This window comes from Phaseolus vulgaris, chromosome 9 (assembly GCF_051622355.1).
Source record: "Phaseolus vulgaris cultivar YP4 chromosome 9, ASM5162235v1, whole genome shotgun sequence".
Lineage (NCBI taxonomy): Eukaryota > Viridiplantae > Streptophyta > Magnoliopsida > Fabales > Fabaceae > Phaseolus > Phaseolus vulgaris.
In genome coordinates this window covers 33,688,754-33,832,932 of record NC_143506.1, presented here as the reverse complement: position 1 = coordinate 33,832,932, position 144,179 = coordinate 33,688,754, and the positions used below count along the sequence as shown (strand labels likewise).

Genomic DNA, 144,179 nt, shown 5'->3' with positions numbered 1-144,179 from the left:
GAGAGTGAGAGTGAAAGCCCACATGAGGGTGACCTATTAGTAATAAGACGCATGCTTGGACAAGTTTTAAAACCTTTTGATGAAACTCAAAGAGAAAATATTTTTCATTCAAGGTGTCTTATTAATGATAGAGTATGCTCTTTGATTGTGGATGGGGGGAGTTGTGCTAATGTGGCAAGCACAAGAGTGGTAGACAAACTTGGATTACCTACATCTCTCATGCCAAGCCCTACAAATTACAATGGTTAAGTGAGGTAGGTGAGATTGTTGTTAACAAGCAAGTCCTCATTACATTTTCTATTGGTAAATATAAAGATGAGGTCTTGTGTGATGTTGTACCAATGGAAGCCACTCATATTCTTTTAGGTAGGCCATGGAAATTTGATAGAAAAGTTTTTCATGATGGCTTTACCAACAAAATGTCTTTTAACTTCCATGGGCACAAAGTCATTCTTAAGTCTCTCTCTCCAAAGGAAGTTCATGAGGACCAAGTTAAAATGAGAGAAAAGAGAGAGAAAGAAAATGATATAAAAAATTCCAAGAGAAGCCTTCTCATGTCCACACAACAAGTTCAAAAGGTAATAGTTACTCACAAGCCTATTTTTTTAGCTATTCCTAGGACTATTGAATGTGAGTCGGCTAAGGATAGTCCCACATGTTTGGACAATTTGGTAAAAGAATATGACGATATGTTTCAAGATCCTCCTAAAGGCTTACCACCTCTAAGAGGGATTGAACACCAAATAGACTTCATGCCCGGGGTTTCTTTACCAAATAGCCCTGCATGTAGGACCAATTCCAAAGAAACTAAAAGAGGAAATGAAAAAACAAATGAAGTACATGATAAATCGAGTCATAATACCTTCTCAGCTAATTCAATTTTTTTGACTCGTGCTACGCCTACAAGGTATCCTTCTTCTTAGTCTTGTTCATTACCCAAGGTTCCTACTTATACACCATATTGGATAAAGAATGTTAAGGATGATTTTTTCATACCTTCTAGTTTTCCAAATAATATCATTTCTAAACAATCTTTTCCAACATGGGCTATGTATAAGACATCTTTTTCTGAACTCCCAACGTTTCAAAGTGATAAGTCAAGTTTGCCTATTTCTTCTTGTATTCTCTTATCTAATTGCAAATTGACTTTGTTTTATGCAGGAGTCCTAAATTCGTGGACGAATTCTCTCCAACTTGGGGAGTATGATGAGAACCAAAATGGACAAGGGCCAAAACATTTAAAGTTCTTCTTATTAGTCTTTGCAAAAGATGAGGCCCAAGCCCAAGCCCAAGAAGACCCAAGTCCAAACCATGAGGGGCAAGGCCAAGCATTAAATAAAAGAGCATCATTTGAATGACTCTTGTAGGAGGTGTGGATATTAAATAAATAGGTGTGAATGTATTAGAAAGAGTCACATTGTCCATGTGACTTAGTACGGGGGTGTAGGTGTAGTTTTTAGGAGGAGTCATAGTAGAAAAAGGTCACACCTCCCATGTGACTTGTTTTTGGTGGGAATTTCAAATGAGTTTCATTTGAATTTTCCCACCCATTTTTCAGCACCTCTTAGGCTATAAATAAGGTGCTTGCCTTTGTAAAATTGAGATTGGAATTTTATAGTAGAGAGACTATACTCAAATTTGGAGAGAAATTGTGAGTCTTGAGTCTTCTTCTTCCTTTGCCTTATCTTGTGAGCTATGGCGAGCTTCAAGTGGCAGCATTCCATCACTTATCTTGGGTCAAGGAACCAAGTGGCGTGAAGTGTATTCCAATTCTCAAAATCCAGCAAGCTTCTTCTATAAGTGTTCTTCTTCCTTCATGTTCTTTCAATTTCATTCGACAGTTTTAATTTCCTAGTCTTTCCTTTTCATTTGTACCGATTAGTTTTCTATTTCCAGCATTGTTTCTTGTTTATGTTCGGTGCAGTTTCATTCTTTTCCTTATTTTGTTCGGTTTATCATTTGTATTCTTCCTTTCATTGTGTTTTGATTCCATTTGACAATATATGGACTTCCATATGAGTCTTGGTTGGTGCTAAGTCTTGGTGAGTTCTTGAATTAGAACATTGGTCCAATTCTAAAGTAAGGTGCCATTTATGACCAGCTCAAGTTGCTCCTAAGAATGTCAAAGAATCATGTATTCTTGTAGTTACATTCACATCACCATGTATCCCTTCGCGATCCAAGAATCGATCTGTTTTTGGGGAAACTTTAGCTTATTCGTTACCTCGAGCATCTTTACGAACTCTTTGTAGGATATTTAAAATTTGGACTTGATCGTCATCTCTTCCCTGGCCTTCTTCTTGGGCTTGTCCTTCTTGGCAACATATGGTACATACCTCAGGTCCGATCTCTTCTCCAAGGATGCTTTAATGCTTATGACTGAACGGTCTCGGTTGCCTTCCTTATGTATGGGTTGCTTTGATCGCAAGTTACCATTTTTCCTCAGCACGACTTCTTCTGCCTTAATGTGGGCGGTAGCTCGTTCGCACACCTCGAATAGCATCTCTACAGGATTCCTGATTAATGAATCACTAAAGGGGCTTGCTATCATTCCTTGCTCGAAAGCGGCAATCACCATCTCGTCATCCTGAGTTTGTAGTCTCGCTACGAATGCACTGAATTTATTCAAATATGCTTTGAGAGACTCCCTTTCGCTCTGTTTGACAGTGAACATGTCATACAAGCATGGGGGGTTGACTTTATTAGTCGAGAATTGCTCTTTGAACATTTTAGAGAACTGAGGAAAAGTGGTTATGTACCTATCCGGAATTCCACTAAACCACTGCAGGGTTGTTCTTATGAACGTACCTATGAGCATCTTACATCGGATTGCATCTGATCCCCCGGAGATGATCATTTGCGCCCTAAACGCCTTTAGATGATTTTCAAGGTCTTTTATGCCAGAGAAAAATGTGATCTTTGGTGTAATGTAATGAAGCGGCACAGGCTCGTCCATGATTTGCTGAGAGAATGGCTTAGGGTCATCCCTTGATGACAAATCTGGGAGACGCTGCTAAGTGGGATGTCGGCCATGTCGTTGCAAGTTCATCCTCAATTCCTCGTCAGTCTTGTGTAACTCCTCATTGGTCTACGCATGCTCCACCATGACTAGTTGGGAGACCTCTATCTCTACTTTGAAATGGGCCTAAAGGCACTCTTGGTCAGCTCGGGCTTCTATTCATAGTCGTTCTTGCTCTGCCTTGGCCTCCTCCCAGATTCGCTCCTGCTCACGTTGATATTCCTCATTCGCCTCTTGGAGAACCCTCATGATCTCCATGATTTGTTGCAAGGTGGGGGCCTCGCCTCCTTCAGATCTCAATGGTACTTGCCTCGTTTTTCTCATTTCGTAGAATGCTCAGCTACGAATATGAGTGGGGTCGAGTTTTATCAGGCCTCACGATGGGCACCAAATGTTATCGTCGATTACCTCTTTTGGATGGAATGGGCGAGCTCCTCTTCTGACCTGTGTCTAGTTGGTGCTCTGAGATGCTGCTCCACTGGGACAAAGGGGGCTCTACCTGTTGATCACACTCCGAAAATCAAGTCAATGAGAGCATTCAAACTATAAAATTTGTTTCAATCTAAAGTATTCAGTAAAGCGTACCTTTACCCGGGGTATCAAACCCCTTTTATAGACATTCCTTCCACAATTTTCATCAATGAGAATATAATCTCATCAGAATATTCAACAACAATAATATCATTCAAAAAAATATGTTCATTGTGCACCTATTACTTTTGGGCCCATACACGACCTAGGTTGAGCTAGGCATAACTTGCACAACCGAGCTGACTATACCTAAACGTTTGGACCGAGGTCCCGAGCACTCCTGACCAGTACAGTGTATAACAATAATTTAGAAAACATCCAGAAGATATTGAAGGTCATTATTATCCTAAAGATATCACAACCTTACTCAGAAAATCAACAAGATTCGGTTGTGTTTTGTGAAAAGATTTAATGTAGATAATTCTGAATTTTATGTCCAAGAATTAGCCACCCTGGTCGAAGACCTCAATCATATATAGTTAGATTAAATTATTGGTGGTGTGATTATGTCCATTTCCAAGCTCTTCAACTTCTCTGTCGTTATGTTATTGTTGTTTGTTCTTCTTGTCATTTACAAATGACGACATTCGTTGATCCAATTTATAGCCTCCACACGATTAGAAAGGCATATCAAGTTGAATTTCATCCCGTTCGAAACGAGGATTATTGGTCTACTTATACCAGGTCAAATTTCATACATGACCCCTACATGCAACGTAAAGAGTTGGGACAACCAATTACAACTCATTTGCATAATGAAATTGATCAATCAATTCAGAACAAGCCAAAAAAAATGTTCTTACTGTCGCAATGATGGTCACAACAGAGGAAATTGTCCATTTAAATAGTAGAATGTAATGTTGTTGTCATAAAATATTTTAACATCATCTTCTTTTAATGACTTATATTCAATAATTTAATTTTATTATATACATATTTTTATTTTAAAAAATATTAATTATTTAAAATTGTCTACACCATTGACAACTTTGACTCATAAATATCTATTTTTTTTAGTTTTTTCTGCATTTTCCCATGTGTAATTTTAAAAATGGTGTAATGGATTACACCATTTTAGTTCAATTTCCCCTTCTTTTTTTCAATACTGAGAGATAGCCATGCACCTCACTGGCATAACCTCACACAGATTGAAGCATCTAGTGGGGCCCATAATCTTTAAAATCTTAACACAAACAGCAATACGAGAAGCGGCATGCAAGCTCCGAGCGGCAAGGAGATACAACTTGAAGGTCCAGCCCAGAAGCTTTCAACAAGGTGACCTCGTCTGGAGAATGCGCAGCAACGCTAGGAAGTCGGACGGCAAGTTCTCCTCAAATTGGGAGGGACCATTCCGAATCCGAGAAGTGGGAGAAGGGGGAGCTTACCACTTAGAGCACCTATCGGGAAAAATTGTACCTAGGACGTGGAATGCCACGCACCTAAAATTTTATTTCAACTAAACATGAATAAAATATACGCACTCTTTCCTCGCCCGGCCTGTCCATCAGTCAGAGAGGTTTTAACGAGGCGCTTCATATATAAGTGTATACAATGAACGACAATAACGGTTCGGCCAGGATGTAGCCTTAACCGGCATACCCTTCTGAACCCGTACTCACTCGGCCAGGATGTAGCCTTAACCGGCATACCCTCCCGAACCCGTACTCACTCGGCCAGGATGTAGCCTTAACCGGCATACCCTCCCGAACTCACTCGGCCAGGATGTAGCCTTAACCGGCATACCCTCCCGAACTCACTCGGCCAGGATGTAGCCTTAAACGGCATACCCTCCCGAACTCACTCGGCCAGGATGTAGCCTTAATCGGCATACCCCCCGAGACATACACAACGATCGGCACAAGTTCGCCTAAAATAAACACCTAAGTCAGAATCGCTAAAAGGACAACCGACTTACCAAACTCCGTTACAATCACTTGGTTGATTTTAGTTATCGCAAGTTACTCAATTGGTTACACATACCGACCGGTTGCTCCGTTCTTTTTACTTCGTTAATTTTACGAGTTAAGTTTAAGGGTTCAAGTCCATTCGGCTAGTAAAGGCTCGATCGTCCAGAAATGCAGAAACAATTGAAGAAAACTGATAACATTAAATTGAAGAAAGGTGGGGGCCACACCCCGGCCCCAAGGGTCTAAAAGTAAAGCTGACCGCCTAATCTACGATATTCAACACCTCATTAGAGGGGTCAGCTTCAACTTCTTCGACAGGAGGAGGACCGGCCGCTGCAGGGACTAAACGGCCATCCACAACTTCCATATCTTGGTCAAATTGACCAGATGGAGGTGGACCGCCATAGAGCACCTCAGTTTGTCGGACGGCAAGATCGAAGCTCTGGCCGATGAGCACCATGGTGTCCTCCATGGTCTTCAGAACTTCGGCCTCCGCCATCCTCTTGGCCTCGCGTTCGGCCGCAGCTTCCTCCTCCTTCAGGGTGGCCCGACGGTCGGCCGCTTCCAATGCCTTGCGAAGGAGAATAACCTCCGCAGCTTTCTCGGCATCGGCCTTCTCCAACTCGGCCACCCTTTGCTGACGCAGCTCCAGCTCGGCCGCTTGTGCACACAGCTTCTTTTCATAAGTTGTGTTGGCCTCGACGGCCTGCTTCAAGTTGTGGCCGGCCTCCTGGAGATCGTGCTCGAGGCGCGATATGTCCTCGACCCGGCTTCTCCGAGCGTCTGCGCCCCGGCGGGCCAAAAACAAACCTCGGCATATCATCTCGATGCCGCCGTCCAGGAGGTCGTCGTCAGGGACCGACCGGACCTCACCCTCGATGTTGGAGGGTAGTTTGAAGCTCACGGCCCTGGAGAAGGACCGGTCGTCCCCGAGCGCGAGCATCGAGCCGCCTGCAGTGGCCAAGGGGACTGCCACCCCCGTCGGAATGGGGCGGTTAAAATCGTCAGTCGGAGGGGGAGTCGGCCTAGCGGACCTTGCGGGAGGGGGAGTCGGCCTAGCGGACCTTGCGGGAGGGGGAGTCGGCCTAGCGGACCTTGCGGGAGGGGGAGTCGGCCTAGCGGACCTTGCGGGAGGGGGGGTGGGCATCTGACCCGCCGCCCGAACCGTTCGGGCAATGTTGCCGCCCTCGCGGCCACGCTTCTTGGAGGGGCCAGCCTCCTCCACCCGGGGCCTAGCACTGGTGGCCCCCTCTTCTCGTTTAGCTTGTTTTTAAACGAGTGCAGCATCCCGACGGCTTGGGAGATTTCTCTCTTGGCGATTTCTGCAAACCAAACGAAGAACGGTCAGTCGGAACACAGCATAAAAAAAAATAAAAAAAATAATAATAATAATAATAATAACAAGACCAAGTGCATGAAAAAGAACATACCCTCGAAAGCCTCCGCGCGATCGGTCGCATTGTACAACGACATGAGCGGTCGTGCGGGGAGCTTCCTTGGGAGATTATCAAATAAAGAAAAAACGAGCCGCTCATGCTTGCTCGGATGCGCCGGCCTTGGCCAATCCGCTATCTTCGTCGGACTCCTCAACCAAAAAAGAGGGAAGCGAGACCGGCCAACCTCATCAAAGAAATAACGTGTGCCGGCCGGCTCCACGTACACTTTAAAGAACTTCTCCTTGATGTTCTTATAAGAGGCCGTGAAGGGCTTGAACAGCACACTACCCGCCCGGCTGACCAGCGACTGCCAACTAGCAAGCTTGGCCGGGTATGACGAGTAGAAATGAAGAAAGCAGGAGGGAAGAGGGCGCAACCCAAACGTCCGGCAAACAATGCGGAACGCTTGCATCGACGCCCATGAGTTGGGGTGAAGCTGAGTCGGAGCCACGTTCAGCTCCTTCAGAACCCCGGCCGTAAAGGCGTCAAAGGGCAGAGACACATGCAAGTCTGAAAAAAGACAAGCATACATGAAGGAAAAAGGAGGCTCGGTAGATGACCGCTCCCGATACACACGGTCCTCCAAAGAGCAAGGACCGAACGCCAGTAAGGATTCCTCGGCCGAAGCCTTCAAGACAGGAACCTCATCCAAAAATTCGGCAACAGAGGCGTCGGTAAGAAAAGAGGACGACACCTCACATACCCGGGGATCCACCTAGGCCGGCCCCACATGGGATCGCGGCCCCTCAAAAGGGGCCGAGCGGTCGGACGCATTACCAGCGTCCTCCCTCACCAAGCCTGGAGAGGAAACCCTCTCCACTTCCCCGACCGGGGAAGCCTGGCCAGAAGAAGAAGAAGAAGAAGAAGAAGAGGAGGAAGAAGACGAAGAAGAAGACGAGCAAGCCGGGGGAGACTCGGCAAGGACAGACATGACTAACCTTGAAGACGGACGAGAAAGGCAACAGAAGGCGGTCGGATTGGTAATAGGTGTCGGAGCTCAAGCAAAGATAACGCGTGGAACGCTACTATTCCCAGCCCCTATTTATAGCCCGGGAGGGCCTCGGAATTCCAAACGTCACAAAAACCCCAACCGTTGGATTCGTTTGATCCAACGGTTCGCATCGCTTCGCGCTCAGAAAAACCCCTCATTAATGCGCGTCATGTCAATCGCTCAGACGCCCCCAAACATCACTTGACTCATCATTACACAATCCGCCCGAGGCCCATTCTTCAGACTCTTCGGCTGTACCACCTCTCGAGCCTGGGAGGCAACTGTACTGGGATGACCGACCGGTCATGTGAGCCGGTCAACCTGTGTGTCGACCGTACTTTAAGGTACGAGGTCGACCATGCGTCACACGTGGCCGACCGACACAGAGTGCTCAAGTCAAAGGTTGACCCAATTAACGAAGGTTAACCCATGGTTAGGAAACGGCCTAATCCAACCCTAATCACTAAACAACCCCCTAATCTGGCCCAACAGTGAGGGCCCATCAAGGTAATATAAATATCACGCATTCCAAGAAACAAGGTACGTCATTATCCACAGTATTCCAGCCAGCCGAATACGATACCCCACTGACTTGAGCGTTGGAGTGCCATCTGCAGGTACCCCACCCGCCTGAGGAGTCATCCAGCAAGAAGAGCCGAAGGAGGAAGTGAGATACGACCGACCGAGCGACATTCGAAGGCAATAGTTCTCCCAGTCCCCAACCTCGTTCGAGAACAAAAACCAACTACCCAACTGAACTCGATTGGCTTATAAATTGACGTGCCACAAAGAGTTGGAGTTAGGAGTCGATATGGATACATGGTCAATCCAAGGTGGAGGTATTGGAGGTATTGGCTGGGTAGTTTGTAAACAATAAGAAAGGAGGCACTTGAGGACGTACTGAAGAAGAAACTTGGGGTGGTACTTGGGTTATTTGATAAAGAGAATTGAGAATAATGATCTCCGAGCAATAAAATGAGATTTTATGAGGAATATTGCTTATAATCAAAGAACTTCTTCGTTACCTTAGCACAAAGTAAACAAAAGAGTTAGCATACCATGAAAAGAAAAAGGCAAAACAATACGTTAAGAAATTGTGTTCTTACCCTTAAACCAAACCATTTGATCCTCAACATAGGGCTTACTAAGCAAACCCTTATAGTTGATCGAAGAGGAAGGTTTTTTTTTTTATTTGACTATCTATTTTATCATCGATACTAAATATATCAAGGGTTAAGATTCAGGTAAAAAGAAAATATTTTTGACATCCTTAGGTGGGCATTTTAGTTTTAAGATTTTGTAATTTCAAAAACTTAAGTTTGACAATAAGGTTATGTTCTTATGGAGTATCGTTGAACAAGATGTGAAAAGAGGAAGATCTTATTTCTAAGCTTGTGGATACTGCAAGTTGCATCAAATGTCTTGTGGCAAAAGTTAGGTTGGTTAAGTTAGAATGAAGGTGTATAATTTCTAAGAGAACAATTATTATTGAGGGTAAGATTGTTACATGGTGCATCAATTGTCCCATAATAAAGGTTAAGTTGGGAAATCACAATTGAATTGTGATATTTGGGTTATGCTCTTAAGTAGAAAGGGTTAGACACTAACTATGAATTATAGTTTGTCCTAGTGATAAGTGTTTAATCCACCAATTGATAACAAAGTCAAAGTCACAAGAGAAAAATTGTAACAAGTTGCATCAATTGTCTTATAATGAAAATTATGTCAATTAAGTCACTATTAAAGAGTTTAATTTGTAGTAATGGTCGTAGCAAAGGTCAAGTGTAGCATTGTAGCATGGTACATTAGTTATCTAGTAGCAAAGGTCAAGTAGTACATTAGTTGTCTAGTAGGAAAAGTCAAATAGGAAAAGTCAAATGGTACATTAGTTGTCTAGTAGCAAAGGTCAGGTATTGTTGAATTCATTGTTACATGCTACATTAGTTGTCTATTTAATCACAATTGAATTCTGACATTTGAGTTATCACACTCTAAATAAAAAAAGTTGTACCATAACTAGAAATTATAATTTTTGACTTATGATCAACTCGTATTTTGATCTAAATGTTACTAAATTAGGGTTGCTGATTTCCTAATTCTGAAAAAAAAAATAAGATCAAATGTTATTAAATAATAAATTATAAAATATGATCATGTTTAGGGTTGCTTATTTCCTAATTCTGAAAAAATGCAAGCGTATAACTGTTTATAGTGAAATTTTATTATGATTACTTTTCTTTCTATTTGAACTTTTAATTTGCAATTTAATTCGACTGGGACTGTCAGTCACTTGATTTATAGAAGATAAGAATGTTTGTTAATTTTAATTTATCAGAATGAAACCAAGTCTGAGTTTGAAACTAAAAAAATTGAGAGCAAACACACCATTACTTTACTACCGTAATAAAAGGGTTTGCTTGAATTCTGACACATTTCTACTGAAGTATAGGTAAATTGCAAGTTGAATAACAACTCTCTACATACATCACATGAAACAAGAGACTCAACTGAGAATGCAATCATCTATAACTCAAATGTACACTCTAATGTCGAGTCCAACACATTTAGCCGTCAATGAACTGTTTTGTATAAACACGGTGCCGCCGCTCCCTTGCATAGATGACCCAGAAGATCAAAGACAGCATAACAGCAGCAGATACCAAAACCAATCCTATATAAATCAATTCACTATTTGTCTGCAGGCCAGGACAGTGGTCGTTGCCAATGTCTGTGAATGTTTTCCTCACGAAAGTGCAGTCTTGTAGATCAACCAAAAATGGACCATAGTGATACAAACCATAGCTTATGTTCACTGCAGCTTCTATTTGGCCGTAAATGATCGGTGTCATCCGACCAGGTGTCTTACAAATGCCTGACGAAGAAACCTCACAGGTATAGTTCTTCCACCCCTGCTTCAGACAAAATTTCATCACTATCCATTTTCTATATCAGGAATATTCTCAAAAACATCATCTTATGAATGCATGCGTAGTATAATCATCAAGCTTTGACAGGATGAGAGTCATGAGATATGCCTATTTACAACGGGAGAGGGAACCAAACCCACCCAAATACCTTCCTGGTATACAGGTAGCTCAATCAAAGGTAGTAAATATGGTTTGGATATTTTGAAAGAAATAGGTGTTAAATATCGGTCTGAATCAAAAGTTGATGCTTGTTCAAGGTGTGTCATTCACCAATCCTAAGAGATATAAAAGGGTAGTGGGGAAACTCATTTACCTCAGTCACAGGACCTGATCTTACCTTTGTTGTTGGAGTTGTTAGTAAATTTATGCAGATCCTAGCATTGACTACTGGAATGTTGTTACACTCATTTTTAAATATATCAACTAGACTCCCAGGCAAGGATTGTTGAATAAAGATAAAGACTGACCAATCTCTGGATACTGTGACGTTGTTGGGGCAGGGTGTCCTATAGAGAAACACTACTTGTGGATATTTTGTGTCTATTGGTGGAAATCTGATTTCTAAGAGTAAGAAACAAAATGTTATTGCTCAGTTCAGTGCAAAAGTTGAACATGTGTGAATAAAGCAACTCGTTCAAGAGTTAAAATTTCATAAAACTCAACAAATGAAGCTATATTATGATAATCACTTCATATTGTGTTGAATCCAGTGTTTCATAAAAGAACTAATCACATACAGAATGACTATCACTTTGTTCAACAGAAGTTGATCTCTAAGGAGTTTTGTACTGAATTCATTAACTCCAGTTATCAACTTGCAGATATTTTAACTAAATCCTTAAGGCCTCAAATCCAATTTATATGCTTCATGTTTGGTGCATACGTTATATTATATATATGCTTCAGGTTTGATCCAGTTTTTACCTGGCCTGATGACATCATATTGGGGTGACATGGATAACCGGTCTAATATCAAAAACCCAAGCCGGTCATGCATCAGATTTCTGGATCAACTGGCCGGGCTGAACCAGTTCTAACAACTACTGTTGTGATCGATGAGCTTTAAGTAATGAAGCATTAATTAAAGGCTATTTTTCTTATCTTACAACATATATGTGTTTGTGGCTAGGCTTTTCTTTACTGGATATAGATTTAGTTTTCAAAATCTTAAAATAGTCTCATACCTCAGCAGCATTGTCCAACGGAACTTCCCCGGGTGCACACGACCGATTAGTGAGGTCAGGATTAAATGGATTACAAAGAAGAGGCATCAAGGGGCCTGATTGATTGTAATATAAGGGGCCAGCAGCAGGTGGGAAATTCCTGTTTGTGACATTGGAAACGATGTTGTTAACTAATTTAACAAGCTCATGAGTCACATCCCTGGTTCGTGTCAAGGTTTCCTGGGCAGTTGCATTATCTACGCACGGAAGAATTTCATCCAAGGCTGTCTGTGCAGTAGGGTTCTGCACCCACTGATCCATGGCAACACATGTATCTCCAACCACACTGGTGCAAATATGCAAAAAAAATATGTTTTTGTTATATATGTGCAAGTGCAACACAAGTGATTATAGCAGAAAATGGACTTCATCAAATGATATAAAGGTAGTTGATTAAAATGGGTGTCCTCATGAGAATTTTAAGAATATAGGATCTTCAAAGCACTAAACTAATTAACAAAGCATTTGGCAAGATTGTCTACATTTTTCCAGTAGGAAGATTTTGTTCTGCTATGATGGAAATATACAGATTCAATTGCCAAGACTCAAATCTTCTATCTCATTTAGAACTATGTAGAGCAAATGAAGCAATGAACATGTGATTTTACAAGTAACAAAAGCCCATTCCTTAGATTCTAGGTACTCACCCTCTCATTTAGGAAAGGTAGCACACCTAAATTATAACAATAATAAAGAGCAGACAGTCCAAAAACATGTGACAATGCACTCCTTAATGTCCCCTATTTTCGTCTCATATTTTGAAATTTTGAAAACTTACCATTTTAGCTATCACAACCAAAGCATGTAATCATCATAAATGATTTACATCATTTTAAGCTCTATATTGATTGAAAAAACATGATTAAGTAACTTCAACATCTGAAGTCTTGATTAATTCTTTCTTACAGCATAAAAATTCCCATTGCATTCAAGAATTTTATCTGCTTTTCAAAACAGAAAGCAAACCAACTAAACAGTTTGCTAGAGCATAAATTAGTTTAAGACAAAATCTAAAACAAAAAGTTCATATATAGCATCTTTAAAATCTATTGATGATTCACACACACACACACACAAGCTTTTCCATTTTTATGTCTCACAATGAATCCATTTACTATTGGACAAGCAAAGCAAAATAAAAGGAAAGGCATGATGATTTGATATATACAAAAGGCTTTAATGTTAAATCAAGACTTCCAATCAGCAACCAGGATCAAATCCTAAGGCCGCTGCTAAGCATTGAAATAAGAGATCCCAGATTTGTTCCTAGGTGAAAACTAAGTAACTCATAAACAAGTTAACAGAGCAGCCGCAAAGGTGAAAAATAAAAATTTCAACATAAATTCTACAAAATAGAAGGAACTTACTTGTGAAGAAAGAGAAATATACCACAAAGTACAAATGTGCCAGCAACAAGAATCCAACCAATGAGGATCAAGCTGCAGTCATTAAAAGAACATGATTTACTGACTGGTGATTTGATGGTACAAACCATTAAGAATTAAAAAAGTCCAGAAGTAAAAAAGATGTAGAAAAGTGCTCAATTAATTTAACTTACAAGTATACAAGACCTTGCAGCCCAAATATTGATAATACTGCAGAAAGTTTTGACCACAAAAACAATCAAATGAGACGACAAAAAACCTTTGTCATAGAGCCAGAAAATAAAAACAGAAACAGGTATTAAAACAGAATAAAAGAAACGTACAGAATCCAACAAATGCAAGAACGAGCATAACAGCAGCAAGAATAACCAGAGCCAGTCTCCTACAGCACACAATATATAGTTGTCAGCAAAAAAGACATTTTAAAACCCCAAATCAAGATTTCCAAGTGTACTAACATTGCATCTATGACATCTTTAATTGTCTCTGAATTATCTTTAGTCTTGCTTGAAAGTTCTGAAGCAGAAGAGTTAATCTTAGTCTTAATTTCGTCAATCTCCTTCTGAACATCAGCAGGCAAAAAAACGGCATCGACTCCGATCTTCTTAGCTGCATCAAGATAATCTGACACATTCCTGAGGTTTTCAGCGGTGAATTCTGCCTGACCCACCACATATTCCAGTGTGCTTGTGGTGCTCCCATGAAACTTCCCCTGAGCAGTGTAAAGAAGGACACATCCAACTCTAAAACAACCAAACACACGCATTTAGAAATCCTTAAAAGTCATATGAACCAAAGATAACATATTATATGTCACAGAGAAAGAGAGATACATTGCTGCAACGGTGAAGAGGATGAGGAAGATCAAGGATAAAGCATAGGCCAAACGTGAATAACCATAAGGCTCTCTTGGACAACAGCAGTAACACAAACAGATTAAGGATAAACTGAGCCCAAAAATCACAAACCAGACCGCAGCAACAACAAAGAAGGGAACCGCAGTGAAAACAACCGACTGCACCAAAAGCCAACAAGTCAACCAAACATTAGTAGTAGTTCCAAAACAGTCAAAACATTACAGCTAGAAATCTTGAGCTACCCTCTCTACTATGTAAGAATGATAGAAGTAAAATACTTTGAGTCGCTCCTAAGTTAAATTTCATTAAATTTGATAGAAGTTCTCTTGTCTGGTTCCTCAAAAAATCTGAAATACATAAATTTATTTTAATAACTTAAAAGAGAAACTCAGTTTATTTAAGCTTGTCTCCTTATTTTCTTCTAGCTGGGAAATTTACCCAGAACTTGGAACCAAAGCTAATAAAAAGTGGAAACAAATGACAAGCACCAAGTTAAAAGCATAATTTAAAATTAAGAAAATGGTCAAGCGTGATTATGGAAGGTTAGGTGGGAACTGAAACTCTCAACATAAACACTGATTTTTTATAAAAAAAATTCTCATCCCACTTCTCAAAAAACTCAAATGCATAAATCGAGTTTAGCCTATACAAGTAAAAACTAGGTTATCTTATTTTCTCGCTAAATATATCCAAATATTCAAACCGAACTTGGAAATAAAAGACACCGACGATAAAAAGCATGATTTTGAGAAGAAGAAAAAGAAAAGACATGAGTGGTGATTATTGAAGGTTAGGTAGGAACAGACAGCAATGTAGTGGCGATTGCTGATATTCCAACCACCAGTGTAACGGTTAAAGTCATCCAAAGGGTCCTTCCTTGTCGTTCTTCTCTGAGCCAATATCAGAGACGTGTTGCTCGGAGCATCTTCAGCCATCGATCTCCTCGTTTTCCACGGTAGCACCTTCTGGTACTCTCCCTCACCACCACCCTCAACTCCATCTGAAAAACACCCAGAAAACAAAAACACGAAAAAAGCACACCCATTTCAGAAAAATCAAAACTTCGAAAACGGGCAAGTAAAAGCAAAAAAAAAAAAAAAAAACCTGGAACACGCAGAGAATGGAAAGATGAGGTTTTTGCGGCGGTGGAGAGAGAGAAAAATGAGAGAGATAGGAGAAGGGTTAGAAGGAGGAGAAGAGAAGGGTGTGGTGTGAAGCATGGCATAATGGGGTAGTGGGTTTTGGTTAGAGTAGTGTTTTCTTTTTCTTTTTCTTCTTGCGGTTTCCCCAGAGCTTCTTCTTCTGGTTCTGAAGAAAGACGCGGAGAAAGAGTGTGTGGGGGAGAAGAATAGAGAGAGACAGTGTTGTTGGTGTGTGAAATGTGAAGAAGGCTTTTGAGGATAGTTTATTTTGAGGTGAGATCTTCGGCATTTCGCGTCTTCGGAAACAGACACTTCATACTTGTACTTGTAGGCCCTTCTGTTTTCTGTAGCCTTTGTGTTTACTTAAAAACCGCGTGACCAAAATGCCCTAGTCTTTTATTTTTTTTTCGTTCTCCCTCCTCCAATGACGCTTTTGCCCTCCTGTAGTTCCAAAACAATTAATTATTTTTTGTGTTATTTTTTTTAATTTCGTTCATTTACTTCTGAAACGCTCAATTAAATCCTTTACTTTTAAAACCACAATCTCTTGTTGTTGTGACTAGTTTAATCTTCATTTTTAAAAGTTTGATCGTGTCATTTGTTGAAATTTATCCGTTTTATGAATAGTCATTGTTGGTTATGAATATGATTTTATAAATTACAATAACTAATGTGTTGGTTAATAATTTTATTAATGGATGAAAAGGGGTTACATTTTTATACTTTAAAAAATTAAAAAAAACTACTGTTTTTATTAGTGATGAAATTAAATTTAATAAAATAAATAAATAATAAAAATGTTACATGTGGTGAATTTGTATTGAAATAATATGGTTAAAGAGAATTAAAAGTGATATTTTATGGGTAGCATGATGAATTTATTGTTTTGGTCAAATTCTTAATAAATATATTGAATTGAAATCTAGTTGAAGGTTTGAAGATAACTTACAAAAGTTCAATGCACATGGTAGGGTTGTTGAGTTTCAACCCCATAGAATTTTCAAGTGACAAATAGGTTATGATAGTAAAAGACACAACAAACATATATTATGATAACAACAACATACAAACATAAAAAAAAAAAAAAATTAAATAGTAACTAAATTTAAAGATAAAAAAAATATTTAATTACTATTGACTAAATTAGAGATTAAAAAATATTTATATTTAAAATGGTTTCTGTTTTTAATTAAAAAATATTAAACAAATATTAAATTGATATTTAAATTAGCTACCTAAATTTTAGCTACTAATATTTTATATTTTAAATTAGTCTCTAAAAGACTAATTTAGAATATAAAGTAATAAGTAGCTAAAACTTTTGTAGTTAATGATTAGATACTAATTTATAAACTATTTTATAATTTTTTATTAATAGTAAAATTATTTTCGATACCAATAATTTTGTTAGTTTATAAAATTGTCTTTAATTTAGTCAAATAGTAACTAATTATTTTGGTCTCTAAAATTAGTTTCTATGTAATGATTTTCTTGTTGTGAAAGGTTAACATTAAGATCCAAACACTCAATTAGGGCGAAGGTTCCTTGTCATAAAAGGGAGTCATATGAATATGTCAACAACAATCTTTTAAAGTTGTTCCAAGACCCTGTTGGATGATTTTATTGAAAGAAACCTTTATTATTTTCATCTTTTCACCTCAAACTCATAAGCATCACATTCCCCCACAAATGAAAGTGTCCTATATAGAGAAGTATGATGATTCCTCTTTGGATGCACATTCAAAGACATATATGACTTAGGCAAACTTATATTCCAATGACTCGACAGTGCATTGCAAATTTTCCCAACTACCCTCAAAGGACCATCTTTGTCATGGTATTACTCCTTGTCAAGAGATTCAACACACTCTTTTCAAACCTTTTATGCAAGGTTCTTTGCTCAATTTGTGAACAACAAACCCATGGTGGCAAACTCAGTCCCCTCAATAGTGTCATATAAGGAAAGGTTAAACTACTTCATCAGTATATGACTCACTTTGTAAAAGCGTCTCTCAACATTTTTTTCCCTTCAATCAGTAGTGTCAATGCACGTGATCTCCCTTGGACTCCTACCAGTTCATTCCTCGACAATATCTTTGTCGACCCACCAATAAACATGGACAGGTTGCACAACCAAGCAGCATGATACATAAGCATAGAAGAGAACACAAAGATGAGGAAAAGATTGATGAAGGGTATTGCATAAACCTCTTCTTCTATAACCCCAAACTCCTCAAAAGCCTTGAAGTGCAGGCGAGTAAGCAAATATCAAAATTATATCCCTTCGATGATAATTCAGATGCCATCATACAAGAGTCATTTTGTTCATCTTTAATGAAACATACTTAATAAGAGGTTTTCGAAATGTGTTAAGTGTGATACAATATAATAGAAAATACAATTAAATTTTTTTTTTAGTATTGAATTGAGAATAAGTGTAAGTTGTTGCTGATATTATTGTTATGTTCTATTATCTTAAGTATGTATAATGATTAAATTATATATATGTGTGAATTGTTATATAAATTAAAAGTTATGATTGGTTTGGAAAAATAAATAGTTTACAATTGTTTTATGTTGATGGTAATCGTTAATTGTGTTAAATTGAAAAACATGTAAATTATAAATATTATAAAATGTTTATTTTACACTTTTCTTTTCTTTTATATGTATTTTGGAATTAGGTAATTTCAACATTACTTATAAAAAGATATATATATATATATATATATTATAGTATATATATATATATATATATATATATATTTATAATTATATATATTAGGAGATTACATATTTAAATATTTATTTTTTTCATTGTTTTTTTTTATCAATTATTATATATCTTTTTTTAAGTATATTATTATAAGGATACATACAATTTTTTTATAAAAATGATTAAGCTAATAATTATATCTTAACGTATTTAATTAATTATATTTTTGTGTGAATTATTATTATTATTCTAATCAAGAGATGCAATGATCTCTTTTTCTAAAACATTCAATATGTTGTCATTTTTCTAGATCTTCCTAGTCCTATTTATAGTAAAGTACCATCTTGAGTTTATAATTCTTTTACTATAATTAAGGTTTACATCACTATTCTTTAATTAATTATTATTTGACTCTAGTTACATGTATTAGGGTTCATTATATTATTCAACATATTTGTTTTAGATTATTTATTTTGACTTTATTATGATAAAAAATTTCTATATTAATGCAAGATAGATATTTCTCAACTTATTTTTTGGTGTTCATATCTTAATTTTCCTAATTAGACTTTAATGATAAGATTTGTTTACAAGTAAGTTGGAATCCTACCTACTATTATACAACTTCCAAGTCTTAACAAGAAGACTTGTTTCGACTAGGGTCATAATTCTACCTATCATTATACAAAAGAAATTATTGATGAACAATTTAGAATCTTTATGTATAAAGAAAAAACAAAATATATGTTTCCGGTTTTGTTCATGTTTCAATTTCCAAAATAGATAATATCTCATATGTAATTATTTACCTTCATAATGTTACCTAGATGGACTTTGTAGCATCCAACTATTTCTAAGAATTAACTATTATATTTTTTATTAAACATAATAAGCCTACGTTTCTTTAAAAAAAAAATCCAAAATTAAATGTCTCAAAATAAATGTAAATGAATAAAATATTATCAAATATTATGTTCTTTAAAATTATTTAAATCTAAACATATCTCCCATTACGTAAACTATCAAATCCTCACACATTTATTTTTTTAAATTCTCACACTTTCACTCTCCAATCTAAACACAATTGTTGTTAATATGTAAAAAAAAATAAAAAAATATAGTACTTTACATAATTTTTATTATATACAATGTTACAAAATTATATGTAAAAAATATAAAAAATATAAAAAAAATGATAGTTGAATTATATTTTAAATTTGTTCCAGTTTTTTTTTAATGTTCACTACAAGAAAATCATAAAATAGAAACCAATTTTAGAGACAAAAAATAATTAGTTGTTATAGTGACTAAATTAGAGACAATTTTAGGGACTAAATAATTTTTTTGGTAGCAAAAACCTTGGTTGCTAATTAGATACCAATTTAGAAACCATTTAACAATAATTGAAACTAATTTAGAAACTATTTCTTTTTAAGTTTCTAAAATGGTCTCTAATTTAGTTATTATTACAACTAATTATTTTGGTTTCTAAAAATTAGTTTCTATTTCATGATTTTTTTTAGTGGTTATCAAACAATAAATTCAATTAGACTATATGATAAAAAACTTTTTACAAAACTTAGTTTAAAAAATGTCTAATAAACCCTAAACAACTGTATTACACGAGTTAAATATTTTGTCATTTCTAAACAATATTTAAATTTTGTCAATATTATACATTATTTGAAAATTATATAAAACAATTTCTTCTTTAGATAATTTTGAAATTTGTAAAATGTTATATCAATATTTTATTTATTTCTACGATAGCAAATAATTTAATGCAAAATAAATTAATTTTCTAACATTTTATTTTTATAAATATACCTTTTTATTGGAGAGGATACTACTTGAACAAAATCAAATTTCCTTAAAAAAACTATAAAACAACTAGTTAAGTTTAATAACTCGTAAAAGAAGGACATTTTGGTACACAAAATAGAAAAACAAGAAACCCCTAACTTCTCTAGTCGCCACGTGATTCTGTATAATGAAATACAAATATAAAATTGCTTACAAAAACGTGGTGACCTAGCATGTCCTAACCCATCACAATTTTCAACTATAGAAGCTTCATGTTCCACAGTATTAAATTATTCACAATTACAACACCCCAAATCCTACTTGAGAAGTGTTTAATATGGTGCTACGTGTTTGATTTTTTAGGTCATAAAAGAAGGTTATAAGATAATCATGCTTTGTTGTGCTTCTTAATCACACTTTTGCATTTGTGATTCGTTCCTTTGGGTGTTTTCGACCTTAATTAATCATCTTTATGATTACTTTGTATGATAGTAACACGATATGCTAGCTGTTGCTTATTAGATAGTGACACACATTCTTGGCCACGTTATTTTGGGACCATGTTCTTATATTCTATATTCGGCAGAAAAGTCAAAATAAAGAGAGAAAAAAATAACCATGCTTCTTAATAAGATGCTTCCACCTTGCTTTCATTCATTGATGAAGTCTTAAATTGTTTGAACTTTGCTTAAGATTGTCATCTTTTTCTCTTTGGTGAATTCTTTGAGACTATATCATCAATGTTACGTGTGACTTCTGAAATTTCTTTTATAAGCCTCCTTTGGCATTGTATGCTTAATTAATCCTAATATTATACCATAGTTGTTTATTTGTTGAAGAGGGAATAAACTAATCTTATGATACGATGTTAGCTAAAACCAACTTTTAAAGACGTGTGACACAAATTATATTTTTTTATTTTAAAATTTTGGAGGCTAAAAATCAAATATAAATGACATATATTTAAACTAAAATTCGCACTTTTCATAAATACTACAAAAATAATTTCAAATTTTATAGAAATGATAAATAGAGAAAAAATGTATAGAACCAAAAATTAAAGCCTCTAATTTTACGACAAATAAAAAAGTATTTAATATATATATTACTTTTATAATCACTTGTTTTGATCCTTAATTATTTTTACCCTTGTTATTTTATTTTTTGGTGCATAAGAGAATTGAACTATATTCTTAAATTACACATGAAACATTTAACTACTCCATTAAATAAATTTTGTTGTATTAATAATATTACTAGTATTAGTATTATTGGTACTAATAATAATATTAATAAAAATAAAAATAATATTAATAATATTAATATTGTTAATATAATATTAATAATAATAATAATAATAACATTAATATATTATTACAATAATAATAATACTATTAATAATCATAATATTAATATGAATAATAATAATAATATTATGAATTTTTAACAAATCATTTTTATAATGTGAAATAAGTAAGGAAGGTATGATTTTACTTATTACGAACCAACTAATCCATATAAGAGTGCATGATATCATATTCAACCTAAAATCTTAAGACAATGAGTTTGTTCTTATATATTACTCATCTCGCTCATCTTCATCCAATGTGAAACTTTTCACTCAGACTTGAATTCCTAACATTTTGAAATACAATACATCACTTAGGCATTATTTGGATCCGGGTGATTACTGTTCACCCGGATTGAAAAGCATGTGTCATATTACCCTTCACCTATTATCCCCATGTGCCATAACAGTGTCATGCAGTTGCATATATTTGTTCTGCATGAGATTCGCACGCATGAGATTCCATCTGCAAGAACACAAATTCGTACAAGGTTCTTCAACTGTGATGTGTGATGAGTTAATAGAGTGATAAATATGAGAGGGGATGATAAATATGGAAGGGGAGAGTAGGTGAGTTATGTCTTTTGAGTTGAGGGAGGACCTTAAAGGTGGTTGGAGGTGCCCGATCGTCGGAGGAGCGTGGTCGTTGGAGGTTTACAAGCGTTGGGGTGCGCGGTTGTTGGAGGTGCAAGGTGTGGGTGGGGTTCCGTTCATGGTGGTGTTCCGTTGGTGGCATTGGTGGCGGCCGCTGGACGGTTCCGCTGGTGGTGGTTGATGGACGGTTCCGCTGGTAGTCGGTGGTGGTTCCGTTGGTAGTCGGTGGTGGTTCCGCTGGTGGTGCTTGGTGGACGGTTGTGGTTCGTGATGGTCGTTGGTGGTTCCATCGTCGACACCGTGATTTTCTACATTTTCTACCGGTATAAATTTCATAGATAATGAATTTGGAATGTGAAGAATCGAATCTGGAGAATGAATTTATAATATTTATTTATTTATTTTCTTTATTTATTTATTTTAATAGAAGTATGTTGTTGACCTTTGATTTTCTAAGTTGTTTACTCAAGCGCATTAATGAACATTAATGAAATTTTGAATGAGTTTTATTTTTATTTGGTAGTTAAAAAAAACTTATTAATATTTTTTTTCTATTATTGAAAATACCTAGAGTTTATGTATAATATTTTTTTTAAAATAAAGTAAAAAAAAACTTTATAAATATTATTTTCAATTTATAAAATAGTTATAAGTATAGAAAATATTTAAATATTTTAAAATACTTCTTTATAGATAGTCTACATATAATATTTAATTTTTTCTAAAATCAAATAAAAAACTTTATCATATTATTTTGAATTTATAAAATAATTATAAGTATACAAAATATTTAATTATTTTAAAATACTACTTTATAGATAGTATAAATATAATTATTTTTTTTCTAAAATCAAGTAAAAGAACTTTATAAATATTATTTTTAATTTATAAAATAATTATAAATATACAGAATATTTAAATATTTTAAAATACTACTTTATAGATGGTCTACATATAATATTTTGTTTTTTCTAAAATCAAGTAAAAGAACTTTATAAATATTATTTTGAATTTATAAAATAATTATAAGTATACAGAATATTTAAATATTTTAAAATACTACTTCATAGATAGTCTACATATAATATTTAATTTTTCTAAAATCAAGTAAAAGAACTTTATTGATATTATTTTGAATTTGTAAAATAATTATAATGATTCCATTTTACAGAGTTTACATATAATATTTTTTTTTTAAAAGTAAAAGAATTTGAGTATAAAGATAATTTTTTTATGAATTATATAATTTTATTTTTAATTTTATGTACTATTATTTCTATAAAATGTGGTTCTTTAGACTTAATAGTTAAATTTATATGATTGTCAAGGATTTGTGACAATGGATAACGATAACCATTGGTCTATGTATTTCGACAATGTCGAGATGTCTAACACGAATGACATGAATCACAGTGTAATTGGTGATGATTTCACACTAATTTCACAAATACAAGAGCAAATCAATTTGTGGACACAAGTAGCAACAATGACAATCCTTTGCATGATTGGATATGGATTGAATGTGTTGTGTGTGTTAACCAAGACAAATAATGCTATATCGGAGTTTGTTCCACAAAAAGAGCGTCGTCAACAAGAATTGATGTTGTACTTGGTCCTTACTAAAAGATGTCGTGACATTATTCGCATGGGTCCGAAAGCATTTATTAATTTATGTCAACGAATAAGAGGAACGAAGATGGTAGATGGTTAAAGATGCATTCTGATCTACAGTTGAAGAACAAGTGGCTAAATTTTTACACATCATTGGTCATAACGTCAAGAATCGAAGTGTTTTGTTCTTCTTTCATCGGTCCGGGGAAATAGTGTCTTGTCACTTTCATAATGTTTTTAAGGCAATATTGATGTTGCATGGAGAGTTCTTAATTCAACTAGTTGGGACCGAAGTTGAACCTCATATCTTAAACAACAATCGATTTTTTCCATACTTTAAGGTATGAATATGAGAAACAATAGTTAAATGTTTAATTCATGTTGTATGCAGTGCAACTTATTTATAAATGTGAATTTGTTGTGTATTAGAATTGTTTAAGTGTCATAGACGACACTCACGTTCATGTTAAAGTCCTCCGAGCTGATGCTCCTCGTTTTCGTGGAAGAAAAGACTGGCCAACGAAAAACGTATTTGTTGTTTGTGATTTTGACATGAAATTCACATATGTTCTTATCGAGTGGGAAGAAAAACCTCTGATTCCAGGATATTGAAGGATGCATTTGTACGAGAGGATCCATTGGTCATTCCGAAAGGTTAGTTGAGTGTGTTTTCAAGTGCAATAAATATTCATTTGGTCACATGAGTTATGAGTAATAGGTGTTAATGGATGGTTGTAGGCAAATACTACCTTGGAGACGCGAGTTTTATGCTCAAAGCCCAAGTTATAACTCCATATCACAGAGTTCGATACCATCTAAAAGAGTATTCCCGAAGAGGTCCACAAAATGTCATGAGTTGTTTAATCACCATCATTCCTCACTAAGAAATGTTATCAAAAGAACATTTGGTGCTCAAAAAACAATTTCCAATTATCGTTAGCGGAACAAAGCCTCATTACTCAATGGACACTATAATTGATATTGTGTTTAGCATGTTGTATTCTCCATAACTTTCTTCGCAGGGTGGATAATGATGACTCTTTGTTTGAAGAAGTTGACCATGACTTAATGCAAGGATATATAGATGTGTCACACTCACAAACTCGTGAGGATGACTACAAGTTCGGGTCACAAATTAGGGATACTATAGCAAATAAAATGTGGACAGGTTATTGTAATAATTAATTTTATGTCATATTCCTAAACTTATATTTATATTGTTGTAAGAACAATTTGTTCGTTTAATGTTGACATTCAACCTTTATTAATCTCTATGTATGAAACTATTTATGTTATTGCAAAAGTTTAACCTTTTTTATTAGGTTTTATCATGGATCGCAGGAAGGGTATTGCTTCAAAGTCATCTGTAGGTGTCTGTGAACACAAAAAATTGACTACCGACATGGATTTCTGACTGTTGAATGCCATGATCGATGAGGCATCTATGGGTAACCGCATTGATGGTAGTTGGACGACGCAGGGTTACACAAACATCGTTAAATCCCTATATTAGAGTGCATTGGCAGAGATTACAAAAAATAATGTGAATAACAGGCATAGAAGACTTAAGGAGAGATGGCGTGAGATCCATGATCTATTTAGTGGATTGAGTGGTTTCGCTTAGAATACAAGCTCGAAAAATTTCAAGGTAGAGGATGAAGTGTAGGATATGTTGATTAGGAGAACAACACAACAGTCATCAAGTCGAACTTAGTCTCATCATTTTAATGTAGATCTTAATGATCACAATATGGAGGACATCCCAGAGGAGCCAGAATTGGATGCGAATCAATGTGAAACTCCTCGCTCAACTGACCCTAATGTCGATTCATACAACCCTGACCCTAATCTGACACCCTCATCGGTGTCACCTCAGCCATCTCAGCCATCAGGTGGTAAAAGCCCCCATGGTGAATGTCATTGATCTGCAATTGGAAAAAAAGGCTTAACACAAGGTTTGAAGAATTAACTGATATCCTTGGGAGGGGTAATGATCAGTCAGATATGTTATGTGATATTGCTGAGCCACAAACCATTTCATTTGAGGTTGTTGCTTTATCATCACATCAAGTGACTAATGCTACAAAAGAAAATCTGCAATATAACAGACACCATGTTGTTGCAGAAGAAGACCGAAACTCCATATTTCGTGAACACATGCACACACTCCGTTGTACATCGACTTTCCAGTACTCTAAACCTGATATCTAGGAAATGTTAGTGGAGATGAACATACAAGATGAAGATTTGTTGGATAACTATTACGACTTCTTGTGTGGTCATTCTAATACGGTAAAACAACTCTTTGACCTGCCTCTCGAGCGACGAATGAGAAAGCTGGTGAAGATAATAACTACAAATCCCTAAACTGTGTAAAAATTTGGTTGTATTTTATTATGCATATGTGTTTTCTTTTTGGATCTGTAATCTTATTTATGACACGAATCCATAAACAAATTAAAGACTTCCATGACTCTTTTGAATGATACATATTTCAATGTATCATTCATATGATTTTCCGAAATATTATTATTATTATTATTATTATTATTATTATTATTATTATTATTATGCATAAACTTTATCAATGAATTTTGCTTTAATAAACTAAAATACTGCATTAATATTTATTTCATAAAAAAAAATTCCTTTATCAAATTAAAGCTCCAACACATTATCAGAAACAATTTGTTCCACTACCGAAAATAATTTTTTAATTGCATATAACTATAATTAAAAAATAAATAATTCATAATTAAAACTTTGTTCTGAATAAAGTTTATGACAACCGAAAATATGGTATGAAAATTTTATATAATTTATATTTTCGAAGTTAGCTCAAACTCGGTATTAGAAATAATGTTTTAATTGTTGAAAAAATACTTTAATTAAAAAACAATTATAATTTACAAATAATCAATCATATTAATTTTTTTTATCAATTTTTAAATACAAGGACAAATGTGAAAAGTTACTATTTTAGCAATTAAAAATAATACAATTTCAATAACATCTATCACATCATTCACAAACTTATATAACTGTTTTTTACATTTTCTACTCTACTTACCTTATTTAAACATCCTAACTTTTTTTTTATCAATTTGTGAGATCTCATAGAAAATGTCTATTGGAAACATTAAACATATTTGAAGAAATTGATAAAAGAAAGGTGTACAGACAATAAAACTAACAGATGATGGTTGGCTATTTGTAAGAAGAAAGGTTGGTTGATTTTGAAGGATTCGATGAAAAACATTTTATAAAGATATTAAATGAAATTGGGTAAATTAAAAAATATTCTCTTGAAGAGCTTGATGAGAAAAGAAGAAATCATAAGTAAAGTGTTTCCATGATAAAGAGAAATTGAGGGATTAGTTAGAAAATACAAAGAAGACCCCAGCAATTATTAGAGATGATAACTTTCCTTCAAATACAGGTTTCCTCACTGCGTATAATTATTGTCTTCATACCGTAGATAGTGGACACATGTTATGTACATCGGAAATATACAGTAGGATAGTGACACATGTACATTACAAATAATAATAAGCATTGACCAGTCTACAAATATGAATCATCATATTCAATTTTAAGGCATGAAAAGACATATTTATTACATTCTGAACATTGCAGATCCTCTAAATGTAACCAATGAGAAAATGCAATTGTTACATATTTCTTCTCCCCATTCTAACTTTATCTTTTTTAGTTATTCATTTATCATTGGTTGTCTCTTACTTTTAATTTTGTTTCTTGTTGTTTTAATCTATCTAAGTTTATGCTTTTGTACATTTATATTGAAGATTATAAATTTATGTTCAAGTCATTTTATTGTTTTCAATTTACTATTTCTTTTAAATGTTTATTTTAAGTGTTCATCTTAGTCAATTATTTTTCTTCTCTAAATTAATTTAATGTTTTTTTTTCTCTAAATGGTCACTATTTTTATATAATTGAAAGTTTATAGAATGACAAAGTTTAATATTCGGTATAATTATTATTTAAAGAGATATATTAATAATTACAAAGGTTAAGTTTAATCTTTTGACTAACAAATTATAGAGTAAAGTTAATTATGTTTTATAAATTTATTTATTCTTTCTTATTCACTATTAAATTAGAAACTTTGGAAGTTGCTTGTCCTTTCAATAATATTTATTTTTGATTAAGTTGTACACATGTAAACCAAATTTATCCAAAACAAATTGGCGTAATTTGTTAGACTATGATTGTATAATTATATTAATGTTTGTTCATATATATTCACATGATTATCTTTATATATGTTGTTCATTAGGCTAGTTTTATATATACGAGAGTATGTAATTGTAAAATTATAATGTGTATTATTAGAGTAAAACTTCAACATGATTTTGATTAAGTGGTGAAAATAAGAAAGCATAAAATAAGATTTTGCATTGTTGGTAAGATATGTTTTCAACAACAAATCATGTAAAACATAAGTGTTTCATATGTTAGATGGTATAACATTGTGTAGTCTTCCTTTACATATATGATAAAGTATTTATATCTTAGTCGATATGCACATGGTCTAAGTTAACCTCGTACTACAACCAACATATATATGTTTATTTTATGTTGTAGGAAACGTCTCTTGCTTTCGTTTGATCAAAGAGATTCATTCAAAGACAAGTTATGTGAAGTGGTCTCTTGAATGAAGAGTTAAACCTAATTTTTTTCAACAACTTCCTGACACAAAATATTTCAACTTTGGCTTAGTTATTTGTCATGTACAATGTGCACTTTTACCATATATTAGTGCAAAAGGCTATCCTACCTATAAATGAGTATTGCCAACAATTTGCATACAAAAGAAAAGTAATTAAAGTTATGTGGAGTTCATTTAATGTAACATTCATATTCAAGCATGTCATACATAGAAAGGACATTTAAAAGAGTTAAAGTTGTTCAATGGCCAGAAATAGTCTCTTAGCAAATATATTCTTCAGTGTCTACATAAAGCCAACTTTCAAGAAGAAGAATAAATATCCCCTAATTCATAAAGCAGAAACTCTGTCAAATATCTAGATCCAAAAAAGTTTCAAAGAGAATATTATGAATGTTCATGTAGCTAACCAGGAGAGAGTGCTTAACCTTGTATTCATTGAAATACACAATCCCTTCCTAGAGAGCTAATCTGATGATCATATTCACACAAACTTCATATCTTAGCTAGGAGTGGCTTGGGAAAATAATATTTAGTCGTCAAGAGTGAATTGGGAAATAATATTTGGTTTAACTAGAAGTGGTTGTTGAGAAAGAATACTCAGTCAAGTCAGAAGTGATTTAGGAAAGAATACTCAACAAGGTCAACCAAGAATGATTGGTAATCGAAAGAATACTCAATAAGTTAGGAATGACTTGTGAAAATAATACTCAAGGAATTAACCAAGAGTGACTACGAGCCTAGAAAATAATTAAAGTTACTTCTCAACATTAACCTATCTCATGGAAGTCAATTTATTGTTCACTTACTTTTTTTTATCATATAAGCATCATATAAGCAAAGAGAGTTATATAGTAATTAACTATACTTTAAAATTAATTATAAAAATAGTTATATTAGATGTGTTAATGTGAATTAACTCGGTTCATACAAAATGATTCAACATAGATCAAATTAAAAATTAATTTAACCAATTTACTTTTTGGTAAAGAATTTCTTTTTACAATTTATTGTAGTATGATTAATGTAAATTATTTTCTTCCACTGTATATAGAATTATAATTAAAATATTAATCTATTTTACTAAATATTAATTATAGTTAGAAACTAATATCACATAAATAATAAGTTAAAATCAAATTAAACATTCAATTCATTCAAATATCATTAAACAATATTTAAATTTTAACTAAAATATCAACCTACATCAATAAAAATAACAACTAATTATTAAAAAATATCATTAAAAATAATAACTAATTATTATAATTTTTATAAATAATTATCATTTCCCTCCAACTTGATCCAAAATCACAAACTAAGTAAATCTAGTTTAATTTATCCTATTTAAAAATTATTTTTTCAATCAAATCTAATTCGACCACGAGATAACCGAGTTGAGTAATAATTTTTAACCCATTTTACACCCTATTACACAATGAATATGTAACTATATGTAGTAGTTGTTTTGTGGTTCAATTATTGTCCCATACAAAGTTTGTGAAGCAATGCAATACTACTTATGAAAAGGAAGAGAAAAAGAAACGCACTGACTATTTTCGGCAATGCATTTTTATTAATATTTTATTTTCATGCATGAACCTCGAAGAAAATCCCATTATGAGCAATAAATAAATAAAAAGGTATTTTATCATGAAACTTTTCTGATGTGGCTCCTATCGAGCTCTGCCCCCAAGAAGCTGCCATTTGCAACTTTGTGTTCTTTCCTTTTAATTTATTCATATACAAATGTTAATGACGTTATCACTAGATACGATATTTTTAAAAACAATTCTACAAAATTATCAAAAATCAAATGATCTTAACCATACTCTGTTTGCAACATTATTCTTGTAATACTATCTATATGTTAATAAAAAGATTGTAATTATCACATTGAAGTAATTGAATTTCTTAAATAGTAATCTAAAATCTCAATTCTTTTGTCATAGTCATAATAAATATATATTAAGGAGAAAGTTTGAAACACATAACTTTATTCAGCACCTAAAATTGAAAAATATATTTATATAATATGATAAAAATAAACGGATTAAGATGAAGAAGATGTATTGTTAATCGATAAATTGACAACAAAATTCCCTTGAATTTATATTCTTTTATTTACTTTTGCTGTTAGAGATCCCAAAAATATTTCATTTTATATAGGTGGATGCAAATCTCATCTGATGAGTCGGTTTTATAGAGTTGAATTAAACTTAAAATTCACTTTCATAATATGGTATCAGAACTATTTAAAACTTATCCTATCAAGTACTTGTTGTGCCTATCGTGCCACCCGCTATCGGATCGTTACTTAAAGTTTGTAAACTTTTTTTGAGAGTAATATTTCTTAGTATGGTTAACGCATTCATGAAAAAAAGAAAAGAAAAAATGAAAGATTGTTATTGATCAACCAAGAATCAACCATGAAAACATCAAAGTAGATGAAGAACACTGCTTATGAACTTATAACATAATTTCGAAACCCTTGGAATCCATTAATAAAGTAGATTATATGTAAAGAAATTTATATGAGTATTTAATATAAATTTGTTGCAATGATATTTAAAAGTTATTTTTGTGAAAGTGGGAGATTATAGCCTACTTCGTAGGCAGTTTCAGCTTGGGAAAACTTCCTGGGTGCTGGGCATGGCTGAAAGGTGCATAATAAAGACAACAACATATTTGTTTTATTATCGTACTTAAAAAGTGTTCGTTAGTGGGATCCTTTTAAGAACACAGTTTTAGAGGCCCAAAAGCACATCAGATTATGTTAGGTTGGATAAACCATTATATATATAATAATAATATGAGGATGGAAAGGAACATGAACATGAAACTAGAGAAGAGTAAAATAAATAAAAATAAACCCTAACTCAACCAATGAGAAGGATAGATGGTGAAGCACCTTCTGTGGAAAAAAAGAGTTAGTAAAGACGTGAAATTTGGAGCATTATGTGCATGACGTCACTCTACCAAGGGCACATAATAAGCTGTAGAGAACTTTTTCAAGGGCATGGAGCTTTTAGGGTTTTCTCTACTCTCACCATGCATATGCTTTGATGGACAAATGCTTTAACTTTTTCGTATATTGTTTCATAGTTGAGATTAATTTGTGTGAAAGATAGAGGTGGTGTCAGATAACATACACTACAAAAATAAAATAAAAAAACTAATTTTAAAAATTAAAACAATTAGTTATTAGTTGATTAAATTAGAAATCATTTTAATAAATTAAAAAAATCATTAGTATTTAAAGTAATTTTTATTATTAATAAAATAATTTTTAAATTGGTATCTAGTCATTAGTTACTTACTACTTTACATTCTAAATTAGTCTCTCAATTATAAGTTGGAGTGATGAATCCTGACCCTTTCGAGTCCTGTAACAATTTTTTTATTGAATTAAGAAAATTATAAACTTGTCCATTCAATTCGTTTTGGTTAGTGATTTCAACTCAACTAGCCCTTTCTTTCTTTCGTGATCAAACATATTTGAGGGTTCAATGTGACTATTGTCACTTCAACCAACACACAAGATGAGACTTTACCACCGTGTTAATCTACCTCTCACTCATGAATATGTTTCTCTTGGTTTGGAATTGTCAAGGTGCAACTTTATTCATTCTTAGTTATTTAGAGACTAATAGAATCTAAAATATTAATAGCTAAAATTTTGATAGCTATTTTAAATACCAATTTAAAAATTATTTTTTATATATTTTTTATTAATAATAGAAGCACTTTATGTATAAATATTTTTTAATTTCTAAAATAGTATCTAATTTAATTAATATAATAATTAATTATTTTTAGTTTCTAATTTAATTGTTATTTAATGACTTTCTTATAATAGTTAATTTTTTTTATCCATAATAAAAATGAATTAGTGAGTGAGAATACTAGTTAGTCCAATTCATATTAAAAAATATACAAGGTGATGAAGCATAACCCAAGATATGAAAACATGATTGAAATGATAAAATGAGACAAAAAAAATAGCATAAAATTTATTTGCTTATGTTCTTAAGTTCTATTGGGTAATATTTGTTTTTTCTATAAATATTTATAGAAGGAGTTGATGAGGTAATAAATAGAGTTAGTGGGAAATAATTGAAGTGGGTTAATCATGTTTTACAGTAATAGCAAAGAGTGTTGGTGAGAGTATTGTAATGGGTGATTATGACTTGAAAGAGACAAATTCAGATTTGCAAATCTGAAGTCTTGAGTATCTTCGAGACTGGAATCGAAGTTTCATTACCATAAATATTCGTCATTCTTTGCAAAGTCCTTTTGTGTGGGTTGCCCTTAACTTGTGGCCAAAGGTTATTCCTATCATTGCAAAATAGAAGGCAAAACTTCTTTGAATCTCAACTTCTTTTTTTATTTTTCATTTTTTTATTGAATTTGTGGGGCTCTTTATACCTTTGTAAAAAGGATGAAAATGTTGGATGCCTTTTTATTTTTATTTTACATTAATCATAGTTGGAAAAAACAATTAATATTGCTAAAGATTTGCCCATAAAAAAACATTGTCGAATATTTGAACTCCATATACTTAAAATAATATTAATAGGAACTGTTCTCTAAATTATTTGATTAAGAATCACAATTTGCTATCACTTTTCTCAATTGCTATTGGTTCACTGTTTTTTTTTAGGTGGGGTTGATTTAAGAAGTACTTTAATTTTAACAATTATAATCATACAAATTTATTTTAAATATGAAAGAGAATTATAATTATTTAGGTGGAATTGATTTTAGTAATATTTTAATTTTAACAATTAATCGTACAAATATATTTTTGAACGTAAAAGAAATTATAAATAATAATATTAACCAATGAAACAAAATAAAATGATATTGGGTGTGAAATTTATATCTTTTGCTATAAGTATATTTCATTAATGTAATAGTTCAAATCACTCAATATTTTCGAGAGAAACACATATACAAAATTTTATATAATTTAAAAATTCATGAAGGTGTTATTAAATTGAACTTATTTACATTAAAAAAATTATTAAAGAAAAACTAATTTAGAAAAAAAATATTAATTACTATATATTGCAAGATTAGATATTATTTATAAATTAAAAAAAGTTATTGGTATATCTAAAATACTTTATATTGTTAAAAAAAAATTATAAACAAAATTTTAAAGGTTTTAGTTACTAATTATTTTAAATTTAAAAATTAGTAATTAAAGTATTGATAGCTAATTAAATACCAATTTAAAAATTAATTTATAATTTTTTACTAATAATAAAAATTAATTTAAATTCCAATAATTTTGTAATTTATAAAATAATATCTATTTAATCAGTACATAAGTAAATTTTTTTCCTAATTTTTTTTCTATTTAATAATTGTTTTGTTGTGTTATTTATGTTTCAAATAAAATATTAGTCATTAAAATAAATCAAGAGTATAAAGTATGCATTTTTTTCAATCACGTGAAAATTATAATTTAGAGCTATAGAAACTTCAAATTATTATTTATTTTACTTTGTGAGATAAAAACAATTTTGTACTTGTTACAATTATAATTAATATGTTTTTTATCTTTGTTTTTTACTATTTTTTTCTTTTTATACTGGGCATTTTTTTTTTTATCTAAGACATATATTTTTTTTTATTTCTATCTTATTATTTATGTATGACATATAACAGAGTGGCGATAGATCTTGGTAGTGGTTGATTGATTCTGCGAAAGCTAAAGTAGAGAAGAAGAACAGAACACCCTATGAATGAAAAGGAAGAACCAAGAATCCAGAAAGCCAAGACAGTAAAGAGAAAGAGGAACAACGAAAAAGAAGTATATTGAATTGAACTTCTGTATGTATTACAAGAGGTATATGCGGGTATAAAAAGCAGTAAAGAACAGGGAACCCAAAAGGTGCTAAAGAGAAAAACCTAAACATAAAAAAAAGCCCATATGTAGGCCCAAATAAAAATACAAAGTACGATAGTTTATCAACATAAGAGAATTATTTTTTCAATAAATATATTTTCTCTTGTCCTCTGCTCTTTTTAAAGTTTTCACTTGTTCTAAATAAATATTCAATACAAACCAGTTGTTTATTTTTACAGTTAACTTAAAATATTAAAACATATCCATGGTTACATAAACAAAATGAGAACAAAATAACGATGAAGATATTTGTTATTGCAACTTTTTTTTTTTGTTTGATTTTGGTCGAAATGTTTCTTTTTCTTCACTTCCAAAAGCAATAATGACAAAACAAATGGTTGTTTTGGAAGGCAAAGCCCACTCACAAGGGAATTTTTGTGTTTGTTTCTGTATATTCCAAAATAGGGGTTCTGTAAGCAAAAATTGTTTCTAGAATAGGGGTTGTAAGCAAAAATTGTTTCTAGAATAGGGATTCCACAAGCTAAAGGTTTTTCTAAGGAAATCCGGAAGACAAAAAAACCATTTTATAATATCTTTTTCAGAATATATATTTATTTTATTTTCAGAAAGGTAAATCCAGAATTTATAAAATATATTTCAAAAATATTATAAAAAAAGTATCCAAGTCATTTTTAAAAGGATAAAACAATATTTTCCAAAAATAATGGAGTACAGGAAGAAACTTGTTGGGGTGCAGGACCAATTTAAAAATCATTTATTACTTAAAATAATATCTAATTTAATTAATATAATGATTATTATTTTTTATTTTTAAAATTAGTTTTTATTTAATAGTTTTTTAAAATAGTGTATTTACAAATATTTAGTGGAAATCACACAATTTTAATAGCCCATTAATCCAATTAATGTTAACTGTTGTTTGATTCTCTGCTGTCATTGTGAATCTTTTTTCACCATCAATAAACAAGGTTCTTTAAACAAAATAATGAAATTAAGAAGCGACCTTATGATGACACTTCTCAAAAGAAACACATCCATGATTAACGTTTGTATCTTGGATAGCACTTCGCCAAAAAAGCATTATCTTTTTTTCCTAACTATTCTTTAGCATCTTAGTAAGTAAGCATAGTTTTTAAAGTACTATAAGAAGCAAATTTTTCTCATAAAAAAGTAACATGCAATTAATGATGGCAAATTTTCTGTAATTACTTTTATTTGGGTAAACTTTATCAAGGTAAAGCAGCAAGGTTGTAAGAGTTCTCGATAACCAACGTAATTTTGAATATTCCAAACATAAATCACTCGTGTCATGAGAGATTATTAATTTATTATGTGTTAATCCTAAGCTATTAAATAAGTAACACACCGCATGTTATACAATTTTAAACGGTTATAGGCGTAACCCTAACTATACGAAAAACATTTATTTATTTAATATTTTCATCTTCTATTTTTTAAAAATTAATTAAAGATATTAAGTACATACTAATTGGCACACCAAACTTCGAAAGAAAAATATTTAAAATAATAATAATAATGCAGAGTATTATAAAATGAGTCAATGTAGAGATACCCTAGTTGGAATGGGCATCCACGTGATACCACCGAACAATGCTCCGACCAAGTAATAATTAATTTAAACTAAAGACTTCAATTTCGAGAGTGAGAGAGAGGGTTTTGAATATCCCACTTCAGTCAAAATATCCTATTATTAATAGTTAAAAAATTTAGAAATATTTTTTTTTTCTTGTAAACTAATAATCCTTATGTTACCCTAGTTAGGGTTACGTCCATTGATGGTGCTAACACAAAGGAGATCTATGAGGAATGCCTTTCCTTCTACTCATGCTAGTGGCCATGTCTTCATCCGAAACCTTGTTGGTCATTGATCTTGCACACACATTCCACCCACTACGCTTCTTCCTTACAATCTCCGTGCAAGCCATGCTCATGTTCTCTGACCCTGAAGATGAACTCATTGGCTCATCACCGTCCACAATGGTTGAACCAGTCATTTCATCATCGCCCATCATCTCTTGTGGGATCAGAAAATCAGAGCTTAGTTGCATTGACTTGCATGTTCTCAAATAGGGAGAGAGGTCCTTGTAGTGTTTCAGCACAAAATCCACCTACACATTATACATATACATGATAATCTATGTATACAAAAAATCAAACTATTTAGGATAGTAATCACTCTTCGATCACTGAAATCATACCTATTCTTTTTATTTGTTTGTTATATACACTCACCTAACTAGATATGCAACTAAATAGTTCAAGAATTAATTGAGATTATTAGTTCATTATAATGTAGAAAATTACGCATGAACTTATGTTATTAGACACACAGAGAAAGAAAAAATTATAGTGTAAATATACATATGATAGATGATGATATGATGTGAAAAACATATATAAAGAAAAATTATGTGTGTAAAATGTCAAAAAAATAAACATTGCTCTAACTAAGTTCAGTTTGTTGATGTTCTACTTCAATTCATTTTACTTGTGTGTAGTCATTGGCACAATTATAAGTAAACTACAGAAGGGTTTTAGATTGGTGTTCAGTGAAGCATAAAGGGTGTCACTTGTGTGTAATCAGTTGCACAATTATAAGTAAACTGCAAAAGGGTTTTACATTGTTGTTAGTGAAGCATAAAGGGTGGAATATGCATGTATATATACCTTGCATCCTAGAGAGCAATGGATAAAAGGTTCTTGGAGACTTCTATCACAGGAAGTGCAGTAGTTTCCTGACCCCTTGAATTGCCGGTTTTGTGGTCTCTTCTTGATGAACACCACCTTGGCACTATTGATGGTATAAGCCTATAAAATTGAAGAGATTTTGAATTATCAAACCACACACAGTAATATTATTGTTGAGTTACAGATTTAGTAAAGTTTCACTGTTACTAGGAAGGACTAATTAATCAAGAACTCATTTAGTGCACTAGCTAGCACTTAATTAAGCATGTAGATATACCTGCACGTTGGAGCAATCTATGAGTTTCTGAAGATCTTCCAACCTGACAACATCATGATAAACATAACGGCGAACCTGAAGAAGCCTATGGAAGCGATGGGAGGGTAAACAGTGGGGACAAATACTGGTGCAACAATCTAAGCAGCATATGTTCTTCTCATTCTTTTTTGCATTCTCATGGTAAGAGCACCCCACAAAGAACTTTTGTGCATAAAGAGCTTCCAACCATGCAGGTTTTAGGTTTCCCTACATCAACCAACACCAAGAGAAACCTTGTAAGTTATTTGAACCAAAAGGGTCATCACTAATTAGTATGAATTTGCATAGACATAGGAGAAAAACAGGGTAATTCAAACCATGATCATATGTGGAAGGAAGGCTCTTTGAATGATCTGCTTGTGCTGTGAGGAGGAATGAGAAAGAGAGAGAGAGAGAGAGAGGGAGAAGAGCACGGGAATAAGAGTATTTATGGAGAATCACAAGATAAGAAAAGGACATAAATTTATTCTTCCTTGAACAGGTAGACACCATTTTGTCCATAGGGTAAAGTTATTGAAAGAGAGAGAGAAAAGGCAAAGTGATAAAGAAACAAGGTAAGATATGAGAGAGGAACGTGCGCGTTGTTTCCGTGTCTCCCATTTCTCTTTGCCTTCCTAAACTATTCCTTCCTCTCCTTGGCTTAAGAGCTCTTTTGTTAAACAACCTAACCTCTCTTTGAACCAGCTGCAATTGCAACATTTTTAATGGATCAAATTGGTGTCCTAAAGGAAAAGGAGAAACACTTTGCTTCCCAAAAAATTAAACATTAGTCCTTTCAAATCACAAACCTAAGATACCCTTTACTTTTTTAATTCATCATATATTACCTCAAAAAAATAATCATAAAACGAAAATGTTGGTAACACTTTTTAGTATCTTTTTTATTATGTGTTCAAAATTATGTAACTTTCTGAGCGTATTTTATATTTAATTTTACTAATCATATATACTTAAAAAATATTTTTTTTCTTAAGCATCCTTCATTAAAAATTGATATAAAATTAAAAAATAACTGTTGGAAACTCAATTCTTAAAGAGTATTTTTGGGATGAAATCACTAATTAGAGAAAATAGCTTAAAAAATTTATGTTTAAGTATTTTTTAACTCATAATTAATATAAGAGAAATAGGTCTCACCCTTAATAAAAAAATTCAATCATTCAAGATTTTTTTTAATCATAATATAATATATTCATATATGTTTATTGAAAAATAATATTGTAATTAATTCTCTTCAGAATCTACACCTGGTTTTGCTTGTATAGACAATACATTGATCATCATATAAGCAACATACACCAGAGTAAGCTACCAAAAAGAAACTATTAAGATGTCACAATTTTATATTAATCCATCTTAACAATGAAATTCATAATTTAACTCATTCCATCATCATTTCACCATATTACACATAGATCCACATATCAAGAATATTCATCCAGAAATATTTACAGACGCCTTCTGAAATACTCATTAAACATCCTATTAGAGACTAACACATTTCTCATATAAACATCTCACACTTCAACTTCATAGATAAATTGTAAGTTCAAGACATCTAGAATTCGAGGCTCACAGTGTGTCAGATGTGCATTAAACCCTCTTTCAGCTTCTCACCACATGACGACTTAATCTATAGAAGTTAGACCACCAATGAAATCAAACATTTCTGTCATAGGTTGCAGTACTTAATACATTATATAAAAACAATTCATATATCATCCTAAATTTATGACTTCAATACGTGCATACATAAACATGTCATTCGCATTCCATGTATATATTACAATTCACTTTAAATAAAACAATAAATCATTCAAACATACAATTCAATATATTGAATCTTATAACATTTTAAGTTACTTTTGAGTTTTTTTAATAAAATATAAAATTAATTCTTTTAAGCTATAAAGAATTTAAATGCAAATAAAAAATTATAAAATATGAGTTCTTATAAGATACATCCCCATTAAAATAAAATTTATAAAATTATTATATGAATTACTTGAAAGTGAATTATTGGGTTTGAATAATACACAAAACACATGAACAAAGGAAAGCTATGAAATTGAATTATAGAAGATTCTAAGAAAATTTATCGTATTATTTATTCCACATACTTTAACATGATTATATACAAAGAACTGGAACAATAAAAAATCGTTAAAATAATTAAGACAAACGTTATCTAAAAGTTTACACGAGATATATGGTCTAGCCAACAAACAATAATTTAATCTTAATGCTACTATTACACGTAAGTTTATAGTCGGAGTCAAAGTTGCACATCCTGTCCTTCCTGAGTGAGAGGTAAAAGGTTTATCCTTTTCGTTTGATGGATCATCGTCCAACTGCTATATATGATCAAGTCCAAAGCTAGGAGATTCCACCTTAACATGAGCTTTTTCCTTACTTTTAGTCATTTGAGCCGTATTGAATGTGACATCCCCTGCTTATGAAACATTTAACTTCCCTAAGTTCCAACCTCCACAATTTATATCCCTTCACTCCTTCAACATATTTGATGAAGATACTTTTCCCTGCTTGTGCTTCTAACTTATCCTATATTGAAGTGTGAAAATGTCAATGCGTTGAACACCCTTTTATTATTTGTTAGTTTTCCATTCCACACCTCTATGGGAGTCTTAAAATTAAAAGCAAAAAATGGACACCTATTAATCAGATAGACGACTGATGGCTATTTAATGGCAAGTGTATCGCGTCAAAAGTAATAATTTTGGAACAATTGAGTTATCAAGTATAAGATTCACTAAATAGAAACCAAAAAGTAAAATTCTTTAGGATGTTTGTTGTGTATGATTGTAAGAATTGTAAATAAAGTAAAGTAAATAGTTGTTGATTCAAATTATTAAGAGAGTCTACTAAAGATCAATTCCTCGCATATTTATAAAAACTCTTTATCCTTACGATTAGATGTTGATAGCAATTAACATTTCAAATTTGTTCCTAACATTCAAATATGTTAAGCATTATCATTTAGGTCAGAAACTTAGAAGTACTTTTTAGTCAAATCTAAGGATCAAAATCATGGTAAACAAGCCTTACGAATAAAATGACAATACCAATCATCAATCAAGAACAAAATATTATATTTAAATATCATCTCAATACATAAGAGTTTGAACAAATTACTCTCAATCCCAAAGGTTAGAATTAGCCACTCAAGTTGGCCACTACAAACATGAAAAACAAGAAAAGAAGATCCATGATGTTTCTCCTTAATGGTTGTCTCCTCTAGGGTTTTCTATTCTCTTAATGAAGTCTAGGGTTGTGCTTCACACCTCATATTTAACCTAGTTAGGTTTAGGCTAAGTGACTTCTTGCTTGGGTGTGATTGGACTCGTCTGGGCAAGTTGGATGAGAAAAGACCCAACTTTTCTGAAGTGATCTCGCTTGAACAAGATTGGGCTCGTCTGGACGAGATTGAGCTTGCTTGGGCGAGTTCCTTTGGAGTCCTTCTGGCTTAGGCAAGTTTGGGCAAGTTCTTGAGTGTTCCAGCTTTTCCTTTTTATCTTGTATATTCTCATTTAGACCTTTCAACTCCATTTTCCTCTAGAACCCTGAAATTAACACAAACTTGGGAATAAATCGTTCTTATTCATATTATAATCACAAAATATGTAAAAATATTTAAATTCATAAATTAGGGGTTAAATTATAATTATTTTATCAATAAATATCCATAAGTGTCTCTATTTTAATAGGAAATATTACTGAAATATCTCACTTATCAACGACGATGTTTGTAGCTTCTCCCTATAATAACTCAGGCAAATAAACTCTTGGAAGCATACACCTTCCTTACTTTGTAATGGTTCTATTAGTCCTTTCAGCAAAACCATTTTGTTGAGGTGTACCTACAACCTTCTTATGTCTCTTTGTTTCTTTTTCCCTAAAAACTCGTTGAACTGATTTGATATAAACTTCTATTTGTTTGTACTTTTAAGCACTTTAAGTTTGGTTATTTGTTGATTTCCAATCATGGTGTGACTCTTTAAATATTTGAAAGAGATAAGACCCTCCATCATGAATCTGAGTGAAGATCTGCTTGAGCATACTCAAATGATATATTGGATACATGCTTACTAGTTTCACACTCCAATCTAAGACTTTCCAGTATGCATTGATAAAAAAATCATACTCCTCTACACTATCACCTTTTACCAGGTTTTTCTTATTGAGCTCCACCAAACCTTTCTCAGTAACACGTCCCAACCTCAGATGACACGACTTTGTCTTATCTTGCATCATTTGATTAACCACAAACGCATGTGTAATCACTACATAACCATTTAGAATGTAAATAAATCCTTTTCACCCTTTTAATAAATATAGACACTCCCTTTAAAATCTTTATATTACCTTATCCAATCTTGGTTATCAAACTCGTTAGATCAAACATGCTAATTAACAAAATATTTTTCTTAAGCATTGGAACATACCTCACATCTTGCAACAACATATCCCTCTGTCAAACATCTTCAACCTAACTAACCTTTGCACCTTACACTCTTTATTGTTCCCAAGAAGAACTACTTATACTTTTAGTTCTAAGGTCTCATAAAACTCCTTTATTGGACACATGTGGTAAATACAACTAAAGTCTATGATCTAACTTCTTTGTGTATCTCAATGCTTTGACTTCTTCCATTTCTTTTCCAACATTTATTGTTTATTGGCTTTGAGACATTCTAACATACCCCATTTTCATCTATATTGGACTCTTAAAGCTTGTGAAGGTCCTTAGTACGAATAGAGGTCCAAACCTCCATTAAAGTAATAATTTATTATTTTCTAAATAAAAAAGTGTCCTTAAAATACTTAAACATCTTGTGCAAAACATTAAGAAGTAGTAAAACCTTATCTTCAAATCTTTGACTTTTATTTTAAAAATTTTAAGGTTATCCAAAATCTTGTTAAAATATGTTAGTTACTCCATCATTATTATTGATTTTGTTATTATGAACAAATACACTTGTTACTTTAAATAGAGTTTCCATCAAAGATTTAGTCATATACAATTACTCAAGTTTCATCCACATTCATATAACAATCTTCTCCTTCACAACTTCCCTCGGTGACTTATATCTCTAAGAGGCAACATTTCTAGTTTTGTTGATCATGTCAATCTTTTCTTTTCGAGACAATATCACTAACATGTTCATAATATTGTATCGAATTAACACATCTTGTTATATTAAGATAACTTCTATTTTGATTCTCCATAATTCAAAGTCATTTTCATGAAAAAACTTTTCAATATCAAACTTGATAGTTATGTTTTAATTTTTAATCTTCTTGACTTTCTTTCTTTGTTCCCACAAATCGATTATTAGGACCAAATAATATGTAAAAATCACACTAGCCAAAAAAAAAAAAAATTGAAACTAAAATATAAAAGATTCTACATAGAGAGAAGGTATAGTATTTCTCACTTTATAGAGTTTAACATGTCTATATATATGTAAAACAAAACAACAAAAAATTGTTAAACAATAATGTAGTTTTGACGTTATTGAACATATATTAGTATAGTATCTTCGATACTATTAGTAAGATAATCATAATTTAAAGCCAAAATATCAAATGAATTACATTGTGTTACTCATTTAAAGTAGTGTTACTTATTTAAAGTTATATAAAATTTCTTATGAGTTTATTAAGAGATATTTCCATGTTAGATAGAATGAAAATGTGAAATCTTCTTTGTCAAACATACCTGCGCTGCCAGAAACTTGTGAAACGCGGCGGCCGCAGGGAGAAGGGAGGCTGTTATTTGCTCAATAAAGTGACCATTAAGGTCATAAAATAATCATATCCCAATTTTTTTACTTATTTAAATAAATTCCTTCATTTTTCGGTCAAGATTCAATGGCTAATTCTTTTGAAAATTTGAAAAGGCTTACATATATACGACAATAATTTCTAACTAAAAAGCAAAAGAGATGCTTTATTCTCGTTAAATTTCAAATCACTCTAGTTTCTTCTTCTTTGTCAACATTCAATAAACGATAGAAAAGTTTTACCAACACTATAAAAGAATCATTAAATCAAAATTAATTTTTAAAATATAAAATAATTAATTATTATATTAATTAAAATATTACTAAAAAATTATTAATATTTAAACTAATTTTTTATTGTAGCTTTAATTAGTTCTGAATGGTTTGAACATATATAGTAATCCATATCAAGTTCACTAAAAAATAAACAAAAACAGAAAAGGATAATTTATATCATCTTTTGTGTTTTATAACGTGTTTTAGGAGGCAATAATTGTTTGCTTGGTGAGGGACCTTGTCAATCCTTATAAATGGGTTATAATGAAATTTAATAACATAAAGGCAAAGATAAACATGCAAAATAATTTTAAAATGCGATATTTTACTTTACAAGAAATCATTATCATTAAAAAAACTAATTTTAGAGATCAAAGTAAATAGTTTACTATTTTATAAACTAAAAAAATTATTGATATCTAAAATAATTTTTATTATTAATAAAAAATTGTAAACAAATTTTTAAGTTGGTATCTAAATAATAATTACAAAGATTTTAACTGCTAACTATTTATTTAGTTTCTATTAGTCTTTTAAAGATTAATTTAAAATCTAAAATATAGTTAAAATTTTGGTAACTATTTTAGATACTAATTTAGAAAACATTTTATAATTTTTTATAAATAATAAAAACCACTTTATATATCAATAATATTTTAGGTTATAAAATAATATCTAATTTAGTTAATATAGTAATTAATTATTTTTTTATTTTTAAATTTAGTTATTATTTAATATGTTTTTTTAATGTTATTAGAAAAAAATTATTTTCGAGCATATTAATCTGACTTAGCAACGAAATAGAAGAGTAATGAACTTATAGATTCCAAAAAGGAAGTTAAAGTTGCACATAAACGAAAGAATAATTTTCCACAAAAGGTTTTTCATAATAAATTAAATAAAATTATATTTTAATTTTTTAACACCGTGAAAAAATTATATAAGAAATCATATTTTATATTACTTTGAAGTAACTATGAAATTTAATAATTTAAGATTGGATAACGATATAAAAAGTTTCATATTGAAATAAATTCTAAAAAATATTATTTAAATACGGTTGATGGAACAAAGCTGCCATGCTTTTTTTATTTTATTATTATCATCTTAGAAAGTAGGAAAAAAGGTGAGGCAATTTAATTGAGAAAGCATAAAAATATTGGGAGTTCTTTATTTCTTAAATCACCAGTAATTAAGATACCTTTTCTTGTAGGATGAATACAAAATGATCATGGAAAATATTACACTAATTTTGATATGAAAATAATTGAAGGTACATTTTTTTAATGATTTATCAAACGATAATAAATAAACAAGGATGAAATACTTCGAGTTTTCTTAATTTTCGATTTTTTTGATTTCATGGATTTTATTATCCAACCTCAGTATGAATTACAAAACGTGAACTAAGACTCTTTTTCATATCAGCCCGCAATGAGTGTTGTGCATGCAGCTTTTATAGCCACTAATTTGGAATAAAAAGACATGAGATTGGAGAATGAAGTGTAATAGGTCAGATAAATATTCTAATTGCATGGACTGGTCTTAGAATGATGCATCTCTTCATTCGAATTCATATGCATACTAAAACAAAATAGAATGTCACGTGATTCATTGTCAATTCTTCTTAGTTGCCTCAAATACTAATGTTTATTTAATTTATTTTTTTACTAATAAAAAAGAAAAATCAATTCCTTTTAGAAGTGGAACCCTAAAATATTAACACAAAATGTTCAATTCCCACTCAAGATCAGAGCAAACTACATGGCTTCGCAATAGTTCATGACCAAGGATGAACCAGGTAGCCATCCTTGTGACGTTTAATCAGATGTTTAACCAAGTATTTGATGAGGTATACACACGATTTTGTAGACAATAATTACTAATATTAGTAGATATTTGGATTATACTTATGATGTGAAATTTAGGAGTTGTTATAATTCATTCGTATTTTAGCATTAAGAAAATTATTAAATAAAAAATAATTAGTTAATATATTAATTAATTAAATATTATTTTATAAATTAAAAAATATTAATATTTAAAATAATTTTTACTATTAATAAAATAATTATAAAGTAATTTTTAATTTGATATCTAAATAACAAAATTATAATTATCAATATTTTAAAATCTATAATAATTGATAACTAATTAAATATTAAAATAAAACGAAGCGGGTTATTCTTCACTTTCAATGCATTACACATCAATGTCCAATTCTCATCCCTTTTCTTAATTTGGGAATGTTGGTAGGAGGGTGCCATAAGAGAGGTGGGTTTTGAGGAGGATTGAAAGAATGAAGGCTAGACTATGATGGAAAGGTATGTTTTTGTCTTTGGTAGGGAGGATTTGTCTGATCAAATTTGTACTTACATCTATCCCGCTTTTCTATCTGTGGTGGCTAACGAGTTAGTGAGGATTCAAAGGGATTTCTTATGGGGTTGGGGTGCTGACGAGAGAAAGATTGCTTGAGCTTCTGGGAGTAAGGTTTGTGAGCCTCGTGAGGCTGGCGGTCTAAGAATTCTAGACTTGCGGGTCTTTAACACGACTTTATTAGATAAATGGATTTGGAGGTTGGGGTCGGATAAGGGCGATCTGTGGAAGAAATTACTTGATTCTAAATATGGTGGATGGAGAAGCCTACGAGAGGGTGTGAATATTGGTAGGACCTCTCTATGGTGGAAAGATTTGATGGAGGTTTAGGAGTCAGAAGGATGGGGAAGGAATTTGGAAGAAGCTTTCAAGTGGAAGATTGACAATGGAGATAGTGTTTTATTCTGGGAGGATTGTTGGGCGGGTAATGGAGCTCTAAAGCGTGTTTATCCGAGGTTGTTCTCCCTGAGTTCTTGTAAAGATGCCAAGGTGGCTGAGTTTGGGAAATTGATTAATGGTTTTTGGGAGTGACAACTAACTTGGAGGAGGGGTCTATTTGAATGGAAAAAGCCTTTAGTGTGTATTTTTTTCCAGGGTCTTCAAGGGTTGAGTTTTGACATGGAAGAGAAGGATAGTTGGGTTTGGAAAGATGGGGAATTCCCTGTTTATACGGTGAATTCTGCTTACAATTGTTTAAGGAGGGCACGCGAAAGGGAGAATGTCTTTGTATACAAAAAGTTTTGGAGGAGTAAAGTTGTGCCTTCTGCACTTGTCTCTGCTTGGAGGGTGCCGGAAAATAAGATTGCAACTAGGGTCAATTTAGAAAGGGGCAAGATTGCAGTTGAAAGCCTTTTGTGTAGTCTTTGTGGGGATGAGGAAGAGACTTGTCGTCATTTGTTTTTTTAATGCATAATTGCTTGGACTGTATGAAGTCATTGCTTGGTTTGGCTTGGCATAATGTCAGTGAGTCACAATGATGTTTGGAAAGCAATTTGGATTGCAGTAGTTAGCGAGATTTGGAAGCACAAAAATAATGTCATTTTCAAAGGGGGGTGAATGATTGTTTAGAAATGTTTGCTATGATTCAATTAAAGGTTTGTTCTTGGTTACTTCTAAATCACATTATGTTTTTTTTCCTACTCTGACTGGTGTCTTGATCTATTGATTTGTATGAGGTTAGTTAAGTGATGTAATTTTGTCGAGTAGTTCTAAAGTTGGTGTTGTGAAAGTTGTTAAGGGTTAGATCACCCTGAAAGTGATTCATATTTAATTTATTGTTTATTACTAATAAAAAAAATTCCAATTCTCTGAATTACTCACATAATAGGAAGCTGATAAAAAAAGGAAAGCGATGAGAAATCACACCAAGGTGATAAGAGGGATGAAAAGAATGGAAATTTTAGATTTGTAATTCTGATAATTTGCGAAAGAAAAAATGGGAAAAAAAATTAACATAGCATCATCATGCTATGAGAGAAGTTGCTTTTGAATAAACAATCTTCTTTATTATTCACTTATTGATCATTATATAGACCTTTTGAAGTAAGAAAATATATAGAAGATAAGACTGGAAGTTTTAAAATACAGAAAACAATATAGATGAAAATAAGGACATATGTGTACCTGATATGATTAAGATAAAAATTGATACATTGAATGATAACAAACTATTCCCATAATTTATGATTAATTAATCTTATCTTTATTTTTTTATCAATAAGAATAAATAAATAAATTGAAGTATTTAAATGATATTTTAACTCTAATAAAAAAAATTGTTAGCGTCACAAGATACTCTAACCCTAGTAACATCAGTAAAAAAAAATCACCAAATCTTATCCTAATAATTATGAAATGTTTTTATGATGTGATTGTTATTAAGAATTGTTGTCATTGTCTTGAGCTAAAGTAAATTATTTAGAGATTAAATTTATTTTATTTTTTATATTGATTTATTAGATATAAAGATAGTTTTTTTATTAAATTTTACAGATCAGGGTAAGAAAATTTTTGTCGATAGATTTTTAAATTGAGTTAAAATGATTATATATCGTGCATTAAAAAATTAAATTTAATGAAATTTAATTAAAAGAAAATTATTAAATAAAAATTAATTTTAAAAATAAAAAATAATTAGTTATTATATTGATTAAATTAGATATTATTTTAAAAATTAAAAAATTATTAATTTTTAGTATTGATAAATAGTTTTTAAATTGATATCTAATTAGTTACTAAGGTTTTAACTACCAATTATTTAGATTCTAAATTTGATAGCAAAAATCTTGATAGCTAATTAAATACCAATTTAGAAACTATTTATCAATAGAAACTAATTTAGAAACAAATAATTTTTTTAGTCTCTAAAATAATATCTAATTTAGTCAATATAACAATTAATTAGTTTTAATCTCTAAAATTGATTTTTATTTAATAATTTTTTTAGAAGTGAATTTTTTGAAAATATTTTTCTTATTTTGAAACTGATTTATTTCTAATTCAAAAACCATAAAAAATCACATCATTTACTTTAGTTTTTGTTTTAAAATGGAATTTTATGAAGAAAAAAAACATTAATTTTTGTTTTTAATTTATTTTAAGATTCACAAATCCAATTAGGAGTTTGTTTTCTTACGATTTTTATTAATCTGGACACTTTTCTTACGATTATTAGTTTGACAATGAGTAAACAGTAACAAAGGTTGAAAAATCACTTTTGTGACAGAAAATCTTTTGTGGACCAAGATGTTATTTCAATCTTGCTTTTCACCGTAAAATCTTGTGCTGCTTTCCAATGACTTTAGCAGCTTGAAAATTCAAAAACAGGAATTTAGATGGAGATCAAGTGTTTTTGTTACTATGTTCTCTGTTTAGAATTGAAATTTTACGTGCATAAATTGTATAATATATTTTGGATTTTCGGTGTCACATTTTCACTCTCTCAACATTTAATAAAATTATTCATATTAACTTATTTAAACTAAAATGGAGATCAAATTAATAACTTTAAAAATATTTGGAACTACATTGAAAAAACTAACCAAATATTAGTATAAAAAAACCCATTTGACCAATTTTCAAATTATTTTAGGATTTTTTAAAATAAGAAAAATAAAAATTAGTGATCAAAATTCTAACTTCATGGTAATCGTTGAATATTTAATTAAATAGTCTAATTAATGAAAAATGAACTCACTATCGTTAAAGTTATTTATATAATTCTTTAATCATTAAATATTTTTTTTTATACTAAGTAGTATTTGAAGAAAAAGGGGTCATAGCTTACTATATATTAGTTTGACTAGAACTAGAAATCAGTGAACTAGTTCATTAAAGAGCTTAATCTACTTCTTTGTCTTTTTATGCGTTTAGAAGTGGATTTTTATATATTCTTACATTATTAGGTAGACCTTAAGATCTACTTTATCTCATCCCTCTCAATTATGACTTTGACATTTCATGGATTAAAATTTATGCAATTGTAATGTTTCATGAGAAATGAAATTGTATAAACATATAACCAATTAAAAAGTGAATAGGTCACACTGATAATTTCTTATTTTTCACTTGTTTTTCTTTATTTTTTTTTCAAACACATATTATCTTATACTTTCATATTTTTTTATAGTTTAACTCATTATTTAATATAGTTTATTTTTCTTATACGTTTTAACTTATGAATAGACAAATTTTAATATGCCAAGCTTTACTTACTTTTAATATGTCTCATCAACGCACGTACTTTAATTTCAAGTAATTGATTGAGTTCTTTCCACGAGGAATATTAGAAATATTTGATACAATCTTTCATTATTAAATCTATATAAAAAATCATGCAATTCTTTAATTTAAAAGTTTTAAGGTAATAAATTTATAATTTTTTTTTTCCTTAATGAAGTTACACATTAGACATCCTATTATTATTACACGAAAGTGTTATTAAAAAAAAAAAAGTATAAGACTAGGTTAAAATTCATACATAATAAAACTACAAATCTAGATCAATCAGAGATTTTTTATTTAAAAGAAAGAAATACAAAGAGAAAATATGAAATCAAAGACTATTATTTCTTATTAGTAGACATCTTAAAATCTTTATAATAGGTTTAAACCTCTTAATAGTTTTAACAATATCATCACCATTATTACTAAGATATTCCATATCAACCTCACTATTTAAATACTTAACAACAATTTTACATTTTTTCAAGAATAAGCACCTGAAAAAAAGACTACATTATACTCTAGAGCAACATCTACATCAAGGATAGTAAGGATAGTAGTCAAAAGAGTAGATTTTTGAGCGACAACATCAACCACTATAGAAACATCTAGAGGAACATCTATTAACCCATGAGATACAACATTTTTATCTAAAATCAACCAACTTTTAAGTATAGTGCAATACAAAAAAATCTCTTTTATATTATGTGACTTTTAACTAATATAAATTCTAATATTCACTTTATCCATTATTTTTTTAAAATAACACTTAAATTATTAGAATATACACATATTATTTAAAAAAGTCTCAAGTTTTCTAGGTTTAGGATAAGAAATAAGACAAAAGAAAAAGGCAAATGAAGATAGAATTGTCCAGCCTTTTCAATCTTCCATTCTATCACTAACATCATGAAGCTGTTTAAAACCAAATTATTGAGGCACATAGTGCAGCAAAAACTGTTCTTGGTGTTGTATGCTGAGCATGTGGAGGCAGAAGAAGAATGGCAAATCACCTAAACTGAGCAGCAAAAATAAGAAACAAGACACCTACGTAAGACGAAATGCCTTGTTTTGGGGGAATCAATCACTAATAGGCCACTCGGTGAAACCAATCATCACTGAGCAGTGTGTACTTTAATATATACATTATGTGGATTTGTAACCAACATTTTCACAGACAGGGACAACACATTTAGCACTACTCACCAAAACTAATGACAAATTCATTGTTTAAGGGCCTAATTTAGTGCTAATTTTGAGGACCTTAATTACTCTTTCTGTCTCTATTCTCTAACCAAGACCTTTTCTTGTGCTTTGGAACACTTGTTTTGTTTCTTTCTGCTTTAACCCTTCAGACAACTTTGCAAGAACAAATGAAATATGATGCCTGATTTAACTTCTTCGCCAATTTCAGCCATCTATATGTAGGTTCTAATCTATGTTTTAATAAGCATAAACGAGGAAGTGTTTGAATCTAGAATTGACCGATTACCTTAGTAGATTCATCTTCTATTAGGTTTTAAACTATTTTTAATATAAAATTATTCAAGATAAATAAAAACACGTATATTAATTTACAAGTTTTAATTATCATTTCTTAAACTTTTAAATTATTTCTTCTTAAAACTTGATGGTTTAATATATCTTTAGAAGTATTAGATTATCTCTTAACAAATTTTGATAGCCATAAATGTAATTAAGTAATTAAATTTATTATTATCTATAAATTTTTAAACTTTTTAATGTATTTTGGTTAGGAGAGTTATTATCACACGCATTAGAATCTTTTATACTATCTTTATCATGTCACTCAGTTATCATTAATTAGTAAGTAGTATGTCATCAAAGTTGCACCATTTTTTTTATATATTTTAAATCAATATATATATGTATATATATATTTGACAAGATATAATTGGTCGAAAAAATATAAAGACAGCAACCCCAATCCAATGCACTTCCTTTTATATAAAAAACTATATACAAATAATTAATTGATCTTAAAATCAATTATAAGAATAATGCTAGTTCAAATGTCTCACTACCAATAACATGTTAAAAGATGTTTCAAAAACTTGGAAATGAAAGAGGTGTCGGTATCTAACATAAAATAGTCTTATAATTTGAAACACAACCAAATATCTAATAGAATAACTAAAATATTTTATCTTATACAAATATATTATAACATTACATAAAAAAAAATTATTATTTCAAATGATAATCTGTATTTAGTATGAAATACTTGTGATTCAGATAATACTTAATTTTATCTAATAATTAGTATGTCATTTAAGATTTAATTAGTTGATTGAGAATTGAACAAATAATAAATAATATAAAAAGTATAGTGTAAAATTTTATTTTCTTTATCTTTTTATATTGCACGATTTAAATATAGTCTCTTTATCAAACTTTACGTTGCGTCAATTAGACGTAATCTCTTAAGAAAATATTTTGGCAGTTCAATTCTCAAGCATTTGTTTTGTGTCTTAACATTCATTAGATTAAAAGATTTCCAAAATTTTAAAACATATCTCTTATTGTGTTTTTAACTTATTTACGCAACGACCTTTTTTAACTCTTTAATTTTCAATTCTTCCTTTATCAAATAACTTTCATATTATTCAACCTAATGGATTTAAAATGACCCTTATTCAACTCTCGAGCTCAAATCTAAATTAAATTTTCAAAAGGGATAGCAGGAATTACAACACTTTAAACCCCTTATGTTTGTAAGTCTCAAATCAATTCAATAATAAGCTCAATTTAAAACAAATTTCTCAAAAAAAAATAACATTTTTACTACAAAGAAAACTAAAGAACAAAGACATAAACTCAAAAAGAGTAAAACGTAAATTCAAACTAGATCAACTAAGCAAATACTCTTTAACATATGCATGGTTATGGTTTGCCCAAACTAAAAACTTCAGTAGGGTAAAAACATAAAAAAAAAAATATACATGTCTAAAAGACATTAACATACATTCAACTTTATGAATATGTAAAAAAAACTAAAGAATCACACCACTCAAAAATGGGTTCAGAAGAGAGAAAAAACTAATTTGGAAAGTATATTTACTTGGAGTGATGTAAAATATTATAGTTTTGAGTTGAATAAATTTGATACCATTTGATGTAATAATTCCTTGGACATAGGTTGGATCTATTAACTCAAAGAAGACTTTTAACAAAAATAAACTTCTGTGTTATTGAAAAAGCTCTCAACCTAAAACAAAGGAAAAACAAGAGGTAAATTGCTAAAGCAAAACTAGATTAAGGAAAATAATGGAAAAGAATACGACACCTGGATTTTCTAATGATAAGTGCAATAAAGATTTGTCTCTTGAAGATGTTCTCAAAGATAACCTATAGAAAATAATTTTACACTATTAAGACACCTAGAATTCTCAATAAATTTTATTTCATACAATTTTAACTGTGTAAATTGCATGAGGAACCCTTTATTTATAAAATAAATTAAATGAAGGGTCAAAATTCATTTAAAGAAGAAAAAACAAACAGAAAAAAAAACTATTATAACTTCATGCATATGCATTATTATAACTTCATGCATATGCACATAATTAATTTTATTATTATTTTATTTTAATCCTAAAAAAAAGTTTTTAATTTTTCTTTTCTCAAAAAGTTAAACTTCTCTTTTTCTACATTCACGTAATATTCATTAACAAGTTAAGTCTCAAACAAAAGGTCAAACGATCGTTCCAATATACTTACAAGTGTCTATGGTACAAAGTCAACATATAATACCTCCAAAAAAATTTAGATCCTTAAATTATATATTGTAAAGAATTATAGAGATCAAAATTATAGAGAATTATAGGTGTTTCAATCTCATCATTTAAGTAAAATGTTGGAATAGGTTAGTTATAAAGGATTGATTACATGTTTTGCTTGCTATGTTTGTTGCTCCTAATGTTACTATTTCTTTCAGGTTTTCTTCACAACAACATAAACAAGAATACTGCAAACGAGTGGATGATGTGTTCTATGCAGTTTTTGAACCATATCATATGACGATTACGTATATTTACTGCTGGTGCAGAGGAGAAATGTTATGCAGGATGCATAAGAGTTTTTTTTTTTTTTTATCTTGATATAGCTATAATTATGTTATAACATGATGATTAGGGAAGATGGTATATCTGTTTTGATTATGCAAGTTATGATCGATAGTTGCATGACCTAAACAGGCGAGCAGGCTTTAGGTATATCGGGAGAACCAAAGTTTTTTTTAATTATGTGGGAGGTTACTCTCATAAAAGGGTGTCAGTGCAAAAAAGTTTTCTTAGAGGCTGCTACTAAGAAATTGTGCAACCATAAAACATACCATGTCTTAGAACCACAAGTACAAAAACATGCCCCTTGCTTGCATATTAGGCCTGCCTTGAGGCATTTCAATGATTATGTTTGGAGTGGTTTCAGTAGCACGATGTGTAGAGGGTAGTAACATATTGGGGCTGCCTTGAGGCATTTCAATGAGTATGTATGAAATGGTTTCAGCAACAAGGTGTGTAGAGAGTAGTGGAGTATTCTTGTGTGCACAATGTAATGTTTTATATGTATTCCTTTTGTGAGGCTTGATTTTATGGCTAATTGTAGTATGTTTTTTTTTAAAGAGGATCGTGATTAGGGTCTAAATAATGGTTGAAATATCTCTTAATTGTTTCATGTTCTTTTTAATTTATTAATTCTTTGCCCATTAAAAAAATAGAGATCAAAAGTAACAATTTTAGATTTTGAAGAAATTAAAAATCAAATACAACAATTTTATCAAAAATGAATCCAAAATTTGCATATTTAATAAGATGAAAAAAAATAATTTTAAATTTTTGTGAACCAACATCAAAATATAATCATTTTGTTATATCTGAAAGCATACTTATTTCTTTCAAAAATGATAATGAAGTTTCAATTCACCCTTATTCCAACACGTTGTTAGTTATTAAGTTTAGTAGTTGATCTATGTCTTTAACCCCTTATTTAAAAAATAATAATTTAATAATTTATTTATATCATTATAAAGAAGAAATATACCATTAGATAATGTCCTTTGCTTTAATATTTTAAGGGGATAATTTTAGTTTCTAATAAATAAAAAATAATTTATTTTATAAAATAAGTAAATAAACAAATTTTTCTCTTCTTCAAAATAACGAAAATAATTTATTTTAAATATACATATCTATATATATATGCATTAACTATAGTAGAACACTTAAAAGTAGTTACTATGTATGGTAGAAATATTTTTAAAAGAGGAGTTTTGTGACAGTTATAAACTGGCAATATGTTTAAAGTATTAGCATAGTTAACTTTTTGTTACTGAATAATAAATAGCATACCAAACTTCTACTCAATAATTCCATTCTAATAAATAAGTTTATTAATTCACAAACAGACCAAGTACTACTAAGTTTTAGAATTTTAATGTAAATGGACTTGTAGATTGATATATAGCAGTAAAATATGAGAGATCCATATTTACAAGAACAAACACAGGGTGCGTCAGCGAATGAGCCGCACGAGGGGATCATTCTGCAGTGGCCGGTGCTATTCTACCTCAGCTTCACCTTCTTCTGCTATTTTAATTGCATGGCCACTCCCTCATCTACTATTTTATCTTATTGCCCTTATTTTAAAGACCATATCACGTGCAGGTCCTTTTTCAAGGACCAAATAGTGGATTATAGTCAGTTCAGTCTTAGATAAGATCATTTCTGTTTACCTAGAATCTGTTTTGCTTATAGTAAAAAAAAAAATTTACTGGTTGTGACTTGTGCCCTTCAATAAAATCAATTTCAAGAGACAATAGTTTGCTTGATTTATTATTGTGCAACACTAATATTTGTTGCCTTGTTAGTTTTTCTATTGCCTAAGGGAAGGGTAGTGGTATGTGATCTAATATAGTTCTAAAGTTTGAATGTAACGATCACTGAGAACATGCTGCAGTGCTTATTCGGCAACCATTACAGCATTTGGTGACAATAACGCTAATGCAGCTCCCAAAATGTCAGGAAAAAATTCTGTTTCCAAAAAACCACTTAGATGGAATCGTTTGAAGCTTGATTGGATGAAGTTTCAGGTGAACCCCTTGAAGCTAGAAATAAAAGCAGAAATTTGATGTTCAGATAACAAAATTATTCCTCACTTTCCTTAATAGTAATTTTAATAACATAGGACTTAGATCTATCAGGAGAGCATAATTGATCAAAAAAATAGTTCAGTACATGATCTCCTTTCCAATTTCACGAGATAGGACTTAGGACTCACAAGTCACATGTAAAAGCCGTACTTGTCATGATCTGTGCTAACCAAAATTCTCTTTTGGCGCTTATTCAGTTCTTTATAAAAAAAATGTCAAAATTCAGTTAAACAGTAAGTGAGATCCACACATGACGTATTTTCTAACCTGTGAACCTTTATATCAGACCCAGATTTTTACCTTTTCATTTCTGGTTTATTTACAATTTCTTTACAGATGAAACGGATAATATAATTAATACAGAAGAAATTAATAAAATGCAGTAGAAGAATCAATGTAATTATAAACAGATCAAACCTATTTCTATGGCTTCTGAGCTGTAAACATAATAAAAGCCTGTTGAATCTTGCTTGAGTAATTTGTAAGACCACACGAGGTGCAAAGGTCTTTGATCTCTTCCTCTGTTAAAAAACCATAGCCTTGTGCAGTCCTCTACAAACCAAAAGACCTTTAAATCAACTTGGTTGGGATTCGAGGTAAACTCAATAAATTGTAGAGCAGATATTTTCATTTATGAATTTAGGAGATAATCAAGAAATCTACGTCACAATAAAGGATTAAAGCTAATCACAGCCCGAGTTTATTTACCTCTCTAAAAGGGCGTATAAACCAGGGAGTTGATGAACTGTAACGCAGAAAAGTGCTTCCAACAAAAATTCCACCACTTTTTAGTATCCGGGTGATTTCAGCAACCTATAAAAAGTTTATAATGGGAGTGTAATCATAAAAATTAAAATGTTTAAATAGTGTAAAACAAATAGGTGGAAGAACATGCAAATAATATGCATAGGATAAAAGTCAACTCCACAAAAAATGTGAAATCCAATAAGAAATGGGTGGTTCGTGATTATTTAGTTTAAAATTTAGGATAAATATAAACAAAATGAGGATATGGAGACGGGTGAGTTATTTGAAATAGTGCAGACAACTGCAGCATTAGCACTTTGAGGCTGCTGCAGGAACTAATTTGCCATGTTTCCTCTCTTCAGATACCGAAGATAGTGTTACAAGTAATAGAAGATTTGTCATTGCGTTTGATTCAGCTTATTTTGAAAAACATAATTATAATTTATTTTTACAATTATTCTCTAAAATAGTTTTCAACCAAAATAACCAAAATAAACTATACATGATACTTAGGTATACAGAGAAGACATGCATTTTAAGAGTGAATGGAAGGCACAGCCTTTTTATGTAGAGAACTGTTTCGTGCTTTAAATTGAAATGCGCGCACACAGTGATATGAGTCCGGTGAAAAGGTTACCCCAACAAAACATTCTGCTATTCATCATAAAGACAAGCACTTACAGCATTGGAGGGAGATGACCAGCAATGCAAAGCTGCACCAGCATGAACAGCATCAACTGAACCTGATGCGAAGGGAAGCCTAGAAACATCTGCCCTTACAAGAGCAATATTACTGCACACGATGAAATGAAACAGTATTGAGTGCATCTGGGTCTCAAATAGAAAAACAATGAACATTTCATTCTTTAGCTGCATTAAATTCAAAATAAAATACAGGAAGAGAAAAAGAATACGTGGTTGAAAGTGTGTCATCTTTCTTAATGAAATCATAACATTGTCGAAGCATATTTTCAGAGAAATCTAGTGCAACGACTCCAGAATAGGTTCCAGATTTTGCGAATTTTCTGGAAAATAAACCACTGCCACAGCTAACATCAACAACAAGTCCACCTTTAGCAGATTCGAAGTACTCTTGAGCCATTTTGAACTGCATCATAATGAATATGTAGCAGTTTTAATATGCATTGCAGTACTACGAGGTAGACCAGATGACTAAAACAATATAGAACCTCAGCTTCCACCCTATTGTGATATATATGTGTGTGTTTATACAAAGTTCACTAGTCTGCCAAAATTCTTTTTGAACAAGTAGCTGAAACATGAATTTCATTTTTCAAGTATTGAAACGTTTCAACTGCGGGACAGGCTCTGAATGCATACCTCTTCATCAGGACCAGGAAAGCCACTTTGCCTGAAATTCTGACGCCAACCTCTTTCATATAAGAAGGAAACAAGGGGACTCCTAATAACAGTTTAAACGCAAAGGACATTATAAGAACTTTCCCAAACAATCGTTGCATGCAGAAAACTGAATTAGAAGAGAACTAGTGCCACATGTTAAAATAACTCATAAAAATGGAAAAAAGAAAAAAAGAAAAAAAGAAAAAAAATATATATCCTGTAAAAAATTACATGGAAAATTAGACATATAACAAGATATTGTTGATGAACAGCTATGTGCAACATATGATAATAATTGTTCATCAAGTACAAATACTAAACCATATATATTATATAGAATCAAGGGGGTATAGTGGTAGTCAATGCCGATAAATTAAAGTCATATCACCCATCATACCTGAAAAGCTCAGTCCGAGCTGGTTGAATTTCAGTGTAATCTTTCAATCCAGCAGTTACAGTCAAATCCAGATACCTGTCTTTACTAGAATATGACTTCTTACATCTCTTACACATGAAACCGGATCTATAGATTGCTGATCTGAAGTTCAAAAACCATTTGGTTAATTACTACGACACTGGATTTTAGACACGTACAGAACCAAATACACATGCCGTCATGCATAAACCAACTTACAAATTCAGGCCAGGAGAGCCTTTTCTTATCAATGGTTCATAACATATAGGGCAAGCAAAGACGTCTGCTTCAATCGATTGATCCTGTTGTGTACGCAACTCCTGAAGGAAAAGTCAATAACAATCCTAACAACGGGAATTAGAAAATCATGTGACACAATCGTTCCAGAAGAACAAAATAACTCCAAATATTTCAGAGAAAAAAAAAGTTGAAATGTTAAACTTTGATGATACCATATAATTATTCAATTGGGTTCCAGAGAAAAATATCAATCATAACCAATAAGCTTAATGAAATGAAGAGAGAATGACAGGTATAAAATGAATACCGATTCCACTGCAACAGCGGAGATTGCAGGAATGGTTCTCTGGGTTAGGGAGTGGAAGCGACGAGGGCGCAAATGGGATTTAGAAGAAAAGCGAGGGCATTTGAGGAACTGTAATTGATGCAGAGGACGAAGAAGAGGAGAAGTAGTGAGGGACATGGCTATTGCAGCAGAATGAAGAAAGTGGGTTATTGCAGAAGAATGAAGAGAGTGGGTTCATCACTAGCTTTTGCTTCTTTTCCGTCTTCTTCCTCCAGCAACTTGTTCACTTGAGAGCCAGAAAAATGAAAAATACAAAACCAGGAAAATAAAAAATACAAATGGGTGAGAATCTTCTCTACTTTATGTTTTAAATCATCATTGGACAATTACTTATTCGCTAATAGGTGTTTTTTTTTCTCAAAATGGACAAATTTTTTTTTCTATTTCCAAAATGGGTAAATCACTACATGTAGTAAAGTACAGATTTTGATAGAATGAAATTATCAACTAAAAGAGATTTTGAAAAAAACTGAAAATCGTATACTAGAATTTATAATTTCTAACTAAAATCATATTCCAAACGGTTTCAATATTAAAATATATTTTAACATATTAATTTTTTTTTAAAATAAAAAATAAAAAATTGTATATGTAAAATACTATTTGAACCTTATATATTTATATATAATAATATATAAAATTGAAAAGAATTATATAATAAATATGTTTTAAATATTTTAATATATAATAATTTTAATATATATGTTTTAAGTATTTAAAATAGAAATTAAAATAATAGAAAATTACATAAATTTAATTTATTATTATAAATTTATTTTATATATAATTAAATAAAATAAAATTTTAGTATTTAAAATATAAATAATAATAAAAAATTAGATAAATTTAATCTAATATTATAACTTTTTTTATATATATAATTAAATAAAATTATATTTTTATAAAAAAATTAACTAAATAAGTTTTCAGAAAATATTTTGTTATTACATATAATTAAAAAATAACTGAATTGTTATTATGTATAATTAAAAAATCAAATATAACTTTTTGGATTTTAATATATGAAAATTATTTTGAATTTTTAATAAATAAATAAAAAATTAATCGGAAAGCTAAAACGAAATTGAAAATGAATAAGTTTATGAAGAATTGAAAATGAATAAGTTTATGAAGAATATTAAAGTTTAACGTTAAGAAGAAAAAAAAAATTAATTTAAAGATTACATAATTTAACAACCTACGAACTATCTATGAGATACTATTCCACATGGGGCCTTCTTCTTTGTCTCGGTAGACGTCTAAACGAAGGTGGATTTTCATCATCATTGTTTTCTTCTTCGTTGTCGTCAGATGGAATCTCAGACCCCATTGAAGGCATTGTGGGTCGATAGCAATGCATTGTAGGAGTTGGATGAAATGCGAAGGGTGGTGTCATTCTTGAAGTACCAAACATCTGCGATGGACCCGGAGAAAAAGTATTTTCCTGCTCTGGACTCGGAAAAAAAATATTTCCCTGCGATGGAAAATTGATGTAAGTTGATGACACTTGTTGGTAGGAAAATTGGGCAGACATGTTGTTGTGGTGGTCCATAAAGCTGAATATTTGTGGTGGTTGATTGGGGACGAATTGAAATTGGACTTATTGTCCAAATTGTGCAACATTTGATGAAAACCCAACATGATGAGGGTGACCTTCAGAATGATGTGGTTGACTATCAGGTGACATTTCGTACTGTTGTTTAAAAAAATAATTAATGTACGAATTTTAAAAAATAACAATATCTAATGGGTACAAATTGAACTTACATAGTCATCAAATGTGTTTATAGCGAATGATATGAGTGATGTACCATTGCATGTAATTTGATTCATCATGCCAATGACCATTTCCGTGGAATGATACTCCCTCAATTAAATGGTTTTGTCAGTTATTCCACATTGTTATTCACCTTTGATGATATTGTGGCCAGTACCTATATGATCTCTTACGCATGTCTTCTTTGTGCACTTCATCGAGGTTGCATGGGTCGTGTCGAATGGGTTGTTGATACCCGAATTATCGCATCACTTGGTCAGCTTGATGAAATTCGACAGTTGCAAAGTAGATTAAAGGTACAACCGTCCGACTTACAATTGCCACATCAATTATAGTTAAACCAGTAATTTGAGGTCACCGATATGGAGTCCACAAAAATTGTCAACAACAGAAAATAACATTATTAATTTGTTGGATTACTCGGAAAGAATTTAATTGTTAGAGGATGAAAATGATAACCTGTTTCGGTTGCAGCTGATCTAGCGTTTTCTGGATTTCAACCACGCTTATTGCACTTGTGTTTGATCGATGGAAATTTCGAGTCCACCTACAATCAATGTTTGTCATGTCATAATTAATATGAAGATTTTTAATATACAATATTGAAAGGAAGAAAATAAATAGTAACCTTCTCGCAAGCGGAAATCCAACCCCGACAACAATGTCCTCAACACTCAATGGCTCAATGTTTGGTGAAAAACATGTCATTCGGCTCACGCCCAACACTGTAATAACAACATGCATCCTCCGATATTGTATTGATTTTAATTAATATCGTGATCCAATGCATGATACAAACACGCCAACAAAGTTGAACCCCAACAAAAGTTTGATACATTATTCAAGTCAGTCAATAACAATAGATACATCAAATGAATCTGACTGCCTGATGTGCCGGGCATCAATAAACTCCAAATTAATGTCAGTATGCACGCTTGTGCATTTTGCGCAATAATAATTTTAGTTGCATCGTGTGGTAAGTCTTGAAAAGAAGTATTCAACCAAGATATCTTGATTGTGTTTCCTTGAACCACAATTTCTAGTGGCACAAATCCCAACAATGTCTCATATAGAGATACCAAGTCACCACTACTAATGCCCGTAACAGGTTCCCCATCAATTGGGAGGCCAAGTTGAACGACAACATCTTCTAAAGTGATTGTTGTCTCTCCGAGTGGTAGATGAAAGGTGTGTGTTTCAGTTCTCCACCTCTAGACTAATGTCGTAAGTAGATGATGATTTATGTCAATGTTTTTCAATGTCAGTATGTGTCCGAACCCAGCATGTTGAATTAAATTTTGAACTCGATCATCAAGTCTTTCAGAATGTTTGAGAACCTAGATGGAATGTCATCTAGGCCTTATCAGTCTTTCGTTCCCCTCCCATAAAGCCTTTGTCACATGTTTATGTTGCAGCCGCAAAAGGGACATATCATATGGTAGTCGTGCATTGACTGCCATTGGTAGCTGAAAAAATGAAAAATATGAAAGTTCTAAATTTCTTAAATATCAGGACTTCTAAGTTGACAAAATAAATTTAATTCTTACTTGATGATATGGACGCCTAAACAGTAGTATAAGGTACAAGCTAGACACTTGATCTCTTGAATCACAAGAAGGAGGCAACAATGAAGGAAACGATGGAACGCTTGTGTGAACTAACACACCGATTTATATGAATTTGAATGCAATGTAAGACATTTTTTGCAACATATTCACGGTGCCATGCTTTCACGAGTGAATAGGAAACATTATAGAGAATCTCTTCCAAAGCACCAACTTTGAAATAAAGGATTATGGAGTGTTTGAATCAACTATGCAATGGAGTGATTCTCTGCACATTTAACAAGATTCTCACGTAAACCAAGTTATGTCATGAAGGGTTGCACATGAAGGAAAAAGCGAAAATGAATGAAGGAAAGCACATGGAGGAAAAAGCCAAAATAAGTGCAGGAAAGCACATGGAGGACAAAGCAAAAATAAAGGAAAGCACGCGTAGGAAAATGACAAAACAAGTTTAAGTGAAACTTGTATACCATGTTGACAATTTCACTTTGAACTTGTATTTATCATTGGAGATTTTACCTTAAACTCGTGAGTCCCATATTCACTCATTGAATTTGATGAAACAACTACATTGCATTATTAAATTTGATGGCATAACTAATTTACGTGAAAGCACATATAGCACAGATAACTTGAGTGAATGGGAGACCAAAAAACTTATTCAATTCCTTTTAATAATTTAAAAGTTTCCCGTAACTATGTTATATATATATATATATATATATATATATATATATATATATATATATATATATATACTAAAAGCAAACAACCAATGAAAGGAACTCTTCCTTGAACCACAAAATCATCAAACTTATTTCATAGTTTAGGAAAGAAATCTTTGTGGGAAGTTTCGATTGGAGCAGAACTTGTCTTAAATATTCCTCTTCACAAGGTAATACTTTAAATTTTGTATTAAAATATTTTCTAACTATTCACGCTCATTGCATGCACTTTATAATAACAATATTAATTACATGTTGTATGTGGTAAATGCATCCGTTTTACAATAGAGACAGTTTTATTAGCACCCAGGAGGAATCCGTAATCAGAGATATTATTAATGAGTTTAGTGAAGACGACAATGTTGATGATTTACCCGAAGATGGTGGTATCGCAATGTCATCACTCCAACAAAGTGAATTCAATAATCGATCTAGACAAATAGTTCAATATGACATTTCTGAACGGATGACTTTTCCTAATAAAGAGGCTACATTGGTTGCCATCAAACAATATCACATAGCTGAATGGTACAAATTTGTTGTCATGAAGTCAAAGACGGATCAATATGTAGCCCGGTGCATTGCCTACAATGATGAATGTCAATAGTGGCTTAGAGCATCCTTCAAGAAAATTCATGATACATGGGAGATCAAAAAAATTGAAGCACTCCACACATGTTTGTCGAGTAATCTTTCCGATGATCATGTACATTAAGGTTATTAGAAGACACTCTTTGTTTCGGAAAAAAACTTTATGTTATTGGTAATACCGAAGAGAGATATTTTTTGATTTTATATAGTACACTTGTCAAAATCTCCATGAGATAGTTGCTATGACTTATATGTTATGTTGTGTTCATTCTTATTATTTAGAGATGTTTGACAAATAATACTAGTCTTGGAAATTTTTATCGAATGTACATCAGAGTTGTTTGAACTTGGTTTTTTCAAAGAGAGTCATGAGATCTTCATGGCTTGGTGTCTAACATTATAGAGCATTTGCTCTTGATCATCTTCTTGTATGTCTTGATCTTCTTCTTGTTTAACTTGGTCTTACTTATTATAAAATTAAAATAAAGAAACTAAGGTACTCTGAAGACCCATACAAATTGTGGTTATGGAAGAGATGCAAGTATGAAACAAACCATATTCTCCTTTCAAATTCTCATTTCCGAGTAAGACCAACGTAATCAGCGAGACCGTAAGGTTCAAACCATTCTGCAAAAAAACCATTCTTCCTTCTTGGATTACGCTTCATGTCTTTGCAAAGTTGATCTTGATACCAAATTCCCCAACTAGCAATGCATGATTTCCATGAATATGTTCCACCATATCGCTTCATGTTCTCTTCCCACACTTTCACGTCCTTTTCCATCTCTCTTATACTAGGCAGTTCAACGTTTCCATCCAAGAATTGCAGCAGCCACAAGCTTCTCATTTCCGAGGCAAAAATGTTTGATACGCTGTCAGCATATCCTATTATTGCCAACTGTGGAATCCGAGGGTGAATTATTTCCCTGAAGCGGAACACAGATTTAGTTAATTTTTTTGCTTTTGTAATTCATTGTTTTCATCCTTCTAATTGTAATTTAACTCAATGTATATGAAAAGGACTAAAAGAAGTGATCTAACATGTTGAAGAAAAATGGTTCAAACCCAGCCTAACCTGTAGAGAGGAACTGTGGATGTTGCTGGCCCAACGATGTAATTTTGGAAAATTGGGGATTTGAATATGTTTTTGATCTTCTGATCACCTTTGTATCCAGTGGCAAAAATGACTAGATCAGATTCTATGGGTTTTGATTCTCCATCAATCATCACACCTTCTCTGCAGAAGCTAAAGCTCTGTGAATTCTTTATCAGGATGGTTCCTTCCTTTAATTTGTCAAAGAAGTTATCAGGAAATACTCCAAGCAGACATGTGGAGAGGTCATGAACAATGCTGTGATTAGGTACCAATCCATACTTCTTCAATGGCAACTTCCATTTCAGAATATTTTCTAATACTTTAGAAATTCCCCATCTCTGAAAGTCAATAATGGAGCATGTGATTTCTAAGAATATAAACTAAGAACAAGATATTAAATGATTAAAACCAGTTTATGCAGATAACTTGTCTAGATCTAAACTAATTTTACTTTACCTTTTAATTTTCTCATTTTAAAAGTATTTGATACAGAAAAGTTTATGTAAACAGTATTGTTACCAATGGTGAAAATAAAGTGGCCAGAAGGCCAAGAAAGAAGGGTTCTCCTGGCTTGTGAACAAAAAGCTCTGCAAAGCGGTTAAAATATAAGAATCCAACAATAACTCCCCAACTGTTAAAATCTGGAAAAAACCAGTAGGAAGTCCTTTGGATGATTGTGCAAGGATGCATGACTCCTACAAAAGTGATTAGTGGAATGAAATATCAGAAGGGAAACATTGAGAACTACTAAACTAGCTAGTGGTGTAGGACAAAAAACACAAATAAATCCTTCTGCAGGTTGAGTAGAAAATGTTGCAACCAAAACAATTTCTCACCATTTGCATTTGCACATTCAGCTGCAAGATCAAGAGCAGATTTTTGTGAGCCTATTATTGTAACTCTTTTTCCTTTGACCAATTCAGTAGCAGTCTCATTGTCGAGATTGGAGTAGTCCATGGAGTGCATAACTTTGCCATTAAAAACTTCTGGGCCTTGTCCCGGTGGGAATTCAGGAATGTTTGGAAAACCACTATATTTCCCAATGCAAAGAACAACAAACTCAGCCTTATGTACCTGTTCATATAAATGTTCAATTTGGTATATATTATTACTATAAAACAAAACACACCAAATGATAAAAAGAATCTAAGAATAAACATGTTTCTTTTTTACATAATTTGAACTCAAATTTATCCTCCATGCCATTCAACAAAATGATGTTTATGCATACATAGCTAACTAGAGAATACAAGAATCTCGAGCAGATACTTATTCCAAGAACAATAAATAGTCAAATGAAGGTAAGACTTGCTCAGATTATAGGATAGAAGCTTACCAAAGTAGAAAAAAACTATACATAGATACCTCTAGGGATAAATTCTTGGTATGTTGCACAGAAATATGCCAAGTTCCTTTGGAGCAAAAGGGCCTGCCATTACCACCCCAATATTCCCATGACTTCATTTCTTCACTAGACTCTCCACCAACATAATCTATGTCAATGACTCTGGAGTTGAATCTAATGTAAGGAATGAGGGAAAAATGTTCAGCATAGGAGTTAAGGTAGTCTACCACTTGGTTGTGACTTGGATTATTTTCTTTGACTGAAGAAGGCCATGGAAAATCCATGAACTGGTAGCCTTGCTTATTGCTTTGGAGCTTGGTGGACTCCATAGTATGTCTCCATAGCCCTCCAACACCATCATCAACTTCAAACACAGTTGGATTAAATCCAAACTCTAGAAGGTATTTGCAGGCCACAAGGCCACTGGTTCCTGCCCCGATAATTGCAACTCTTCTTTCCATTTCACCTATGGAGACAACAATTGCAACCAACTCTTTGATCCAATGGTCAAAGATTCTTGAAAAATGCTTTAGAACTATATTAACAGTACACGGATTTGTCACTTGCTGGGTGAATATATAGATGAACTGAACTATTCTCTGAATTATATAACTATTTGGACAAATTAAATTGCATTATAATTTCATAAATTATATTTGAGTTTATTAAGTTCTATTTAGGATAATTTGTTTTTTTAAAATTAAACAAAAAGTAATGTTCTTTGCAAAGATGCTTTGTTATTTAATTAGCTCTGATACCAACCTTGTCTAAATTATGTACGATAAATTATTAGGTGTTCTTACACCGCTACATCCACCAATTACAAAATATTGATTAAATATCATTAATTATTTTATCTTAAATTTTGAAAACTTAAATATGTGTCAGGTTGGTCCCATAGAACTTATGGTGACCCGGGGCCACCAAATATTTTTCCTATATACTATTTATATGATTATTTTAAAAAAAATTAACAAGTATAATAAAGTCTTACTCGTCTACTTGGTCTTAATTATACATCTTTCTTAATGTGTATATTTTATTTCACTTTCCTAAACCACTTTAATTATTGGTATTCAAATCTCATTATTCTAAAGAGATCAATTTAAAAATATATTAAATGGAAAGAGGGGATTAATTTAAAAAATTATTAAGGATAAATTTAGAATAATAATAAAAATCATGGACAAATTTACTATCATCCACTAAGTCAATTAATTTTCTTAAAAAATGTGAATTAATTAAAAACGATAGAGACATACGATTATATTTACTATAAAGAGAAATAAATAATGTATCATATGACTAGAAAGTGTACAGCTCTGTAGTTTTATTATTTTATTGTCTGCCAATTCAATTGCTGAATTTTTTTTTTATGGCATAGCAAATCAAATGAAAAATCTTGTCTCTTGTAATTATTATTACAAAAATAGTACAATGACGAATGGACAAAATAACACAATAATGTATAGTACAAGTAATTGGTTCAAGCCAAAAGCAAAATATTATTTCTTACGTGTGTGTGTATTTTAAATAAGAGTAGGTTACACGAGGTTTTTGGATATATATTGTTTAGGGTTATCTTTACAAATAATGGTTGAAGCCAATGCAAAAAGCATTTTTTTTAAGGACATATTTTTAGTGGCACTAAAATAATGCACTCTGATTTATAATTTAAACTATATGGTATAAGCTACTAGATTTTGGCTGGTAAAATATTACTATCAACTACCCATTAAAATTAATGATCATATAATATTAAATGCTAACACTCAGAATTTCTTTTAATACTAATGCTTTTCTCTATGACTATAACTTCCTAAGTTTTGCTGATCTCTTTTTTCTCAGGTCTTAAGCTATTCGAATTCTTTTCTATGAAGTCAGAAGCTACTATTTTCTCTAGTAAATTTTTTTTGCCTTTTGCTTCTCTGTATGCATCGATCATCAATTTATAAGTGTTGTCTGTGTAAAAAGTAAAACACAAGGAGATAAAAATGTGATATAAAATTCATTTTTCCAAAAGTGAGTACCAATTTGAGACTTATCAAACTTTAATGTTGGAATTTTCAAAGATAATTTTTCTTTTTAAAAGGGATATCAATTTAAAATAATAATTATAAGGTAAAAGCATCTAAATAGGACAAAGTGAAATGCCTCCGGTAAAAGAAAAATGAGATCCTTATTTCATTAAAATTATGAAAATGTTAAAAGGAAGAAGTTATTCTTTGAAGAATCAAAAAAATGGTTACATATTTGAGAAATAAGTTTCTTTTATTAATAAAAAAATTAAATAAATAGGAGTATGGATACCTAACTCTTATAGAAAAAACTATTTAATATAGTCTCTAACGTAATTTGATAAATAAGTTATTTAAATATAAGTAAAAATAGTAAGAAATGTGAATGTCAAAACTAGTTAGGTATGTATCTTTTCACACACACGAATTTATATTGCTTTACAGTAACTTTATCAAAAGTTATTACAATAATAAATTGTTGATCCCCTTCATAACCCTTTTCATATTAAGAGGATATATAGCCTTATCAACGTCCACACATTGAAATAGTTTTATCAATTCTTAATTACCAAGATTACAACCAATCTAGAAACTACAACAAATTACAAAAAATGTTACAACACAACTGAAACAATTCATTAAACCAACACTTCATCACAACCTTCTTGAAATCTTTGGAGTGTACAAATAAGTGGATGAAAAATGTTAGAATCTCTTTGATTGCTTGAAAATCTTATGCTCAAAATTTCTGCTTCAAAACTAAAGCTAAGTTGTTTATTTATAGATTTTGAAAGTCACTAATTAAAACAAATTTTAATGTATTTAATCGATTATTGTTCACATTAATTGATTATTTTATGTAAATTTCCTTTAATAGGAGCTTGTGCTTTAATTGATTAATTCATCAAATAATTGATTAAATTAGTTATTAATTATTAATGGAGCATGTTTGATCGATTATCTAAAGACTACAATCAATTATTATCTTGAAAATCAACTATTCATTTATTACGGAAACATGTTTAATTAATTATTTCAAGAATGTAATCAATTATAATCTTAAAATATTTGAAAATACTTATGACAGTTTTATGTTTTAATCTATTATCAACACAATAATCGATTAACCTATTCTAAACCTTATTAGAACCAGTTTAATAAATTAAACAACCATATAATCAATTATTTTAAAACATTTTCAAAATCAAATTATCTTATTTTACTTTCGTTGTATGTTGAGAGTACACTTAAAAAACAAATACACATAAAGCATAAACACATCTATAACAACATCATCTTCATTGTTCATGAAGATTCATCATCAAAATATTATCATTTGAGGCTTGAGTGTCTTCTAGACCAACAATCTCTATATATAGAACAAGAGAGTTAAAATAATTAAGACAACCCATATATGAAAACTACAAATGGTGGACAATGGACAATCTAACTAAACTTAAGAGTACTAGATGTTTTCTAACACATATGTAGGATTCTCCTCAAAAGCTACTTAGTTCATACCTCCTCAGACTCAATATCATCTTAAAAGAGATGTAGTCTAACATTAATGTATATTTAAGGATTTAGTAGATGTAAGTGTTTTGCCTATCACAATTTATAGTCACACAATTATAAACAATGCTCAACTCTCCTATCATCCCCTTCAACAACAAAGTTCTATTGTTAGTGTGATACATTTAATCTAAGTGATAAATAAAACCACCATTAATTTCAAATTGACTTTACAACAAATTATTTTTCTAAATAACGTGAAAACATACCCACAAATTGACTTTCTAGTATTCACATTCACTACATAAAATGCCTCTATAAACTCTTCTATAAAAATGAAACAAAAGTGACAAGGGAGGACAAGAAAGAGGGGTTTGATTAGGATTTAGTTCAGTATAAGTAACGATCTCTTTCTTTGCACTTCACCCTTTGACGAGGTAGAAGCTATCATTTATTTTTTGCGTTAGTTTCTTACATTTCTGTCCATGGATTTATTTTCTTGTAATGAAAAAATGTTTCAACTCCGTATCTATTTTGACAAGCCGTGCATAATGGATGAATAAGAACACATGAAGTGTCTTATTCTCTATAATATGAAGATTGGGCTAACATTTTAAGACAATTTTTAGGTTTAAATTTCTGGTTTGATAATCACTACCCTGTAAGTTGTATTTATTACCTTGTTATTGAATTTGCTTTAATATTTGGTTAGGCAAAAGATAATGGGTTGGAAGATGGTGTTGTCACGATTGAAGAAATATGATCAAGGATTGAGTCTCAAGGACTAGGTAATTTGTTAAAGTTGCACGAGGTGTTTGACTTAGAATTTGTGAAGTGTTTCTAGATGTTACCTAGGATAAAGTTTCATTGTGTAATAGTTTGATAAATTTCTAATTTCTAGAAAGAAACACCACAAAACAATTTAGAATTTTCTAACAAATATGTGAACTAAAATGCCTAAAATATAGGAAAAAACCCTAAAAAATAATAAAAAATAAAAAACTGTTAGTAAATGGTTGATTATTTAAAAATTTGGACTTCCAATCCCCTTTGGGTCTTGACCATTGGATTCTTTAACTTATTTCGAACAACTTTTATTTTTATTAACACATTTCAATTCGAATTCTCTATTAAAAGAGGTCTTGATCAATTAAAAAAAAAATTCTTCTAAATTTTGGTTTATTCTCCTAAGCAACTACCACAGGACCAAAGAAATCGCAACAGTCTTCATCAAAACAAAAACTCTAACATATATTCAGAAAAATAAGATTGGAATTAAAAAAATATAAAAGTGTATGAAAAAGATATGGAGGTGCAGATAGAATTTGTCAACTTTATTTTATGTGCAGTGTTTTTGTCATTTGCAGGCTGAAATCCACATATATTTTATGAATGTCATATGGCTGTCAATTTTGGGCTTGGTTCCAACATAAATCTTTCATGATTGCCGCAAAAATTTTCAAGTTCGATCTTTCTTGATAACTTGTATATTTTAAATTTCTTAGAGAATGAAAGGGAGTTCTTAATTATGAGTAAAATTTAGATTATTTTAAATATATAAAATCTGTTTATATATCTTATTATTAAATTTTCAGATTATAAAATTCAAATAAAGAAATTAAGGTATTGTAAAGACCCATACAAATTGTGGTTATGGAAGAGATGCAACTACCAAACAAATCATATTATTATCCTTTCAAATTCTTATTTCCGAATAAGACCGACATAATCAGCGTGACCATAAGGTTCGAACCATTCTGCAAAAAAACCATTCTTCCTTCTGGGATTACGCTTCATGTCTTTGCAAAGTTGATCATGATACCAAAGGCCACAATTAGCAATGCATGATTTCCAAAAATATGTTCCACCATATTGCTTCATGTTCTCTTCCCACACTTTTACGTCTTTTTCCATCTCTCTTATACTAGGCAGTTCTATGTTTCCATCCAAGAAATGTGCCAGCCATAAGCTTTTCATTTCTGCAGAAAAAATGTTTGACAGACTCTCTGCATATCCTATTATTGCCAACTGTGGAATCCGAGGATGAATCATTTGTCTGAATTCATTGGTAAACATTGGTCACGGTTAAAATCTTCACATAATCAAATAATATAAGATTAAATACAATAAGCATTTCATATTATAAAGTTATAGGGCTTCTACAAAGAGAGAATGACCTGTAGAGAGGAACTGTTGAGGAGGTTTCTGGCACAACTATGTGGTTTTGGAAGAATGTAGATTTAAACATGTTTTTTATTTTTTGGTCACCTCTGTATCCAGTGGCAAAAATTACTATATCTGTCTCTAGGGGCTTAGCTTCTCCATCAATGATTACACCTTCATTGCAGAAGCTACAACTTTGTGATTTCTTTATAAGAATGGATCCTTCTTTTAGTTTGTCAAAGAAGTTATCAGGAAACACTGCAATCAGACATGTGGAGAGGTCTTGAAAAAAGCTGTGATTTGGTATCAATCCATACTTCTTCAATGGCAACTTCCATTTTAGAGTAGTCTCAACAACTTTAGAAATACCCCATCTCTGAAAGTTAACAGAGGAACTGTGTATCAACATACTGTTATATAAAAATTGAAAATTTGGTCTAGTTATATGTGAAAAAATTTACAATCTTATTTCTTTAGCACTAGAGTAATTGTGAAGAACTATATAATGTTACCAATGGTGAAAGTAAAGTGGCCACAAGTCCAAGAAAAAATGGTTCTCCTGGCTTGTGAACTGAAAGCTCTGCAAAACGATTCAAGTATAAGAATCCAGCAATAACTCCCCAAATGTTAAAATCTGGAAGCAACCAGTGTGCGTTCCTCTGGATAATTGTGCAAGGGTACTTGACTCCTATCAAAGTTATTAGAGAAAAGAAATATCAGAAGGAAAGATAACTAATTATTAGCTAGTGATGTTGGACAAAAAACTCAAATAAATCCTTCTGCAGGTTGAGTAGAAAATGTTGCAACCAAAACAATTTCTCACCATTTACATTTGCACATTCAGCTGCAAGATCAAGAGCAGATTTTTGTGAGCCTATTACTGTAACTCTTTTTCCTTTGATTAATTCAGTAGCAGTCTCATTGTCGAGATTGGAGTAGTCCATGGAGTGCATAACTTTGCCATTAAAAACTTCTGGGCCTTGTTCTGGTGGGAATTCAGGAATGTTTGGAAAACCACTATATTTCCCAATACAAAGAACAACAAACTCAGCCTTATGTACCTGTTCATATAAATGTTCAATTTGGTATATTATTGCTATAAAACAAAACACACCATTGTAAATGATAAAAAGAATCTATTAAGCATGCTTTTTCTTTATTCTTTATTTGAACTCAAACTCACCTCACACGTGATTAAAAAATTTAACTTTATGCAAACAAAGACAATGATGTCATGTTACTGAAAAACAGAATACTAAGAACGCCAAGGAGATACTTATTGACAGAACAATGAATAGAAAAAGGAAAGTGAGACTTCCTCAGATTAAACAAACTATAAATACATACCTCTGCAGATAAATTCTTGGTATTTTGCACAGAAATATGCCAAGTTCCTTTGTGGCAAAAGGGCTTGCCATTACCACCCCACAATTCCCATGACTTCATATCTTCACTAGACTCTCCACCAACATAATCTATATCAATGACTTTGGAGTTGAATCTAATGTAAGGAATGAGGGAAAAATGTTCAGCATAGGAGTTAAGATACTGCAGCACCTGGTTGTGACTTGGATTATCTTCTTTTACTGAAGAAGGCCATGGAAAATCCATAAACTGGTACATTTGTTTATTGTTTTGGAGCTTGGTGGAGTCCATAGTATGTCTCCATAGCCCTCCAACGCCATCATCAACTTCAAACACAGTTGGATTAAATCCAAACTGTAGAAGGTATTTGCAGGCAGCAAGGCCACTGGTTCCTGCCCCGATAATTGCAACCCTTCTTTCCATTTCATCCAGGAAGCAGAAATTGCAAGCAACTCTCTGCTCCAATGTCAATGATTCAGGGCTTTAACATGTTGCAGGGAACTCTTGGAAGTATATTAATAGTAAAATCTCATGAATGTTGAATGCAGAGACGTGTGGCCTTTTTCCTATGTAGCCTTGACTTGTTCATCAAAATCTTGTAAGGCAGGGATAATTGTTGTATACTATCTCTTCACTGGTTTAATAATGACTTGGATTCCTTTCTTTTGTAAAATTTTCAATGATGATGTCTGAATTTTTTCTCTCTGAAATTTTAGTTCCTCATTTGAATTATCAGTAAATTTGCTCTATTATTGTCCACGTGATGCCTTCTTTTCATATAGCTATGGATTCTTTATCTAAAGAAAAAGATTTCTTTGACGTATAGTGAAAACATACACTGACAACACATTATAATAATATAATAATATTTTATTTAAAAAATAAATTAAATATAGTGAAAATATTATTTTATTGGTTTATGAAGTATATGTTTGTTATTTATGACGGTGTTAAGATATCGCCATCTTATCACCACCTTATCTAAAATGAGACAGGGAGATAAGAAAAGCATGCATAATACAAATACTTTTTAAAATTGAATAATGTTATAAATAGTTAAAAGTTAAGAGATCAAAATCATGTAAAAATAAGTTCAAACAAAATTATGGATTTTGTAATATATTGAACAAAATTAGAATCAATTCTTTGTAATAGAAAGAAAAAAAAGTGAAAAACATATACATTCGAAATGGGGAAGACTTTTGTAGATTTAAATAATTTTTAATATGTAATATAGTACCTTTATTTTAGTGTAGTTCCTGTTCCGTGTGTCTTTTTTAATTGTCCCTATTTATTTTCATTGCATTATAAAAAAAAATCGTTAAGGGATAATATAAATAAAATCACTACAAAAAATCATGTAAAAAGTGGCGGTTTTAATATGACGGTTATTAATAACCGCCACAAATTTCAGTATAATACGTCATTTGAATAACCGCCACAATTTTCTTTCAAAAATATGTCATTTCCAACTAATTATCCTTCTGAATTAAAACAAGTTTTCCTTTTCTTCATTTCTTCATTACCGCGTTGCGAGAACTGTTGGGCCTACTTCAACACCTACTGCAAGCTTGAGCAGTGGTTCTAGTCTTGCTCCCTCTGCGACAACCTCAATGGCCTCTCCTCCGACGCCATCGAACGCTACTTTAGTCCTCAGTCCTGTGCCGAGATTATGTTCTCTTTCGTAGATCTCGCATTGCCTACGCGTAATTATGAAATTTACTTTTCGATTTTGGCTCATCGTTGTTGAATTGGATTGCTCTTGTGCATGTTTTTCATATTTGACTGTTTTGATTGGAACTGTTACAGAGGAATCGGCGAAGGAAGCGGCAATGCTGGCATGTCCGGTACTTGTCCTGTAAGTCTCCTAACATCTCACGGCTTATTGATTTGCTAATTGTGATAATTGGAACTGGATTTTGACAATTGGATGGTTCGGTGAGGTTAATTGATCAGGAGTTTATGGTATGCTACTGATTGTGAGTTTTGCTTTGGGTTCTCTGACTAGGACCTGGTGGAGCCTAAGAATTTTGTGTGTGAGAGCAGTATGGCATTTTACTTATAATTCTGTAGGCTATGTTGCTTATGGCGATAATAACTTTTATATGTCTAGTTTCCACATGGTTTTGATACTATCTCCTGTTCCCTTATTTAAGAGTTGAGACCGTCGATAAATATTTTTTTCTATATTAATTTTATCTAACCGACTGAAGAATGAGACGCAGATTCAAAACACATGGATCTTGTGTTTAGATATCGTGAATGATTATTAGATTACGTGGCCAATGTTTTTTCAGTGTTACTGGCCATGATTGCTGCAAGTTAGACTTATAGGGTTTGGAACTGTTTCGGTGGCTGTGTTTTCTGGACTAACTTTTGTTTGAATGAGAAGGTTGTGATTATAAATGACCTTTGGTTTTGATCCTTTCCCCTTATTAAGTCATTCTACCCATTTCTTCCTATTTCTGGTCCTTTTGATTCTGTATAGAAGGATGTGATGCAATGATTAAGTTGAAGATAGATGTGCCTGATTTGCATGTTTGTTATTCTATTCTGGCATTTGTTTCCTTCATAGTGTTCTTTAAAACTTGATTAATTTCCTAAATATACAGATGTGTCTTCTTTATCACTGTCATTTTGTAATCGAGAAAAATGTTTTCGGTTATACTGCAGCTTCTGAGGAGTTTCTAGAACTTACCAAAAGTGCACTGCTGGCTGCTCTGGAAGGTATTATGTTGACCACACCATTGCATCTGCACTTGAAACACTTAGACCAACAACTTCATGGGAGAGAACCACGATAGCAGGTCAAGGATTGGATGGTGTTCTAATAGGTGGGCGTGGTTTTGGGATAGCAATGGAAGCTCTCTGCAATTTCCTTGCATCTGAATATGGGAATACTTTTGCTTTAGGTTTGAATGGACAAATACAAAACTTGCCATTTATGACTTTTGTTAGTGTGATTCTTTAATGTTTAATCTTCTATATTTAAAACGCTTTAAGAAGATATTATTTCTTCTGAGAACTGCAGCTAGAGTCTTTGTCTTCTTGTCTGATCCCCTGATTATGGACACAAGACGATATGGTGAGCAATATGAAAGCAAAGGAAGGATGCAGATCGTGCTTTACTCCTAGAGCAGACACCCTTCTATAAAGATCTGGTATTTAAGTTATGATGTTGCTATTCCTGTCTCCCATTTTTTAGAAGTAAAAGAATTGACATATGTATTACAGGCTGCTGTTGCTGTTCAAGCAGGTGTATGTGTTGACATATTTGCTGTAACAAATGAGTACACTGATTTGGTCTCCCTAAAGTTTCTAAGTACTGAAATTTGGGGTTCCTTATTTTTGTACACAAGTACTGAGGATTCAACATTGCCCCAGGATATGTAAGTCTCATGTGTTTACATAATATCCTGAGACTTGCTTTACAATAAGAGATAGTTGTTTGGTATTTTCCGATTATTGTGTGACTGCCTCCAATACAATCTCAACTTGAGGTGGTTTTATATACCCCTTTTCTCAATTAGCCAATTATGTTTTATGTTAACCATATCAAAATAATGCTTATTATTTTGTTTAACTTCTTATTACTTCAACTAATCAATTGCAATTGAATTTATCACATATTGTTTTATTAATCACTTACTTTAAGTGATAAGCATGAAATCTAATTTGGTAACTGAATCCAAACGTAGTTGAAATCACAAGTGTTAACATTAGCACCTTACCCATCAATATTTATGTACACACTTTCACACATATCAAGGTATAAACTGCTACTGTTTACAACCATGTCTTTAAAGCTTTAATGCTTATACATTTTTTAATGTGTTTATTTAAGTGAAGTGAATTAAGTTGTAAATGTCATGTTAAACCTTATACTTGTATTATTTAGATTTGATACTTTTTATCATGAGTAATCCGTTCTAGTTCATTAGTTATTCCATCAATTGCGTAGTCTTTCATTTGTCGTCTTGTTTATTGTAAACATGGAAACTCTTCATTCTTTGTGCATAAAGCTGTAACTCTAGTTTTTGGTTTCTTCTTTTTTGTGATTCGAGTTTTGAATAAGTATTTTATAACATATCAAACACAATCTGATCTAGGCAGTTGAAATCATCTTTATATTAATTCATGCACCATTTTCTAGATAGTTATGTGATGTTCATTGCTCGTCATCCAAATTCCTAGAGTATATCATTGGCAAATGCTTAATTAATCCTCTGCTGCTTTGCTCTTAACTTGAATTGCATAGTTCTTACTAGTGGAAAATAGACTGCTCTTAGTACTCTATCAAACACATATATTAATATTATCTTTACTAGAATATATGAAAAATATTCAAAACTATCTTATAACTTAGATTTCTTATCATAATTTACTCAATTAATTAGTTACGATTGCGATAGGGTAGAAATAAGGATTAGTTGTTCAGGGTTTATGAATATATAAAAAATATCAACACAGTACAATACATTTAAATTAATATTATTTTAGTATTTCATTTTGTTTTATATCTCCCTCTTCTCTTAAATGGTAAAATCTCATAAGTCCATTTGACATGCCTTGTCACTAATTCACTGCAGGCTTCCTAAAATTTGGACATGTACTAGATGGATCCACCAATGAGGTATTAATATATTTAAATATTTCTTGGTGTCTTTTATTTTATAATTATAAGCAGACAAATTCATTAACTTAAAATTATTTATTTCAGGCGTTAGATTATGGAAGTGGTGCTCCATCACCTAATCAAGTAATAGGATCAAGTGCTAGAAGCAAAACTGATTAGGGATTTGTGTTTTAATTTTAAATTTGATTAGGGATGTATGAACTTTTGAACAATTACGTGTTGTAATTTTAAACTTGATTAGGGATGTATGAACTTTCTATGTATTTTAATTTTCAATTACATATAAACTTTTGAACATGATTATGTGTGTTTTAATTTTCAATGAAATGAATGGATGATTACAACTTTATACATTATTTTATTTTATTATGAAAAAGTGGTAGTTAAATTTTAGAATTGTATAAAACATATTATAAAAAAGATTATAAAAAAATGGTGGTTAAATTTTATTTATTTAGAATTAAAATTACGCTAGTTAAAAACGCCATTACTTACGTATATTATGGCGCTAGAATCTTCTTCAATGAATGTAAATTGTGACAGTTATAACTGACACTACTTACGTATATTATGATGTCAGAATCTTCTTCAATGAATGTAAATTGCGACAGTTATAACTGACACTACTTACATATATTATGGTGTCAGAATCTTCTTCAATGAATGTAAATTGCGACTGTTATAACTGACACTACTTACATATAAAAACCGCCACTATTTACACTATGTTTAAAGTGGCGGGTGTTGCGGCGGGTAGCGTAAAACCGTCACATTAAACTTTGTGGCGGCCAGTTCTATGGCGGTTTGACAAACCGCCACAAGCGTATATTGTGGCGGTTATAAACGCCAGTTTATACGAAAATAACCGCCACAATATACACTTTTTTTTGTAGTGAATGGTTAAATAAGTTTTATGTTCTCAACCATATTTTGAATTCAATTATTTATTTTTAAAAAAATTGAGTATCTAATTGTTAATTGAAAACTTAACAACTTTATTATGATTTTGATTGATAAGAAATGATTAGTTAATATATTAAAATGAAGATGTATTAATAACAATGTGGTTACTCGGATTAAGTTAGATAGGCTAAGTAAAATATATTCCTATTTGTAAGTTAAGAGTATCATTGAAGAGAGTCAGAGTTAAAATGTATGAAGAGAAATAGAACAAAGACATATAGGAATGCAAATAGATAAAAAAAATAAGTAATGATTGCCTTTTTTTAATTATTGGAGAAATTATACTTATGTTATCTATAATCTATAATCTATATCTATATATAAAGGGGATTCCCCTTTTAACTGCTCTTAATTTTTTTTCCTATTTTATCCTTATATTAATATTTAATTTTATTATTGTATTATGGTCATTGTGTCATTTCTTATTTTCACTTTAACTGCTCTAAATTGTTTTCCTACTTTATCCTTGCTTAATATTTTGTTTTATCAATTTATTTTGGTTATTTGGACATTTTGGATTCTCTACTTTAACTGCTCTAAATTGTTTTTCTATTTTATCCTTACTTAATATTTTGTTTTATCAATTTATTTTGGTTATTTGGACATTTTATAATTTTAGAAATTAATAAAACAGTTTTTTAATTTTATTTTATTTGTTCTCACTACTTAACTGACAGGAAAGTGGAGAGAAATGAGTTACTTTTCTGTTTTAAAACTAATATTCTTCTTTATTAAATAAGCATTTTTTAATTTTAAAATTTTATTTTATTTGTTCTCACTTAATGGGCAGGAGAGTGGAGAGATTGATACGTTTTATTAGAGAAGAGTGGAGAGAGAGGGGTGAAATGTGGGTTTATGCACGATTACTTTTTTTAGGCAAAAAAAATTATATATAAGAAAACTATGAGAGAGGAAAAATATAGAAACATCTTAAAAACTATTATCTGATGTTATTTGATATTCTTTCTACCGAGTCCCAAGTGCGCGCAAATTCAATTTTGGTATTCTTTCAACAAATTCAATTTTGGTGCGTTTTCTTTCATATTTCTCAAGCACAAGAGGAAGAAGGAGATAGAGAAGAAGAAATCGAGAAGTTCCAAGTTGTGATGCTCAGCGTGAGCAAACGCCTTCATTGTTGACCTTTCCAACATCTAAATGCAAACGCACAGTCTTCCTTGGCTGCCACTATGCCTCCCGCCTCCTCAAAATTCTAATTTTGAGATTCTGAAACAGTGTATTACTGTTCCTCTTCACATTTCATCACAGCCACTTCACCATGCATTCGGTCTCCTCAATGCTTCAAAAACTCTAATTTTTAGATTCTCAAATGTGTATTGCTAATTTTCTTTATATTTCATCTCTTTTATTTATCTTATTTTGCTTTTCCTATTTCTTTAATATATACATTTTATTTTTTTCCAACAGGGATGTTTAGTTTATTTTATAAATTAATAACTTCAATTTCTTTACTCATTAAGAATCACATTATTAAAATAATATTACATTTGATTTATTGTGATAAAAAAATATAATTATTTAATTATTTTTAACATATTTAATTAAATATATATATATATATATAAAGGGATTATCCTATTTAACAGCTCTTAATTCTTTCCCTATTTTATCCTTATATAAATATTTGATTATATTATGGACATTGTTGTCATTTCTTATTTTCTCTAAAATATGTAATATATGTGGAGGAACAATTTTAAATTGAAATAGAGGTTGGAGACTTTTTTGAATTGAAAAAGTGGTTACTTTTCAAACAGTTGCCTAGAAAGAAGAATGTCTCTTCAAAATTGAGAGAAAGAAAAATATTAGTGGAATTACGGGAGAAGATGAACAGTTTTGAATTGCAAAAGTAGTAAAAACAGTTAATGCTTATTTAAAAAAAAAAGTAAATATGGATTATTAAAAGTAATCTCTCTACTTTAAAACCAGTAAATTACAAGTGTCATATACATTTCATGGAGGAAATTGTCATACAATAAGACTCTTATAAGTCTAATGGTTGGAATACAAAGATAAAACAAACACTAAATCCAATAATCTAGTGCAAATAATGCTTCTACCCAAAAGCCAAGTCCTATTTCTCAAGTGTAAGTGTGCTGTATTTTTTTTTTTAATACTGCGTTTACCTCCCATGTATAGCAATTAGTGAAACTAATTTATCAAGTAAAATAGTTTTTTTTTCTCAGCATGTAAAATAGTTATATTTTGTTGACAAAATAAGAACAAGAGAAGATAAACACGTAACTAAAATTCTGGAGAGAGAAGTAACTGGTGTAATCAAACATCACAACTAACGCAATTGCATCTACTCATTGACCGGTCAAACCTTTTGGGTTAGACCCATTCTCGTTCTTCTTTCCTTTTTTATTTTATTTTATTTATTCTTCTTTCCTAAGAAGTTGTATCTCTCTAACTTTCTTCCTCTTGCATTTTTGTAGTTTTCTTCATTTTAATTTTCGCATATTTAATTTTGAGAGCTTATCTTGCACTATTTGATGAGTTAATAATCAATTATAATTGAATACTTCTTAATTTAGAGTAAATATCTTTATGCTTTAACAATCTTTTAATTCATTTTTTTAATGTTTAACTTTAATATTGGTTTATCAGTTGAGAAAAGTGGTTATATTAACTAATTTAATCCTTCGTCAAAATTTAATTTAATTATATTGTCCGTAGGTCTCAAAATTTGTTGTTCTTGAACCCTCCCCTAGTTATTTCTTGGGTGCAAGTCACTTTTAGGAAAGGAAAGATATCCTTAATAATTGTAACAGTTTGAATTTGTGTTGAAAATGATATAAATGTAGAGATTTATGAGGTGTTATGTGTAGATTTCAATTGAAATTGAAATATAAGTTAACTGGGCTGTGGATAATCATTTTGGATTCACATAGTATTTTGTGCATGTTATAATGGAGAATCTTTTCAAATTGATGTTCTGAAGCTTATCAGGATCATTAGATTTAGTTGAAAATGATGCAGGTTTGAATTGATGTTCAATAATTTTTTTTTATCGAAAATAAGTAAATTTAATAAAATAAAATATTTGAAAGATATTTCAACCTTTCTATAAAAATATTCCCAAAATCATATACTATTAAGTAGGAAATGTTACAGACACATAGTCTATCCCAAAATACAAAGCCCATGGATTGTGGCCCAAAGGCTGACAAAGTCTAGGCAAATGCTTTCTACACCCAATCATTTTTAACCTGCACCCAACATATTTTTTTAATTTCCAAAAATGCCCTTAATTCCGGAAATAAAAATTTGGAATTGAAAATAATATATTCTGGAAAAATAAATACAGAAGTGGTTATTGAGTTTCGGAAATGAAAATCCAGAAAAAAATTAAAATTCTATTTCGGACAAAAAAATCTGGAATTGAAAATAATACATTCCACAGAAAAAAAATTTGAAAAAAAGATTATTGTATTTCAGAAATGAAAATTCGAAAACAAAAATGAAAAACTCATTCCAGATAAAAAAATCCGTAATATAAAATTTTGTTTGGAAAAAAAAAATCCAAAACACATATTCTGAAAAAAAATAAATTTAAGAACAATTTCGTCTTTTCCGCTGCAATCGGATGCAGTGATATGGTGCAAGAAGCAATTGCCCAAAGATACAACCATTTGTCACACAAAAACCAGAACATAAAAGATCCATGTACCTAAGCATAGCACTGTTCCATGGGATGCAGCACTTCACCTTCCATAACCATCATAATCCATCCATTTCTTCATGCGATTATATGACCAAACACAGAAATTTGGCTTACCACGTAGCTTTAAAATTTTGAATGGAGGGAAGAATGATAACTAAATCAAAGAATGCAAGAAGTAGATGAGAACAAAAAACTCGTTAAAGATGGTTGAGCCAGTTTTCGGTAGACTAAAGTCTAAATGAGAGGCAAAGTAACTTGAAATAAGAATCCTTCAGTATGTGTTTTGCATGAAACAACATTTATATTGCAAAGTGTCATTTTGTTGGATAATGTGTTTAGCAAAACAAGCATCCACCACCCAATTGTTGTGCTGTGTCAGAATCTTTAAAACCTCTTATTAATGATCATTAGATATATATACTTTTACATTATTTTTTTATCAGTAATAAAAAATAAATAAATGGGAACTACTTCAAGGGTAATTCAACCCTTATGCAAAATACACAAAATCCACTTCTAACAAATACCGCCAAACTAACTAACAAAAACCTTACCCTTATTAAAAAACCTGAAAAAAAAACTTCAAGAAACCATCCTAATACACACCTTAGGTTCCAAACACCAATTAGAATAGGAAAACGAAGCAGATCGAATTTTTACCGAAATCCAAGACCAAACATTTACTTGCACCAAAGCAAACACTTCAGACGCGTCCGTCACACCCCTTTTGAATATGATAAAATTCCTGTGATTCTAGAGTTCACTCACCACCCCAACCCAAATTGTGCTCCACACATCATTAACCGAATCTGAAGACAAGTTCATCCTGAATTGATCAAAGTTTGACATATGATCAATGTTAGACACAAACGATACTCCAAGCAACTTAAAACATAAACACCAAACACGTCAAGCAAAACTGCAATCGAAAACAAATGGCGATAAAACTCTTCCTCCTTCCCACACAAACAACACAAAGAATTTTCAACCAACACCCCTCGTCTTTCCAAATTGACCCTAGTAGCAAGCTTATTTTCAAGCGTCCTCCAAACAATAAGAACAACAGAAGATACGACTTTACACTGAATACCGGAAAAGAAACCACCTGATTACCCAAGGAAAATATTAAATAGGCATAAGCACCTAATAATTGTTATATTTAAACAACAAAAGAATATACATAAGTTGATTGTAGGGTTTATGTACCTACCCACTTCAAAATACTCAAATTTAGATATATTCTGATTATTTTAGATGTTGAATCCAATAGTACAGTATTCAACATTATCCCTTATTAAGTATTGTACTTAGAACGAAAATAAGTTAAGGTGTTGCAACTGGATATATATCTTTTATTGTTTAATCTTATTCATAGAAGTCCAAAAAACATACAAAGGGATAGTCCTTCAATTATTTTTAGTCACTATTATTATTATTCTAATTTTTTTACTGACTTAAATGTTAAAGATTTTTTTTAAGTAAATCTTTATATTTCACTAAATATCACCATAAAAAAATCTCTAACCTCAAAAATAAGATTTCAACTTGTGACTTCTTATTCAATGTCATTATGCCTTCTAATAAGAAGATTTAACACTTTATATTTTCTAAATTGCATTACTAATTTTAAGGAAAATCTCATTTTATTTTCAAAAAAGTCTAATTGGTATCGGGAGGAAAAAGTATTTAGGATTTACATAGTGAGATGACTAAAGTAAGAAAGTATAAATAGATTTAACCATTTTGATTTAAAGTTAGTTACTTTGTGGGGGTATTTTAATTCAAATTAATGGTAAGTTCAATTTTATTATATTTTTTTTTACAAATTTCATATTAAAAAAAAAGAGTAAATTCTATAAAAGTAAAACAGAAAAAATAGTGAAAAAAAATATTACTTTCTTAGTTGGTGTTATCCAATGAAAAGGAATATGGACGTATAAACAAGACTAATAACATAAAAGCAATATTTTGCTATTTTGGTGATAAAATTGACATGATATCTAGATAGCAATAGGAATTGATATTTTGTTGGATAATGTGTTTAGCAAAACAAGCATCCACCACCCAATTGTTGTGCTGTGTCAGAATCTTTAAAACCTCTTATTAATGAACATTATATATATATATATATATATACTTTCACATTGTTTTTTTATCAGCAATAAAAAATAAATAAATGGAAACCACTTCAGGGGTGTTTCAATCCTTCTGCAAAATACACAAATTCATTTCTAACAAATACCGCCAAACTAACTAACAAAAACCCTACCCTTATTAAAAAACCTGAAAAAAAAAAACTTCAAGAAGGTTCCAAACACCAATTAAAATAGGAAAACGAAGCATAGTGAATTTTTTACTTGCACCAAAGAAAACACTTCAGACGCGTCCGTTACACCCCTTTTGAATATGATAAAGTTCATGCGATTCCAAAGTTCACTCACCACCCCAACCCAAATTGTGCTCCACATATCATTAACCGAATTTGAAGACAGACTCATCTTGAATTGATCAAAGTTTGACATAGGATCAATGTGAGACACAAACGATACTCCAAGCCACTTAAAGCATAAACATCAAACACGTCAAGCAAAACTGCAATCGAAAAACAAATGGTGATAAAACTCTTCCTTCTTCCCACACAGACAACATAAAAAAATTTCAACCAACACCCCTCGTCTTTCCAAATTGACCCTAGTAGTAAGCTTATTTTCAAGCAGTAGGAACAACAGAATATCGAAAAAGAAACCACCTGATTACCCATAAAGACAAATATTAAATAGACATAACCACTTGATAATTGTTATATTTAAACAACAAAAGAATGTCGATTATGTAACTACCCACTTCAAAATACTCAAATTTAGATATATTCTGATTATTTTAGATACTAAAGTTGAATCCAATAGTATATTATTCAACAATATCTCTTAAGATATTAAATATTGTGCTTAGAATGAAAATCAGTTAAGGTGTTGCAACTGTAACAGGATATATATCTTTTATTGTTTAACCTCATTCATAGAAGTTCAAAAAACATATAAATATACATCAATACAAAGGAAGTAGCCCATCAGTTATTTTTAGTCACTATTATTATTATTATTCTAAATTTTTTACTTACTTAAACGTTAAAACAATTTTTAAGTAAAACTTTATATTTCACTAGATATCACCATAAAAAAATCTCTAACCTCAAAAATAAGATTTCAACTTGTCACTTCTCTTATTCAATGTCATTATGCCTTCTTATATAAGAAGACTTAACACTTTATATTTTCTAAATTGTATTACTAATTTTAAGGAAAATCTCATTTTATTTTCAAAAAAGTCTAATTGGTATAGGGAGGAAAAAGTATTTAGGATTTACATAGTAAGATGACTAAAGTTAGAAAGTATAAATAGATTTAACCATTTTGATTCAAAGTTAGTTACTTTGTGGGGGTATTTTAATTCAAATTAATGGTAAGTTCAATTTTATTATATATATTTTTACAAATTTCATATTAAAAAAAAAGAGTAAATTCTATAAAAGTAAAACAGAAAAAATAGTGAAAAAAAATTATTACTTCTCAATTGGTGTTATCCAATGAAAAGGAATATGGACGTATAAACAAGACTAATAACATAAAAGCAATATTTTGCTATTTTGGTGATAAAATTGACATGATATCTAGATAGCAATAGGAATTGATAGCTATATATATAAGCACTTAATGTACAATATTTTTTTTATAACGTTACCAACTATGTTAATAATTGAACAGTGTTACCCTTTTCCTTATTATTATACCTAGCTAGTTAGAGCAAGTGAAAAACTGTCTTGTAGAGGAGACCTATTGTCTAAAAGGACGAAAGAAGTAAACATAGGGAAAAAAAAAACCCTTGGTCATGTCATGTATCACAAAAGTGAATCTGATCACAGACCAAAACGCAGGTATCAGGGAGGGTTGCTGACATGGAACCCTACATTCGTGAAGAACAAGGAAAAAGAATAGTAAAACAAGGAAACTATAACATTACATAGTGTTCATAAAACTCTTCACAAACCAAAACACTCCCAAAGTAAATGTTTTTTTTTTTTTTAATTTAGAGCCCATACACTCCATCTTTCCTTTTTGCTGTTCTTCACTAACTCAGTGTTGTGAATATTCTATTGATCAAACTAGCCCGTGTTTGTTAATATTAATTATTTTTCTGTCGTTGAAAATATTGTTAACACCTAGACTGCACTTAAATGATTGGGATATCGAATTATATATAATTTCCTCCGACAAGGGTAGAAGACAACAATACAAGGGAAAACAGTGTGTAGAAAAATAGCCCTCCCAGTTTGAGTTGATGAACTTCAACTAAAGTGTGGACCCCTAGCCCCTACTCATTCATAGATATATAAATATAAGCATCCATATCCATCACTCACAAGTCACAAGTTGCAATTCATGATTAAATTTAAGCTGTTCAATCTCATGAACTAATCCTCCTGCTTAATTTGAATAGAAAAAAAAAGACCTGCAATTTCCACCTCCATCTATACTTCCTAACTTCTGGTTCTTCCCTAGAGTTTTCTTCAAATGAAGCCTTCTTTTGTGATTTACCTTCTGCTTTTGTTTCTCTTTCTCACCGATGCTCGAGGTAATTTTAAGTACTATGGTTTCAGCAGAACTTCATTTAGACCTTCTGCTATGTGTGTGATATATCTACTGGATTTCTAATGTTTGCCTTTGTTGTTCAGGGATTCGCTTGGAGAAAGGGTCTTTTGCAGCTCAGCAACATAAACAACACGTTAGTTATCATTGCTTTGATGTTTTACCTACTTGTGTCTTTCTATATATCTCTCAAAACCTTCAGTTATAACTTAAACATTTTTCCAATGTTAATAAAAAGCAAAAACAAAATCTCTTCTGATTGCAGGATCAAGAAAGCAATTTGTTGAGAAGAATTAATAGTGCTGCCAAGAAGGAAGCTGCTCTCTGCGAAGATGAACAATATTGTGCAGGTACCCTAAAGAAGAGAGCCTCTAGAGTATCCAGAAAGCCAAAAAACTTACCCCGTATTCATGAAGATTATAGTGGACCAAGACATCATAGACCTAGACACCATTAATATTTTAGCCACAGAAATTCATTTTTCTTTGTTATTGTCTTATAATACCAGCATTCTTCTGAATCTTACCTACAGACCTTGTATTTCTTGCTTCGGATTCCACCCGTCCCCAAGAGGATATCTAATTTTGTTACAATTTAGAAAGAAAAATGAAAACAATTATTCTCGTCCTATTTTCTTGTTCTGAACTAAACCTTTACAGTGTATTTTGCATTAAGAAACATGCAAGGAAATTTAGTCCTAACATGACATCTACCACCACATTGCTGTTCTTATGTTGCTGCAGGAAAAATAAAGTTTAGGAAACTTGGTACTTCATCAACTTCCTCAATCCGAGATATTTCAAAGGTTGGATTATATATACATAAGAATGGATACATGTTTGGTAGTTAAAATGTGAACTCAAAAGAAACCTTGGAATTCTATCTTTTCCTATTTATGATTTATATACATTTCCTCCATGGACAGAATGTGAAGAATGAAGGGAATGAAGCTCAAGGCCCAGAAATTGACAACACTATAAATTATAAAGGAAATTGGGAAGGAAAGGAAATATTTGTAAATAAACAGCAGGAGGTTTCTCATGAGAACTATCTGGACCTTGTCGACATTGCTGGCATGGACTATTCTCCCGCTAAGAAGAACCCTCCCATACACAACTAACTCTTAGGATCATCAACAACAAAAATGGTGCTGCAGTGTTTTAGGTCTAAGAATGATTTGTAAATCTTGTTATTGTGTGTGTTTTAAGACCTTTGGTAGATAATTTTATGAGCGAGGGAGCATGAAATGAATGCATTGTTCCTTATCAGAGATGTAATGTAGGATAAATTACACTCTTTTCCAAAAGGATATTTAAATTACAGTCTTTTTTTTTTTAAATACAAGTTTCTCTTCTTTTTATGGATACAGGTAAGTTAATTGTATTTAAATTAATTATTTTAATGTAAGCAAACTTTTAAAGATTTTTTTTTTCTTGTTATGCTTGACATTAACTACTAAATTTAAATATTTACTATAAATTTTAAGGTTTTGGAAAATGAAATAAAGATTTTAATAAAATTTTAAAGCTAAAAATAAATTAAAGTATTTGAAAAATTTAAAGTTTTCAATCTCCTACTAAAAAACAAATTTTAGTGACAATAACTATTGAAAATGATCAATCCATCACAAACTTCGATGGATTTTATGATGTAATTGTAAAGTTTGGTCCGAGTGTTGATTAGAAAATAATTATGAAGAATTTGGTAATAAATTAGTGACAACTAGTCCACCACATTTTGGCATCACAAATTGAATAAAAAAATAGCAATGTTCTTTTGTTATTGTTCTCAATGGTTCAAGGTTGGTCGGATCCTGAATGAGCTCCTAGCGGTCTCCCTTAGACTCTAGTTATTCAAGCTTCAGAGAACTAGGGACTCCTCCTGTGATGACAATCCGACGCTCAAGTCAATAAGAACACAAAATACTATTTATATAGTGCAAAGATGCGAGTTGAGGGTACCGACCTCAAGCGGGCGAGAACACACACATTAGTGACGATTATAAAAAAATGTTATCACAAAATTTGTCACATAAAAATAAATAAATAATGTGTCCATGAACTTTTGATTTAAGCAATTGAAAATTTCCAATGGTTAAAACTTCTTGTGCATTTGCTTAGAACCATAGTAAGGTCACTTTAAGTGGCATACCTCAAGAAGGCATATTGTTTATGCTTCAATCAACTTTAAATGTGTTGGGCCTATCGTGTCACCCGCTATCGGGCCGCTATCGGACCACCCATAATATATAGTCCCACACACGAGTTGGTAGTCTCGGCGTGATGGAGTGTGTTGGAGATCTCACATCGACTAGAGATTAAAGCCTTTCATTGTATATAAGTGGGTGCAAATCTCATCCCATGAGCTGGTTTTATGGGGTTGAGTTAGGCTTAAAGTCCACTTCGTAATAAAATGATCTCATCAAAATCAAAGCAACAACACTCGAACATAAATCGTGCTCATTTTATATCAACTTCAAATAAAGACACTTATATGATCATTTTCTTGTGTTTAAGAAAGATGTGTAATTCTATTTTTTCTCTTAACCAAATCGCTCAAACTAACCTAGAATTTACATGTAAGTGAGAACATATCCATGATTTCACTTAAGTAATATCAGTCAAAGCGAAAAATAAGGGATGCATAAGTGATGAGATTTTTAAAAGTTCAATTGCATATTAATCATTGTAGGAACAACTATGGTAGAGTCTTAAACTCATTTCACAAACAATAGACTTAGTATTTTTATATTGTAAAGTCAGACTACGTTCAATTCTTAATCAACTTGATGAAGTTCCACTAGGTAGATTGTGAGCACATTTTTACTCAGTTAGAAAATTTAATCTTAGTTTTTTTTGGACTGTAATTGAGAATAGATATAATGTTTTAATTGTAAATTATTTAATTGGGTTTAATTGGACCTTAATTGATATTATTGATTAAATTCATATTTTTAAACCCATCAACTCACTTGTCTTACTTTGATGACATCTTGAACTGAATGTGATTGTTTCCTGTTATTACAATGGTTTTGGAAAGTTAGGCGAGCTTGATAAAGGAATAACAATACTTTGAAGAGTGAAAAGCTAAGCTGATATACGCAGTAAACCATCTAGCTTGTTCAAGGCTTGTTGGACTATTTTATTTGGATTCTTCTGCTAAAGACCAACACTAGCAAATTGGGATGCCTCTGAGCCTGATTTATCAAAGTCCAAATTGCTTATCTAAGATAGAAATGGAAACAAAATTCTAAAAAATAAAAAATTGGAGAATAAAATGTAAAGAATCCCATAAACAAAATCTACTAAAGTTGGAAAAAGGGCAACAAGATCTGAGAAAAAGAATTGGAAAACAAAATCTCTAAAATCACTTTCTATCTATTTTTAATGAATTTTACAAAATTGGCTCAATAGTTCAAACTGATCAAACACAATGTGTTTAACATGATTAGCCTTTAGTATTCAATTCTTCATTAACATTTGCTTACTTTCGTGTTAGTTTGGTTGCATTAATGTTCCAATTGTTCTCATTTTGCCTTTATAGTTTTATTTCATTTATGCACTACTCTTTCATTCCAATTTCACTTTACATACTAGTTACTAGTTTCCAATTATTTCAAATCTTTTGGTTATAAGTTTACCTTTCCAATTGTGTTGTTTACAATTTCAACTACTCTACTACATTCTTTAATTTCTTTTGTTGTTAGTGTTGTTGTTTTGATAATATTGTTCATTGCTTCCAACTTTATGCAAGAAAAATCCATAAACTCCATAAGATATATCCCTAAATTATTTAGTTGGTTTAGGGTTTAGGGTTTGATAAAAAGCTTTTTAAGGAGATCCACAACAAGGATGATTGTCATATGATGGACATCCTCTAGTGCAAATGTTATCAAATGTTAAGGACAAGGCAATTAAGATCAAAATTTTGTAGGATCAAGTGAAAGAACTGAAACATGTGTCTCGTAATAGTGTCTGAACATATTTTTTCGAAAGTTATATTGGTGTACTTTTAAACACATGTGAACTTTGATCCTTTGAAAATGAATGTGTTTTTTTTCTTATCATAAGTTTGTGTATTGTTTAATTGTTTAGTTATTTTATTAGTAATTATGGGATTAAATTAAATTATTAAAACAATTTTAATTTTAAATATTATAATATATATTCAAATTACAAATTTACAACTAATACGTATTATATTTCATTATTTATTATGATAATTAGAATAATGGTCATTAATAATGGCATTTACATGTACTTTTTGACGAAATTGTTGTCCATTAAATAATTACGACATTTTTAACTAACATAAATTACACGCTTAAAAATGTCATTTTATACCAGGTGTTAAATGATGGATGCTACGGTGATTCGCATTAGACTATCATATTATATTGTGGTGGTCAGATCTATGGTAGTATGTGGAACTGCCACACGCATATATAACGAAGTTTGTAAATGACATTATATACAAGAATAATTGTCACTGCATACACAAATTTTTATATTGTTTTTCTTATTCAATATTTACAATTTTATTATAGAGTTTGTTTTTTCATGTATATTTGCAACAAATGTACAAATAAAAATTGAAAATAGATAAATAATTGAAATATAAAATATTGTTTGTACTACTCGGAGGCTGAGCACCCATATACACGTAAGCACTCGATTAGTCGGCCTCTTGGCCATCCCATACCATATTCCATAAATTAGTTACCAACATCACTAAACAATCATTGCGTGATAATTATACAAAAATTATGATCAACGGACAATTAACTTCATTGGGCCATATCCGTCAATTCGTACACCTTGAGGCCCAAAATTGTCGTTATAAATAGATAACTCTCTCTAAGAAGGAAGGTAAGAAAATTCGTATCGTGAACGTTTAGCACTCTAACCCTTGAAACTAACTTGAGCATCAAAGTGTCATCGTCGGTACCCCTACCGAGAAGATCGAAAGGACGACAAGGCGAAAAACTAAGAACAAGGCAGAAAACTGAGGATAAGGCAGCAAAGTAAGGAGAGTTTTGTCCTTATAAGAAAAGTCACATTAATTGTTCAACCTCTCAAATTCATCAATATATAGTACAATAGTCTTTGAACATTTTGATGTTATTGTAATATTTTCTTGCCATATCTTATTATTTACTATGAAACTTTAATATATTGATATAGATAATAATGTTTTTTTTTCTTTTATTATTGTACAATAACAAAGTTTCAATGATCAAATTATACATTATCAAATCAAATGCTGAAACTTATCAATTTAAAAAAAAAAAAACTTTGGAGTTAAGTTCTTATTATACTTAACATTTGAACATTTATGGTTTAACTAAACTATAGTTTAGACATGGTGATATTATTTTTGAGAAATTTGGTTTTTGAACTTACTGATATTTTGTTATTGGATTTGAATTTAATACTAGTTACTAATTTTTACCAAATCTCAAATGAATCAACTAAGCTAATTTGAAATACTTGTTAGTAAATACAACAAATTTGGTTCTATTTATGATATCTAGAAGAAATTTTTAGCAATCAATTTGTTTGGTGAATTGTTTCTAGTGGTAATATAGAATCCAAGCTTATGGTTATTGTGATAGTCCTATTTATAGATTATTTCGCCATTCGCATGTTTTATGTTGTAATAGTTCTATTAAGCTTTTGTTCACTACGACTACAATTAGAATATAAAATTATTGGAAAATAATTACTGGTGGCTTCCACAACATGCTAAGTCATATCCTATGAATTCTCCAAAGTTTTTGCACCTATATGGTAACTTAGAATAAGAAGTAAAGATTAGATAATTGTGAAAAAAATTGTGTAAGATTTCAAGGAAATTTATCTCAATGAGAAAGAGATAACCCTCTAAATTTAAACTTAATTCATGGTCAATATTGTACAACTTTAATTAAGTATAAATTGAGTTCAATCATTATGAATTTTAACTGGTAAAATCACACATAGAACTAAACCTGAGATCAATATCAATCTATCACAATTTGTATGCATTCCATTGTATGGAATTAAATAAGTTCAAAAACTTTCAACGTGCCCATGAACATTACATTTTGTCTAAACTTTGTTTCCAGCTATTCGTTTTTCTTTTTCTTTTTCCTACACATCTTAATTTGATATTATAAAATAATATACCATAATTCAATTATAAAATTTGATAGTTACCATTTCTTCATGTATACTTGGATTATAAAATATGTAATATTATTAAATATATATCATACTTGGATTATAAATTATAAAAATGGGTTTTAGACGGTGTTTAGTGAGACTTTGGAGCTTTAGATTACTTTTCATGATCTAAATCATAAATAGACCACTTATGGTGTTAAAGATTTTATTTGTACCGTCAGGACTAAACGTATCCTGTGTGTGTCAAATTCTGGTACCAATCCATTGATTCATTTAGGTGTACTTATTAAAGTATGTATTAACATTTATTAAACTTCATGAAAATTAGGTAATCTGGGTGTGTTAATAGCGACACTCCAACAATGAATGATTCATCAGATATTATAAATAGACACTACAACCAAGATAAATGTATGTCATTATTACAACTTTTATTGTACCTAAATACTAAGCACTTGCTTGAACATTAGAGAAACTTTTGCAGGTGCTATACAGACTGAGAGTCGAAATCCAAGCAATCGAATAAAGGACGACGAGAGAGACTAAAGGATGAGATACAATTGTTCAACCGGTGGATACTATTGTCTCAACCCCTTTTACAACAACAATATTTATCTAAAATTATTTTATATTTGAATCATACAATCAACCAGAATTAGAAAATCATTACATAGAAATTAAATTTAGAACCAAAAAAATAATTCGTTTCTATATTAACTAAATTAGATACTATTTTAGAGACTAAAAAAATTATTAATATCTAACTTAATATCTATTATTGATAAATAGTTTTTAAATTATTATTTAATTAGTTAACAACTATTTAGATTCTAAAGTTGGTAACTAATTAGATATCAATTTAAAAATTATTTATTAATAAGAGTAAGTAATCTAATTTTTAAAATAATATTTAATTTAGTTAATATAGTAATTCATTATTTTTTATTGTTAAAATTGATTTATATTTAATAATTTTTGTTAAGTGAATATTTAGGTTTAATTAGGATTATTTTGAAGAGGAGTTGATGAAAGGAATTGATGGTGAAATTATGTGTTATCTGGCGGTAGGTCCTTGAAAGGAAAGGAATTTGTAGAAGGGTCCCATAAGTGGCATCCCTATGTTTGTAGGTAACCCATTTCAATTTGACCTACCTATGATTGATTGCTCATTCTTGCACGAGGGTTCACATGTTATGTTTTTTCTTATACACACTGTTGTTCCCCGTTTTGGAGCTATCAAAATTGGGTGGAGAAGGATAAGGAGAAGGGTAAACACATTTAGAATTCCTTCAACAAATCTTTCACACCCATCACCCAACTGTCATAATAACTGGTGCCATCAAATTCACTATCTGCCCCTTCTGTGCTCATTCTTTCTAATTTAAACTAAAAAAAATAGTATCTTTGTAATTTTGGTTGGTTTCACAGTTATCTACAACAATATTACTTACTTATGTACTGAGTAAAATTATTACATTTTTATAATATAACGTAATTGTGAGCTTGTATTTTAAATAATCATTATTTTCAAAGAAAAAAAAACAACTATTTTTCTTTCAAAAAAACTTTTAAAAACTCTAAATTCATTCAAACATATCTAAAGCTATGTACAAGGACTGATGTAGGGTATGTGTAGCCTATGACTTAAAAGAATTACTAGTTAAATGAAACTTAAATGTGCCTGAATTACGTGTAAATTCTAAATCTAGAATTCTTGAGGAGTTGTCCAAAATCTAAACTAAAATAAGGAGGTACATTTAAAATTCAAAAATAGGATAAAAGAATATTTTTATGTTCTTGCTTGATTTTTTTGGGAACATGCTTCCCATGCTTGAATCGTCATTTTCTTGCTTCCTAAAGAACGTGTCTTCCTTGCCTCCTTTGCACTCCTTAGCCCAGAATTTGAATCCATAATTGGGCTTGGAGGTGTGGCCCAAACCATCAACATGGTGTGTCCATAAAAGAAAATCGCAGGCTATTTCTTCCTGCACTCTAACAAATATCTTCCTGCACCACATCATTTTTTAAAAACACTGTTTTATCCTTTTTAAAAATAACTTTTGGATTTCTTTTTCCGGAATATTTTTGGAACACATTTTATTAATTATGGATTTACGAATCCAGAAATCAAAAAAATATGTCCTGGAAAGAATATTCTGGAATGTTTTTTTGTCTTCTAGATTTTCTATTTTGAAAATACCTTTGCTTATGGAATTTTTTTTCTGGAAACACTTTTTGCCTATGGAATCCCTATTCTGGAATAATTCAAAACCGTGAAAGGGTAATTTTGATATTTCAAAAAAATAGGGGTGCAGGAAGAAGCTCCCAAAATCTTAAAGAATTATAACTACAAGCTCATCCTAATTAAAAGGGAAAATAGAAAGAAAAATAATCTAAAGCAACACAAAACAAAGAAAATATGGTGTTGACCAAGGTCTTGACTTTGTGGTATGCTTATGGTTACCCTCGTGAAAGATACCAGTCCTTGGTATTCTATTATGGACCCGCTCATGTACTCATCCTCCTCACCAAGTTGGAGAAAATTCACTATAAATTGACAACACTTGTTTTGAAAAAAAGTTAGATCACTCACATGAAAAGAGTTAGATTTAGTTTTTCTATATGTAACTAATGAATATAATTTTATTTATATTTAATTGTTTTAATAGTAGATTTTTTAATTGTAATCTTGGATAAATTCACGGTTTTAATTGAAATTTTTCTAATTGGACTTATTTGGGCCTTAATTGTTATTTTTGTTAATTTTGTGTTTTTAATCCAAATTGCTTCTTTAAATGAAATCTGAGATAAAGAATTAGATAATTAAATTTGCAGATATTTCAAAAAAAAATAAAATTGAAAGCAAATCTTCTGCAATATCTCTCACAGTAGTGCTAAAATTAATTTCAATGAGTATGTAAATTTGAAGAAAAATTGGAAACAATATATCTAGAAGAGAAACAACAATAAAATTTGAGACTGATTAGGAATGAAGATATCTTCTTAATAATTTGAATTAGGAAAGGAAACATATGATAATTGTAAAAGAATATCATGAGGCAGATTTTGAATCAAATTTTGTACAAGGAAAATAAGATTATAAAAGAGACTTCAGAAGAAGAATGGAGGAGCATCATATGCAACACACTCTAACCTAGTTTTATTTTCTTTTTTGTATTTTTCTTGTTTTTGCCTCCGCATGGAAGGCTAAAACCCTTTGGGTCGATTCATTTGTAATTCCCTATTGAGGTATGAGGTTCTAGTCAATAAAGTTTCATTTTTCAATTCTATATAGCAATTGTTTTAATCTTCTAATCTCCTAGAAATATGGTTTTTTGAGTTGTTGTACTTGAACGCATGATTAAGAGTTTACCTTGTCTTAAATTTTGGTTTCTTAGTTAGTTCGCATTGTTCTGATTAATTTCTTGGGCACATAATTTAAGAGAGAGGAAAAAAACATCCCACGAGTACACGCATGGATACAAGTGGATATTGACACTAATGGAGAATACACTTTTTATGACGATTAAAATAAGTCTTTCTATGTCGATTTTAGACCCATCATAGATACATGCGACATAGAAAGTCTATACTTTTTATAACGATTGTATAACTGTCATAGAAAATTTGCTTCCTATGTCGGGTATAAAAAAGCCATCATAGAATGTGTTTTTTATCACAAATAATATTTTAACCATCATAGAATGTGTTACTTTCTCTGACAAATAATTTTTTAACCGTCATAGAATGTGTTACTTTCTATGATGGTTAAAGACAAATAAGTAAAAGTGTCACCATAAATGAAAACATCTAAAAATCAACTCACACCAATGAAGTCCTGTTTCTCCCCATTGCTGAAGGAAGTGTTGGATGAAGCACACGAACAACCACCTCCTGGGTTGGTGCCAATCCCATTATCACTATGTCTTGAGGATATGGACCATGCACAATGGAGAAGACGAGGGATTTTGGAATTGGAGGTGTATTTGAAGCAGTTAGAGTTGTTGCAGGATCAGATCAAGGCTAGATTGGAGGAATTGCGATCTAGATGAAGATGATGTATAAACTAAAACATCTCCCAGATGTGCAGAAACAACTTGTGCTTTATCCAACACCAACAACTTCAATGAACAGTAATAGCTATAACAATTCTGTAATGTTTTTTATGTATCCAAAATGGTCCAATCTGATGTGTCTTTTACTTGACAATCCATATAACCCCTTTTCTATGCCACATAAGCACCACTTGACATCGTTTGGTGCGATTTAACATAAATGATCATTTTGGATACATTTTAAAAAACATAGGGACCAAATTGATATTTTTAAAAAAACCACTATACTAAATTGAATATTGCTCCTAAATGTAGGGACAAATAAGGTAATTATATCTTATTTTTATTGTTATTGCTAATTTTTCTTGTTTGAAAATAGATTTTGAACACTGATTTACTAATTTCACTATTGGATTCGTTGGGAGACGACTTAAGGTCATCTAACTACAATTATATTATCATCTTTTTGGCGTTTGACACACTATCATTGCATTAGATGGACTATGTTGGAATCACTTTAAGTTGACTGCTAAACGAAAACTATGAATCACAAAATTTTTGGACATGTTTTGTCATATATAATAAAAAGAAATGTTCTCGTAAGGTTTCTAGAGTCTTAGCTATCCCAAAAGGGCTCATTAGTCCTCCTTCATGAGCATCTCTAATAAAGGATTGTCTAAAAGACCCTTAGGAGACTAAGTCTTTTTTTTAAAAAAAAAAAGAATTATCTTATAGGAAGAAATAATTGTGTACTCTTTTTTAGCACTCTGGAAAAATGGTAGAAAAATTAAGATAATCCAAGTACAATTCCATGATTTGATTAAAACACATGAATTTAGTTTCTAAATGGTTTAGTAATATGTATCTCCTCGATAGACAATCAACCATAATATTCGTCTTGCCTTGCTTATGTTTGATAACATAAGGAAATTATTCTATAAACTCTATTCATTTAACATATCTCTTGTTAATTTTGTTTTGTCCTTTCAAATATTTGAGAGATTCATAATCATTATTGATCACACATTCTTTAGGATTACTACCTTCAATTTCTCATTAAATGCTATGGGGTGACTCTCTTGAAGAACAACTTCAATGCCAACATTAGAGGCACCAAATTTAATCTTAAATAACTTAGAAAGGTAAGGTAATGTTAAAATGGATGCATTAGTAAACTTTTGTTGAAGTTTTTCAAAATCTTTGATTTGTGCATGACCCTATTTGAACAATATATCTTTCTTTACTAACTCATTTAAAGGTGCAACAATAGTACTAAAATCTTTGATGATACAATTGTAGAAACTTCTCAATTTATGAAAGCTTTTCACCCACTTAAAAAGTAGAAGTAAACTACTTTCTTATTACTACCATGCCTTCACAATCCACATAAACAGTCTTAAAACATATAAAAAGTCTTAGGAAGACTACATGGTTTATAGTAAAGACACATTTTTATTTGTTTGCAAACAAAACACACATACTCTACAAAATTAACATTATTTGTCATAATAAAATTGAGGAAGATTTTTAAGGCATCGACAAATATTCACATGATACAAACAATGTCTTAATATAGATTTATGCATAAGACACTGGTGGTTTAATCATAACAAATAATATCATATTTTAATGTGTTTAAATATTTTAATTAGTGTGAAATAAGTATTCACATTAAACTCAAGCTTAGAATGCTAAGCAGATTTGTTGAAGTCTAAGAACCAATAAATTTAAAACACTAGACACTCAAGTATATGAGAAGTAGATACTAACAAGTTGCAATCGAAGATTTGAAGATGCAAAACACAAATAACAGCAAAACATGTTGTAGTTGAAGACTTAGAAGATGTAGAGACAACATGACGCAAATAACCTTCGATGTGGTACATGAATGTTCAACACAAGATGCATTACAAAATGAGAAACATCTAACAATATTTTTATGAAACCAAAAAATATTTTTCAAACTCTTTGAATTCTATAATTCAAAAGGTATTTTCAAACCAATAATACATATTTTAAATTCTAAAACTGGAGTATAATTTATGTACTAAAGAATCAAACAACGTGAAATATTAGGCGTTGGATTGAAAAATATTTAACAGGTTTAGGTTAATTTGACTGTAACATACTGTAAAGTATACAAACAAAAATGACTATGCCTAATGTCTCATTATTTTCTGAAAAATATCTAATGCTCAAATTAACCGTTAAAGCGTCAACGAAAACATGATGATACCATAATTGAAGCATTGCAAATTGCTTAAAAAAATACAATGCATCACTTTATAGCTGTTGCATAATATATTGCCAAAAGCTGAAACAAATATGAGTGATGGTTTAAAAACATAACCAAATTGCAACTTAACATACCAACACATTCAAACTGTTTGTAAATTCATTTCTTGCTGCTTTTATTAGAAATGAATTCAGAGAGCTCTTAATTTCAAACATTAGAAACAACTAAATATCTTTAAGCAACTTAATATTTCAAAACCTAATTTAAATTCATATTATTCTAAATAAAATTAGTGACTAATAGATAAACAAGATAAATGAAGGAAAAAAAATGTAATGACTATTAAGTTCCCCTGAGGATAATGTTAATGAGGAGTTTGAATTTGTGATAGAAAGTTTATAATAGTTTATCTCCCCACCCACCTAATTTGTAGTTGTGTTTAGTACACAAAAATATGTACAAAACGTGTTTCAATAATAGCTTCAAAAATATGTTGAAAACGTGTTTCAATATATAACTTTATTAATATTTTTCATTATTATGAAAGCCACGTGTGAATGCCTGGAATTATTGAAGTTCTTTGCTGGCTACCTTATGTGCCCGTTCACCTACCACCACTCTAAACAATTTTATTTTATTTTATTTTATTTATTTATTTACTTATCAATTAAGTCAATTCATTAATCTTAGAGTTTGTGTGTCATTCTTCATTTTTCTTCATAAGTTTTTTTACACATTTTTCTTCAAGTTAGAAACAGTTTTATTTTATAATATATAAGACGGGTTTTAATTAATGATTCCTTATTATTAATTAAATAAATAATTGCCGTTATGAATCCTCGTTAGTGAAAAAAATTATAATATCCAAATTCTTAAATAGTTATTACTTACCCTTTTATGAAAAGTCTCAACTACCGAAGAAAATTTCAATAAGATTAAACAACATTATTTCCTCATGTGATGCAAAGAATATAAAAAAAAAAAAAAACTTGTTCCACGTTCTTTTACTTTTTTGGCTTATCATGTTACTTCCTTATTGCTATATCTTTTTTCTAATTTTAATATTAAATACTAAATGAATATTTTTTCTTCAAAATCAATATGTGTTTCTTAATTATTTTAAGAATACTTAATTTTAACCAACATAATACGATATTTAGAAAATAAAAATAAAAATAAAATAATATTCAATTAACTAAACTAATTTTTTATATTGTTTAATTAAAAGCTTCTAATAACTGTAGGTTTTACATTTGTTCTTGTTTTGTTATTTTACGGAATAAAATATTATTATCTCACTTAAATATTTAAATTGCTATTTAACCACCATTCTAAATCACATAATATTTAAATTGCTATTTAACTACCATTCTAACTACCATAATATTTAAATATTCTTTCCTCTTATAATTACTGAATTTTGTATTCGGTGTCTAATATTTTTTTTCTTTTGAATATTTTTTATCCTGATAATATTTTTATTTTATTTTTGTCCTTAAAGTGCTACTAAGGCATGCTATTTAACTACCATTCTAAATCACAGTTGGACAAAAACAAAATAAAAAATTTAGCAAAGATAAAAAAGTAATTAAAAATTACTATAAAAAAAATTCTAGTAATTTATCAAAATGAAAGGATATTTAAGTTTTTCAAAAATATTTTTTATGCTATAAATATTCATGTAGTACACGTATATTTTACTAGAAAATGAATAGGGTATTATTATACCAATAATAAAAGTATACATTAAAATATAAAATTAGATATAATTATATTTTTAATTTAAAAATTATTAAATTAATTTTTTTATTATATTTTTTTATTGTTATTAAAATGTTCTATTGTGCTGAACATTAAACATTTACTATATATATATATATATTTATTAGTTATAATGGTAAAATAATAATTTTAAGAATCAGTAAACTTATTATAAATAAAGTTACATAATTGTGAGATAGACCAATGATATAAAATACTTTGATGGTGTAAAAGATTTTAGATGATCAATCAATTCATAAGAAATATTTTGATGTTACATTCCTTGTTTCTGCTATGTGTTGTTTAAAACAATTTTAATTGATGATTTATCATTTATTATTTAAATGATGATATCTTATTTATGTCAAATATCATTATTAAAGAAATAAAATATACTAATTTATTTTGAAAAGGTAGAGTAAATTAAGAATGGACAAAAATATAATAAAAAATATTAAAGCTTTATTTATTTATTTTGGTGAAAGTAAATGGAATGAATGATGATGGCATTGGGTACGTAGGCGTAGAGAAATATTTTGATAGGAAGATGCGTAATAAAAGCAGCAACCATGTAACTCCATTTTTAGGCACTCTTTCACAGAAATTTCTGGAGTTTTGCCTCAACCTTCTCTTTCTCCCTCTCATTCACACTCAACACTCATTTCACTTTCTTCTCCACTTTTAACATATCCTAACAATCTTCCTTCTCTGTTGCACCATGTGTGTGCAGGATGCAGAGAAAGATAAGGATAAAACCTCAACAAATTCATGGCCTTTGCATTGTCACCTTTTGCTCGCCTCCCACATGGACAAAACAAGATCTTTTTTCACAACTTCAACTAATGACACCACTCATATCACTGTTCAAAGTTCTATTCCTGTGAGTATATTGCTTTTCTATCTCAAACTTCTCCCTTCTGTCTTTTTCTTATGTGTGTGATAGCTTTGTGGAAACACTTTTAGTCTAGCTCAGTTGTGTTTTACATGGCATGAAAGTTGTTGTTAATCTCCTCTTACCGAAGTTCTTTTTTTTTCTTGCTGTCCTTTTTGGGAGACATGGATTTTCTGAATTTGACATCGGTTTGTATCACATGCCTTTCATCAATGATTTTAACGCTTTCTTGGTGGAAGAGAATCTCCTAGCAAATGAAACATGACTATGATACATGGTGTGTGTCTAATCTAGTAATATTTGTTTGGATGCGACAGAATTTGACAGTAAATGCAAGCTTTTTTTTTCCTTCTTTAACAACCATTTTTCCCCTTGGGATGGAGACTTGAGCAATGATCTGATCTCAGGGTTGTGTAATTTTGGATTTTCCTCTCACGTGATTTTGAAGGGCTTGAGGGTGTCAAATATTATAAGTGGTTATGACAGAAATTAGTTAGTTCAGTCGGCTTGGATTCATTGATTTTGATGCACTGTAGCTTAATTATTTGTGAAATCATTGATTGTGTTGCCGACTGAATCAGTTTGCATCGCTGGCTATTAAATTGTCTTCTTTTATTGTTGTGTTCCTTTTCCACTTGATTGTTGTCCACAGAATTTGTTAGTGTTTTCCGTGAGCATACCTTTTTTTGTGATGACTTGATATAACTTCAGGAATAAGCCCAAAAACAAAGCTATTTTGAGGCTCAATGTTTTATTGTGTTGTGTGTAAATTAGGAGTATTTCTCTTACTTTTCATTGCGTTCTTGAGTTTACTTAGCAGATTCAATTTCCTGAGTTATCCACTGTTTTTACTTCTATCATCTTGATTCCCTTTTTCTTCTGTGGTGCATGTAGCTAGAAAGCATTTATGAGGACGCGGTGATTGCAGACAAGAAACAGAATCAGATGAATTTGGCCCCGGCTCTTCGGTCTGGAGAGTGGTCTGACATAGGAGAACGCCCTTACATGGAGGACACTCACATATGCATTGGAGACTTGGCAAAGAAATTTAGTTATAATGCACTTTCTGGGGAAGCTGTTTCCTTTTATGGAGTAAACTATTTACACTATTATGCTAATTGCTCCTTCTCACGAATTTCAAATTAATGTTTCAATTCTTCTTAAACTATTTTTCTTTTTGTGATATTGCATGGATAATTTAAACATTCTTGATCCATCACACTATCTTGGCTAGCTAGCAAGCAAGTCTTGAGGGGTTCAATGCATCCATTGATGAATAAATTAAAATAAGAAAATCTCTTATAGATTATTAAATGGCAAAAACCATTATATGATGCTGGTAGATTTTTCTTTTCTTTCATTTAACTTGCATTTTCTACTAAATACTTAAAGTAGGTCACAAGATTCAGTATTGAGAAAGTCTTCATGTAGGATATTTAATGTTGAGATCTGATCTGATCTGACCTATTATTTATTGCATTGTCATCCCCTTCCCTCTCTTTCCCAGTTTTAGTTCTATAACCATTTTAAAATCTGACTTGACAAAATGTGGGAAAATAGTGATCTGAGAGGACTAATGTTTCATTTTGTGAAGGAAGATATGCAATCTTTCAGGGTTTGACGTGTGAAAGGAAAATGGTCCAATGTGCAGGTATTTGATGGACATGGAGGGAAGAGTGCAGCACAATTTGTACGTGATAATCTGCCAAGATTTATTGTTGAGGATGTTAACTTTCCTTTGGAGCTTGAGAAGGTGGTCAAAAGGTCATTTTTGGAGACTGATGCTGCATTTCTAAAGTCATCCTCTCAAGAGCCTTCACTTTCTTCTGGTACAACTGCTTTAACTGCAATTATATTTGGAAGGTGACCACTTGTCTCCACTGTTCTTTAGTTCTTAAGAACCATGGCATATATTTTCCCTCCCACATATCTAGTGACATTTTCATAGAACAAGTGTAGCTGCGAAAGTGGCACATTGACATTCAAATCAAAGGGGGTGCCTGATATCAACATCATCTCTTTTGATTTATACTTGTATGAATCTGTGCCTACTCTGCATCCCCCAATCCTGTTAAATATCACTTAGGAAGAAAGTGTTCACTTCTTTTCATTTTTTTCTATAATTTTTTGTTTTCTCCTCTCGGTCCATAAAATCACTACAAAATAAGGGTGATCCTTTATTGGCAACACATCAGACATTCAAAAGCAGAGCTACTTTTGCCCCACTAGATTTATGTATGATCCATCCAGTTTCATCAAAACATTTGTTATGGAATAGATCTATCTATGTGCCTCTTTTTGTCTCCTTATTTGTTGCTCATATACATAGCCCTTTTCATTGTTTTGTACAGGTCTTTACTTGTAGCTAATGTGGGAGACTGCCGAGCTGTCTTGTCCCGCCATGGAAGAGCCATAGAAATGTCTAAAGATCATAGGCCAAACTGTGTCAATGAAAAGACACGGGTTGAGTCCCTAGGTGGCTTCATTGACGATGGTTACCTGAATGGTCAGTTAGGAATTACTCGCGCTATTGGAGATTGGCACCTTGAAGGAATGAAGGAAACGAGTGAAAGAGGAGGACCACTGAGTGCTGAACCTGAACTTAAATTGATGACATTGACCAAAGAAGATGAATTCTTGATAATTGCTAGTGATGGAATATGGGATGTTTTTAGTAGCCAAAATGCTGTGGATTTTGCTAGGAGGAGGCTTCAAGAGCACAACGATGAGAAACTATGCTGCAAGGAAATAGTGCAGGAAGCAATCAAGAGAGAATCAACTGATAACTTGACAGTTGTGATGGTATGTTTTAACTCAGATCCTCCAACACCTGTGGCTGTGGAAAGAACACGAGTAAGAAGAAGCATATCTGTAGAAGGACTTCAGAATCTTAAATGCCTGCTAAAAGAATAAAGCATTTTTTGTATGCAAATAAATAGTTAAGCTGATTTTTTAGAGATGCCACTATGTACAGATATTCATCCACCACACAATTATCAGAAGATTGACCTAATCCTTGCCCTCTCAGATGAAGAAAGAACAAGGCGTGGAATAATATTGTAATAAGTTTACTTCATTACAATTTTTTTTTCCCAATATGTTTGGAGAAAAACAATGTAACATTGGATGATATGATTAAATGTAACATTCTACTTTTACGTTTCATCGGCTTAATGATTGACAACTGATTACGAGGGTCTAGCTTCTCATTTCAGATGTCCTTCACACGGATGTAAGCATAACAAGATAAAAAAAAAAGCTACATTTTCCTTAAATCTTTTGTATATACTGTTGCTCTTAGTGACTATTGATCAGGCATTAAATAAGAATAACGATTTTTACTTTGAAAGAAGGCAGTGGTAATTGATATTTGTTAAGAGAACCTCTCAAACAATATATGGTGAGGAGCTGAATGTTTCCAAACCTCTTGCCTCTTAACTTACTGCTGGTTCAAAATTAAATCAGATAAACCATTTATAAAGTGCTCTATTGTGAAACAACTTAATGGACAAATAAATCATCTATCGCTACATCAGCCAATTCCAAACATCCGATGAAGAGAATGTAGAAACAGAAAGTGTACCATCATACATGACACCAACTTCGAATGTTTAAAACCATAGTCAGGAATATCCACAAAAGGCAAAACTAAAGACTGCATGAACAACAAAATACCGAAAGGAAGTTGAATTATTTCACCTTAAACATTCTTACATATTTGCTTCTTCTTTTTTACAATCAGTGAATCAAGAATGAACATATAATACAAACATTGAATGAAGCCTTTCAGCAGTTTCTCAATCAATATAGCTAATTCCCGTGTAGTAAAAGGTACCATCAAAAGGGCCTGACTAAATAATCAAACGTCGGTATTTCTAAACTATTTAAAATCACTTTCCTGAAAGCTTCTCTCTTATCTCAGTTCTTGCAATACGAATCAAGAATAAACCAGCAAAGAAAATAGACAGAATGAGCATAAAAAAGACACTGTTCCATCCCCTAGTAGAAATATATCCAGCCAAAAGTGGTCCAAGGGCAGCCCCAACAGAACCGGTGCCATCTATTATTGCAGTAACGGTAGCCAGTGCTCGGGAATTCCGATCATTCACGCTTTGCGTACCAAGATCAGCAGCAACAGCGGTTGTGATGAGCGAATATGGACCATTCACCAAAAACCCCGAAAGAAACATTAAAATGATGTTCATCAACATGGAGAGGCTCCCAAAAATGCGATATAAAGCCAGTGTTGGCATTGATAGAAACAGGAACAGAATTGAAGTAATAGCACGTGCTTCAATCAAGTCAGAAATGAAACCAGCTGTGATTCCACCTAGGACTCCCCCCATGTCAAATATGGTAGATAGTAACCCAGCAGTTTTGTGTGACATATGCACACCCGCAACAGCTGCAATGAACACCAAATTTGCAATTAGGATCATGAAAGTGAGACGTTAGTTTGCACATAAAACTCGATTTTTTATAGGCAGAAATTCTGGATTAAACCAGAATTGTAGAACAACAAGCATAATACACAAACCTAAGCCCAAACATTCTCTCTCTCTCTCTCAAATACACAAAAATACAAAAACTTACAAACTATAGAAACTGTCATGACAAATATGATTGGTTCAGTTTAAATAATCACCTAATTTTGTCAGCTAGCTGAGAGAGCTTTAGAAAAATAAACAAGTATTTCTCTATATTTCATTTGTACGGAAATGCGGATAAAACACCATACAAAAATACCTGTCACTCAACTTCATAACTGCCTAAAGACACATCACATAACAGTTCTACCAAATAACCACTCCAATTTCCTAGTAGCAAACCCGGAGACAATTTATTAGGAAGATGGAAACACTAGAAACAAATATTTGGATATGACTAAAGTACTGATGCTAGATAAAAGCCAATCAATTCTATCTAATATCATATAGCTCTGTATAAAATAACAATTACCAGTGTGCTTTATGTAGTAGGGCAACCAATACAAAAAGGTATAAGCCACTAGCTTGGAGAAAAAGAGACAGAAAGCAAACGAAGCCACTCCTGGTAACTTCCATGCCTCCAAAAACCCAATTGCAGAAGAAGTATCTGAATTATCCGACTCAATAAGCTTAGTTTCCTCCGATTCCCCTTTCTTCAGATTCTCTACATTTTTTGTGTCAACACTCATTTCGATGTCCATTCCAGGATGCACAAATCCCATACTCTCAGGGCTCACAACAAGAAACAAAAACACCAAAATCGCCACCAAAATTATCAGGAGCCCAGGCACCACAAAGGACCAACCCCAGCCAAACTCCAAAACCCCTGAAGCCACCACTGAACCAATGATATTCCCCACCGAGGTATGCGAATTCCATACCCCCATTATCAAGCCTCTCTTCGATTCCCCTAGCCAATTCCCCACAACTGCAACCACACAAGGCCATCCAATTGACTGAAACACTCCACAAACAATCTGAACACCAACAAAAAACCCCAACGCATGAACATTTAACCAATAACCTAACCCAAAAAGTATGGTAAAAAAGCCACTACCCATCATCCCAAATACAAGAAACAACCTCAAATCAATCCTATCCCCAATGTGACCAGCCAAATACATGCCAACAGAGTAAGAAGTAAGGAATGCGAGATCAAGCTCGCCCAGCCTGTAAGTACCTTGGGTTCCATTGAAAGGGGGCCACCCTGTATCATAGGAACTCAAAATGGGAACTTGAGTTGCATTCGATGGCACTGTGGGTCCCAGAACACTCTTGACAATGCTAGGGGGCTTCCTAGAGGCATGGAAGGAAGCATATGCAAGGAATGTGATAACAAGAACACATATTTGGTGGAATAGTAGGGTTTTGTGAGGGGGTTTCAGGCCAGGAAAGAGTTTCAGAGCTGGAGTCTGGCTCAAACTCTCGGATTGCATTCTAATTCATAAGGATTCTTTTCTCCACAATGAATCTAATATAATCCAACGCAGCACAATTACGAAAACATCAAATATCTCTCCTTTTTCTTTCAAAACTGCATACGATAATATAATCTATGATCTGAAGAATGTAAAAGATGGATCCGAGATTGGAGACTGGAATTGAAGGCCGAATGATCAAAAGGGGTTACTGTATCATCCGTTACAAAGAGTCGGTTGTTGGCGTGAAATCTTAATGGTGGTAGTTTTTGAGAGGGCGAAAAGTAAGTTTTAGCAGTGGCTAAAAGCCAGGGAAGGTGGTTTTGGTGGGAAGGAAGGTGTCAAAAGTGGAGTGAAAAAGTAGTGACATAAGAAAACAGATAACAGATTCAGGGAACGTGTAAACCTTGGAGTTGCAGAAGGATGCCAGAAGGTAGAAACTGGTAAGATATTGAATCCGAGAATTGCGAGTCAAATATGTGTTCCTCGTATTTGTGTCTGGATCAGACCGTAACTTCTCCAAAATGCCCCTTGAAACTTCAACTTTCTATCTCAAAATATCTTATTCCTTAAGTTAACTGTTATTAAGAGGATTTTTATCACATTAACTACAATGTAAACAAATGTAATAGATTCGGAAAACATTGATTCATAAACTATTGTATTCATGCATGATGAATTATCAGAGTAACTTAATATCCAAATTGAACATTTATTGGTGTAGTTATACAATTTAATAAAAAAATGAAATCAAACTTATTTAGAACTAAATCAAAATATTATCCAAATTAATTCTTTAATATTTATCAATCAATTGTCTGAATAAACTTAAATTGTAATGTATAATATTTTTTAAGGTATGATTTAATTGAAGAGCTTAGTATTTTTACTCAGAATATGAGGCTAAGGAATGAATATAAAATGTACAGTCTTTACTCAGACTATTTACAAACTCGACCCACTCATCCACCAATAACAATTCTAATCTGTTCCTAAAATATTCTAAATAATTAGTACATGATCGCGATTTTGAATACATTATTAGGATTTTAGATGTTCGAAATGGATTTTGCTCCCAATAGAAAAGTTGTAGAGCTTTCTCTCTTAACTTTCAAGGGACATTATTTTAGCATCTCAACATATAGCTAGGATAAGATATATGTCAGCATCTCAACATATAGAGTGTTAATTGAAAAATAAAATATCAAATAACTAGAATTTACACTTAAAATCAATAAGACTCGTTAAAATAAATCATAGTTACTATATTAATATATGATATTATTAAAGGCTAAATAAGGCTAAAACATCCATAAAAAATTATTACAAATATTCGGTCACAATGAAATCTTATAGAATATATAAGTTATCTACAATTTATCTACAACCATACTCATTTTCTTCAAAACTTGCATCACGTCACCTTTAACATTACATGTGAAACTTTTAACATTTAGGACTCCCACTCATATAAGTTTTTTTTTAGTTCCTTAAAGTGGTAAATGTTTGACAATATCCTCACTACTTCATCTTAGATACAAATTTTAATAGACTCAATGTCCACAAATTTGAATGGAGTATCATTGTCCATAAGAACATTACTATCAACCATATTCTCTTATGTCTCGAACTAGCTCTTATTTGAGTATATATGTAAGGTAAAACATGAGTCAAAAATTCAAACCTCGTAATAATCTAACCTTTCGCATATTACAAGCATTAAACATTAACTCAATCTAAGCGATGATAGTCAAATTTTTTTTGCAAACGTACCAAATTGTCACAAGGATTAATGAAAAAAATCCAAATATTTTATTGACATAGACTCTTTGTATAATTATTTAATTAGAAAGAAAATAAATTATAGGGTTTTTGAATTTGAAAAACAAAACTAAAGACAACATTTTAAATGATAAAAGGATATCAATCAAAACAGAGATTTAGGAATTTGTAATAAGAAAGCATATAATATCAAAAAGAAATCAAAATAAAATAATTATAACGATAAAGATGTAAATATATAAAAGAGGTATCATATATTGATTTCACTAACATTTTCCATCTAATTCGCTCTTCCACATCCCAACAAGTTCAATTACTCAATAATTCAATGATCCACTTATTTGATTTAAATTCAAATCTTCAACGGGAAAATACCTAAATTACGTAAAAAAAAAAATCATTTTCGTTGTGAGATTTGTTAAGTTTATGACTTAAAACTTGATTTGGTAGTTCCTATCCTAATTCCTAATTATAGTTGTACCACAAGTTTTCCTTAGATCCTGATTTATAAATGGATTGTCCAACCACAACTAATATGAAATCATGATTCGACTAGCTTGGCCAAACAAAAAAGTGAGAACAAAGTAAAAGTAATTGACTGAATAATCAAATAATGTTGGAAAAGAGAAAATAAATAAGTCACTTAGCTACATCAACTTCTGACAATATGGTACTTATAGCTTCATACTTATAGAAATACTAAAAGACTAAGAATTTAATGTGTCATTGTGTTGTTAGATGTACTTACAAGGTTGTCAAAGCATATTTTGGTGTGAGATCTAACCTTAATTTTATAAAATTTTGATATTACCTCCTAGGTTAAACAACAGTAACAACAAGATGTACACATAATCTTAATAAATTATTTGGAGTGTGCATTGCTTAAGCAAGAATCACTCGTTTAGGCTTCTTGAGTGAGCATGCTCAGTCAAAGGAGTAGATGCTTCGCTTAATCGAATATCTTGACTTTAACTTTGAGCTAAAATATTCTCTTTTTTCCTAAAGATTGAAGAAAAATAATAATAAAACATAAAATAATAAAAATTAATTTTTAGCTAAAAACTACTAAAAATATGTCATAAAATAACAAGAAGTGCCCAAATATAAGTCTAAGACACAATTTAAAAATACTTATATTCAACTTATAAACTTATAAGTAATTAATAAATCATTAACCCTCTTCTTGAAATAGTGAATCTTCCATTTGTTCTTTGCAATAATGGTAGATTTCCTTGGGATTGACTATGTCACTCCATTTGCTCTCATTGGTAGTAGTAGGTATTGTCAACCTAGACAAGTTGTTCTTGTCCATTTTATTTTATTTTTTATTATTCATAAAAGTTGTAGATATTCTATTTTCTTCATCAGTCTATCAAATTTTTAGTATGTTCTTTATTAAACTTTATTAATTCTTCTAACTTCATTCGTGAATTAGGTCATATCTTTTAAGGGTAAATTTACCATTTTCTTTCTTATCAAAAAATATAATCTTGTTATTGTCAAACGAATCAACTGATGATCAAGGATTTGAGTATAACATCTTGATTTTTTTTCTCTAAATTAATTTAGATAATCATTGATATTCTCACTATTATATATTTTAATGTTTGTCAAGTAAATTAGACCTACTTTAATTTCTCCTTTAAAAAAATCTTAAGTAAAATTTCTTCCAATTGAATCCAATTATAAATCGAATTTGGTGATAAAGTGTTAAACCAAGTAAAAACATTTTTTTTTAGGAAACTTCAAAAATACTTCATTTTTTCTTTTTCATTTAATGTTATATCTCCACATTCAAATAGAGCTATATTTTCAATTGTCTACTCTTCTATAAGAGAACTTAGTAAATAAGGGATTTTTACACCCTCTTCGTAATTCAATTTTGATAAATCATTTAGTTTGTTGAAATATCTCATTTCTAGTCCTTGTTAATTCATTTCTAAATTATTTTGGTTGTTCCCTCCTTACATAATCTAAACTCCTTCCCAAATGGTTATGGTTTCTCTTTGATATGTCGTTTGTCTTTTTCTTATGACATAAAGGGTTTTCTATATGATTGTTAGAATGATCTTGGTGGTGTTTGTTGTTCAATGATTCATATTAAGAAGGATTTTCTTTTGAGGAATTACCAATACATCCCCAATTCAACCCATTTGGTAAGCTAATAATTGAAAGTAGTCATTGATTATTTGAACTAAGGGATATAACATAGTTATTTATTATAACAGCATACTAATAGTTTCATAATTAGTATCATTATTTTATTTTCTAATCAATTCTAAATAAATACTCAATATCTCAAGTTCCAAATTCCTAGGAACTATATTCAACAATCACTGGTGCAGAAAAGGTGAAAAACGACAGTTATTTTAGCCTTAAAATGGCAGCTTTCTGACCGTTGTTTTTCAGCACATAGTCTATTCTCTTTAAGCAAAGAAGGCGGCTATTTAGCCGTCGTGTTACATTCAGTCTAAAATGGCAGTTATGGTAAAAGTCGTCGTTTTAATAACCTTTAAAAAATTGCAATTATTCATGTTTTGAATGAGAAAAAACATGGTGCCCTAATCTCAGCAATGGTGGTGGTGAAGAGCAGCAACGAGCTCACGGCAGCGGAGGCTAGTAGTGGCGAAGAACCAACGGAGGAACATAAAATAACCAATGAAGACAGCAGTGGTGGAAGACAATGAAACAGTAGGCAATGAAAACTTTCACCAATAATGAAGGACAGAAAAGGATAAGAGAAACAAATAAGCAATGGTAAGTGAATGAAAGAAACTTACACAATGGCAAAGAGCTTGAAGATGAAGAAGAAGCAAAGAGAGCACGAAGCAAAGAAGGAAGACAAAGCGCGAAAAGACAAAGAAAATACGAAAGTGTAAGTGGCGCGCTACGAATTAGGATAATAAAATCAGTGTAAAACGGCGGCTCTAAAGTAAATATGTCGTTTTAGACCAAAGTGTTTGGTCTACAAAGACGGCTATTAGTGGTAGCAGTTGTCTTATAAATAAATGAAAATATCGTATTATTATTAAAATATTTTATTAATTTTTAAATAAAAAAATTAAATAAGGTTCGGGATACTCATTTGTTTGATAGTTCGGGGCTATTTAAACCAACCAATGAAGATTTCTTAGATAGTTCTGGATACTCATCAATTTTTCCGAGAAGCTATTACCACTAGCAAACATATTAATATGATGTGGAACGCTTTTTGTGTTATGCTAATAAACTTTACTTGCTCCACTATTTCAAACCTGGCTGAGGAAGCGTAAAACAAAATGGGGATTCAAAGATTAGGGCATACTCAATTGATTCAATAAAACATAACAACAGTAAGGTCATTCAATTTCTACAAACTACTCACAAGTTCCATAGCTTTGGGTCTAACCTCGTTCAAGAACAATTGGAGCCCACGGAGAATCAACTTGAAGAAGAAAAGTAAATGGTATCAACCCGAAGCATGATGAACGAGAAGAAGTCTGATGCTGGGCAGATGTTGCTCTTGATGTCTATGTAGAAGGAGATGGCAGAGACTAAGAGAAAAAATGAAGATAAGATCCTAGCTCTAGAACCGTTGAGGAGCCGAGGCATAAGATCCACCCAGGAAGTTGAGGGTGAATCTTATCCAAATAGGTCGGTCCCTATGACCGGTACTCTGGACTCGGTCCGCCGACACCCCTTCACCGATTCCATAATTGGAGTTCCACTACCAGATAAGTGGAAAGGCTTAACATGGAACGTTATGATGACACGATCAACCCTGATGAGCACATGAACGTGTACACCACACATGAGCATGTACACTTCGGACGATGCAGTTTTGTGTCGAGTGTTCCCTACGTCACTGAAAGGAGGGGGAGCTTTGAGCTGGTTTACGAAGCTCTCCAAACTCCATCGACAACTTTGAGACCCTAGTGTCCAAGTTTAAGACACAGTTCGCTGCCACCCGACCACCTCACCTGACCTCCATCGCCCTGGTTAACATTCGCCAGGGGAAGGGGGAGTCCTTGAGGAAGTTTGGGAAGGTAGCCATAAGCATTCAGAATCTAAGCCTGAACATGGTCATGCATCACATGATCACGGCCTTACGACCGAGACCTTTTGCTGACAGTTTGTGCATGTAGTCAGCTGCAAACTGGGACGAGCTTAGGTGGAGGACCGCTAAGTTCATGCAGTTATAAGAACTGAGAAAGTTCAGGAATTCCAAAGCAAGTGATAAGGGAGGAGGGTTAGAACCGACCAACTGTTGGTAGAGGGGATTGGTGCAGAGATATTCGGGGACACCGATTCACAAGATACACCCCCCTAAGCATCAAGAAGGGAAAAATCTTAGACGAGGCTTTGAGTGCCGAGCTAATTCCACCACTAAGGAGGGTTGCAAGCCCTGAGAACACCGGCTGCACTCTTAAGTGTCGTTACCATATAAACAGTAGACACACCACTGAGGAGTGTCAGACATTGAAGGATGAGATCGAGGAACTTATCCAAGCCGAGCATCTCCACCGATTTATACAAGGGGACTCAGGTGCAAAGCGATCCTCGCGAAGGGAGCAAACGAGTGAAGAGACTACACCTCTATGAGAATATAAGATGACCGCCACCCAAGTGTCGACCGAGAAGGGAGGACCCTTCAAGGAGGAATGGAAGAAGGGATGACCGAGAGGTCATCAACACAATCGCTAGGGGATTCGCTGGAGGAGGCAGCTCCAACAGCGCCAGAAAAAAAACACCTAAGGACAGTGCATCAGGTAAAAGTCGTTTAATTCCGACCGAGGATGTCATCCATCACCTTCATCAACGAAGATTTCAAGGGTGTCAACCCCTCACAGGACGATCCTATGGTGATATCGGTCGACATTGAGAAGTTCACCATCATGAAAACGCTGGTGGACCAGGGCAACTCGGTGGATGAACCCCTTCCACGAACTTTCTTTTCATCTCTTTGTTCTCCTTTTGGAGAGCTAAGATCTCATCTTCATTCTTCCACTTAGTCTCTTCGTTCTTTCTCTTCATCTCTGCAATCTCCTTCTACAAAGACATCAAGAGTGTCATCTGCTCAGCATCAGACATCTTCTCGTTCACCATGCTTAGGGGTTGATACCATTTACTTTCTTTTTCAAGATGATTCTCTCGACCCCACAATGGACGTCAATTGTTCTTGAACGGGGTTGGAACCAAGAGAATAATTCGACCGATCATCTCTTCTTCTTAAAGCAGGCTCCTCATTCTCCTTTCACTGCTCTGCCTCTCGGTCTCCGTGAAGTCAGGGCTCAAATGGTACCTGCAAAAGGCACTCCAACGCTCAAGTGAGAATTTGACACTCGATACTTTGAGTATTGTATAATGACGTACCTGATACTTGGAATTTGTGTCTATTTATATGATTATCATATACTCTTTCTTATTGGATCAAACTAGGGAGTTGAATCATGTTTAGAAGTACATTACCTAACTTTTGATCGCTGATTAGTTACTAATCCTGCTTATGCGTAATGGTCTTTGAGGTGTTAGTCGGTTTGGACCGAGTGCCGAGTCATAGTCTCGGTTATGCGGGCCTTACCAGTATATAATACATTCTTCTTTTTAAGACTTAAGAAGAATAGAAATTACGGATCCAATAATTTCAAAAACATTGAAGGATGAGTCATGAAATAAAAATGTGATAAGAGTCACACTAAAGGTAAATCTATCAACTTTTCCTCTCTTTACGTAAAGTTCCATAATACATTAAAATTTTTTTGCCTATGTAAATGTAAATATTGTCAAGGAGACCACATTATGATAGCAACACAGATATTATACAAATAATTCAAACAGTACCACTTTTACTCTAACCATGAAGAAAATGGATTGTTGCTAAGGCTTCGCAATGATTTATCATGGTGAACAAAAAGATTTGGGTGAAGGTTTTCCTCGTCTTCAAATGTTGTCCACCCCATCGAGTTTTCATGTTTCATTTCTGCATCATTGTGCCTAGTTTCCATTTCTCCAACACGGTTTTTCAGTTGTTTCTTCACCGCTTCTTCACTGTGCAGGTCACACCTTGGTCTTCAACACAATAAGAAACCACACTTGTTAGCAACACTTGAAACCTTGGGAACAGATAATAATAGTTCTACTGCTATAATGAAAAAACATATGTTAAATTACCGACTTGGTTCCCCTATAGTTTGATCTAACTATTTTTTAGTTCCTATATTGTTTGCTAGAATTTGGTGTCCAAAATTCACACATTAACCCTTCTTACAAAACAAGATTAACCTATTTGCTTGCTTTCTGATCACTTCTGTTTTATACAATAAAAAAGTAAGTAAAATTGCATTTCTAAGAAATATGCAGATGGATGTCAAACATAGAAAATGAAATAATTGACAGATGACATACGAGAAGTTGAGATTTGTATTTGCACTCCTCGTTTCTGTATTTCTGCTCCTCATTTCTGTAGGAATTCTTGACAGCTCCTTCTTTACATTGTCCCCCAAAACCTGTTTATTCATAAAGAAATTTGGCTCAATGTTCAAAATAGCTCTTCGTGTTCCTTTTTTCCAAAAGCAAATGTAATTTGCAGTTTGAAAAACAAAGGAAGTGTTTCAAGTTCTCAAACCTTATCATCCACGGAAAAAGCAGATGGTGATTGATCATGCTGCAACTTGTTCATCAGCGACACCTCACCACATCCTCTTGAAAGCTTATAGGAAGGCAAGTAGGCCTCACTATCGGACCTCTCATTTAGAGACAAAGGAGCTGTGTCATCATCTGTGTCACTTTCCTTCCATTTCCTCAACCCATCATACCCCCATTGCTTTTTTGATGATTTCTCTGTCTCAAGACCATGATGATCTCCACCACCACCATGCCCCTCTTTCTTATTTTTATCCCTATGAAATAGAGCTCTAAATGGCTTCCTCTTCATCTTCTCTGATCCATCCCAGAAGGGTTTGTTTTCCTTAGAATGCCTCAATTCACTTTGGGTAAAGATAGAAGGAGAAAGGACTTTTGATTGTGCTGAGTGCATGTGTAAAGTGGGTGAATTGAATATGCTCTTCTCCATGGAGTTTTTCCCAGATTTGAAAGGAGATCCAAAGCTTAAAACCGAGGATGCTCCTTTCATAGCCTGCTTCCTTGGCTGCTTTGATGTCTTCTTTGAATTTGACTTCTCTTTGTTCATCAAGCACTGATCATCCTTCAAATCAATATCTGACCATTCTTCCTCTGGATTTTCTTTTGTGTTTTTCAACCCTGAAATTATCATTTCCCTGCCTTTAATCTCACCTCCTTGAACTGCCAATCTCACAAGCAAAGGCCTTCTTGAAGATTGATACTCTCCTTCAGAAATGCATTTGGCATGAAGAAGTTCCTGGCACCAACAAGTAAAATGTGTCAGTAATTAAGCACTGTCACATTTCGTTAAAACTTAAGTAACTCAAAAGTTGAACTTCTTATTAATATTCTGTCCAAAATTGCAACCATAACTGGAATTCAAAATCTTTGTTGTGATCTCAGCCACAATTCACTAGTTTTGGAGTCTATACACATCATCCCTAGCACAATTGGGACTAATAAGAAACGCTTTTTCCTACTTTTCAGCAACATCAAAAAATTGCAACAATAACTGGAATTCAAAATCTTTGTTGTGACTCAGCCACAATTCACTAGTTTTAGAGTCTATACACATCATCCACAATTGGGACAAATAAGAAACGTTTTTTCTTATTTTTCAGCAACATCAAAAAATTGTAACAAAACCGCAAACATAAATGTAATTGGGGTCAATGTGCTATCAACTCCTTTATCTAAAATTCTCCATAACATAAGGACTGCAATTTAAAACCTTCATTCTATCTTATTTTGCTCAGTAATTTTTCTATCAATCCAAATAAAGTTACATCTGTTAAAGATAGCAAAAAAATGGATTTGTACAAAAATGTATTTACTACAAAAAGATTGTTACTTTTAAGTGGTTAAAAATATTTGGAAACATTATAGGGTCCTTCCTCTCAAGTGGTTAAATCACCCAAGGAAACACAATCTCAAAGAGGGTCAATGCCAAATGAAGGCAAAAGTGAGATTCTTCCCAGATCAAAACTAGTAGTACTCACCTGTAAGAACATAAGCTTGTCTTTGATGATGGGGGCATAATCCTGTTGCGGAGGGGGAGAGACAAGAAGGGTGTCAAGCAAATGGGTCCTGAAAGCTGAAACCTCTGTTTCAGATAGGATGTCATCTTTGTGTAGAGCCAACAAGTTGAGAATCTGATGGAGAGAGTCTTGCTGCCATTTGAGGTTGTCGGATTGAAGTTTCCACAGCCTGTGCTCTGCGGAAACCAAACACCGTTTCTTGAGACCCAAGGGAAGAATGGTCTTGCATAGAGAAGTGATTGAATCGTGCAGAGTGGAGTAATATGCAGTGGGTGCATTTGAGTACCCCATTTTTTCCTACAAAGAACAAGAATTTTGCACAACAATGTAAATGGTGTTTTTGTAGAAATAGTAGAAGAAACAACAATGATGTATTTTGAAGAATCTGGGGTGGTGTGCTGAACGGTCACATGATGATGACGAAAGAGAGGGAACTAGCCGTTGCTTAATGGGGATGGCAATTGCAAATGTCCCACTTGAAACTAAACTTAACAAAATTATTTAAGAAATATGTTTTTTTTTCAAAAAATAAAATATTTAATTTTTAACTTTTTTTGTATCTGATTTAGATTTTTTTTTTTATATTTTTTTGACAATTTTAATCTTGATATTTTAAAAATTCAATAGTTTTAACTCTAAATGTAAAAAAAAGTATATATTGATTTAATATATTATAAAAAATTATTTAAGTAACTGAAATTCACAAATAAATATATACAAAATTATGTAGTTTTAAAAAATATGAAAACTAAAACAGTTAAAAATAATAAATAAATAAAAATTGTAACAAAGAATTAAAGGTTTGTTCCAATTTTATATTGAAAAAATTATTACACAGCTGAAATAGGCAGTAAGAGAAAATTCAGAAGATTTTGGTTATCCTTTGGCACAGAAAAAAAGTTAAATAGGAAAATTTAAACTGAAATTTGATTCAAAATTGGAGTAATTGACAGCTTTGGTAGTAAGAAAGTATTAAATTAAGGTGATGATAAGTAAAATTATATCCTTCACATTTTAATAAATTAATATTTTATTTTATTTTATTTTATTTTTTAATTTAAAAATATTATTATATTATTATAAACAATGTTAAATGTATATTTTTTACGGTGTTAACAAAATTTTTCTCTTAAATTAATTTAAATTAAAATCATTTATAACTTAAAGTAAAATCATTTATGTAAAGAGAAGGTTGGAATTGTTGAGAAATGTATTAATAATAAAAATAATTTTTTAAATTAAATAATCTTTCGGAAGTTAATTATTTTTTCCATTTTTTTTTCTAACACCTATTTACTTTCTCTCCTATTTCTGTTTTCTTACTAAATACTTTCTTTTTGTCAACTTATTTTTCTTCTCTCTCGTCAGAAATGTTATAAAATATCCTTTACATGTAAAATCAAGCGTTTGAATCACTAAATAATACGTTTCGAGTATGAACAAATTATGAATTCAATTGAAATATAAGGAGAATATAAAGATTTTTATGCTATTGTTTAACTATAAATTATTATGTAATTTAAAAATAAAATTAAAAGAAGTACCTTGTAAAGGTAAGACACAAAATAAAAGGATGACGAAATCTAATCCATGAACCTCATGAAGATACATTAATTAAATGTGAAAATTGTTTAAGAGTCACAAGTTGACAAGAATGTAGTTATATAGTTGATTCTAACTTAGTTTTTCCTTGTAAACCGAATGTATGACTAACCTATTTATTATAAAGTACATGTACATGTTATGCTCTTCAGTGTAGCATTATGTGTTTTAAGTAAAATTATAAGATTAAAGTGAATGTTGTTTTATACATATTCATTTACTATAGCTGAATAATTTAGTTTAAAAAAAGCTTAATTCTCAAGTTGTAAAAGTAAAGACAGTGCAGTTTTAAAAAAATTATAATTTAATAACCTTTAATAGTTCAGTTCAGTTTTTTAAGCATAAAACTAGTTTTCTGAACTAATGAATAATTTAATTCACTTCAATTTCTAAACTAAACAGATCCATCTAGTTTTGAAGAACTATTTTTAATTCCATCCAAACTATCGATAATCAACTTTTTGATGATTTCCTATCAAGTTTATGATAATTTCATCTGAGCTTGCCAAAATAATCAGTGATTAATCTTCAAATGTGCTAGATTAGATACACATGATCACTCTGAAGTTCAAATTTTCAAACATTTGAGTTCATGTTTTATCCATCTCAGTCTACAATTGAACACAAGGAAAAGTTAAATCTAGAGGGAAAGAATGGTTGTTCTGCAACATGGACAATGAGAATTGTTTTCCAACCATGGTTTCAAGCATCTGTCATGGAACTTATGTGCACAAGGAAGATGGATCAGTGTCTCTCCAACTCTGAATGATTCCAAGCACACGGCACAGTCCTCTTGTTCAGAGGCCTTCCAGCTCCATCTAGTCCAACTGAATTTCCTTGCACCACTCTTCTTTGACCCATATACCTCTGTGTGCAACTCTGTTATCCTTGTTCTTTCGCCCTCCACACATGTTGTACTGTTTTGTCTGTTAATTAGTTAAACCATAAGTTTCCAAAACAAAATAGAGAAAATATCACTCACTTATGTGTGATTATTCTTCTAGGTGTCATGAACCACCAATTCCAAAAACTTACAACAATAAGTAACAATTATTTAAGCCTGAAGTTAGGACAATATATAGTAGGATCATATATCTGATATGCTAAAATTCAACTTAGTCATGAACCAACTATTCCACAAAATTAAATACAAGAGCTATTTGAGCCTGAAGAAAGCTGATATTGTAGCCATACCATGACATGAAACACCAATTTCAGAAAACACAAACAATTAAACAAATATATTAAAAAGTGTAATTTAAATCTAACTCGATCTTATAAAACCGGTTAAATTAAACAAATATATTAAAAAGTGTAATTTAAATCTAACTCGATCTTATAAAATCGGTTAATAAGAAGTTTATTTTCACTCTAGATAAACTCTGTCATTATCCTAGTATACGTAGATCTCCAACAAAAGACACTGACATAAACTCACATTGAGTAATGTATGATAAGTTAATTCAATGGCTACTTTAAAAATCCTGGCATTGATAATTTCTAATTGATTGATATTATAAAAAATTGACACTGCTAGTTGGGTCCGATAATCAGATCTGCGGAAGTGGTTGCAATAGACATGAGGGACAATTACTAAATCTGTTGTGGTGTGTTACACTTGATAGGAAAATGTTTTTTTCCTTATGCAGTTTGATGCTTAGGCTCAAATAATTGGTCACAGAATTGCTATGGTTTCAGTCAGATGGGTCTCTAGCAGTATCTGCTGCATAGTTTCTGGTGTGGAATGCCCTTTTATGCAGAATGTCTAGTTCTTCATCTAGACATAAGAAGGGGAGTTTTTGAAACTATGGTGTTGTTTAAATATGACCAAAAGTAGTATGTATTTCCTCTAAGCTAGGCCAAGCCTAGTACTGCTTGTTCTTTGATTTGGCTATGCTTTTATAGTATTATGATGCTTCTTCAAGATAATCAGAGCTGCATAAAAAACAACTTTTTGGTTTTGACTTTTTTGTATACCTTTTGTTATCTGACATCCTTTGTGCTCTAAACTTGTCATCCAATCTCTGTCTGGCTTCTCTGGCTGCTCCTACCATATCCTCCTCAGGGTGTCTCTTGTATAACATGTCTCTTTGCTGTTTTCATTAAAACCCGGGAAGAAAATTAATGATAAAATGTGCATAGAAATGAAAAGGTACTTAAAGATATTAGGAACACACCTGTGAAGTGGACAAGGAAGAACAATATCCATGGTTACTTGCATACAAACCAAAAGAAGAGCGCCTTGTGGATACATGTGAAGCTAAAGAAGTTGAGTTTGAATCCAAGCATCTATGGAATCTTCTCCTTCTTGCACATTCAACTCCTGGAAGCGTTCCAGCCATGGATATGTGTATGTTCCAATAGCTCACAGATTATGAAGTTGAATACATTGTCCCTTGCTTCTTATGTCATGAACTTGTTCTATGATTCCTTGTATCATGGTTTGTTCTGTTCCTGCCAGTGCTTGCTGACAAAGGAACAGAAAGAAAATGATGAGAGTGGAAAAGATGTATTGATTTGGAAAGCACCTATGCCATTACTTTATGGGAGAACTGAAAAGACATAATTAGGCCACAAGTTGGACATATTTATCTTCCTCATCACTACTTAGGGCAGTTTATTTATTTGTGATTTTATTCTTAAAAACAAATTCTTTATTTAATGTTTAATTTTTACTTATTTTAATAAAAAATTTCGTTCACTTATTTACTTCTCCTATAAATACTCATTTAAAAATTATTTATTTCAAAAACATTTACCACACCCTCGTTGATTAATCTTTAATATAAGTTATGAGCAGAACTCATTAAATTAAAGAAAAAGTACTTAGTTTTATGATACTTAATGTATTTCAATTGATAATAAAAAATACAGAAAAAAAATATGTACGAGAAGTATGTTATGAAAATTTGAATATTAACTTACAAAAGATACTCTATAGGAAGATTTTTTAAGTTTTTCCAATGTGATATTTCTATGCTTGATTTGATAGGACACTTTTGAAAATTATGACAAGAATCTAACATTTTCAGAAATTATCTTTTATTATGCTTTCTACTGAATTTTCCGTACATGAGCAGTGAAAATAGCATTTTATGAGATTGGTGTAATTTATTTGTTTTTTTATTTAAAAAGTGGATATATTATTTTCTTAAAAAATTGATAAATTGTGTTTGAAAGGGAATTCCTAGTCCTACTTCTGGTTCTTTTAATTCATAAAGATTTTGTATTTTCATTTTTTCCAAATTTATAAAATATTTTTATTGAAAACACGACTTTTTTTTATTTTATTAAAAGTATTTTCAAAACGTGAATTTTATGCTTCCCAAAATGAGTAATATTTATTTACATAAATTTACCCGAAAGAAAATTAATTTTTCTATATTTTTTTTTAAAAACATGTGATTATAATTATTGTGTTTTTTATATTTTTTTAAATTATTAAATTGTGACTAATATTTTTAGTTGTTTATTTTTTTTTTCGTTGACATGAATAACTTTTAAAATTACAACACGCTGAATAATTTTTAATAAATTGAAATTACAGAAAAAAATATTATAAAGTAATAAAAATATGTAAAAAAAAATCATTTAGGATAACTATTACGAAGTGGACTTTAAGCCTAACTCAACCCCACAAAACCGGCTCATAGAGTTGAGGTTTGCACCCACTTATATACAATGAAAGGCTCTAATCTCTAGTCGATGTGGGATCTCCAACACCCCCCTCACGTCGAGACTACCAACTCGTGCGTGAGACTATATATTATGGGTGGTCCGATAGCGGCCCGATAGCGGGTGGCACGATAGGCCCAACACAAATACTCGCTAGGATAGGCTCGAAATGGCTCTGATACCATATTACAGTAAATGAAGATGAATATTCCTTGTCTGATGTGATACTTTAATGTAGCGTACGTAATCGTAATGAAGAAATAGAGGTTTTGATGAACCCTAATTGTAGAGAAAAATAAATATAAAAGAAACTTTTATTCACTTGTATATTAGAGAGTAAAATACATGATGTATATATAAGAAAAAAAATTAAGACCTAGCTGAAACAGAAAAGGAAAGTTGGGTCAAACAAACAAAGCCCAATAATTTAAAATAGAAAATTAAATATATTAACACCCCCTTAAGCTAGGGAGTAGATATTTGTCAGGCCCAGCTTGGATTTGAAAGTAGAGAATTGTGCGAAAGCAAGGGGCTTGGTGAATATGTCAGCAACTTGCATTGCAGAAGTAATGGGTAGTAGTTTGAGGAGACCAGAGTTAAGTTTTTCACGAACTAGGTGGCAATCAATTTTGATATGCTTGGTTCGTTCATGAAAAACTTGATTGGAAGCTACTTGAAGGGCAGATTTGTTGTCACAGTACAGGGTTGCAGGCTGGGAGAGAGGAAGATGTAAATCCTGAAGGAAGTAAGACAACCTCTATACTCGGCTTCAGAGGAGCTGCGGGAGATAGTTGACTGCTTCTTTGATTTCCATGATATTAGGGAGTCTCCTAAGTAGATGGAATATCCAGTGACAAATTTGCGTGTAGTAGGACATGTTGCCCATTCAGAGTCACTAAAACCACAAAGGTGTAGTGAACTAGTGTGAGAAAAATATAGTCCTTCACCAGGGTGCCCTTGAGGTAACGCGCAAAAGACGTGAGACAGCTTGCTGATGAGTTGTGGGTGCAGATATGAATTGGCTTAAATTGTGGACAGCGAAGGCGATGTCTGGTCGCGTGTTGGTTAAGTAAATTAGACATCCAAGGAGTCTTCTGTATTGAGAAGTGGCATCAGCATCAAGAGGTGAGCCTTGGTCGGGAGAGAGACGGGAGGTGTGAGTCATAGGAGTGGCCACAGGTGCAGAGTCAAGCATGCCAGTTTCTCGAAGGAGATCAAGAGTATACTTGCGTTGACTTAAATGAAGACCAGTACTGTTGCGAGCAATTTCCAGTCCCAAAAAGTAAGTGAGATTACCTAAATTTTTTATCTTGAAGTGATGGTGAAGGGATGCAGTAATTGTATTGATTTCCTCCGTGTCATCACCAGTTAAGAGAAAGTCATCAACATAAACAAGAATAACAGTGAGTTTATCATTATTATATTTAAGAAAAAGAGAGTGATCAGCAACAGAAATAGAGTAATTATTTGATAAAAGAAAAGTAGAAAGTTTAGCGTACCATTGGCGACCAGCTTGACGAAGGCCATACAAAGACCGTTGAAGCTTGCAAACATGCTGGGGAGAAGGAAGAGAGAGGCCAGGTGGGGGGGTCATGTATATCTCTTCATGGAGATCACCATGAAGAAATGCATTATTGACATCAAGTTGTTTTAAAATCCAATTTTTTGTAGTGGCAATAGCAAGCAGAAGGTGGAGGGTAGTGAGTTTAGCAACAGGTGCAAAAGTGTCTAAGAAATCAAGTCCTTCAAGTTAGGTAAACCCTTTGGCAACAACTCTAGCTTTGTGGCGCTCAACAGTGCCATCAGAATGGTATTTGATTTTATATACCCATTTACAACCAATAGTTTTCTTTCCTGGAGGGAGAGGGGTAAGTTGTCAAGTATTGTTAGCAGCAAGAGCTTGAAGCTCTTAGTATGTGTTGATGTTTACGTTCTACAATGCCATTTTGTTGTGGTGTTTCAACACAAGATTTTTTATGTATAATTCCCTTTGAAGCATAAAAATTTGACATAGCAAACTCAACACCATTGTCAGTACGAATCGTTTTGATATTAGTTTTGAAATGATTTTGAACGAAAACAGTGAAGTTAATGATGTGTTGACGCACTTCAGATTTGTTATGCAGCAGAATAACCCAAATATAACGCGAGTAATCATCAAGAATAGTCAAGAAATAACGAAAACCTTGCATAGAAATTATGGAACATGGTCCCCAAATATCAAAGTGTACAAGATCAAAAATAGCAGAGGTAACAGTATTACTTAAAGTGAAAGGAAGTTTTCTCTGTTTTGCACGACTACAAGTGTCACATACATGATGAGTATCAACAGTAATAAAAGAGTATTGTTTGCTTAAGACATGTAATATTTCATGTGAAGGGTGTCCTAGTCTATAATGCCATAGTGTTTTGTCTGTGATATTACGATTAATAAAAGGAGCAAAACAATGCGGTTTAGAATGACTAGAAGCAGGCAAGGTAGTGACAAGGTACAAGCCAGCGATGACTTTAACTGTACCAATCCTCTCTTGAGTGAGGTTGTCTTGTATAATGCAGTGGGTTGAAGTAAAAGTTAAAGTGCATTTAAGTTGGTGTGTGAGTTTAGAAACAGATATTAAGTTTAATTGAAAATGAGGCACTTATAACACATCAGACAAATAAAACTGATCAGAAAATCGTACTAAACCAGAATATGTGGCATAAACAGTTTGGCCATTTGGAAGACTAATCAAGACAGGTTTAATTTTAGTATAAGTAGTAAAAACGTTCAAATTGTGACAAACATGATCAGTGGCACCAGAATCAATAATCCAAGATTCTTTTCTAGAAGATAGTGAAGAGAGAAACTTACCTGTTGAAGAATGCTCAGTATTGGGGATTTCATCCGTAGAGATGGTGCCGACTTGATTAATTTGAGTGTGAGGGGCAGGATCCTCAAGGTTTTGCTGACGCAAAATGTTGGTAAGGAATTGGCACTGTTGTGATGTAAGTTGAATCCCTTTTACATCCTGTTCTTTAGGAAAAAGCTCAGAAAAAGTGTCAGTAGTAATCATATTATTGGCTTGGGATGTCCAATTGGTGAATTTGTAGCCAGGAGGAAACCCATGCTTTTTATAACAGGTGTCAACAGTGTGGCCAAGACGATTACAAAAAGTGCAGACTTTTCTAGTAAAAGAAAACTTTGAGGTTTTAACATTACCACAAGGAAAACCCACTTTGCGAAAACAAACAGCCTCAGTATGACCATATTTACCACAAAAATTGCATGTAATAGTGTGACTACTATTAAGACTAGGGTTTTCATTAAACATTGCCTAAAAGATTCTTAAAACCAATCAAGATTTTGAAAGAGAACAGAAAAAAAAAAAAAAAAAAAACCAAGAAGGGAAATAAAAATCATAGAGAAGCGCAGCAGAACTCTTCATTCGAAGAGCTCTGATACCATATTACGAAGTGGACTTTAAGCCTAACTCAACCCCATAAAACCGGCTCATAGGGTTGAGGTTTGCACCCACTTATATACAATGAAAGGCTCTAATCTCTAGTCGATATGGGATCTCCAACAATAACTTCTCCTATATATTAATTTTTATACTAGATTTTAAATTTCACTATCATCTTTACTCGTTAAAGTATATCTCTTTTATAGTACTTTAATATGATGGTATGTAACAGAATAATATTAATAATAAATTTATTATTTGTAATGTAAGTGTCATATTGTTCAATTCTTTAATTTTTTAAGTATTTATAAGCTACAATGTTCTTACAGTTATTGTTTGACCTTGTGGGAGTAATAGGTTATGTTACACTAAATTTTTGTCTCTATTTTAACTTTCCTAATGAAGAGTTACATGTTGACTCTTGACTTTGACTTCTAAGTCAAATTCTAATTAGGTCAATTTAAGACTACTTATGCATATATTTTTTACATAAGAAAATTCATAATTTTATACAATTTTTTACTTCTTTTTATTTACTTTTGTAATTTTTTTATAAGACTAAAAAGAAAGAAAATATTCTAAAATTGTTCAAATGTTGATTCTTCCTCCAAAATGTTTTATCTTCTCCCTTCGTCTTGGTTCAGCAATGTGGTGGTTGGATGATCAAAATTACAACATTGTCAACTAGAGACTTCACAATGAAGAAACATTTATGTTGAACTAGCAGTGGTGTAACATCATTTTCGGTAATGGGCATTGAAGGATTGATAAATCCCTCTTATCCACTGGGATCTCATTAGCTTCCTCCGAGATGCCCTACATTGGTACCAAGGCACCTTCATATACATCCTTTCATACACCAAACTTCCCTTCACGTACACAAATGTGATACAAAAGATTCATGTACACGAATGTGATATAAAAGAATGACTTATTGGATCACCCTATGAAGAACTTCTGGGTCTTCTCCCTTGCACATTGTTTGTCATGATGTTTTAGAGTTATGTCGATTAGACTTTGCTGTAATATGCAAATTTCATACTTTTAGTTTTTTTTTTATCTCTTTCTTCATATTAGAAGCACCTATAAATTTAGTTTTTTCCTTTCAAAAGGCTTCCTTTAAAGAGTTAATAGACTTAATTAGTTTTTTTTTTTTTCAACTTCACTACTTTAAACATGTCTTTAGACAACGATTTTTAAAGGCTTTAGGCAACAGTTTTAGAACTGTAGTCTATGCACACGTCGTCTATAGTTTTGAATTATAGACATAGTCTATTATACCACTATAGGCGACCCAACAATTGGTACCGTCTATGGGGACAAGAAAAGAAATTCAAGAAGATAAAGAAATGACCACCAAAATTGATGTTGAGAAATTTTCAAGAGAAAACAATTATGGGTTGTGGTAAAGAAACAAAGGTTATGGAGGAGCTCAAGAGCATCAACAATAACACATAGCAACGACGAGTAAAACATGAGCAACAATTTCGAATTTGAGAACCCACTCACTCAACACTGAAAATGGAGAAAAACCCATCAAGAAAACACAAAAAAAGAAAAAAACATAAAAAATAATAATTAAGAAAGGAACATTTTAAGGATGAGAGTAGTGGCAACAATGAGAGGTTGTAGAGAAGACATCAATGAGAACAATGGAGAAGAAAGCGTGAAGATGAAAATGTCTAAATTGGAAAATAAAAAAGCATATAAATGACGATTATGACCTAATAACCGTAGTCTATATGGTAGACTCAAGTATAAACAATGATTACCTAAAAAACTTTAGTCTATAGTGGTAGACACAATTATAGGCGACAATTGTTCATCAAACTGTAGTCTACATACTCTATTTTCAAATAGATAACAGTTATAATTAAAACCGTAGTCTATATGTTAATTTTATTTTTAAAATTGCCACCACATTTTTTTTATATAACGTTCCCACTTAAATTGGTGTTTATACACATAGTAAAACCCTTTTTTACACTAGTACTTATAAACCATATCAGGAGTGTCTCCCTTCATGAGCTCAAACCCCATTTGACAAATCAACATCATTGCATGGGTTTAGAGCTTTGAGAAGAGTTGAGCAGATTGTTTGTTAGACATAGTTGATGGAACTTCCTCTTTCTTAGAAGAACTTAAGGATATATGGATCCCTTATCCATGTGTAGATCATTGTCGAAGAGGGAAATGATTGAACTTGATCTAGTTTCTAGAGTAGATTACCAAGCTCTTTTCAAAAACTTGTTACAGGTAATTGATGTGTCCATGATGACTTATCATTTTTTTAATATTTTTTTTATGTTTTCTTTTGTCATCCAGAGGAGGAGGGCAGAGGTGAAGTTTTTACTTCATTATAAGGATCCTAAGAAAAAAAATTGCGTGATGAAGAAAAGTTTTAAGGGTTTGAATTCCATTATCATATTAAAAAAAATCATATTAAATTTGTTTTAAAATCTAATCCATCAAATTTTTAAATTTTCTAATACTAGAAGACTTTTTTTGCTATCAAGTATCTTAACCAAATTCTATTGAATCTTGTCCTACCTAAAAGGCAATGATATTCCTCGTTGAATATCACGAAACTTATTTATACTGTATTTCTTCAAAGTTTTGATTGAATACCATAAAATATTACGAAAATAAGTGTTTTGATAAATAAAAATTTATTTAATAAAACTAAAATTTTAATATATATATATATATATATATATAAATTTTATTTTAGATATATGATAAATAATTTATCTTATGGATACTTTCTTTAAAAAATTAAATTTCAAGTTAGAATTAAATATATAGAAAATTGTAAATTGAAAGAAATCTTACTATATTTATTAAGTAAAAAAGTAATAGATTAAAGAAAATATTGAATGAAAATGGTATGAATAAGAAGAGAGAGCATTTGGTGAAAACAAAATAAAAATGTGAAAACAAGTATTGACTCGAATCTATTGATAAGGCATCATGTGATCCCATAATAGGTCCTCCACTTGGTTTTGTCGAGTCAAAAATTAAGTGAAGTGATAAAGAAAACAAAATGGATGTTGATGTCTTTGTTGTTCGCACAGAATCAGCATTCATAGCCTCTCTTGTTCTCTCAAATACTGTTTCAAAGGATAAGGACAAAGATATATCCCAATCATGTTTCTATATAATAATAGATTCGAATATGATACACCACTATAGCATAATTACTCCAATAAAGTTCAATTATTATAGGATTTGGAATATATTTACATGTGTCATAATCTTATCATGTTTGTATAAACACACCCACATATTCTTACACTGAACTTATCAAGTAAAATAATTATAAAAAAAAAATCAAAAGAAGACAACATATATGTTATACAATAGACATGTTTCTTTTAAGAAATTTTTGCAAAACTTTTACCTCTCATCTAATTAAGTACCAGAAACATGAAAGCAACTTTTTTCATTCAATCCTTATCAATATTAAATATATAAATATGGACTCTTTTGATAAAAAAAAAATACTAGATGATATTATCAAGATAGGTATTCTAATCTTAATAATTTGTTACTGAACTTGTTTCTAGGAACTAGTTTCATCATATGCTTTGTTTAATCATGTTGCACATGATGCTTCTTGATTAAACAATAACACTTATTATTGTAGAAGATCACTGTCTTTCCTTGAGTAAATCCTATATCACCCATCAAACCCTTTAGTGAAAGTATAATTGAATTAGTTTTATTAAAGATTAATAACTTTAATTTGTTTTTTTTATGAATTTTAGAACACAAATAAGAAACTCATATATGCTAGAGAGAAATTTAATCCATAAGGATTATATATATGTGAAAATTTGCATCTAATAGTAAAACAATAACATGAACACAACAAAAATAAGAACAAGAAGAATATAGAATTAAAATCCTTATATGCTTGCCACTAAACATAAGTTTAACCATAGGATTATTCAAGTGTGAAAACTTGCTTCTAAAGATAGAAAACAGACAAACATTAACAACAACATATTAACGAAATAAGAAAGGAACTAGAAAAAACTTAATTTGGTAATTAAAGGAAATAAAGTATAAATATAAAGAAAAATGACTTATGGTTGGATGAAGGTTTTTACGCAACTTAGAGAATATTAAGATAAGTGTTGATAAAGTCACCACTTGATCTAATGATTCAAGATAAGATTCGAGCAAGAAATAACTCTCTTATTTCAAAGCACTTTAGAAAATCTCATGTTCAATATATTTAAAGTTCTCTTAAAAAAAATAAGAGTTCTTTATAGTCGATTTCCTTAACTAGATGAAATGCAAATTCACCTAGAATTACATTTAAATGAGATCTAAACCTAGATCTAATGGTAAAAAAGTAATCATATCCTAGAATAAGAAATTTAATGATGAAAATAAAAGGAGTTGATAAAAAATATTGAAGCATGTTTTATGGTTACTTTTCTTGCTTCATTCACATTTTTCTTGGCTTGCTTCTACATGTTTTGGGGATCCATTGGTCTTGAATGACTCCCATTTTCTCCTTGCTTCTTAACCCTCTATCTTTCACACCCTTAACCTGTTGGGCTTAATAGGCCCAATTACAAAAGAATTATTGTTTACAACTATTTTGTACAAGAAAGAAAATGTAAGCAATTTTCTTATTTTCGAAAATTCACAAACAAAATAAGCTCTACTCTTCAACAATTTATTTATTTAAGATCTTCCCTGCTCATGTCCTTATCCTTCCAACATCCTTTAAGAGAATTTTTTTCACGAATTTGAGAAGACTTTTAAAGGAAAACAAATTCATTAATATGCCAGGACTAATATAAAAAATTTCTTTTTTTATTATATAAAAGAAAATGATTATCAAAGAAATTTTGTTTACATCAAATTGTTTATTTGATATTCCTCTTTCAAATTTTCTCAAAATGAGATGAAGTTCAACATCTAAATTTCTAGACTTTCGTTTTCCCAAACTTTATTTGCAAAGACTTTGTTTTTAAAAGTTTTACTTCCAAACCTTTTAATGTTTTTAAAGAACTATTGTTTATATTATACCAATAAGTTATTGAAACTGGTTATATTGTTTATTATAATATATTTTTTCATAAACATTAAAGTTACTATTTTTTTATTAATCAAAATTTCACTATAACTAATTAAAGTTTTATTTTTTATCATTTCATCTTTTGTATCTTCTTAATTCTTTACAATAGCTTATAATTACGAATACTCAAAATTTCATGATTTATTTTGAATCCCTTACTAACACACTCAACCTCCTTGCACAATTGTTCTTTTAAACCTATAAAAACAAGAGATAATTAATTATTATTTTTACAAGATAGTTTAATTAATATTTTTTTATGAACACGCCATCATCCACCTTCTTATGATAAACACGTGATGGAAACATCTTTAGAGAAACAAAAGACTAAGACATTGTTTAAAATTTTCTCAAGTTTCAAGAGAAACTTGACACTTGGTTCCTCTCCTAAGGAAGAATCCTTGGAGAAAAACTTATTAGAATACTTTAGAAACCTTATAAAGAACAAGAAGAAAGCATGATAACAATTCAATCCAATGGTGTTTTTGCAAGATGCAATGGACTTTGCATAATGTGTATGTGGATACAAAGCTAATGTTATGCTCATACAACTCGTTTATGTTATCGAACCTAAGATTTGAGAGCCTAGAGAAATGAGTAATGTATGTCTTCTAGATAGGGCATCAACAACTACATACTCTTATATTTCTTATGTTTAATAGCATAAGAGAATTATTCTAGAAATTATATCCACTTAGCATGCCTCTTATTTAATTTTCTTTGCCTTCGAAGATACTTAAGTAACTCATGATCGGTGTGTATGATAAATTCTTAAGTCACTAAGTAATGCTCTCAGGTTTAAAGGACCGAATGCGAGCATAAAGTTCTAAGTGACATATTTCAAGGAGGGTTTGCAAAGTTTTTTACTAAAATATGCAATAGAACGAACACCTTGAAGTAACACAACACTTGTAGCAACCCTAGAGGCACCACCTCTAATTCAAAAGTTTTTGAAAAATTTGGAAGCACTAGAATGTATGCATGAGTTTTGAAAGAATTTTTCTTATTTTTCATCCCACACAAAAATAACAATATCGTTAAGAGAAAAAAATACGAAAACATCTAATCTTAATTTTTTCTTTAAGCGTAAAGAAAATATGTGGTTGATAATCTACTATGATGTAGACTAAGTTAAAGATAAAGTAGAGAGGAAGAGCATAACTAAGTGATGCAACTTCATTGTATGATCTAGTCTTCATTGTGAGATCCCAGTCTCATGAACAATCAAGAAGCATGAGATTATAGCTCTCTGAACAACAAAAGTAAAATATATATCAACTATTTTTTGTTGCTCTCAATTGCTTAACATTGTCTTGTAATTTTGGTTAAATCATTATCTCCATAATTTCATCCATGTTTTGTTATTGTGGTGTTATCTTAATTGTATTTCTTTCATATTCTTGTTCGTAGAAAATTGAATACAAGACTATTTAATTATACATCCTGTTTTATCAAATACTTGTACTTTATTTTTATTTTCGTCGCATAAAATACCCAATCATCACTATCACCAAAAGCCCATGTCTTCCCCCACCTATTTAATAGATTCTTCGTTCCACTTACTGTTTACCTTATATTGAGGTTAATGTAATTCTAAAGTTTGGGATTTACTTAATTTTAATCTTAAGTTAATGCATTTTTAGAATGAGATAAATTCTTCCTGTATTGTCACATTGTATAGCTTGAACATTAAGACTTGAGTTGTTCTTCTTGTTTATCTTCTCGTGTTATATATTGGGCTCAACATTAAACAAACTGATTTTACTAAAATTATATAAAAATTAAAAAATAATAAGAGAATAAAGTGCAGAAAATTGAATATTTTCACTTATTTCTTTATTTTATTAGCTATCTCGATTAGAAATAAGATTAGTTTATTTTAAGTGGGGGTAATTCTTATTTTATAAAAATATTTTATGTAGATGAGTTAAACTTAAATTTATTTCTAAGTATGATATCAAAATATATCTGTTAGGTCATGGGTCTGGCCGATGTTTGGTCATTTATGGGTCGTTTCTCGATCTGTATATCTAATATTATGAGGGAGCATAAGTCAATGAATATCAATCAATTAGACTTAATCACCCATAATGACTCAATAAAGACAGAATCAAACTGTGTTACATAGGATATGACCAATATATATCAAAGGAAACATAAAAAAGGAGATATATCTTACACACTGATCCTAGACCACTTGGAGAGGTTCTAGGGCTAGGTTACAATTTGGTCTTCAGAAAGGATCATCTTGTATCATCTAATAAACAACATAGGGAGTACTCTTAACTCATATTTATATATACTTATTATATTTTATGCTCTTACTGACTTGAACATCGAAGTGTCATCGCAGAAGGAGTCTCCCTCGTTCCCACAAGGTTTTTGAAGGGAAACCACAAGGAGCTTATCCAAATTTCGACCGACCCAAGTTGGCTAGAACAATATCCTAATAAAGCAATGTGCTTAAATGCATTAAAGTTAAATGATGATTAACAAGGTTAAGTTGTACATAAAATTAAGTAATATGTTCTTAATTACGATCCACATATTAATCTCGGTCCAACAATAACATGATTCATCATAACTGTATAAATAGATACAACAATTAAGATAAATGTACGTCATTATTACAACAATACCAAACATTTACTTGAGCGTAGAAACATCTTTTACAAATATCATCTCGACTGAATACCGAATATAAAGAGTAAAAAGTGAAAGAGAAAAATAAAATGAAATAAATTAAAGATTCTCTCAATCCTTCCATACAATATGATGTCTAATTCCATATAATGAAGACAGTTACTATTTATAAACCCATAATTTAAAAAAAATAGTGGAAGTCATTTCTTAATACCTTTCGCTTTCAAGAAAAATGTTTTATTTGAATGTCACTGTATTATTACACTGAATCTCGCTGGTCTTCTGCAATTCCAACTACTCGAAAATACCACAAAAAGATTACCCTCATATTATGGAGAGTTTGTCGTCAAAAAACACTCGCATATGTAGTTTGACCCAAAAAAGGGGGAAAACTTGAATTAGGGGGCTAATCCCTTATTGGTTGATGCATGGTGAAGCAGAAAAAAGGACACAGACCAAGTCAATGGAACAGAAAAAAGGGGAAACATAAACGAAAAATGTTGAGCCCTTTTTAAGTATAACAAGAATATAAAGATTGAAAAAACATAAAATGTTCGTTTTATCTTTTACACAAAATTAAAAATGAAAGATACTTTGGATATTTTCTGTACTAACACTTACATTTTTTATTGTATAAAACGAGAGAGGGAAAATCTTAGTCTTTTTTGTTTGTCAATCATATAAATACGTATAATAGTATATTTCTAACCTAGTTTTCACTCCAACTCTATGGATTTATTTTATTTTATTTTCTTATAATAAAAACACTAATTATCAATATATCATTCTTCCTAGGACTTACTTATTTTGAAAAGAAATATAATTTTGTGAATTTTGAAAAAATTATCAAAAGATAAAACTCCATTATTACAATCTACTAAAACATTAAAAAGAAAAAAAGGCTTACAATTTTTGAATTAATATTTTTACTCTTTTTAGTTGGCTTTTTTGGCATGCGGGTGAGATATTAATTTTGCTAATCATTTCACGCTTGACTTAAAGTTCTATGAATGAAACGAGGATATCAAGTAATTAAGAACGAGTTTTGCTGCCCCTTATTATTTGATAGAAATTTCTTTTCATTTGTATGAATATATCATTTTGAATCTTCTTAGAAGGGATGCTTTGGAAAATAATAGGATAAACATTTACATGTATCAAATAAATTTTATTTCAAATTATAAAATAGTTTGGAAAAAAAATTGTTAATCTATTTTAACTCATTAAAAATTCAATTTAATCTGATTTAGTTAAATAAAAATCTAATTTAATCCATCGATTAAAAATTTTATCATTAATATTCATCCATAAAAATAGTAAAGACTAAAATTATATTTTTAAAAATTCTTAAACAATTTTTTTTAAACTAAAACTTTTAAAAAAGATAAATTTAAGAAAGTATTAATTATAAAAAAACTAGTTGGATTACTTCTTTTTTTTATTAATATATTTACAAGAAAAATTATTAAATTTAAAGAAAATAATTAATAATGTAAGACCTGACAAGTGAAGATAAGTTAAAATGAATAAAAGATAAAAAAAAATTATAAATAGGATATAGGTGTTCATTCTTTATTTTACTAAATAATTAACTATTGTTTTTTACTTAATTGTTTATAAGATTAGAGGATAATTAATGGTAAAGTTGTGTCAATAAAAAATATTGAAAGAACACCTTAATTTTGGAAATAAGAAGTTGTGAAGATAATAAAATATTTTTGGAAAACTTTTTAACAAATGGCCTACCAAAGGTTAATAGAATTTTTTAAAAACATAATTATCATTGTTTATAAAAAAATGTTCATGAGTCTTTTCAAAAGGGATAACCAACAACTAATGTATCAAAAGGATAACCAACAACTAATGTATATGTAATAGAAGGTTTAATAACAATAACTTTTATACATGTTTATTCCAATAAAGACTAGGTCAAGTTCGTAAATTATAATAGTAAGGGTCTACCTAACAAATCATATTACAAATATTATTATTGTCACATTTAGCATACAATGATTATATAAAGTTATTCCTAGCTATTCAAGTATATATTGTCTCTATATATTAATATACAAAATCTCTTTAAGTTATCAATTTAAACTTCCCTTGAGTTTAAACACAAGTACACAAGGTCTCTCCAAGAAAAATACATGAAGGCTCTTTAGGATATACAAAAAAAAAGAAGATGTTATTTGATTAGAAGACTCTCACTCAAATGAGTGAATATGAAATAATATGTTTTCATTGCTTTATAGATATTACTTAACAATGAAGAGTTTACAATGAAGATATTTCTCTAAGTAAGTTGACTAGAAGAATAACTATAATTTTAGCACTTGAAGGCTTTTTTGAATTAATCTCATGCATGTGAGGCTCTTTTTTTATATATGAGAACCTCAATCTTTTTTTCATAAGGGTGTTTCCTTATATAAGCGTCCATAAAAGACCATTTTAGGTTGTGTGCCAAAGAGTATCTTCAGTCAGAGTTTTTTCATAGCTTTATGACTTTTTGCTAACAACCTTTACTTTGTAATATTATGAGATGAGTAAACTACTCACTAACAATACCAAATAGAACTTTCACATAGTGATAATTGATACTACGTGTCAGAATCTTCCTTGAAAGATATTATTGGTCAACTCATAAAAAGCTTACACCAAAATGAAAATATGAAAAATAAGAAGCTTATGTATATTGAAATATAGACTCTTATAAGTATAAATGTAAAGATGTATGTATAAAGAATATGTATGTGTCTAATCTATACTCATTTACATAAAGAATATGATTATAACTAATTCTACAAATATATAACACCATATTCTTTACATATTTTCTCCCCCTTTTGTTGTAAACAAAAAGAGGGAGATGCTTAAAAATCACTGCGAGGCAGAGGCAAAGGTGATGAAGGTGGGATGCCTTGTTGGTTTGGTGTTTGGCTTTTGATTTGAGGTTTGATTATGACTATGTTTGAAAAGTTAAAGGTTGACTGAAGAAAGATGTGTTAGTGGTTTGGGGAAGCATAAGGAGAGTGGAGGTGGTAAGGTTGGTGGTGTGTTCTTGGCATCGACCAACTATAATATCGTGGTGGATTTTGATTAGCTAAAAAATTGGCTAATGCAAACTTATTTTCTGACTAATGAGCATCATGAGTCTCTAACATATGTTGAACTTGTTCTACGATGATGTAATTAGGTTGCGTTGGTGGTGGTTCTAAGATTGGTTGAGTATTATGTGGAGCTTGGATCTCAATGGGAGCTTTAAATTTTGTTAAAACCTTTGCTTCAACATTATCTTTTTCTTCTTTTTTTCCATTGTGTTTATTTCAGCTTAAATTTTGGCATGTGTTTCATCTTGTTATTTGTCTTCAAGCTTGGCTTCTTGTTGAGCTCTTTTTTTTGCATCCAATTTCTTTACATAAACAGCAATAACTTTCTTTTGAAACTTTGGAATTAGAAGGGATGCATGGGCATCAACTAGCTTGTAAAAGTTAGAGATGATTGTGTTTGTAGGCATGTAATCCCTAAGTAGGTTTTAATATGTCATTCTTGGCTATGTCTTAAGGTCGTGTGGCTATCGTCAAATTTTATAACATAAGGATGATCATGTTCTATTCACCCTTGATGGAACATCACAAAATTAGATAAACTAGCACAAGTATAAGTATTGGACAATTTTAGGCACCTAAGTATTAGATAATTAGGCTATTTGAGTGAGCAAGGCTTGCTTAAGTGAGCTAATGTTTCGCTTCAGTGAGAGTCTTTGTGTGATCGATGGACTTTTGACTTTATTTTGCTCCAACCATCTAATTTTTCTTGAGAGAAAATTTTCTTTATTTTCTTAAGAAAAATAAAAAAAACAAAAAAAAAATCATAAATCATAATAAAAACTAAATTTGAGCTAAAAAACTACTTAAAAAGACATAATCAAATAACAATAAATACCCAAATATAAGTTAAAAATAGGATAAAAAAAACTAATATTTAGAATTTATCACAACACCCAACTTATAATTTATTTGTTCTTAGAAAAGCAAAACAAAAATAAACCAAACATAAAATCTAATCTAGAAAATCGTACACTTTAGAAAGAGAATTTTAAGTAAATGATATTTTATCAATCATTAAGGTAATCACATAACTCAATGTAAAAGTTACATCAATTCCTTAATTAGATTAGAAGAATAAATTCCAAAACAACTAGTTCAGAGAATGAATTATTGTGCACTTACTCTCTTCATTAATTTTATTTCATGTGTAATTTGTTTGGTTAATATTTCTCTCAATCTCATGCCTTCACACATTCAATTCAATTTTGTTAGTTATTTAAAACAATTACATGATAAGTTTATTTTTTTTATTTTTTTGATAAAATGTATTTTAGATTATTTATAATGTAAATTTAGTTAATTTTAAACTTTTTATAATTTTTTATTTATAAATAAATTATTCTAATTATATTTTTCAGTTAAAATTATTATACGGTTTATATTTTTATCATACTATTCATCTTTGATTGTATTTCAAAATATTTTCAATCAAGTTGAAAATAAAACAAAATAAAATGATTGTAATTAACTAAAATAAAGGATAACTTGTATTTCTAATTCTTAGTGTTATCATCTCATTATTTTGTCTATCATGATTTTAAAATTTAAAGAAAAATATTTATTTAAATTGTCTTTGATCTTAACTCCTAAGTTATGTGATACTACTGGGTATATCGAAACAAATGCTCCATTGAAGATTAAGGAAACAATAATTTGTCTTTTGAACCACTTTTTCATTCTCATATCACTTAAGACTCAAGATCAATAACAATTTAAATACATGTTTCTCTCTTAATCCTTAAAAGCACTTTTATGAATTAAAAATCGTATGGAACTCAAAATTCAAAACACACAATAACTTGAATAGGCTATGCTACCATCTCAATATATTTAAGGTCAAAATATGTAAAATATACATACAAAACTGAAATATTAATCTTTTGCAATAATTTATAAATTAATAAAATATACTTTATATATCTGAATTATATTTTCTCAACCCTAAACAAAATCTACACTACAAAAACGCGTTAGTGGGGTTATTTGGGTGAATCAAGTGTCTTTATCTTTGTATTGTTATTTATGTTGGAAATTTTGTACTCATGTTGTTGAAGTGGAAAGTGTAATACCGCGTATGATGATGCAATAACCTCTCTTAGATTTACTACTATAATAAATTAGGTGCACTTTTTCACCAACTTCAATTCTGGCTTTAATTAATGTCTCATTCAAGGTGAATAAATGGAAATGAGTCAAATGCTTTCAATTAGAGGACACAACGTTGGATATGTTTATGTTAAGCCCTTTCTTTTATCCCTTTTCTTTTCTTGGTTTCACACTCCTGCAATAGTGATTTGTGTTCATTTTAGAGAACCACAAATGTCCCATTTTTTGTCTTTTTGACCGACACTTAGGGATTCTAAATATCTCATTATCGAGTAACCAATGTAGAATTTTAAAGGTCCTTATCCCACGGATGCTAACAACCATATCCAAAGAGAGATACCGAATAACTAACCCTATAGATTCTTCACTGCCGACTTTGTTGATAAGCGTCAAGCGTGGGATTCAACACTTTTCTTCGACATATATATGAAGTAATTAAAGAAAAAGTTTGGCATATGAAAACTATCTTTCATAAATGTATTCAATTCTAGTTTGATATTATCATAATTATCGAGATTAAAATTTGTTAAAAATCGAAGATAAATAATTCATATTTTATGTATTTCAGAAGGTATGTGATAAATCAATCCTAATTTATATAAAAAAGGCATTAAATAATTTTATATTAGTATAAAATTGTGTATATATATATATATTTAACTGTTAATTTTTATAAAAATATCCAATTAAAAGATATTGGATTATGTGACATATTTTAAAGGTTAAATGAGTGTTATTTTATATTTCTTTTATAAAGGGGAAAAATCAACTAAAGATAATGTTATTAAGAAGTGAACTTTAAGTTTAACTCAACTTTATAAAACAGACTTATAAAGTGAGGTTTGTACTCACTTATATACTATGAAATGTTCTAAACTTTTGTCAAATGTGAGATCTCTAACACACTCCTCTCACATCAAGACTACCAACTTGTGCGAGAGACTATATATTTATGGGGGGTCCATTGTTTGATAGTGAATGACCTAATAGACCCAACAAACTCTCGTTGGGATAGGCTCGAAATGACTCTGAAACCATGTTAAGAAGTGGACTTTAAGTCTAACTCAACCTTATATAACTTACTTATAAAGTGAGATGTGCACACACTTATATATTAAAACTCTAATATCTAATCGATGTGGAATCTCCAACAAATGTAATTTTTATTAAATGTTATAGTATTCAATGATGTGTGTATGTATCGTTATTTGGATTACCAATTTGATATAACTCAATCTTATTACTAAGTAAAGTTTTATGTATTACTTAGTGTAGTACTAAACTATATAAAGAATTGATGGCAATATGATATTTACACTATGAGATATTATACATAATACTTAATTATTCTTCATCAAAGATATATAAGGTATTCGTGACTATTATAATATAAGTGAGATAAAATGATCTATTGAAAATAAGGATGAATTGAAGTGGTTCCTTGAAAAATAAGAATATCACAATTGAAACGTAAATGAGAAGAGATATAATGTAAACACTCAACTAATAGATAAATTGTCTATAAATATATTAAAAAAAGCATAAGATCAAGTAAGGATATAACAAGAGTTATAACTAAATTTTTTAGAAAAAACTTCAATTAGCTTTGACCAAAACATTTTGGTGTCCACCTTAGTGTGAAAGGTACTTTATGATCTTTACCAAACCAACTTCCTAACTTAGTTGAAAAAAAAAGGCTTCCTTCCTAATAGTTTATCCATTCAAGTTCGTGGGCATAAGAGATCTTATTATAATCATTATCACATTGACATCCTATCTTACATTGCTATAGAAAACCTACGAAACGTTGTTTTTATAACTATTCTTTAGTAGGACATAGTTAAAAGTCCACACATACACACACATATACACAAAACATGCACACACAACATACACAATACACACACCCACCCACATACTTTTTTTAATATATATATATATATATATATATATTCACATAATATTGAATTTTTAAATTAGTTTTAAAAGGGGGATTGAATAGATATATTAAAACCCTTTTAATTTTTTTTTGCAATAGGCCATTCAAACGTAAATGAAGGTTATATGATGGTTTTATAAGTACTTTTAAAGACCCTTTTAGAAGGGATAACCAAGAGATAATACACATATAAGAAATGTAATGTAATTCTCAGAATAATGGTTGGATCTTGATAAACTCAACAAGTGTTGGAGAAGCCAAGAACCCATGGAAGATGGTAAAGGTTGTGGAAGCTCACCCTTGGTATGAAATTAAAACAAAAAATAGAAAGGAAAACAAGTTGTAAAGGAAAAGAGAAAATGGATTAAGGAAAGATATACGAGTAACACACCACGTTTGAAATAGAATCCTAAAAGGATAAGTATTATGACTTGAAACAACTTTCCAAGATAAGAATCAAGAAAAAGAGTAGAACACTCTTAAGATACTTAAAGTTGACTCATAAAATCAATTTGTATTCAAGCATTCAAGTGTAGTTTACGAGAGGACTTGTCACCTTATTTGTAACTACATGGTGTGACCAAGAAGAGAGAAAGGTATCTATAAGCAATGTGAACACAAGGAAAGAAATCCTAAATGTGAACATAAAAGCAAATATGATACCTAGTGTGAACACTAGGCTAATTGAGTTAATGATTATACTTATGTCACACTAATCCTACATTAACACAAAGTTCATTTTGAGTGAATGAGGCACAAGTCCTTAATGCACTTATGGAAATTTTAGAAGAGAAAACCACTAGACACAACTTATAGAAATTTGAAAAGACAAACTAAAAAAGTTAAAGAAAGAAAGTTAAACCAAAAGATAATCAAAATATATGATAAATGACTCAAAAAGTGCAAAGCAAAAGTTTGAAAAATACAATTAAAATATGCAAAATTAAGCAACCAATTTCACCCAAAAGATTCATGTTAAAATGCTAAATGAAAGTTGCCTAAAACAAGCACAAATTACTTAATGTGAACCTTAAAAGGTTGGAGAGGATCTTGATAAACTCAATTGGTGTTGAAGAAAATAAAATCCATGAAAATACAAGAAGTATTGGCACAAGCAAGAAGCACCATGGAGAATCCCATTTGAATGGTATTAGTTTCAATGTAAAAACAAGAACAAGTAAAGAAATGAAAAAAAAAAAATGGATTGACATAAGAGAAGGGGAAAAAATAACCACCTTTTATAGTCAAATCTAAGGATCTAGATCATAGAAATAAGCATTACAAATAAAATGAAAATACCAATCATCAATCAAGAACAAAATATTATATTTAAATATCACTTCAATACATAAGAGTTTGAACATATTACTCCCAATATCAGGCTATTACAACCATGGAGAGCAAGAAATTGATGGTTGCCTCCTCTAGGGTTTCTAACACTTTTTATTATCCCAATTTGATTCTAATTAGGGGTGACAAAGCGGGGCGGGCCATGTGGGTTAGCCAACGGCCGCTAATCAAAAACGCGAGGCGGGCTAGCCTACTAGCCTGCAAAAAAAAAGTTTGTGTGTTGACTTGGGTTGGGCTTGACAGTGATAACTTGGACTGGAAAAATATATTAATGTTTTGAATTAACTATGTTAATTGTAGTGATGTTTATGTTTAATGTTTTTTAAATAACTATTTTTAATGTTTTTGAAATGGGAGAATATTGATATTTGATTTTTATCTTAATTGAATTATTAATGTTTGACTATGTTTGAAATGGAAGAAAAAAATATTGATGTTTGATAGTAGCAAATATATAGGTTCAATTTGATGATTTTTCAAGAGCAAAAAGTAAAAAACATTTTCATTGAATTTCTAAAAAAAAAAATGCGAGCTAGCCCTTATGTGGGGCGAGGCAGAGAATTTAGCCCGCGTTCATTACGCAGGGCGAGCCAAGTGTAGGGCGGGGCGGGCTGACCCGCTTTGCCATCCCTAATTCCAATTCACTCAAGGATTATATAGGGTTGTGTCTCAAACCTCATATTTAACCTAGTTGAGCTTGGACTAAGTGACTTTTCGCTTGGGCATTATTGGGCTTGCCTATGCGAGTTGCACGAAAAAAGACCCAATGTCACTGGAGTAATCTTGCCTGGGCGAGATTGGGCTCGTTTAGGTGAGATCCTCTGGAGGCTTCTGACTTGAGTGAGTTTGGACAAGCTTAGGTGAGTGCTAGTGCATTCCAACTTTCCCTTTTTAACTTTGTCTATTCTTCTTTTGCCCTTTTATCTCCATTTTTTCCTAGAATTATGAAATTAACACAAATTTAAGAATAAATCGTTCTAATTCAAATTAAAATCACAAAATATGTTTAAATTTATAAATTAGGAGTTATATTATGGTTATTTTATTAATTAATATATATAAGTGTATGTATTTTAATATGAAATATTACTTAAATATGACACTTATCAGTGGTGCCATTTAGCTTCCTTCCTCTTTAGCGTAAACACAGGGATTGACACAACTAGCTGACTCTATAGCATTGACATACTACATTTTCAGAAAAGTTGTCTGCATTGATCAATTTTAAAAACTCTTCAAGATAAACATAATGTTTAGAAATCCTCTTAAGAGAAATAAAGAAATGAATATTTCTTACACACAAAAAAAAAATAAAAAAATAAGTGTTTATAAGTCTTCTATGTATATCATGTGACGAAATATACTTATTGTTTGCCAACCAAATGGTTATCAAAGGAATACTTTCATATATTTAAACAAAAACTTATTAGAAAAAGAAATATAAATAAAGTATTTATGTTTGTTCAACCTATCACTTATATTCCTTATCACTTATATTCCTTAGGTTAAACAAGACACTTCATGATGAGATTTGATGCTTATCAAAAATATGTTTTTACTTTTAAAAAAATTATGACAGTAACTTTTTAAATTATTCAATATATATTTACAAAAGTAACCTCAATTTTGGAGAATCGCCTAAATCATCTTTCCATTTA

The 144,179-nt window shown here is 31.1% G+C and overlaps 10 protein-coding genes and 1 long non-coding RNA gene across 15 annotated transcripts; 3 read left to right on the top strand and 8 right to left on the bottom strand.

The window, feature by feature from the left end:
• Nucleotides 1–10,253: 10,253 nt before the first annotated feature.
• On the bottom strand, nucleotides 10,254–15,756 carry LOC137820148 (uncharacterized). Its single transcript, XM_068624004.1, has 9 exons — nucleotides 15,381–15,756; nucleotides 15,083–15,276; nucleotides 14,253–14,434; nucleotides 13,878–14,162; nucleotides 13,743–13,801; nucleotides 13,593–13,629; nucleotides 13,402–13,473; nucleotides 11,996–12,320; nucleotides 10,254–10,793 (listed from the first exon to the last, which is right to left on the bottom strand). Exons 1-9 carry the CDS (start codon nucleotides 15,499–15,501, stop codon nucleotides 10,449–10,451), a joined length of 1,620 nt encoding a protein of 539 aa, XP_068480105.1. The 5' UTR covers nucleotides 15,502–15,756; the 3' UTR covers nucleotides 10,254–10,448.
• A 19,816-nt stretch (nucleotides 15,757–35,572) lies between these two features.
• On the bottom strand, nucleotides 35,573–37,693 carry LOC137822948 (protein RGF1 INDUCIBLE TRANSCRIPTION FACTOR 1). Its single transcript, XM_068627983.2, has 4 exons — nucleotides 37,401–37,693; nucleotides 37,045–37,290; nucleotides 36,747–36,887; nucleotides 35,573–36,187 (listed from the first exon to the last, which is right to left on the bottom strand). Exons 1-4 carry the CDS (start codon nucleotides 37,407–37,409, stop codon nucleotides 35,861–35,863), a joined length of 723 nt encoding a protein of 240 aa, XP_068484084.1. The 5' UTR covers nucleotides 37,410–37,693; the 3' UTR covers nucleotides 35,573–35,860.
• Nucleotides 37,694–55,687: 17,994 nt separating this feature from the next.
• LOC137821715 (S-adenosyl-L-methionine-dependent methyltransferases superfamily protein) lies at nucleotides 55,688–58,930 on the bottom strand. Of its 2 annotated transcripts, none has more exons than XM_068626442.2 (8): nucleotides 58,503–58,930; nucleotides 58,175–58,275; nucleotides 57,938–58,078; nucleotides 57,520–57,601; nucleotides 57,093–57,286; nucleotides 56,860–56,971; nucleotides 56,140–56,244; nucleotides 55,688–55,983 (listed from the first exon to the last, which is right to left on the bottom strand). In XM_068626442.2, exons 1-8 carry the CDS (start codon nucleotides 58,656–58,658, stop codon nucleotides 55,855–55,857), a joined length of 1,020 nt encoding a protein of 339 aa, XP_068482543.1. In that variant the 5' UTR covers nucleotides 58,659–58,930; the 3' UTR covers nucleotides 55,688–55,854. The 2 variants fall into 2 exon arrangements, with proteins under 2 accessions (XP_068482543.1, XP_090151924.1); XM_090295798.1 differs by having other exon boundaries at nucleotides 58,175–58,299; nucleotides 58,503–58,919.
• A 4,556-nt stretch (nucleotides 58,931–63,486) lies between these two features.
• Nucleotides 63,487–66,353, bottom strand: LOC137821923 (putative flavin-containing monooxygenase 1). Of its 2 annotated transcripts, XM_068626729.1 has the most exons (6): nucleotides 65,868–66,190; nucleotides 65,661–65,766; nucleotides 65,132–65,369; nucleotides 64,815–64,990; nucleotides 64,275–64,633; nucleotides 63,487–64,125 (listed from the first exon to the last, which is right to left on the bottom strand). In XM_068626729.1, exons 1-6 carry the CDS (start codon nucleotides 65,999–66,001, stop codon nucleotides 63,774–63,776), a joined length of 1,365 nt encoding a protein of 454 aa, XP_068482830.1. In that variant the 5' UTR covers nucleotides 66,002–66,190; the 3' UTR covers nucleotides 63,487–63,773. The 2 variants fall into 2 exon arrangements, with proteins under 2 accessions (XP_068482830.1, XP_068482828.1); XM_068626727.1 differs by having other exon boundaries at nucleotides 65,661–66,353.
• Nucleotides 66,354–70,839: 4,486 nt separating this feature from the next.
• LOC137821865 (putative flavin-containing monooxygenase 1) lies at nucleotides 70,840–73,449 on the bottom strand. The gene is made up of 5 exons (XM_068626653.2): nucleotides 72,681–73,449; nucleotides 72,157–72,394; nucleotides 71,846–72,021; nucleotides 71,348–71,709; nucleotides 70,840–71,226 (listed from the first exon to the last, which is right to left on the bottom strand). The coding sequence occupies exons 1-5, from the start codon at nucleotides 73,119–73,121 to the stop codon at nucleotides 70,875–70,877; spliced, it is 1,569 nt and encodes a 522-aa protein (XP_068482754.2). The 5' UTR covers nucleotides 73,122–73,449; the 3' UTR covers nucleotides 70,840–70,874.
• Nucleotides 73,450–75,371: 1,922 nt separating this feature from the next.
• On the top strand, nucleotides 75,372–77,631 carry LOC137822660 (uncharacterized). 2 transcript variants are annotated; one of them, XR_016515298.1, is made up of 5 exons: nucleotides 75,372–75,610; nucleotides 75,730–75,859; nucleotides 75,955–76,087; nucleotides 77,288–77,331; nucleotides 77,419–77,631. It is a non-coding gene; the product is annotated as an uncharacterized LOC137822660 (long non-coding RNA). The 2 variants fall into 2 exon arrangements; XR_011082956.1 differs by having other exon boundaries at nucleotides 75,933–76,087.
• Nucleotides 77,632–86,400: 8,769 nt separating this feature from the next.
• On the top strand, nucleotides 86,401–87,994 carry LOC137821242 (uncharacterized). Its single transcript, XM_068625742.2, has 5 exons — nucleotides 86,401–86,614; nucleotides 86,715–86,764; nucleotides 86,894–86,978; nucleotides 87,372–87,433; nucleotides 87,554–87,994. The coding sequence occupies exons 1-5, from the start codon at nucleotides 86,554–86,556 to the stop codon at nucleotides 87,746–87,748; spliced, it is 453 nt and encodes a 150-aa protein (XP_068481843.1). The 5' UTR covers nucleotides 86,401–86,553; the 3' UTR covers nucleotides 87,749–87,994.
• A 13,345-nt stretch (nucleotides 87,995–101,339) lies between these two features.
• LOC137822773 (putative protein phosphatase 2C 27) lies at nucleotides 101,340–104,899 on the top strand. Its single transcript, XM_090295797.1, has 4 exons — nucleotides 101,340–101,724; nucleotides 102,631–102,828; nucleotides 103,388–103,599; nucleotides 104,088–104,899. The coding sequence occupies exons 1-4, from the start codon at nucleotides 101,563–101,565 to the stop codon at nucleotides 104,647–104,649; spliced, it is 1,134 nt and encodes a 377-aa protein (XP_090151923.1). The 5' UTR covers nucleotides 101,340–101,562; the 3' UTR covers nucleotides 104,650–104,899.
• A 509-nt stretch (nucleotides 104,900–105,408) lies between these two features.
• G3PP5 (Major facilitator superfamily protein) lies at nucleotides 105,409–108,189 on the bottom strand. Of its 2 annotated transcripts, none has more exons than XM_068627768.1 (2): nucleotides 106,696–108,189; nucleotides 105,409–106,141 (listed from the first exon to the last, which is right to left on the bottom strand). In XM_068627768.1, the coding sequence occupies exons 1-2, from the start codon at nucleotides 107,657–107,659 to the stop codon at nucleotides 105,627–105,629; spliced, it is 1,479 nt and encodes a 492-aa protein (XP_068483869.1). In that variant the 5' UTR covers nucleotides 107,660–108,189; the 3' UTR covers nucleotides 105,409–105,626. The 2 variants fall into 2 exon arrangements, with proteins under 2 accessions (XP_068483869.1, XP_090151922.1); XM_090295796.1 differs by having other exon boundaries at nucleotides 107,404–108,127.
• A 6,909-nt stretch (nucleotides 108,190–115,098) lies between these two features.
• On the bottom strand, nucleotides 115,099–118,020 carry LOC137822771 (uncharacterized). The gene is made up of 4 exons (XM_068627767.1): nucleotides 117,523–118,020; nucleotides 116,028–116,780; nucleotides 115,808–115,908; nucleotides 115,099–115,471 (listed from the first exon to the last, which is right to left on the bottom strand). Exons 1-4 carry the CDS (start codon nucleotides 117,850–117,852, stop codon nucleotides 115,249–115,251), a joined length of 1,407 nt encoding a protein of 468 aa, XP_068483868.1. The 5' UTR covers nucleotides 117,853–118,020; the 3' UTR covers nucleotides 115,099–115,248.
• A 1,645-nt stretch (nucleotides 118,021–119,665) lies between these two features.
• On the bottom strand, nucleotides 119,666–121,725 carry LOC137822036 (uncharacterized). Its single transcript, XM_068626923.1, has 3 exons — nucleotides 121,341–121,725; nucleotides 121,141–121,256; nucleotides 119,666–120,089 (listed from the first exon to the last, which is right to left on the bottom strand). The coding sequence occupies exons 1-3, from the start codon at nucleotides 121,503–121,505 to the stop codon at nucleotides 119,804–119,806; spliced, it is 567 nt and encodes a 188-aa protein (XP_068483024.1). The 5' UTR covers nucleotides 121,506–121,725; the 3' UTR covers nucleotides 119,666–119,803.
• Between the last annotated feature and the right edge of the window lie 22,454 nt (nucleotides 121,726–144,179).

What these genes read in the sequence shown, in the direction of transcription:
- LOC137820148 (XM_068624004.1), bottom strand. Translation starts at nt 15,501, where the DNA reads ATGCCATGCTTCACACCACACCCTTCTCTTCTCCTCCTTCTAACCCTT. An exon ending in CTCTTCACCGTTGCAGCAAT is followed by an intron (nt 14,163 to 14,252) that starts GTATCTCTCTTT and finishes TGGTTGTTTTAG; the next exon opens with AGTTGGATGTGTCCTTCTTT. An exon ending in TCTTGCATTTGTTGGATTCT is followed by an intron (nt 13,630 to 13,742) that starts GTACGTTTCTTT and finishes AACTTTCTGCAG; the next exon opens with TATTATCAATATTTGGGCTG.
- LOC137822948 (XM_068627983.2), bottom strand. An exon ending in TAGATTGCTCCAACGTGCAG is followed by an intron (nt 36,888 to 37,044) that starts GTATATCTACAT and finishes TCAATTTTATAG; the next exon opens with GCTTATACCATCAATAGTGC. An exon ending in ATTGCTCTCTAGGATGCAAG is followed by an intron (nt 36,188 to 36,746) that starts GTATATATACAT and finishes TATAATGTGTAG; the next exon opens with GTGGATTTTGTGCTGAAACA.
- LOC137821715 (XM_068626442.2), bottom strand. Translation starts at nt 58,658, where the DNA reads ATGTCCCTCACTACTTCTCCTCTTCTTCGTCCTCTGCATCAATTACAG. An exon ending in CCGCTGTTGCAGTGGAATCG is followed by an intron (nt 58,276 to 58,502) that starts GTATTCATTTTA and finishes CTTTTCCTTCAG; the next exon opens with GAGTTGCGTACACAACAGGA. An exon ending in GGTCATCTCCCTCCAATGCT is followed by an intron (nt 56,245 to 56,859) that starts GTAAGTGCTTGT and finishes AACTTTTTATAG; the next exon opens with GTTGCTGAAATCACCCGGAT.
- LOC137821923 (XM_068626727.1), bottom strand. Translation starts at nt 66,101, where the DNA reads ATGGAAAGAAGAGTTGCAATTATCGGGGCAGGAACCAGTGGCCTTGTG. An exon ending in CCAAGAATTTATCCCTAGAG is followed by an intron (nt 65,370 to 65,660) that starts GTATCTATGTAT and finishes TTATATGAACAG; the next exon opens with GTACATAAGGCTGAGTTTGT. An exon ending in CCACTTTATTTTCACCATTG is followed by an intron (nt 64,634 to 64,814) that starts GTAACAATACTG and finishes ATTGACTTTCAG; the next exon opens with AGATGGGGAATTTCTAAAGT.
- LOC137821865 (XM_068626653.2), bottom strand. Translation starts at nt 73,121, where the DNA reads ATGGAAAGAAGGGTTGCAATTATCGGGGCAGGAACCAGTGGCCTTGCT. An exon ending in CCAAGAATTTATCTGCAGAG is followed by an intron (nt 72,395 to 72,680) that starts GTATGTATTTAT and finishes TTATATGAACAG; the next exon opens with GTACATAAGGCTGAGTTTGT. An exon ending in TGAATGTGCAAATGTAAATG is followed by an intron (nt 72,022 to 72,156) that starts GTGAGAAATTGT and finishes TAACTTTGATAG; the next exon opens with GAGTCAAGTACCCTTGCACA.
- LOC137821242 (XM_068625742.2), top strand. Translation starts at nt 86,554, where the DNA reads ATGAAGCCTTCTTTTGTGATTTACCTTCTGCTTTTGTTTCTCTTTCTC. An exon ending in CTTTCTCACCGATGCTCGAG is followed by an intron (nt 86,615 to 86,714) that starts GTAATTTTAAGT and finishes TTTGTTGTTCAG; the next exon opens with GGATTCGCTTGGAGAAAGGG. An exon ending in AGATGAACAATATTGTGCAG is followed by an intron (nt 86,979 to 87,371) that starts GTACCCTAAAGA and finishes ATGTTGCTGCAG; the next exon opens with GAAAAATAAAGTTTAGGAAA.
- LOC137822773 (XM_090295797.1), top strand. Translation starts at nt 101,563, where the DNA reads ATGTGTGTGCAGGATGCAGAGAAAGATAAGGATAAAACCTCAACAAAT. An exon ending in AAGCTGTTTCCTTTTATGGA is followed by an intron (nt 102,829 to 103,387) that starts GTAAACTATTTA and finishes TCCAATGTGCAG; the next exon opens with GTATTTGATGGACATGGAGG. An exon ending in ACTGCAATTATATTTGGAAG is followed by an intron (nt 103,600 to 104,087) that starts GTGACCACTTGT and finishes TGTTTTGTACAG; the next exon opens with GTCTTTACTTGTAGCTAATG.
- G3PP5 (XM_068627768.1), bottom strand. Translation starts at nt 107,659, where the DNA reads ATGCAATCCGAGAGTTTGAGCCAGACTCCAGCTCTGAAACTCTTTCCT. An exon ending in CTACTACATAAAGCACACTG is followed by an intron (nt 106,142 to 106,695) that starts GTAATTGTTATT and finishes TGTTCATTGCAG; the next exon opens with CTGTTGCGGGTGTGCATATG.
- LOC137822771 (XM_068627767.1), bottom strand. Translation starts at nt 117,852, where the DNA reads ATGGGGTACTCAAATGCACCCACTGCATATTACTCCACTCTGCACGAT. An exon ending in CTTTTTCCGTGGATGATAAG is followed by an intron (nt 115,909 to 116,027) that starts GTTTGAGAACTT and finishes ATGAATAAACAG; the next exon opens with GTTTTGGGGGACAATGTAAA. An exon ending in AATACAAATCTCAACTTCTC is followed by an intron (nt 115,472 to 115,807) that starts GTATGTCATCTG and finishes ATTGTGTTGAAG; the next exon opens with ACCAAGGTGTGACCTGCACA.
- LOC137822036 (XM_068626923.1), bottom strand. Translation starts at nt 121,505, where the DNA reads ATGGCTGGAACGCTTCCAGGAGTTGAATGTGCAAGAAGGAGAAGATTC. An exon ending in CTTCCTTGTCCACTTCACAG is followed by an intron (nt 121,257 to 121,340) that starts GTGTGTTCCTAA and finishes TAATGAAAACAG; the next exon opens with CAAAGAGACATGTTATACAA. An exon ending in AGGATGTCAGATAACAAAAG is followed by an intron (nt 120,090 to 121,140) that starts GTATACAAAAAA and finishes ACTAATTAACAG; the next exon opens with ACAAAACAGTACAACATGTG.